Source organism: Misgurnus anguillicaudatus, chromosome 1, assembly GCF_027580225.2.
Source record: "Misgurnus anguillicaudatus chromosome 1, ASM2758022v2, whole genome shotgun sequence".
In the NCBI taxonomy this organism is placed as follows: domain Eukaryota; kingdom Metazoa; phylum Chordata; class Actinopteri; order Cypriniformes; family Cobitidae; genus Misgurnus; species Misgurnus anguillicaudatus.
The window spans coordinates 5,127,455-5,271,633 of NC_073337.2; the positions used below are offsets into that span (position 1 = coordinate 5,127,455).

At 38.5% G+C, this 144,179-nt stretch overlaps 2 protein-coding genes and 3 long non-coding RNA genes across 5 annotated transcripts; all 5 read left to right on the forward strand.

Moving 5' to 3' along the window:
- The first annotated feature begins 14,070 nt into the window (after positions 1-14,070).
- On the forward strand, positions 14,071-17,557 carry LOC129432792 (uncharacterized). Its single transcript, XR_012358619.1, has 4 exons — positions 14,071-14,705; positions 15,138-15,203; positions 15,891-15,953; positions 16,955-17,557. It is a non-coding gene; the product is annotated as an uncharacterized lncRNA (long non-coding RNA).
- An 8,487-nt stretch (positions 17,558-26,044) lies between these two features.
- LOC141350582 (uncharacterized) lies at positions 26,045-102,131 on the forward strand. Its single transcript, XR_012358656.1, has 5 exons — positions 26,045-29,995; positions 30,085-30,400; positions 98,468-100,207; positions 100,897-101,224; positions 101,295-102,131. It is a non-coding gene; the product is annotated as an uncharacterized lncRNA (long non-coding RNA).
- Positions 66,727-69,470, forward strand: LOC141350566 (uncharacterized). Its single transcript, XM_073856002.1, has 2 exons — positions 66,727-67,027; positions 67,740-69,470. Exon 2 carries the CDS (start codon positions 67,923-67,925, stop codon positions 69,468-69,470), a length of 1,548 nt encoding a protein of 515 aa, XP_073712103.1. The 5' UTR covers positions 66,727-67,027; positions 67,740-67,922.
- Positions 69,543-72,719, forward strand: LOC141350560 (uncharacterized). The gene is made up of 2 exons (XM_073855951.1): positions 69,543-69,728; positions 69,824-72,719. The coding sequence occupies exons 1-2, from the start codon at positions 69,543-69,545 to the stop codon at positions 72,395-72,397; spliced, it is 2,760 nt and encodes a 919-aa protein (XP_073712052.1). The 3' UTR covers positions 72,398-72,719.
- Positions 79,884-82,959, forward strand: LOC129417419 (uncharacterized). Its single transcript, XR_012358475.1, has 3 exons — positions 79,884-80,115; positions 80,550-81,367; positions 82,356-82,959. It is a non-coding gene; the product is annotated as an uncharacterized lncRNA (long non-coding RNA).
- Positions 102,132-144,179: the final 42,048 nt, after the last annotated feature.

Sequence of the window (144,179 nt, forward strand, 5' to 3'; positions counted from 1 at the left end):
AACCCTGCAGCTGTTTGTTAACACTTCACCACATGTACTGGTCTGTAGAGGTTCTTTTGATAGAGTGACACTCACCAAATCAAAGTTGAGCTGAAAAAATCAGTCTGGAGTGATGTTTGTAGATATTTGGTGAAATGAGAAGCTCTATCCGGGTCACGGCACCATCTGTTGGAAACTTTTTTAGCGAAGACCAGGAGACTTGGATTTCCTCGAGCAGTAGTCTTTATTGCAGAAAGCGATCTTCAAATCAGAGCATAGAGCTCGGGGCGCTGCAGTCACCAAGTCTGACTTTGGGTATACATGCATTACATTTAAAGCCATTCGAAGGGGGCAGTCCCTTCAGATGGAAACAATGCCTTTAGATTACAATATAAACATGAAAGAGAGGACAGCTGTAAACGCATTCCTGATCATCCCCCTTTGATCAGATAACCATTACGGCAGGATGGGGTCTGTGTAAACGCATCCCAGATCATCCCCCCTTGAGTAGATAACAAATGGTCAAAATGCCCTATGAAAATAAAGGTATGCATTCCAGCTAATAGCTTTCATTACCTTGCTGTTTCTTTCATATTTAGGGGAACAGATACATATGATAATAATTAATAAAACAAAAACAATGACTTCAAATTATATTTCAACACAGGTCATCCTACCTGTTTAATCTATACTAGAAGGACAATCTGAAAGCATTTTGCACCTTCAGGTCATTCTACCTGTTTAATTATTACTAGTAGGACAATCTGAAAGCATTTTGTACAGTCAGGTTATCCTACTCTGTAGGTTGTACTATAATTCCTCCTTTTCTTATGTACCCAGGGTCTTACCAAACTGGGTGAATGGTTATGGTAGGTCAAATAATGCAGTGTGTATATTAATCTATTGTCTTCATTGTAACATATTGTGTAGATAATTTGCTGTATTAAAAAATAAAGTTGTCCTCCGAAGAGGGGGGGTGGTGGCGGGCCAAAAAAGTTGGATAATCTGAAAGCATTTAGCATTTTCCGGTCATCCAACTTGTTTAATTTATACTAGTAGGACAATCTAACAGCATTTTGCACCTTCAGGTCATCCTACTTGTTTAATTTATACTAGTAGGACAATCTGACAGCATTTGGTACAGTCAGGATATCCTCCATGTTTATTTATACTAGTAGGACAATCTGAAAGCATTGTGCACCTTCAGGTCATCCTACCTGTTTAATTTAAACTAGTAGGACAACCTGAAATCATTTTGCACCTTCAGGTCATCCTACCTGTTTAATTTAAACTAGTAGGACATCCTAACAGATTTTGCACCTTCAGGTTATCCTACCTGTTTAATTCATACTAATAGCACAATCGTGGGCAGTGGGCAGATGCCTCGCATCTGCACGGGAAATGAACGACCCCGCCTTCCACGAGTTTCCTGCTGCCTTGCAGGTGGGCCTTGTCTGGTCAAAGGCTATGGAGAGTAAATCCAAATAGAAAATCCGGTACTTTAATTTATACTAGTAGGACAATCTGAAAGCATTTTGCACTTTCAGGTCATCCTACCTGTTTAATCTATACTAGTAGGACAATCTGAAAGCAATTTGCACTTTTAGGTCATCCTACCTGTTTAATTTATACTAGTAGGACAATCTGACAGCATTTTGTACAGTCAGGTTATCCTACTCTGTAGGTTGTACTATAATTCCTCCTTTTCTTATGTACCCAGGGTCTTACCAAACTGGGTGAATGGTTATGGTAGGTCAAATAATGCAGTGTGTATATTAATTTATTGTCTTCATTGTAACATATTGTGTAGATAATTTGCTCTATTAAAAAATAAAGTTGTCCTCCGAAGAAGGGGGGTGGTGGCGGGCCAAAAAAGTAGGATAATCTGAAAGCATTTTGCATTTTCCGGTCATCCTACTTGTTTAATTTATACTAGTAGGACAATCTAACAGCATTTTGCACCTTAAGGTTATCCTACTTGTTTAATTTATACTAGTAGGACAATCTAACAGCATTTGGTACAGTCAGGCTATCCTCCATGTTTATTTATACTAGTAGGACAGTCTGAAAGCATTTTGCACCTTCAGGTCATCCTACCTGTTTAATTTAAACTAGTAGGACAATCTGACAGCATTTGGTACAGTCAGGTTATCCTCCATGTTTATTTATACTAGTAGGACAACCTGAAAGCATTTTGCACCTTCAGGTCATTCTACATTTTAAATTTATACTAGTAGGGCAATCTGAAAGCATTTTGCACTTTCAGGTCATCCTACCTGTTTAATCTATACTAGTAGGACAATCTAACAGCATTTTGCACATTTCAGGTCATCCTACTTGTTTAATTTATACTAGTAGGACAATTTGACAGCATTTGGTACAGTCAGGATATCCTCCATGTTTATTTATACTAGGAGGACAATCTGAAAGCATTGTGCACCTTCAGGTCATCCTACCTGTTTAATTTAAACTAGTAGGACAACCTGAAATCATTTTGCACCTTCAGGTCATCCTACCTGTTTAATTTAAACTAGTAGGACATCCTAACAGATTTTGCACCTTCAGGTTATCCTACCTGTTTAATTCATACTAATAGCACAATCGTGGGCAGTGGGCAGATGCCTCGCATCTGCACGGGAAATGAACGACCCCGCCTTCCACGAGTTTCCTGCTGCCTTGCAGGTGGGCCTTGTCTGGTCAAAGGCTATGGAGAGTAAATCCAAATAGAAAATCCGGTACTTTAATTTATACTAGTAGGACAATCTGAAAGCATTTTGCACTTTCAGGTCATCCTACCTGTTTAATCTATACTAGTAGGACAATCTGAAAGCAATTTGCACTTTTAGGTCATCCTACCTGTTTAATTTATACTAGTAGGACAATCTGACAGCATTTTGTACAGTCAGGTTATCCTACTCTGTAGGTTGTACTATAATTCCTCCTTTTCTTATGTACCCAGGGTCTTACCAAACTGGGTGAATGGTAATGGTAGGTCAAATAATGCAGTGTGTATATTAATCTATTGTCTTCATTGTAACATATTGTGTAGATAATTTGCTCTATTAAAAAATAAAGTTGTCCTCCGAAGAGGGGGGGTGGTGGCGGGCCAAAAAAGTAGGATAATCTGAAAGCATTTTGCATTTTCCGGTCATCCTACTTGTTTAATTTATACTAGTAGGACAATCTAACAGCATTTTGCACCTTAAGGTTATCCTACTTGTTTAATTTATACTAGTAGGACAATCTGACAGCATTTGGTACAGTCAGGCTATCCTCCATGTTTATTTATACTAGTAGGACAGTCTGAAAGCATTTTGCACCTTCAGGTCATCCTACCTGTTTAATTTAAACTAGTAGGACAATCTGACAGCATTTGGTACAGTCAGGTTATCCTCCAAGTTTATTTATACCATTTTGCACCTTCAGGTCATCCTACATTTTAAATTTATACTAGTAGGGCAATCTGAAAGCATTTTGCACTTTCAGGTCATCCTACCTGTTTAATCTATACTAGTAGGACAATCTGAAAGCATTTTGCACTTTCAGGTCATCCTACCTGTTTAATTTATACTAGTAGGACAATCTGACAGCATTTTGTACAGTCAGGTTATCCTACTCTGTAGGTTGTACTATAATTCCTCCTTTTCTTATGTACCCAGGGTCTTACCAAACTGGGTGAATGGTTATGGTAGGTCAAATAATGCAGTGTGTATATTAATCTATTGTCTTCATTGTAACATATTGTGTAGATAATTTGCTGTATTAAAAAATAAAGTTGTCCTCCGAAGAGGGGGGGTGGTGGCAGGCCAAAAAAGTAGGATAATCTGAAAGCATTTAGCATTTTCCGGTCATCCTACTTGTTTAATTTATACTAGTAGGACAATCTTACAGCATTTTGCACCTTCAGGTCATCCTACTTGTTTAATTTATTCTAGTAGGACAATCTGAAAGCATTGTGCACCTTCAGGTCATCCTACCTGTTTAACTTATACTAGTAGGACAACCTGGAAGCATTTTGCACCTTCAGGTCATCCTACATTTTAAATCTATACTAGTAGGACAATCTGAAAGCATTTTGCACCTTCAGGCCATCCTACCTGTTTAACTTATACTAGTAGGACAATCTGACAGCATTTGGTACAGTCAGGTTATCCTCCATGTTTATTTATACTAGTAGGACAATCTGAAAGCATTGTGCACCTTCAGGTCATCCTACCTGTTTAACTTATACTAGTAGGACAACCTGGAAGCATTTTGCACCTTCAGGTCATCCTACATTTTAAATCTATACTAGTAGGACAATCTGAAAGCATTTTGCACCTTCAGGCCATCATACCTGTTTAACTTATACTAGTAGGACAATCTGAAAGCATTTAGTACAATTTAATTTAAACTAGTAGGACAACCTGAAATGAACGACCCCGCCTTCCACGAGTTTCTTGCTTCCTTGCAGGTTGGCCTTGTCTGGTCAAAGGCTATGGGAGTAAACCCAAATAGAAAATCCGATATGGAGACCCGTATACTAGTAGGACAATCTGACAACATTTTGTACTGTCAGGACATCCTACCCATTTAATTTATACTAGTTGGACAATCTGAAAGCATTGTGCACCTTCAGGTCATCCTACCTGTTTAATTTAAACTAGTAGGACAACCTGGAAGCATTTTGCACCTTCAGGTCATCCTACTTGTTTAATTTAAACTAGTAGGACAACCTGACAGCATTTCTCACTTCAGGTCATCCTACCTGTTTAATTTATACATGTAGGACAACCTGAAAGCATTTTGCACCTTCAGGTCATCCTACCTGTTTAATTTAAACTAGTAGGACAATGTGAATGCATTTTGCACTTTCAGGTCATCCTTCCTGTTTAATTTAAACTAGCAGTTTAACAGCAGATGATATAGATCTGCAGAAGATGATTGGTTGATGAACACAGGTAATCTCCGCACAAACACTTCTTTAATGTCCCAGATATAACAAGATGATTAACTTTACTTTCCTTGTAGGTAAACAGATGATGACGACGACAGATAACCACACCTTCAGGTCATCCTACCTCTTCAATTTATACAGGTAGGACAATCTAAAACAATTTTGTACAGTCAGGTTATCCTACCTACTCTGTAGGTTGTACTATAATCCCTCCTCTCCTTAAGTACCTAGGGTCTTACTAAACTGGGTGAATGTTTATGGTAGGAGAAATAATGCAGTGTGTATATAAATCTATTGTCTTTATTGTAACATATTGTGTAGATAATTTGCTGTATTAAAAAATAAAGTTGTCCTCCGAAGAGGGGGGGTGGTGGCGGGCCAAAAAAAGTAGGATAATCTGAAAGCATTTTGCACTTTCAGGTCATCCTACTTGTTTAATTTATACTAGTAGGACTATCTGAAAACATTTTGCACCTTCAGGTCATCCTACCTGTTTAACTTATACTAGTAGGACAATCTGAAAGCATTTTGCACCTTCAGGTCATCCTACCTGTTTAATTTATACTAGTAGGACAATCTGAAAGCATTTTGCACTTTCAGGTGATCTTACCTGTTTAATCTATACTAGTAGGACAATCTGACAGCATTTGGTACAGTCAGGTTATCCTCCATGTTTATTTATACTAGTAGGACAATCTGAAAGCATTTTGCACCTTCATGACATCCTACTTGTTTAATTTAAACTAGTAGGACAACCTGAAAGCAGTTTGCACCTTCAGGTCATCCTACCTGTTTATTTTAAACTAGTAGGAGAATCTGAAAGCATTTTATACCTTCACGTCATCCTACCTGTTTAATTTAAACTAGTAGGACATCCTAACAGGATTTTGCACCTTCAGGTTATCCTACCTGTTTAATTTATACTTATAGCACAATCGTGGGCAGTGGGCAGATGTTTTGCATCTGCACGGGAAATGAACGACCCCGCCTTCCACGAGTTTCCTGCTGCCTTGCAGGTTGGCCTTGTCTGGTCAAAGGCTATGGGAGTAAACCCAAATAGAAAATCCGGTATGGAGACCCGTATACTAGTAGGACAATCTGACAGCATTTTGTACAATCAGGTCATCCTACCTCTTTAATTTATACTAGTAGGACAATCTGAAAGCATTTTGCACTTTCAGGTCATCTTACCTGTTTAATCTATACTAGTAGGACAATCTGAAAGCATTTTGCAACTTCAGGTCATCCTACCTGTTTAACTTATAATAGTAGGACAATATGAAAGCATTTTGCACCTTCAGGTCATTCTACCTGTTTAATTTATACTAGTAGGACAATCTGAAAGCATTTTGTACAGTCAGGTTATCCTACTCTGTAGGTTGTACTATAATTCCTCCTTTTCTTATGTACCCAGGGTCTTACCAAACTGGGTGAATGGTTATGGTAGGTCAAATAATGCAGTGTGTATATTAATCTATTGTCTTCATTGTAACATATTGTGTAGATAATTTGCTGTATTAAAAAATAAAGTTGTCCTCCGAAGAGGGGGGGTGGTGGCAGGCCAAAAAAGTAGGATAATCTGAAAGCATTTAGCATTTTCCGGTCATCCTACTTGTTTAATTTATACTAGTAGGACAATCTTACAGCATTTTGCACCTTCAGGTCATCCTACTTGTTTAATTTATACTAGTAGGACAATCTGACAGCATTTGGTACAGTCAGGTTATCCTCCATGTTTATTTATACTAGTAGGACAATCTGAAAGCATTGTGCACCTTCAGGTCATCCTACCTGTTTAATTTAAACTAGTAGGACAACCTGGAAGCATTTTGCACCTTCAGGTCATCCTACTTGTTTAATTTAAACTAGTAGGACAACCTGACATCATTTCCCACTTCAGGTCATCCTACCTGTTTAATTTATACATGTAGGACAACCTGAAAGCATTTTGCACCTTCAGGTCATCCTACCTGTTTAATTTAAACTAGTAGGACAATGTGAATGCATTTTGCACTTTCAGGTCATCCTTCCTGTTTAATTTAAACTAGCAGTTTAACAGCAGATGATATAGATCTGCAGAAGATGATTGGTTGATGAACACAGGTAATCTCCGCACAAACACTTCTTTAATGTCCCAGATATAACAAGATGATTAACTTTACTTTCCTTGTAGGTAAACAGATGATGACGACGACAGATAACCACACCTTCAGGTCATCCTACCTCTTCAATTTATACAGGTAGGACAATCTAAAACAATTTTGTACAGTCAGGTTCTATTTCATCCCTACTGACCGCCAGAGGCGGTGCTTAAGCACTGAATGATCCATCTCGCGCATGCGCAGGTCGAGTGTTTATACCAACAAAGTCACCCGTGACCCCTGATGCCTACGGAGAGTCTATAACTTCCGGTGACATCAGAGGATCTGTTCCTTTTCATCTTCTCGCTTCGCAGGTTGTTTTTTCCGCGCTAGCAAAAGACTACAGGATATTATGTTTCATTCGTTGCTGGTGGCCTTGTGACATTTTATTGTCGGAGCAGCGAGTTGCTCGCCCTCCAAAGGCCGCAACGAAATCTACCGACAGGTGAGTTACAAACTTTTTATATAACTGCTCGTTTGGTGCATTTGTTGGTGACGGCTGTGTTTTCGCTCCCTCTCCCGACATTTGTAATCTAACGTTAACAGTTACCTTTATATTATTGATTCATCTGCGATTTATTGTTGTAACACGGACGAGTTTTTTGGTTGATTGTTCAACTGCGCTCGTGTAGTTACTTTGTGCCAACTCGGTTGTGCCGGTTTATTTTGTTAAACGTCTTTTTGCGCTTTAACTGCGCTTTTTGTATTTAGTACCAACTCGGTTGTGTCGGTTTTTGTTAAACGTTCGGCGCTTAACTGCGCTTGTGTATTCGTGCCAACTCGGTTGTGCCAGCTTTTTGTTAATCGTTCGGCGCTTAACTGCGCTTTGTGTATTTTGCAACAACTCGGTTGTGCCAGTTTTTTGTTAATCGTTTCGGCGCTTAACGGCGCTTTGTGTATTCGTGCCAACTCGGTTGTGCCGGTTTTTGTTAATAGCGCTTACCCTTAACTGGCTTCACAACGTTTGCGGTGACGGTTGTGCTTTCGCTCCCGGCACCGGTACTGCGTTTAGTGTCTTATTTTTTTCGTTACCCTAAGCTGGTGAAGGCAGTGCTTTCGCTCCCGTTACCAGCATATTTGTACCTCAGTGACTAGATTGGTGGCAGTGTTCCCGCTGAAGCTAATCTTTTTTCTTTTTTGCTACATTTGTTGGTGAAGGTTGTGCTTTCGCTCCCTCTCCCGGCATCTGTACTGCATTCTGTGTCTATTTTTTCGTTGGGATAGTTTACCCTTAGCTGGTGAAGGTAGTGTTTTCGCTCCCGCTCCCAGCATAGGTGTGCCCCTGTGACTAATTGGTGGCAGCGTTTCCGCCGAGGCTACCTTTTTTCTCAGTTGCCAGCATGGTTGGCAACCACTCCTGCTCGGCCTGTATGGCTCCTCTGCAGCTTGAGGATGGCCATGATTTATGTCCCTCATGTCTTGGCTTCGAACATTTAAAGGAGGGTCTTTCTGACGACCCCTGCATGAACTGCGGTATCATGCCTCGGGCAGTGAGGGCAGCTAGACTGGCTGAGGTGGAGCAACAGACACACAGGTAAACAAGCACGTATATAGCACAAAATCATACTGACTTTCTACAGTATGATCATAATAATTAAACCAACAACATGTTTGTTTGCAGGAAAGTGCTGATAGTCTGGCTCATGAGGTCAGCCTGGCTGTGTATCGCCTTGCCGGTGGAGTGGGTGATGAGCCTAAACCTCTAAATTAAGATGTTGAATCATAGACATAGTCTGAAGAAATGTCTATATTATGAATACTGTACATTTACAGTAAATTACAGGTTTTGTGGCACAAACATTTGTTTGGAAATGCCTTATTTTACAGTTTACATTTGTATGCATGAGTTGTATGAATGACCATGAAGTGTATGGCTGTATCCAAACTTTTAAACCATGATATGTGAGATGTAGCTGATCTCAAGCCTTTAAAGAGACTACAATCCTATAATCTATGCTAATCTTTGTCAAATCTAAAACCTACATGGAAGCATCTTTGTCCGATACAAGCCTTTTTAATATACTGTATGCATGAGATTCAGATTTAAGATTTTTATTGTCGTATGTACCTAGGTACATAATGACTTTTTTTACATAGGGTGGAAGGGCAACCGAAATTAAATTAATATAAAAAGTAAATAAAAATGAAGTAAAATGCTAAATAAAGTAAGAATGAAAGTAAAAATGAAAATAAGTTTGCAATAAACACAAAGTATAAATAAACGGACGTAAACTGGATTGGATGTGGTATGAAATGAAGATTGTTATTGGGGCGGTTTCACGGACAGTGATTAGCTTAATCCAGGACTAGGCCTTGGTTTAATTAGGAAATATAACTAGTTTTAACAAACATGCCTTAATAAAAACATTACTTGTGTGCATTTTGAGGCAAAACAAAGGGCCCTGATGTATTTTAAGATATGTCAGTGCAAGTCAGTTTGGACAGCTCTTAAAAATGTTTTAGTCTAGGACTAGTCTAATCCCTTTCCGGAAAACCGCCACATTGTGAGTTTAAACTGTGATGTTTTAGATATATGCACTAAAGGGTTCTTTATAAACAATCAATTATAACATCATTGTTTCTTTTGGTTTAATTGTACTTTCCAATACAAAAACCGTTGTAAATGTCAATTTAACATTGTTAAACCATAGCTCTGTTAACCTTTTCCTGCACTCTAACCGTGTTGTATAAAACAAATACAAGTCAAAAGTATTTTAAGAAAGTACGTTTAAAAAATTGCGTTTTCATGATTGATTTATAGGAAATTTATTGTGAGTTGCTGAATTTTTATTTTAGTCCGTTTATGATCTGTTTTGCTATTTTTAAATGAAGAGGACCACAATGGAAATTGAGTCTATGGCTTTTATGTGTATATTATAACAGTTTTAAAATGTGTATGAATTAGTTTTAATGGAATTTCTTGTACACTTTAAAAAGTCGGATCAACTTAAAAATTACTTTAATTGGTAACGCCTAGAAAATGTAAATTTATTCAACTTAAAATTTTACTTTAGGTGAAAAATTTAAGTTGAACATTTTAGGTATTACTATTTAAAGTAATTACCAATTAAAATTCATATTTTTTTTACTTTTTACAGTGTATAATGTTTTTACTTGTTGTAATGTTGTAACTTGTCAAATTAAAACCTACACTTAACTAAAAATGCTGGGTTGTTTTTGAATATTAAAAGGGAACATAATATGCCCGTTTTTACAAGATGTAATATAAGTCTCAGGTGTGCCTAGAATGTGTCTGTGAAGTTTCAGCTCAAAATACACTGTAAAAAATTTATATTTAAAAAATTGTTGAAACAGAATGTTAAGCATTGACTCAACATATTGCTTTCAAATAATTCTCCCCAAACAAAAATATGCATTGTGGTAATTAAAACTTAAGGTAGGCCTATTGGGGTAAAAAAAGTATATTCACAGATATATTAAACTCTGCTGAGCCAATTTATCGTGTCAAATGAAAAATCCGAGTTGACTGAACGTAGTTTGGGCCAGAAAAGCGTATGCACCTGAAAGTAAAATGGCTTCAGTGTGGTTGCACGGGAGTTGATGATCTACATTTACAATAAAAGTTATGGTAGGCCTAAGTACTAGGGCCCGCTGCCGGGCCGATGCGTGTTAAAGCAACACTATGTAGTTTTTTTACCTTTAAATAATGTCTCTAAAATTATTTCAGTTATAGAACAACTTTTAACTGGACAAATTGTACTGTTGATGCAACCTGAGCAACCTCCTAGCTGCTACAAGCACACTCTGAAAGTGATGGTGGAGGGTAGGAAACACAGCCCGCGCCTCCCCCTGCCCGCAGAAGAGTGTCTGATACCAGGCACTGTTGCGCTTTTCAACCACATGGGGGAGCTGTAAGTCATTTTTACATGGAAACTACATAGTGTTGCTTTAAGAAGTTTAATTCTTAACACGCACCGGCCCGGCGGCGGGCCCTAGGGGGCGTTTTTACGTGTTTTTGTACTTTGTTGATTGAATATTTGATGTTAAACAATCATAAACTTTGCATTATTTGAAAGTTTAAACACTCCAAATTCATGTTCTGAGCTTATTTTTGCAATCAATACACTGGTGTGGAAAGGGTTAAATGAAATGCAGACGAAATGCATATAAAAATGGTTGTGGGTACTTACATATCTTGCCATATGGTCAAGGCCGCGTTATCCTAATGGGCAACATGGGCTGCAGCCCAGGGCCCCGAACACTAGGGGGCCTCCGAGACAATTCTATTTAGAGTTTTTAAAAACATTTTGATTGACGTAATGCGTAGCGCTACCTAGAGCAGAGGCCCCCAACCACTGGGTCGCAAGAATGTTCTGAAAAAATGTGTATAATAGCTACGTAATAGCTTATGGGATATTTTGTCCTTTAAGAGCCGACTTCAAATAACATCGATCATTTCCACTCTTGTACAAGGCTGCGGTCTCTCGTTCTCTCTCTCTCTCTCTCTCTCTCTCTCCCAGCGCATCGGCAATCACATTGCTGTCTTTAGAGTTTGAGTATGAGCACAGAGGTATTATTTATGAATCATTTCCAAATTTACCTCGCAAATCATGTATACGTGAAGACGTTCAACCTGGTAACATCCCAAATGACTGAAAAGTAATTTCAGAATTATCCAGCGATCGTGACACCATGATAAAAATAAACTCTTTAACTGTAGTAATAATATTTTAACAGGTACACTTTTAGCGTAGGTTTGAAAGGAACCAAACAGTGTCAATCATCATTAGAATCATATCGTAAACGGGGTCTCTGCCTCCGCACCCGGCCGAAATTCTTCTGGCATCTCTCCTCATCATCTCCTCCTTCACTTAAACTTGGGGCTCGAACCTGATCTAAGGTCGAGCTGGCTTCAAAAACAGCAAGCCAAGTTCGTTTACCGTTAATAATTATGACTAAATATAGGCAGGCAATCTCGTGAAACAATGAAAGTAGGCTAAAACAATCCGCCAAATTATGGTTTTACACACCTATAGAAAATATACAATAAATAAAGCAATTATTAATTTTCCTAATGCATGATTGTTTTATCTTTACTTCTGTTTAAAACGTTATACATTTCGCAAAAAAGGATCTTCGGCACTTTTTCAGTTCGAACAGCAACTACAGGAGCTTGTTCAGTTTACTGTTCCAGTGTGCTTTTCCCAATGTGTAAATTGCATTATAAGAATCTTTCTCACCATCCTTGTGTTGAATGCTTCGGGAGAAAGGTCATTTTCGAAATTGGGATAAACTGAGGTTGTCAAGTGAGTAAAACATTTTGCATAAACTTGATTTTAATGATTTAGTCAAGGAATTCTCTTGGAAAAAGAACAGAAATTCGCTATTTTAGTGGTGAGTTGTATTTAATAAATTTTATTTTCTGATTTGTAAGATTATAACTTGATACTATTGTTTAATTTAATTACATAATTTAATTACATACATTAATGTCAAGTGAGTGACATTTTGCGTCAACTTGATTTTGGTGATTTAGTCGAGGAATTCTATTTAAAGAAGAGCAGAAAGAAGCACTTTTAGTTGGTTAATAAATGTTATTTTCTGAGCTGTTTCTAATTGTAAAATTATTACTTGATAATATTGTTTAATTTATTTAAATAATTTCAGCCTACTTTTGCGTCAACTTGATTTTAATGATTTAATTGAGGAATTCTCTTTAAAGAAGAACAGACAGAAGCACTTTTAGTTGTGAGTTGGATTTAATAAATGTTATTTTCTGGGCTGTTTTTGATTGTAAAATTATTACTTGATAATATTGTTCAATTTATTTAAATAATTTCAGCCTACTTTTGCATCAACTTGATTTTAATTATTTATTTGAGGAATTCTCTTTAAAGAAGAGCAGAAAGAAGCACTTTTTGTTGTAAGTTTTAATAAAAAAATGTTATTTTCTGGGCTATTTCTGATTGTAATATTATTACTTGATAATATTGTTTAATTTGTTTAAATAATTTTAGCCTACTTTTGCGTCAACTTGATTTTAATAATTTAATTGAGGAATTATATTTAAAGAAGAACAGACAGAAGCACTTTTAGTTGTGAGTTGCATTTAATAAATTTTATTTTCTGGGCTGTTTTTGATTGTAAAATTATTTGATAATATTGTTTAATTTATTTAAATAATTTTAGCCATTTAATGTTGCACATACGCTGTAAAAAAACACTGGATTTACTAAAAAATATAGACAGGGCATCGTTTTTTGCATCCCCCTTTTTCAGTAAGTTTTACTAAAAAAAATTAAGCAATGGGGCAGTATATTTTTTAGTAAATCCAGCCTTTATTTTTTTCAGTGTATATTGGGGGGCCTCAAACCAGCGTTAGCCCAGGGCCTCACAAAGGCTTAACCCGGTGTTGTGTCGAAGTCTGTTCCCCCTATGTTCCCCCTATTTTTCCCTTCAGTGTAGTGTTTTTATGGCGTTTTTATCACGTTATAGGTTTTATTATTTATATATTTAAAGTTTTTATGGCTACTGAGATGTATATGTGTGCATTTCTGTAATGTATCTGTATTGTTCTTAAGGGTAAGTCAATTATTTTTACAGTATGAATCATATTATATGTATAATATTTATTTAATTATGTATGCAAACATTACATTTTTAAAACAACCAGTAAAGGAAAAAAAAGAAAAAGACAGGCTATATTTTAAAAGAAATACCCTAATAGAAAACTGTCAAATGTATGAAATATTTAATAAATTGTATTATAAAATACATGATCTTATGCCTTTTTAGTATAACCAATTCAAATCTTTAATCTTTCTGAATGTAACGTGATGAAAACGTTATAAAAGCACTACACTAAAGGGAAACATAAGGGGAACTGAGTTCGACACAACACCGGTACTGCATATGGTTCTGATAATTTCTGACAATTCCCAGAAACTTCAACGTACATTGCAACGTAAGGGTCCACTCTTCAAAAAGCATCCCACGTTTTAATCCAAAACAATGAAAATAGTGAGAAATCCAGCAATATCCTCCTTTGTTTACATCCGCGCGTCCGGTAAGTATGATCGATCATGTTTATTTTCTATCAAATATCGATTTTTATCAGTGAAAATCCATCTCTTCCTGCTTCGTTAGACTGTTCCGATAAATATCCCGCCCTATTTTTCTGTTTTGTCCAATCAGAAAAGGTTTGACAACTCAAAATGCCATGGGATACCCGATTAGCCGAGCCAGATGTCCTTCAGCTCACCATAGGCTTTTGACTAGATTACGCCAAAACGAAGCAAGCCAATGCATAGCCAGCAAGTTTGAAGGGCAGGGGTACTAACCAATCATGAAACGATTACAAGAATTCAACTTACGTCAGTAAAGTGTACTTCTGCGCAAATCTACAGAAGCGCATGGAGCGAAATGCCACGCCCCTTCGTGCGCGTTTGTTTGTTTGTTTGTGTAGCATAGCAGCCGGCTAGGCTCTCCGGAGCCTCTCCAAAGGTTAGATATAACATCTACATTGTGGATCGTCGACTGCAGATGACTTTTTTGTGTTGAGAGTGTTTTGGAGAAGTTGATAAAGAGCACGATTGCGGAGCAAAAATGGAAGACTGGATATAAACGAAACCGCGTTGTCGAGGAGAGATGGACCGGACTATGAGCTCAGCTGCGCTCGCTTGGATAAAGTAAGTTTGGATTCTTTTGTTCATTATTTATTTAACGTTACATTTCTTGTTTATTGTTAGCTGTTTTGATTATAAAGTAACATTGGAGATGACTAAGATGCGAGTTTTACATGGTTTCATTTTTCTATGATGTTATATAAATGCATCATATTTATAGCTATATGAGTCCAATGCACAGAATATACAAACTAAAAACTAGAAAATAAGATATGTGGTGGAAAATATGAGTATTACCAGCTGAGAAATATAGGTTATTTGGCAAACATAAGACATTTGTAATTATAAATAAATATATTCATGTAATGTGTGTGTGTATATGTATGTATTATGTTCATGTATATTACATCATAGTTTCTCATACAAATAGTTGTATGTTTCTAACTTTTGACTCAAACTAAAATCCTCTCTTGCTTTGTGTGTGTGTTGTAACAGGGCTTCAGTTGACACAGAGGAGGACTGGAATCTGCAGTGCATTCATGAGCGACCACATTCAAAATAGCAAGTATTTTGTTATAATGTGCAAATGTTTTTTTCTAAAATAGTTTTTTCTATGTGCTTTGGTGGGCAGAGAAGTTCTGAATTGATATATATAATGTAATATGTAGTCCTGACTCATTTTCTTTTGATCATAATGTCATTTTGTTATCATGTGTATATTTGGAGTTTCCAAGTGCACTTTTTTTGAAAGGACGCCTGGACTTTTTTGAAATAAAAGTTCACAGAAACAAAATTTTTTGGAGTATCATTCTCAAATTTGAATCACAGCATGGTCAGACATTCAGTTCACCTATATGTTGTCCCCAGGTGTCTTACATGACCATTTCATACCTTTTTTGCTAAGTGAATGTTATTTAAAGAAAAACGGGTCATTTAATGTATATTTTACCTTGTTTTACTCTGTTTCTTTACTACTCTGAGTTGTTATGACTATTAGGCAACAATATGTCAAGTGTCTTGTTTCAAACAAGACCAGAATTGTGATTATAGACCATAGGGTTTAAGAGCTGCAGATGTTTTAGTTTGGAGTTGTCGTTTTTCAGAAAATGCTCAAAAATAGAAGTGCTAGCTAACAGGTTAATTATTTACATTTAAGTCATTTTTAAAGTCATTTTCGTGTTAAACTGAGTGAAAATCTGAATAATTACAGCATACAAACAAAAGGCATATGTTATGTTTTCTCCTCAGTGTAACGCACCGAGCTAACACTTCATTTAGTGAGGAAATGGCAAAGTCACTACACCTTCCACAGTGAGTATATGTATTTCTTATATAACATATTTGTGTGAAAACTGTTAGGTTTTTGCGAGATTTAGGTGCGTTTTTTTATTAAGAGCCGCTGCGCCGTGCCCACACACGTGCACACATAGACATGAAAGGCTGCTTGCAACCGGCACCTTTCTAGAGAGAAATTGATGTGTTTTTTAAATAAATGAATATATTACGAGTGTAGGGGCTTCTGTATTCGGCCTGGACGTAACGAAACGGGCGCATTGTTTACATGTATTCGAATGCATGCAGCACTGCGCAGACAAATCAACCTATGACATCAAAGTTCCGCGAGAGCCATTCAAAAGCTTATATCTCGCGTTACATTGATCTCATGTGCCAATCGATCTGCGCCGCGCATGCTGCAGTCGTCATGTAGTCTCAGCCTCAGACGTCACGCCCACAAACTGTTTTTTTTTACGTCCACAAACTGTTGGCTTCAGTATTGAAGGTCTGGCTACGTGAGACTAGTCGTCATCTTGCATCAGGAAAAAATCCACAAGGGGTAGATATGAAAAGGACGCTCTTGTTGTAAAGCTGCTGTTTATACTCAACAGAGCGAGTCTCAAATAATTGCACGAACACCGCCAAAACGGACGAGATGTTTAAATAATCAGCGCGTTGCCTGTACTGTAAGTAATCGAATATAAAACCAACACGAAGTAGCGCTTATAGGTTTGCTTGAACAATTCGCCCTTAGAAAATTAACCATAGTTTTACTATTGTTTTTGTTGGATAACCATATAACCACACATTTACTAAAGGATATTTTCAGTGAAACTATAGTAATGAAAAATTTCCAATACCAAAATAACCGTAAGTTACTTCTATTTTTCATAATGTTGAACACATTTAAGCTAGTAGCAGCCGTTTTTCAGAATTTTCAGAAGTTTAAACTTTGAGGATATTCTATATTGATCTGGTTTAATTTAGTACATTGGCTTGTACATGTACACTCAGTGATACTTTTTTACTTCTTACAGAGTATCAAGGCTTTGGGATTTACACACGTGACATGAAAATGGGAATTCTTGAAACACTGAGCAGTTGCTGATCCATGTCAAGATTTATTTCCAGTGAGCAGGTTGTGCTGGAAAATTTGTGAGAAGTTACCTAATGGCATGAAACCAAACGACACGTGGACCATGGTAACGTTACTCTAATGTTATGTGCTCTTTAAAGATTTCCCGAGCAAAATCGTATTTGAAGGCAAACCAGACGCACACAGACAAACCAAGCCTGCATCTCAATTTGCCTACTTATACTATGGACTAAAATTATGTACAGTTTTGATAATGTATAGACATTTGAGTGCATTGAAAGAGATGATAAATCTTATTTCGACTACTACTTAGTACTGGCAGGGCAAGTCTGGCCCTGACAGCATCGCAGAGAAAATCATCAAAGGTATTTATACTGTTTTACCACAAAAACACCTGTAGCCCATGGACGCCATGGACATTGTCTTCTATGATGTACAACACAACCATCCCTGTTAACATCATTAAATTGAACTAAACTAAACGTGAGATCTTCAGAAATGTGCAAGCAGAGGATATTAAAAGTGACCGATCTTATAATGAAAAGCCTTTTGGCCATTGTTTTTAATATAATTTTTGTCTGTCTTATGGTGAAAAAATTAGAAATTTGCAGAGGGCAACACCCAAAAACAAAGTTGAAAAGCACAGTGTCTTCTTGTTTTAGTTATAAAGAAAATAAACTGTGTATGTGCGTGCGTGCGTGCGTGCGTGTGTGTGTGTGTGTGTGTGTGTGTGTGTGTAAATAAAAAAACTGTTTATAAAACACTGCATTTGTGATTCTGTTCTAGCACTTAATTCATGAGTTTTCTCATTTGCTGAAAATATATAGCATAGGAAGTGACTCAGATTTATGTCTCTTCATTTTTGTTAAGCTTCTGGATTTAACATTGTAAGGTTAAAGTAAGATTACGTTGCCCTGGATACTAGTATTTGGGTCAGGTTTTGCTTACATTCTGAGGGCTTTATAACACACACTTTATGTCATAATGTCCATAAATGCGAAAAGGCTTCCCTACTGGAAAATCCAGCAAGAGCTGGTTTTAGCTGGTCTCTTAGTTTGGTTTTTGCTAGTGTAGCAAGCTGGTCTAGCTGTGTTTTTGTCACTTTTTAAGAAGGTCTAGCTGGACTTTGCTGGTCAGGCTGGAAGACAGGCTTTGCCAGGCTAAGAGGACCAGCTTAGACCAGCACTGCCACCTTAAACCAGCTTATGCTGGTCTTTGCTGGATTTTTCAGTAGGGTTAGTACATTTTTTTTTAAATATAAGCCCCCCCCCAAAAAAAAAATTGTTCAGAAAGTTAGAAATGAAATTAAGCCAATCTTTTTAGAAAAGAGCTCAGCTGAGAGATAAAAGACAATTTTTAAATAAAATGCCAACTTTAAAAATAGCAAATTTATTATAGTAATTAAAAGAATAAAAAAACAACATGGTTTATTTGTTCCGAATTTAAAAATAATAGCACATTTATTATAGCAATTAAAAGAAATTGCTATAATAATTTCCTAAGAGAAATGCTGTCAGGTTTTTACACAACACTGCGAATGCTAATAACACCTTTATTGAAGTTTGATGTAATGGAATTTAGACGCGTGACGTCACGCACAGGATTGTTTTAGTTTACTTTAATCGTCTAGGCAACCGAAGAAGCAGCTGGATCGCGCCGGACGATTCTGGTATAAACTCGGAGTGGTTTCGACAGCATCTACGCGAAAATTGCAGGTACTGTACAAAAATTTTTTTTTCTTATGTATCTGATGGTTAGTTTATATTTTAACGTGAAAAAGGGTAAATAGAGATTTGTAATTAATAATGTAACGTTAATATGCTAACTTATACAAATTCAACTGTTGGCATAATGTAATTTTTAAATAAGCCGTTAACGAGTAAGGCTTCGTTAAATTCATGAGGTAACTTATTGCTTATTTCTGTTGTGTTTTCCAGTTTGAGTAACGTTAATTAAATTACCCGTAATAACAAGCGTCTGTGGTAATTTATCCGTAATAAAGAATTTACAATTTAGACACTTTATATTTTTCACAATTATATTAAACTGGGCTTGCTATCGTTGTAACAAATATTGCGATTTTAACAGCAAACTAAAGCTAATTTAAATTAATCAAAAAGATTGCAATCCAATATTAAAGCGTCCTAAGGGATTTAATGCATTAATATACCCACTAACTTGTATGTAACGTTAGGTAACTTATATCTACGCTGTCGCGGCTATCAGTTTGGTTCCGCCCAACGCAACTTCGGATTTCCTCAGGCGAAATGCAAAGTAAAAACAGTCTTGAAATTGTAATGGACATTTAGTTGAATTGCTAAACTACAAATGAACGAAATTTCAATGATTTTGAACAACGCGCACCGGAGTTTTACAAACCGCAAAATGGAAAACAATAGGACAAAATAAAGTGATAACTTTCGAGTTTCAAATGGCCAGTTTTTATTTTGTTATTCTTGAACCCATAGACGTGGTCTTAGTGCCATTTTAAAGGATTTTTGAAGCTCTTAGTTTTAGCATTTAACCATGTTGAAAATTTTACTCACATATATAGGATTAGTTAATTTCACTAATTTCACAAGTTAACTTCTAAAACACAATACAATTTAATGACTAATACAAAATACAAGCAAAACACAATGGAACATTAATATGCAACGAACAGTACATAAGTGAATCATTTATCATTTTGGTTCAAGATCACGTACTCCACAAAATACTTTTTTAGGGGGTTAAACAGGCCAGGCGTCGTTCTAAAAACGAGCACTTGAGGGCGCTTTGGAAGCGCAAATGTGCTTCTGTTGATATAATACAAAACATCAGCGGAAGTTTTTTCTTATAAATATACAAATTTTCCAGATAAGTTGTTTAATCAATGCGTATTGACATTGTGGTAGCAAGTTGTGTTATATTTATATATAAAATCGACACGTTATCCACTTTATTTTTTACGTAAATGAGGTCGCCGCCATCTTTGTGCTCGTGTATAACCTCCGGTAAGCCATAACGCTAATGGAAGTCGTATTGCGAGTGTGTCGTTTTGACTGGCTAGTTAATGTTTATTGAGAAATCCAAAAGGAAATCTGGCATAATTTGGGTTGCCATAATAGCTGGTACAAAAGTAAATCTCTACAAAACATTTGACTAATCAACACAACAGAGCTGAATGTGGCTCATGTGCACACATGATCTTTATCCACACATCCATCCAGTAAAACCTTTCATATAAACTAATTTAATCTCATTTATCTATTCTTATCTACACTGTGCTCCAAATTATTATGCATGTTACGTACTGTATTTCAGTAAAAAAACATTCAGGTTTTAAAGAAGCTTTGATTTATTTCCCATATCTTTTTAACTAACTAATATCCATCTCAGACAGGTTTAATCATTAGTTTGAACTAAAGACAGAAACTATAGACATAAAAGTTTAATGAATGGGAGAGTCATGTCAAAAATGCTCATACAGTGGGGCAAAAAAGTATTTAGTCAGCTACCAATTGTTCAAGTTCTCACACTTAAAAAGATGAGAGAGGCCTGTAATTTTTGTCAAAGGTACACGTCAACTATGAGAGACAAAATGAGAAAAAAATCCAGAAAATCACATTGTCTGATTTTTTAAGAATTTATTTGCAAATCATGGTGAAAAATAAGTATTTGGTCAATAACAAAAGTTTATGTCAATACTTTGTTATATACCCTTTGTTGGCAATGACAGAGATCAAACGTTTTCTGTAAGTCTCCACAAGGTTTTTACATATTGTTGCTGATAGTTTGGCCCATTCCTCCATGCAGATCTCCTCTAGAGCAGTGATGTTTTGGGGCTGTCGCTGGGCAACACGGAATTTCAACTCCCTCCAAAGATTTTCTATGGGGTTGAGATCTGGAGACTGGCTAGGCCACTCCAGGACCTTGAAATTATTCTTACGAAACCACTCCTTCTTTGCCCGGGCGGTATGTTTGGGATCACTGCCATACTGAAAGATCCAGCCACGTTTCATCTTCAATGCCCTTGCTGACGAAAGGAGGTTTTGAGTCAAAATCTCACGATACATGGCCCCATTCATTCTTTCCTTAACTCGGATCAGTTGTCCTGGTCCCTTTGCAAAAAAACAGACCCAAAGCATGAGGTTTCCACCCCCATGCTTCACAGTAGGTATGGTGTTCTTTGAATGCAACTCAGCATCTTTCTCCTCCAAACACAAGAAGTTGAGTTTCTACCTAAAAGTTATGTTTTGGTTTCATCTGACCATATGACATTCTCCCACTCTTCTTCTGGATCATCCAAATGCTCTCTAGCAAACTTCAGACGGGTCCGAACATGTACTGGCTTAAGCAGGTGGACACATCTGGCACTGCAGGAATTGAGTCCCTGGCTGCATAGTGTGTTACTGATGGTAGCCTTTGTTACTTTGGTCCCAGCTCTCTGCAGGTCATTCACTAGGTTCCCCCATGTGGTTCTGGGATTTTTGCTCACCATTCTGGTGATAATTTTTACCCTACGGGATGAGATCTTGCGTGGAGCCCCAGATCGAGGGACATTATCAGTGTTCTTGTATGTCTTTCATTTTCTAATAATTGCTCTCACAGTTGATTTCTTCACACTAAGCTGCTTACCTATTGCAGATTCAGTCTTCCCAGCCTGGTGCAGGTCTACAATTTTGTTTCTGGTGTCCTTTGACAGCTCTTTGGTCTTGGCCATAGTTGAGTTTGCATTCTGACTGTTTTAGGTTGTGGACAGGTGTCTTTTATACTGCTAACAAGTTCAAACAGGTGCCATTAATACAGGTAACAAGTGGAGGACAGAGGATCCTCTTAAAGAAGAAGTTACAGGTCTGTGAGAGAAAGAAATCTTGCTTTTTTGTTATTGACCAAATACTTATTTTCCACCATGGATTGCAAATAGATTCTTAGGAAGTCGGACAGTGTGATTTTCTGGATTTTTTTCCTCATTTTGTCTCTCATAGTTGAAGTGTACCTATGATGAAAATTACAGGCCTCTCTCATCTTTTTAAGTGGGAGAACTTGCACAATTGGTGGTTGACTAAATACTTTTTTGCCCCACTGTATATTATTATGTAACTTGTGTTAAATACATTGTTTGATTTACATTTTTTTTGAGGGGGGGGGGTTGTATACGTCCATGCAGCACATTTGACAGATATCTGTTTTGTGGATCATTTTAACCCACAAAATTTTGATAAAGTGCATTCTGACTCAGTGTCGCTTTCTTTTTGTTGTTAATATGAACATCTGATGGAAGATGGCATCTTTATCACTTTCAGTTATTATTAATCTTGGAACGTGTGAAAATATGCATTTTATTAATACATTTATTTATTGCATTTAATTGAACTAAACAGCAGAACCACAGTGCCAAAAACACCCATACGTTTTATGCATAAATATGCACTATGTACAGCCATCACATTTAATAGCCTCTCTAATTACAAAATAGGCTAATGGATGAATCTGCATTATGAAAACAATGACTCGTTGCCTCGCTGCCTCATGAGGCAATGACTTCGGAGGCATGAAGGCAGCTCAGAGAAAGACTTTCGGACACATTTCAAAGGCAGCGTGTTTAAAATATAAACAGAGAGCGCCTTTGTGATAACTAATCACATATTTGAAAACTACAATACTAATTTCTCGCTAGAAATGCAATTAAAAGGTGTAAAAAATGAAAATCTACCTTTATTTACACTAAACTTGTGCTCCAGTCGTACACGTGGCCGCCATTTTATTTTTTCGAACTTGACCAGGCTCGACCAATCACATTCTTATTGTTAGCCCACGTATAGGTATCTCAAGAGACAGAAAGTAAACCTAATATTGAATTCGGACATGCCTTGATACCTTCCTGCCTTGGAAAGCTGCCTCAGAAGGCAGCAATTTAGAGTTTTGGACGCAGCCAATATTTCCCATTAAAAGTCTGTTTGTGGTTTGTTATGTGTTGCTAAAGTTTAGGCCTGTCTTAGCCTGACCCCCTAAATGTACTAATTTAATGTGAAATAATCCACTACAATCGCATTGATGCACAAACTCATTTAATTTACATGTAGTGCAAATATACAATCTTATTTTTTAAACATCTAAAGTCTTAAAACTTTCATCAAGTTCATCACACAAAAAAATTCTTAACGTTTTAAATGTATGTAACCTAAATTAATATGCATATTTGTCCATTTGTCTCACCTACACTGTCAGATTTTCCTACCATAGCGCAAAATTATACCCATTTTTTTCAATCCAAACTCACTAAAAATCCCAATGTGGGTTTCTACTTTGCGTTTGTGACTACGTTAATTATTTAGTGCAGCCTTGCCCTAGATTCTAATTAGGTACTGGTACAATGATTTTATAGTGGATAAAATAATTGTATTAAATATGATGTGACCGCGCAAAAATCAGATTGTCTAATGTAGTATAAAATAAACAGGAAGGATGCGACCGTGCAAAAATCAGATTGTTTTGGTATAAAATAAACAGGTAGGATGTGACGGTTAAAAATCAGATTGTCTTATGTAGTATAAAAAACAGGTAGAATGCGACCGTGCAAAAATCAGATTGTATTATGTAGTATAAAATAAACAGAATGCGACTGTGCAAAAATCAGATTGTATTATGTAGTATAAAATAAACAGAATGTGACTGTGCAAAAATCTGATTGTATTATGTAGTATAAAATAAACAGAATGTGACCGTGCAAAAATCAGATTGTATTATGTAGTATAAAATAAACAGGATGCGACCATTCAAAAATCTGATTGTCTTATGTAGTATAAAATAAACAGGTAGGATGTGACGATTAAAAATCAGATTGTATTATAACAGGTAAGATGTGACCGTGCAAAAATCAGATTGTCTTATGTAGTATAAAATAAACAGGTAGGATGCGACCGTGAAAAAATCAGATTGTCTTATGTAGTATAAAATAAACAGGTAGGATGCGACCGTGCAAAAATCAGATTGTCTTATGTAGTATAAAATAAACAGGTAAGATGCGACTGTGCAAAAATCAGATTGTCTTATGTAGTATAAAATAAACATGTAGGATGCGACCGTGAAAAAATCAGATTGTCTTATGTAGTATAAAATAAACAGGTAGGATGCGACCGTGCAAAAATCAGATTGTCTTATGTAGTATAAAATAAACAGGTAGGATGCGACCGTGCAAAAATCAGATTGTCTTATGTAGTATAAAATAAACAGGTAATATGCGACCATGCAAAAATCAGATTGTATTATGTAGTATAAAATAAACAGGTAGGATGCGACCGTGCAAAAATCAGATTGTCTTATGTAGTATAAAATAAACAGGTAGGATGTGACGGTTGAAAATAAGATTGTCTTATGTAGTATAAAAAACAGGTAGAATGCGACCGTGCAAAAATCAGATTGTATTATGTAGTATAAAAAACAGGTAGAATGCGACCGTGCAAAAATCAGATTGTATTATGTAGTATAAAATAAACAGAATGCGACTGTGCAAAAATCTGATTGTATTATGTAGTATAAAATAAAAAGAATGTTACCTTGCAAAAATAAGATTGCATTATGTAGTATAAAATAAACAGGTAGGATGCGACGGTTAAAAATCAGATTGTCTTATGTAGTATAAAAAACAGGTAGAATGCGACCGTGCAAAAATCAGATTGTATTATGTAGTATAAAATAAACAGAATGCGACTGTGCAAAAATCAGATTGTATTATGTAGTATAAAATAAACAGAATGTGACCGTGCAAAAATAAGATTGTATTATGTAGTATAAAATAAACAGGTAGAATGCGACCGTGCAAAAATCAGATTGTATTATGTAGTATAAATAAACAGGATGCGACCATTCAAAAATCTGATTGTCTTATGTAGTATAAAATAAACAGGTAGGATGTGACGGTTGAAAATAAGATTGTCTTATGTAGTATAAAATAAACAGAATGCGACTGTGCAAAAATCAGATTGTATTATGTAGTATAAAATAAACAGAATGCGACTGTGCAAAAATCTGATTGTATTATGTAGTATAAAATAAACAGAATGTGACCTTGCAAAAATAAGATTGCATTATGTAGTATAAAATAAACAGAATGCGACTGTGCAAAAATCAGATTGTATTATGTAGTATAAAATAAACAGAATGCGACTGTGCAAAAATCTGATTGTATTATGTAGTATAAAATAAACAGAATGTGACCTTGCAAAAATAAGATTGCATTATGTAGTATAAAATAAACAGGTAGAATGCGACCGTGCAAAAATCAGATTGTCTTATGTAGTATAAAATAAACAGAATGCGACTGTGCAAAAATCAGATTGTATTATGTAGTATAAAATAAACAGAATGCGACTGTGCAAAAATCTGATTGTATTATGTAGTATAAAATAAACAGAATGTGACCTTGCAAAAATAAGATTGCATTATGTAGTATAAAATAAACAGAATGCGACTGTGCAAAAATCTGATTGTATTATGTAGTATAAAATAAACAGAATGTGACCTTGCAAAAATCTGATTGTATTATGTAGTATAAAATAAACAGAATGCGACTGTGCAAAAATCAGATTGTATTATGTAGTATAAAATAAACAGAATGCGACTGTGCAAAAATCTGATTGTATTATGTAGTATAAAATAAACAGAATGTGACCTTGCAAAAATCAGATTGTATTATGTAGTATAAAATAAACAGAATGCGACTGTGCAAAAATCTGATTGTATTATGTAGTATAAAATAAACAGAATGTGACCTTGCAAAAATCAGATTGTCTTATGTAGTATAAAATAAACAGAATGCGACTGTGCAAAAATCAGATTGTATTATGTAGTATAAAATAAACAGAATGCGACTGTGCAAAAATCTGATTGTATTATGTAGTATAAAATAAACAGGTAGGATGTGACGGTTAAAAATCAGATTGTCTTATGTAGTATAAAATAAACAGGTAGAATGCGACCGTGCAAAAATCAGATTGTATTATGTAGTATAAAATAAACAGGATGCGACCATTCAAAAATCTGATTGTCTTATGTAGTATAAAATAAACAGGTAGGATGCGACCGTGCAAAAATCAGATTGTCTTATGTAGTATAAAATAAACAGGTAAGATGCGACCGTGCAAAAATCAGATTGTCTTATGTAGTATAAAATAAACAGGTAGGATGCGACCGTGAAAAAATCAGATTGTCTTATGTAGTATAAAATAAACAGGTAGGATGCGACCGTGCAAAAATCAGATTGTCTTATGTAGTATAAAATAAACAGGTAAGATGCGACCGTGCAAAAATCAGATTGTCTTATGTAGTATAAAATAAACAGGTAGGATGCGACCGTGCAAAAATAAGATTGTCTTATGTAGTATAAAATAAACAGAATGCGACTGTGCAAAAATCAGATTGTATTATGTAGTATAAAATAAACAGGTAGGATGCGACCGTGCAAAAATCAGATTGTCTTATGTAGTATAAAATAAACAGGTAGGATGTGACGTTTAAAAATCAGATTGTCTTATGTAGTATAAAATAAACAGGTAGGATGTGACGTTTAAAAATCAGATTGTCTTATGTAGTATAAAATAAACAGGTAAGATGTGACCGTGCAAAAATCAGATTGTATTATGTAGTATAAAATAAACAGGTAGGATGCGACCTTGCAAAAATCAGATTGTATTATGTAGTATAAAATAAACAGGATGCGACCATGCAAAAATCAGATTGTCTTATGTAGTATAAAATAAACAGGTAGGATGCGACCGTGCAAAAATCAGATTGTCTTATGTAGTATAAAATAAACAGGTAGGATGCGACCGTGAAAAAATCAGATTGTCTTATGTAGTATAAAATAAACAGGTAGGAGTTTACACCATTTGTAGAAATAAAACTAACTATAAATAAGGTATATTATTGTTTTAATAGAGAATCAAATAAATAAGCACAACAAATATTTCTTCTTGCAAAGAGAAATGTAATATCCCTTTAAAAAGGTTTATGTCTGTTAAAATAAAACACTTCACAGTCTTTACTGTATGAATTAAATATACATGCATTCGTATGAAGTGCAACAGTTCTTCAGTGATGAGCAGAGAATAATTTTATTGAGAGATGAATTAGGATGTAGCTTTAAGACGTGGGAGAGATCGTTCTCTTCTCGTGCACTGATGACCGGCTGCTGTGTATGCGTGCGGCGGGTGTCCGCAAACAAGAGCAGCTGTGAGGAAAATGGAAGTTTAAACCTTCAAAACTTTAAAATGAATGCAAGTAATAAACTTTCGGCATAAGAATGCAATTGTCCTTGATAGATATGTGTTGTATTCGCTGTTTGATAGGGATGTGAAGACGCATCGCGCTGAGGACCGGAGCGCGTCCTCATAGAAAATACGCATATCTCTGTAAAGGCAGAGAGAGAAATCCAAATGTGCACGTCACACATGAGCAACGGGTTACAAAATGCTCGCACTGTGTAAAATGGTCTCTAATTGCAGCCGCCTCAGGAAAGCTATGATGACAAAAGTAAACAGAAAGATCGGCTCATGAGATCGGAAAATTTAGCGAGTGCCGATCGCGTCACTTAATGCCGTTACCGCCCAATTACGATTGGCGGCCGATCGATCGGAGCATCCTTAAAAAACAACAATTATATTAATGTTAAGAGGCTTAATGCACTTCACTGCATGAAAACAATCCCAGGGTTAGTTAATTTTCTTTGATTCTAAAACACAACCCAATTCAATTTAAAATACAAATATAGCCTATATTGCTATTCTTTGTTTTTTTTTAAATGTATTTCCTTAAAATATTTTTTACTACTTTAGGCGTCATTTTTTTACTACTTTAAGAGTCATAACCTGAACACCCTGCCCGTTATCTGACATCAGCATCATTCAATTCCACTTCCCGTCCGATTGACATAAAAAATTATTCCTTATTGATGCCTAATTGATTCCCAACCTGGAAATGACACGTTAATATTATTTTACCCGTTACATTAAATTACATTACATTAAATATTATGCGTTTTACCCGCCTGCGTGCCCTGCTGTTCTGTCTATAAACAGATGGAACACAGTCTCTCTGTCTGCCTCAAGTTCAATATTACTAACGTCTTTCTCTTTCTATAGGAATAATGTAGCTTTTACTCTATTAATGTCTTGCAGTCTCATGTAAGTATTTAGTATTTATCGTACCTTTTGGTTTTGGACAATTATCTTCATTTAAAGGCGCTCTAAGCAAATGTTTGACGTTACTTTTTGTTGATGTTTGAACTGTTTTCAAACAAACGGAGCATAGCTAACGACTTCCCCTCCCTTCCGTGCTTTTATAAATGCGCCTAACCCCCACCCCCAAATCCTTCTTGTCGTTTATTGGCTGGAACAGTTTGTTATCATTTCTGGTGGTAGGTTTGGCGACTTTGTTTTTATTGCAGTTCATGGAGCCTAGGCTGTCTACAGAGATCACGTTTTTTTACAGTTTGATCAGTGGACATAGGTCTGTCATAGACGTCCAAATGACATCCAAAGAATCACCCAGTTCAAACATCAAATGTTGCCCGTAAATATGACGTCCAAATGACGTCCAAAATATTACCCAGTTCAAACATCAAATGTTGCCATAAATATGAGGTCCAAGTAGGGTCATGGTTGGACGTCTAAATAGTGGACCTAGTTTGGACGTCGAATAGATGTCCAGAATTGGTCATGGACCGACGGACCCAATATAGACATGATCTGCACGTCAACCCGACGTCCTGTGTTTAGTGGGATACGATGATTAGCTTGCATCACAACTTGCACCTTAAATTGTGGTCATACAGATAAGAGTAAAAAACATTCAGTCAGAAAATCATATAGGTTAGGCTACTTTTTGATTTGTTTTGTTAATCTGATAATTATTTAAGTTAAACATATTTCGTGTAAGCTTACATGTTTGCACATAAAACTAAACCCCTGAGGAAAATTATGATACTTTATTTACGTATTTATAAATGAGTGAACAATGCGAATCAAGGGAGGACTTTATTTCTCTATTTAAGACAGCCAGTCTGGAAGTGATGACATTGAATTTGCCAGCTGCAACTGTGGGTTTTGTCTAAAAGGCATATTCACCTTATTCCGCCATGCCCCTTTTTAATTCTTCGCTCTTCCGCATTTTGTCAACCGACTTCCGCTGCTAATATGGCACAGTGCATTCTGTGTTTAGAAGATTTTTTGTAGTTTACAATAACTTAAGCGAAATGACAAATATCGCTACTGCTGTAAATGTTTTAAATTAGGAGCACGGTTAAAACTTCATACGACGCTCGGATAGTCTTATATTGTCCCATATATTGTCTCGTGGTTAGACGATATGAAGCGGCCGCGGCAAGTAACCTATGGGACATATTACCTCGTCCTGTCAGGAGTTGATGGAGCAGCATTGGAAATTATTAAAGTACTTATGCCTACCAATATTTATACAGTGATTTCGTCTTTTTTAAAGCAAATGTGCACCTTAGCCAGTCCAATAACTATTTCGTTTTTATGTGGTAATGTACCATGATAGAATTCATTTGCAAACTTGCCAACACTTATTCATTCAAATCAGCAGACATAAATCCTTTTAAGTGGAATCTACAAAGCTTACATATGGTTTAAGAAATTCCTTACAGATAATATCTGATCACAGGTTTATATAACTGCATGGCAGGTTACACATAGTAAATGTTTAATATAACTGCATGACAGGTAACAGCTGATCACATATATAGTAAAGGTTTAATATAACTGCACAACATCTGATCACATTGTAAAGGTTTAATATAATTGCACAACATCTGATCACACGGTAAATGTTTAATATCACTGCATGACATCTGATCACATATGAAGGTTTAATGTAACTTTACAACAGGTAAAGCAAGACCACCCTGCAATAAATTAAGACACAGCTTTATTGGAGTCATCAGGAGCTGATCCCAAGTGTTTATCTGGAAGCTGTTGGTGTATGTAAAGTAAAGTGCTTGGCGACTGTGTAATGGATGCAATATCAACCCTGTGTAAAGCTGAACCAAAGATGGTTGTTTCTCAGCAGAGATATGTACATTTGTGCCAGCTCAACACATTGAAGCAGTTTCTCGGACAGGGTTTACAGGACTAGGATTTAATTGTATTAGGACATTTTAGTTTTTACAAACAAACCCTACAAAAAAAAACAAGACTGGTGCGCATCTTGTGACAAAACAATGACACTCATATATGTTGAGGTATGTCAGTACAAGGTGTTTTTAAATGATTGTAGCTCAAATATGCATTTTAGCCTGGGACCAGCATAAGCTCTGTCAGGGAAACCGCACCATTGTTTTCCCATATCAGATGTATGTTGCTTCAGGTTGAGTTGTGATTTTAAGGTGTAGTTGTGGTCAGAGACGGATGGATCCTCCCATTGTGTTTCTGCATCACAGTTTAGGAACATGTTGATTGTATCATCCTCACAGTTGTCCACTGCATCACTACACATCAATGCATCTGTGAAAACAATATAACCATAAACATTTTTATGTTAGTATTTAAAATAAACTTGCATCATGAGAATTAACATATAAATGGCACACATACTAAAACAGAACAGTGTGTAAGAGAGAGATGCATTAAAAAGAGACAGTAACATTATACACACAACCTTTAACTTCAGTGTTAAATAATACGTTGTTTAATAGGTCATTATCAATATCTGAATGAGAAATGAACTGACATTCTAGCATCTGAAATCTGCAGTAACTTGTAGGAATCACGTGGGCTACTGTAAGAATGTAATGTACTATAATATCTCGTTGTACTATCGTAAATATAAAAATATAGGTGGACAATTAAAACCATTCAAATAGTTGCATTTTATAAACTAACGTTACTGATCTTAAGTGTATTTGTAGAACGGACTTCACAAATCTAACTTTAGGCGAACGAGCACAAAGTTAGCTGAGATAGCTTACCTAAAACTGCCCACCTTTTCAACACCCGGCATGGTTTAAAGTTACCGGAACATCGTAGTCGAACCATTACTTGGGATAAGGGTGTTCCTCAGTTGGCTTAAAATTGGTAAGAAGAAACATAAAGGCGCTCGAGTGAGCTTTTTAAGCTTAACGCGTCGCCTTCAGTCACTGCCTCAGCTGCTCATCGTCTATGCGGCCGGAAGAACATTGACAAAATCAGCGCAATGGCGCCGCCCTTGTTGTCGTGAAAAATAAGGTGAATAGCAAATGCCAAAAAGTTTAGGATTAGATTTGGAGGTAGTATTAGCATGGGGGGGGGGTTTTTAGATGTCTCCTTATATGAAACACCTGATTTCACTCATCGGCTCCTTAATTAACACACTAACGAGCTGATGATCGGAATCAGGTGTTTTTATATGTGGAGACATCTAAGGCTATGTTTACACGTGGGCGGCTATTTTCATAAACGGACATTTCAACCTCTCCGGTTTCAAAAATTATATCGTGCACACATGTCAGTTTTCAGAAAAGTGTTTATTTACACGTACCCGTGCATATTTGCCGTCAAGAGACGCTCAAGCCCACGTAAGCCAATCACCGGCAGCGCTGGTGGTGACGTGAACTGGTTCTTCATGTTGGAGGGAGGAGTTGTTGCAGTAGGTGATTGATGACGTCAACGTACCGCGAGAGCGAGTTGAGGAATCACACGTAGATGTCTAATTTCGAATCGCTCTCGCGGTACTTTGAAATCATCCGTCCGTCGGTTCTTGCAGCGCCGCATGAAGTCAAACACGCGTTAAATTGCTGACCTCCGAGCACTCGTCTCTGCTCCTCGACATAATGGAGCAGCTGTATTTGCAAATACAAACACACGAAACGAGTTTGCAGGAACATAAATGTGATCTTGGAAGCATTCAGAGTAGCAGTCACATGTAAACATAGGTCGCACTTTTGACGTAGGTGCGAGCTCTGGTGCATACTCAAGACGTTGCCTGCTTAAACATCCGTTTGTCTCACTTTACATGCAACCGTGCAACCGAAGGTTTTCAAGATCTCCACTCTGGCCGGAGTTTTTAGAAACAATCGGTTTCAGAGGCGAGTTCTCCGTTTGCGTGTAAACGAGGGGCACAAACGAAGGTAAATCTCTCAGTTTTTAAAAATAACCATGTACGTGTAAACAGAGCCTAAAATGTTCTGGGAGGGGGGGCCGAGGACTGGAATTGAAAACCACTGGTCTACATCAACCTTTGAGATCTTTTCGCTCTAAGAATCAACTGTGCCTGACGATTCCTCGATCATGCTTGAATTGAAGAAGAGATAGATCTTTTTTGTGGCTACCCCTAGACCAGTGGTTCTCAAACTTTTTCAGCGTGCGGCCCCCCTTGTGTATGGCACATTCCTTCGCGGCCCCTCCAAAGAAAACTTATGGCAAAAAACTGTTCTAAAACTCAATTTTAATTAAACAAAACATATTGAATTATACAAAGTAGTGCTGTTGGTTAGTATACTTATTTTTTTAGGTTTAATTGCATAGAATTCATGATAAATTAATTTATTTTATAAAATGTCATAAAACTGGGGCCCCCCTGGCACCATCTCGCGGCCCCCCTGGGGGCCCCGGCCCCCAGTTTGAGAACCACTGCCCTAGACTATGGAATGAGCTTCCCCTGTCCATAAAAACTCCTAATCCTATCTCCTAATCTAGGGTCTTTTCAGAGAATGTTAAAAACGTATTTATTTTCCTTGGCTTTTAATATGTGTTGGAATTTCTATGACAATGAATTTTATGTATTTATTTTTGTTTTTTTCTCTTTCATGTACAGCACTTTGGTGCCTAGTAGTAGCAGTAAGTAGGACAATCTGAAAGCATCTTGCACCTTCAGGTCATCCTACCCATTTAATTTATACTAGTAGGACAATCTGACAGCATTTTGCGCTTTCAGGTCATCCTACGTCTGTTTTATACTAGCAGCAAAATCAGATCTGTCTTATGTAGTATAAAATCCTACCTGTTCGTTGTATACTATTAGGTGTTATGATACCAAAGACCAAATGAGAGAAAGAATTTAATTTAAAAAAGTGAGTTTTTATTAGACATGAGCAGTTAAACAGCAGATGGTATAGTTCGGGAGAAGATGATTGGTTGATGAACACAGGTAATCTCCTCATATACACTTCTTTAATGTCCCAGATATAACAAGACAATTAACTTTACTTTCCTTGTAGGTACACAGATGATGACGACGACAGATAACCATACCTTCAGGTCATCCTACCTGTTTATTTTATACCAGTAGGACAATCTGACAGCATTTGGTACAGTCAGGTTATCCTCCATGTTTATTTATACTAGTAGGAGAATCTGAAAGCATTTTGTACCTTCAGGTCATCCTACCTGTTTAATTTAAACTAGTAGGACAACCTGGAAGCATTTTGCACCTTCAGGTCATCCTACATTTTAAATTTATACTAGTAGGGCAATCTGAAAGCATTTTGCACTTTCAGGTCATCCTACCTGTTTAATCTATACTAGTAGGACAATCTGAAAGCATTTTGCACTTTCAGGTCATCCTACCTGTTTAATTTATACTAGTAGGACAATCTGACAGCATTTTGTACAGTCAGGTCATCCTACCTGTTTAATTTATACTAGTAGGACAATCTGACAGCATTTGGTACAGTCAGGTTATCCTCCATGTTTATTTATACTAGTAGCACAATCTGAAAGCATTTTGCACCTTCAGGTCATCCTACCCGTTTAATTTATACTAGTAGGACAACCTGAAAGCATTTTGCACCTTCAGGTCATCCTACCTGTTTAATTTAAACTAGTAGGACAATGTGAATGCATTTAGCACTTTCAGGTCATCCTTCCTGTTTAATTTAAACTAGCAGTTTAACAGCAGATGATATAGATCTGCAGAAGATGATTGGTTGATGAACACAGGTAATCTCCGCACAAACACTTCTTTAATGTCCCAGATATAACAAGATGATTAACTTTACTTTCCTTGTAGGTAAACAGATGATGACGACGACAGATAACCACACCTTCAGGTCATCCTACCTCTTTAATTTATACAGGTAGGACAATCTAAAACAATTTTGTACAGTCAGGTTATCCTACCTACTCTGTAGGTTGTACTATAATCCCTCCTCTCCTTAAGTACCTAGGGTCTTACTAAACTGGGTGAATGTTTATGGTAGGAGAAATAATGCAGTGTGTATATAAATCTATTGTCTTTATTGTAACATATTGTGTAGATAATTTGCTGTATTAAAAAATAAAGTTGTCCTCCGAAGAGGGGGGGTGGTGGCGGGCCAAAAAAAGTAGGATAATCTGAAAGCATTTTGCACTTTCAGGTCATCCTACTTGTTTAATTTATAATAGTAGGACTATCTGAAAACATTTTGCACCTTCAGGTCATCCTACCTGTTTAACTTATACTAGTAGGACAATCTGAAAGCATTTTGCACCTTCAGGCCATCCTACCTGTTTAACTTATACTAGTAGGACAATCTGACAGCATTTGGTACAGTCAGGTTATCCTCCATGTTTATTTATACTAGTAGGACTATCTGAAAACATTTTGCACCTTCAGGTCATCCTACCTGTTTAACTTATACTAGTAGGACAATCTGAAAGCATTTTGCACCTTCAGGTCATCCTACCTGTTTAATTTATACTAGTAGGACAATCTGAAAGCATTTTGTACTTTCAGGTGATCTTACCTGTTTAATCTATACTAGTAGGACAATCTGACAGCATTTGGTACAGTCAGGTTATCCTCCATGTTTATTTATACTAGTAGGACAATCTGAAAGCATTTTGCACCTTCAGGACATCCTACTTGTTTAATTTAAACTAGTAGGACAACCTGAAAGCAGTTTGCACCTTCAGGTCATCCTACCTGTTTATTTTAAACTAGTAGGAGAATCTGAAAGCATTTTATACCTTCACGTCATCCTACCTGTTTAATTTAAACTAGTAGGACATCCTAACAGGATTTTGCACCTTCAGGTTATCCTACCTGTTTAATTTATACTTATAGCACAATCGTGGGCAGTGGGCAGATGCCTTGCATCTGCACGGGAAATGAACGACCCCGCCTTCCACGAGTTTCCTGCTGCCTTGCAGGTTGGCCTTGTCTGGTCAAAGGCTATGGGAGTAAACCCAAATAGAAAATCCGGTATGGAGACCCGTATACTAGTAGGACAATCTGACAGCATTTTGTACAGTCAGGTCATCCTACCTCTTTAATTTATACTAGTAGGACAATCTGAAAGCATTTTGCACTTTCAGGTCATCCTACCTGTTTAATCTATACTAGTAGGACAATCTGAAAGCATTTTGCACTTTCAGGTCATCCTACCTGTTTAATCTATACTAGTAGGACAATCTGAAAGCATTTTGCACCTTCAGGTCATTCTACCTGTTTAATTATTACTAGTAGGACAATCTGAAAGCATTTTGTACAGTCAGGTTATCCTACTCTGTAGGTTGTACTATAATTCCTCCTTTTCTTATGTACCCAGGGTCTTACCAAACTGGGTGAATGGTTATGGTAGGTCAAATAATGCAGTGTGTATATTAATCTATTGTCTTCATTGTAACATATTGTGTAGATAATTTGCTGTATTAAAAAATAAAGTTGTCCTCCGAAGAGGGGGGGTGGTGGCGGGCCAAAAAAGTTGGATAATCTGAAAGCATTTAGCATTTTCCGGTCATCCAACTTGTTTAATTTATACTAGTAGGACAATCTAACAGCATTTTGCACCTTCAGGTCATCCTACTTGTTTAATTTATACTAGTAGGACAATCTGACAGCATTTGGTACAGTCAGGATATCCTCCATGTTTATTTATACTAGTAGGACAATCTGAAAGCATTGTGCACCTTCAGGTCATCCTACCTGTTTAATTTAAACTAGTAGGACAACCTGAAATCATTTTGCACCTTCAGGTCATCCTACCTGTTTAATTTTAAACTAGTAGGACATCCTAACAGATTTTGCACCTTCAGGTTATCCTACCTGTTTAATTCATACTAATAGCACAATCGTGGGCAGTGGGCAGATGCCTCGCATCTGCACGGGAAATGAACGACCCCGCCTTCCACGAGTTTCCTGCTGCCTTGCAGGTGGGCCTTGTCTGGTCAAAGGCTATGGAGAGTAAATCCAAATAGAAAATCCGGTACTTTAATTTATACTAGTAGGACAATCTGAAAGCATTTGGTACAGTCAGGATATCCTCCATGTTTATTTATACTAGTAGGACAGTCTGAAAGCATTTTGCACCTTCAGGTCATCCTACCTGTTTAATTTAAACTAGTAGGACAATCTGACAGCATTTGGTACAGTCAGGTTATCCTCCATGTTTATTTATACTAGTAGGACAACCTGAAAGCATTTTGCACCTTCAGGTCATCCTACATTTTAAATTTATACTAGTAGGGCAATCTGAAAGCATTTTGCACTTTCAGGTCATCCTACCTGTTTAATCTATACTAGTAGGACAATCTGAAAGCATTTTGCACTTTCAGGTCATCCTACCTGTTTAATTTATACTAGTAGGACAATCTGACTGAAAGCATTTTGCACTTTCAGGTCATTCTACCTGTTTAATTATTACTAGTAGGACAATCTGAAAGCATTTTGTACAGTCAGGTTATCCTACTCTGTAGGTTGTACTATAATTCCTCCTTTTCTTATGTACCCAGGGTCTTACCAAACTGGGTGAATGGTTATGGTAGGTCAAATAATGCAGTGTGTATATTAATCTATTGTCTTCATTGTAACATATTGTGTAGATAATTTGCTGTATTAAAAAATAAAGTTGTCCTCCGAAGAGGGGGGGTGGTGGCGGGCCAAAAAAGTTGGATAATCTGAAAGCATTTAGCATTTTCCGGTCATCCAACTTGTTTAATTTATACTAGTAGGACAATCTAACAGCATTTTGCACCTTCAGGTCATCCTACTTGTTTAATTTATACTAGTAGGACAATCTGACAGCATTTGGTACAGTCAGGATATCCTCCATGTTTATTTATACTAGTAGGACAATCTGAAAGCATTGTGCACCTTCAGGTCATCCTACCTGTTTAATTTAAACTAGTAGGACAACCTGAAATCATTTTGCACCTTCAGGTCATCCTACCTGTTTAATTTAAACTAGTAGGACATCCTAACAGATTTTGCACCTTCAGGTTATCCTACCTGTTTAATTCATACTAATAGCACAATCGTGGGCAGTGGGCAGATGCCTCGCATCTGCACGGGAAATGAACGACCCCGCCTTCCACGAGTTTCCTGCTGCCTTGCAGGTGGGCCTTGTCTGGTCAAAGGCTATGGAGAGTAAATCCAAATAGAAAATCCGGTACTTTAATTTATACTAGTAGGACAATCTGAAAGCATTTTGCACTTTCAGGTCATCCTACCTGTTTAATCTATACTAGTAGGACAATCTGAAAGCAATTTGCACTTTTAGGTCATCCTACCTGTTTAATTTATACTAGTAGGACAATCTGACAGCATTTTGTACAGTCAGGTTATCCTACTCTGTAGGTTGTACTATAATTCCTCCTTTTCTTATGTACCCAGGGTCTTACCAAACTGGGTGAATGGTTATGGTAGGTCAAATAATGCAGTGTGTATATTAATCTATTGTCTTCATTGTAACATATTGTGCAGATAATTTGCTCTATTAAAAAATAAAGTTGTCCTCCGAAGAGGGGGGGTGGTGGCGGGCCAAAAAAGTAGGATAATCTGAAAGCATTTTGCATTTTCCGGTCATCCTACTTGTTTAATTTATACTAGTAGGACAATCTAACCGCATTTTGCACCTTAAGGTTATCCTACTTGTTTAATTTATACTAGTAGGACAATCTAACAGCATTTGGTACAGTCAGGTTATCCTCCATGTTTATTTATACTAGTAGGACAACCTGAAAGCATTTTGCACCTTCAGGTCATCCTACATTTTAAATTTATACTAGTAGGGCAATCTGAAAGCATTTTGCACTTTCAGGTCATCCTACCTGTTTAATTTATACTAGTAGGACAATCTGACAGCATTTGGTACAGTCAGGTTATCCTCCATGTTTATTTATACTAGTAGGACAATCTGAAAGCATTGTGCACCTTCAGGTCATCCTACCTGTTTAATTTAAACTAGTAGGACAACCTGGAAGCATTTTGCACCTTCAGGTCATCCTACTTGTTTAATTTAAACTAGTAGGACAACCTGACAGCATTTCCCACTTCAGGTCATCCTACCTGTTTAATTTATACATGTAGGACAACCTGAAAGCATTTTGCACCTTCAGGTCATCCTACCTGTTTAATTTAAACTAGTAGGACAATGTGAATGCATTTTGCACTTTCAGGTCATCCTTCCTGTTTAATTTAAACTAGCAGTTTAACAGCAGATGATATAGATCTGCAGAAGATGATTGGTTGATGAACACAGGTAATCTCCGCACAAACACTTCTTTAATGTCCCAGATATAACAAGATGATTAACTTTACTTTCCTTGTAGGTAAACAGATGATGACGACGACAGATAACCACACCTTCAGGTCATCCTACCTCTTCAATTTATACAGGTAGGACAATCTAAAACAATTTTGTACAGTCAGGTTATCCTACCTACTCTGTAGGTTGCACTATAATCCCTCCTCTCCTTAAGTACCTAGGGTCTTACTAAACTGGGTGAATGTTTATGGTAGGAGAAATAATGCAGTGTGTATATAAATCTATTGTCTTTATTGTAACATATTGTGTAGATAATTTGCTGTATTAAAAAATAAAGTTGTCCTCCGAAGAGGGGGGGTGGTGGCGGGCCAAAAAAAGTAGGATAATCTGAAAGCATTTTGCACTTTCAGGTCATCCTACTTGTTTAATTTATACTAGTAGGACTATCTGAAAACATTTTGCACCTTCAGGTCATCCTACCTGTTTAACTTATACTAGTAGGACAATCTGAAAGCATTTTGCACCTTCAGGTCATCCTACCTGTTTAATTTATACTAGTAGGACAATCTGAAAGCATTTTGCACTTTCAGGTGATCTTACCTGTTTAATCTATACTAGTAGGACAATCTGACAGCATTTGGTACAGTCAGGTTATCCTCCATGTTTATTTATACTAGTAGGACAATCTGAAAGCATTTTGCACCTTCAGGACATCCTACTTGTTTAATTTAAACTAGTAGGACAACCTGAAAGCAGTTTGCACCTTCAGGTCATCCTACCTGTTTATTTTAAACTAGTAGGAGAATCTGAAAGCATTTTATACCTTCACGTCATCCTACCTGTTTAATTTAAACTAGTAGGACATCCTAACAGGATTTTGCACCTTCAGGTTATCCTACCTGTTTAATTTATACTTATAGCACAATCGTGGGCAGTGGGCAGATGCCTTGCATCTGCACGGGAAATGAACGACCCCGCCTTCCACGAGTTTCCTGCTGCCTTGCAGGTTGGCCTTGTCTGGTCAAAGGCTATGGGAGTAAACCCAAATAGAAAATCCGGTATGGAGACCCGTATACTAGTAGGACAATCTGACAGCATTTTGTACAGTCAGGTCATCCTACCTCTTTAATTTATACTAGTAGGACAATCTGAAAGCATTTTGCACTTTCAGGTCGTCTTACCTGTTTAATCTGTACTGGTGGGACGATCTGGGGGCATTTTGCACCTTCGGGTCGTCCTACCTGTTTAACTTATAATAGTAGGACGATCTGAAGGCATTTTGCACCTTCAGGTCGTTCTACCTGTTTGGTTTATACTGGTGGGACGGTCTGAAGGCATTTTGTACAGTCAGGTTGTCCTACTCTGTAGGTTGTACTATAATTCCTCCTTTTCTTATGTACCCAGGGTCTTACCAAACTGGGTGAATGGTTATGGTAGGTCAAATAATGCAGTGTGTATATTAATCTATTGTCTTCATTGTAACATATTGTGTAGATAATTTGCTGTATTAAAAAATAAAGTTGTCCTCCGAAGAGGGGGGGTGGTGGCGGGCCAAAAAAGTTGGATAATCTGAAAGCATTTAGCATTTTCCGGTCATCCAACTTGTTTAATTTATACTAGTAGGACAATCTAACAGCATTTTGCACCTTCAGGTCATCCTACTTGTTTAATTTATACTAGTAGGACAATCTGACAGCATTTGGTACAGTCAGGATATCCTCCATGTTTATTTATACTAGTAGGACAATCTGAAAGCATTGTGCACCTTCAGGTCATCCTACCTGTTTAATTTAAACTAGTAGGACAACCTGAAATCATTTTGCACCTTCAGGTCATCCTACCTGTTTAATTTAAACTAGTAGGACATCCTAACAGATTTTGCACCTTCAGGTTATCCTACCTGTTTAATTCATACTAATAGCACAATCGTGGGCAGTGGGCAGATGCCTCGCATCTGCACGGGAAATGAACGACCCCGCCTTCCACGAGTTTCCTGCTGCCTTGCAGGTGGGCCTTGTCTGGTCAAAGGCTATGGAGAGTAAATCCAAATAGAAAATCCGGTACTTTAATTTATACTAGTAGGACAATCTGAAAGCATTTTGCACTTTCAGGTCATCCTACCTGTTTAATCTATACTAGTAGGACAATCTGAAAGCAATTTGCACTTTTAGGTCATCCTACCTGTTTAATTTATACTAGTAGGACAATCTGACAGCATTTTGTACAGTCAGGTTATCCTACTCTGTAGGTTGTACTATAATTCCTCCTTTTCTTATGTACCCAGGGTCTTACCAAACTGGGTGAATGGTTATGGTAGGTCAAATAATGCAGTGTGTATATTAATCTATTGTCTTCATTGTAACATATTGTGTAGATAATTTGCTCTATTAAAAAATAAAGTTGTCCTCCGAAGAGGGGGGGTGGTGGCGGGCCAAAAAAGTAGGATAATCTGAAAGCATTTTGCATTTTCCGGTCATCCTACTTGTTTAATTTATACTAGTAGGACAATCTAACAGCATTTTGCACCTTAAGGTTATCCTACTTGTTTAATTTATACTAGTAGGACAATCTGACAGCATTTGGTACAGTCAGGCTATCCTCCATGTTTATTTATACTAGTAGGACAGTCTGAAAGCATTTTGCACCTTCAGGTCATCCTACCTGTTTAATTTAAACTGGTAGGACAATCTGACAGAATTTGGTACAGTCAGGTTATCCTCCACGTTTAGTTAGACTCGTAGGACAACCTGAAAGCATTTTGCACCTTCAGGTCATCCTACATTTTAAATTTATACTAGTAGGGCAATCTGAAAGCATTTTGCACTTTCAGGTCATCCTACCTGTTTAATCTATACTAGTAGGACAATCTGAAAGCATTTTGCACCTTCAGGTCATTCTACCTGTTTAATTATTACTAGTAGGACAATCTGAAAGCATTTTGTACAGTCAGGTTATCCTCCATGTTTATTTATACTAGTAGGACAATCTGAAAGCATTGTGCACCTTCAGGTCATCCTACCTGTTTAATTTAAACTAGTAGGACAACCTGGAAGCATTTTGCACCTTCAGGTCATCCTACTTGTTTAATTTAAACTAGTAGGACAACCTGACAGCATTTCCCACTTCAGGTCATCCTACCTGTTTAATTTATACATGTAGGACAACCTGAAAGCATTTTGCACCGTCAGGTCGTCCTACCTGTTTAATTTAAACTAGTAGGACGATGTGAATGCATATTGCACTTTCAGGTCATCCTTCCTGTTTAATTTAAACTAGCAGTTTAACAGCAGATGATATAGATCTGCAGAAGATGATTGGTTGATGAACACAGGTAATCTCCGCACAAACACTTCTTTAATGTCCCAGATATAACAAGATGATTAACTTTACTTTCCTTGTAGGTAAACAGATGATGACGACGACAGATAACCACACCTTCAGGTCATCCTACCTCTTCAATTTATACAGGTAGGACAATCTAAAACAATTTTGTACAGTCAGGTTATCCTACCTACTCTGTAGGTTGTACTATAATCCCTCCTCTCCTTAAGTACCTAGGGTCTTACTAAACTGGGTGAATGTTTATGGTAGGAGAAATAATGCAGTGTGTATATAAATCTATTGTCTTTATTGTAACATATTGTGTAGATAATTTGCTGTATTAAAAAATAAAGTTGTCCTCCGAAGAGGGGGGGTGGTGGCGGGCCAAAAAAAGTAGGATAATCTGAAAGCATTTTGCACTTTCAGGTCATCCTACTTGTTTAATTTATACTAGTAGGACTATCTGAAAACATTTTGCACCTTCAGGTCATCCTACCTGTTTAACTTATACTAGTAGGACAATCTGAAAGCATTTTGCACCTTCAGGTCATCCTACCTGTTTAATTTATACTAGTAGGACAATCTGAAAGCATTTTGCACTTTCAGGTGATCTTACCTGTTTAATCTATACTAGTAGGACAATCTGACAGCATTTGGTACAGTCAGGTTATCCTCCATGTTTATTTATACTAGTAGGACAATCTGAAAGCATTTTGCACCTTCAGGACATCCTACTTGTTTAATTTAAACTAGTAGGACAACCTGAAAGCAGTTTGCACCTTCAGGTCATCCTACCTGTTTATTTTAAACTAGTAGGAGAATCTGAAAGCATTTTATACCTTCACGTCATCCTACCTGTTTAATTTAAACTAGTAGGACATCCTAACAGGATTTTGCACCTTCAGGTTATCCTACCTGTTTAATTTATACTTATAGCACAATCGTGGGCAGTGGGCAGATGCCTTGCATCTGCACGGGAAATGAACGACCCCGCCTTCCACGAGTTTCCTGCTGCCTTGCAGGTTGGCCTTGTCTGGTCAAAGGCTATGGGAGTAAACCCAAATAGAAAATCCGGTATGGAGACCCGTATACTAGTAGGACAATCTGACAGCATTTTGTACAGTCAGGTCATCCTACCTCTTTAATTTATACTAGTAGGACAATCTGAAAGCATTTTGCACTTTCAGGTCATCTTACCTGTTTAATCTATACTAGTAGGACAATCTGAAAGCATTTTGCACCTTCAGGTCATCCTACCTGTTTAACTTATAATAGTAGGACAATCTGAAAGCATTTTGCACCTTCAGGTCATTCTACCTGTTTAATTTATACTAGTAGGACAATCTGAAAGCATTTTGTACAGTCAGGTTATCCTACTCTGTAGGTTGTACTATAATTCCTCCTTTTCTTATGTACCCAGGGTCTTACCAAACTGGGTGAATGGTTATGGTAGGTCAAATAATGCAGTGTGTATATTAATCTATTGTCTTCATTGTAACATATTGTGTAGATAATTTGCTGTATTAAAAAATAAAGTTGTCCTCCGAAGAGGGGGGGTGGTGGCGGGCCAAAAAAGTTGGATAATCTGAAAGCATTTAGCATTTTCCGGTCATCCAACTTGTTTAATTTATACTAGTAGGACAATCTAACAGCATTTTGCACCTTCAGGTCATCCTACTTGTTTAATTTATACTAGTAGGACAATCTGACAGCATTTGGTACAGTCAGGATATCCTCCATGTTTATTTATACTAGTAGGACAATCTGAAAGCATTGTGCACCTTCAGGTCATCCTACCTGTTTAATTTAAACTAGTAGGACAACCTGAAATCATTTTGCACCTTCAGGTCATCCTACCTGTTTAATTTAAACTAGTAGGACATCCTAACAGATTTTGCACCTTCAGGTTATCCTACCTGTTTAATTCATACTAATAGCACAATCGTGGGCAGTGGGCAGATGCCTCGCATCTGCACGGGAAATGAACGACCCCGCCTTCCACGAGTTTCCTGCTGCCTTGCAGGTGGGCCTTGTCTGGTCAAAGGCTATGGAGAGTAAATCCAAATAGAAAATCTGGTACTTTAATTTATACTAGTAGGACAATCTGAAAGCATTTTGCACTTTCAGGTCATCCTACCTGTTTAATCTATACTAGTAGGACAATCTGAAAGCAATTTGCACTTTTAGGTCATCCTACCTGTTTAATTTATACTAGTAGGACAATCTGACAGCATTTTGTACAGTCAGGTTATCCTACTCTGTAGGTTGTACTATAATTCCTCCTTTTCTTATGTACCCAGGGTCTTACCAAACTGGGTGAATGGTTATGGTAGGTCAAATAATGCAGTGTGTATATTAATCTATTGTCTTCATTGTAACATATTGTGTAGATAATTTGCTCTATTAAAAAATAAAGTTGTCCTCCGAAGAGGGGGGGTGGTGGCGGGCCAAAAAAGTAGGATAATCTGAAAGCATTTTGCATTTTCCGGTCATCCTACTTGTTTGATTTATACTAGTAGGACAATCTAACAGCATTTTGCACCTTAAGGTTGTCCTACTTGTTTGATTTATACTAGTAGGACAATCTGACAGCATTTGGTACAGTCAGGCTATCCTCCATATTTATTTATACTAGTAGGACAGTCTGAAAGCATTTTGCACCTTCAGGTCATCCTACCTGTTTAATTTAAACTGGTAGGACAATCTGACAGCATTTGGTACAGTCAGGTTATCCTCCACGTTTATTTATACTAGTAGGACAACCTGAAAGCATTTTGCACCTTCAGGTCATCCTACATTTTAAATTTATACTAGTAGGGCAATCTGAAAGCATTTTGCACTTTCAGGTCATCCTACCTGTTTAATCTATACTAGTAGGACAATCTGAAAGCATTTTGCACCTTCAGGTCATTCTACCTGTTTAATTATTACTAGTAGGACAATCTGAAAGCATTTTGTACAGTCAGGTTATCCTACTCTGTAGGTTGTACTATAATTCCTCCTTTTCTTATGTACCCAGGGTCTTACCAAACTGGGTGAATGGTTATGGTAGGTCAAATAATGCAGTGTGTATATTAATCTATTGTCTTCATTGTAACATATTGTGTAGATAATTTGCTGTATTAAAAAATAAAGTTGTCCTCCGAAGAGGGGGGGTGGTGGCGGGCCAAAAAAGTTGGATAATCTGAAAGCATTTAGCATTTTCCGGTCATCCAACTTGTTTAATTTATACTAGTAGGACAATCTAACAGCATTTTGCACCTTCAGGTCATCCTACTTGTTTAATTTATACTAGTAGGACAATCTGACAGCATTTGGTACAGTCAGGATATCCTCCATGTTTATTTATACTAGTAGGACAATCTGAAAGCATTGTGCACCTTCAGGTCATCCTACCTGTTTAATTTAAACTAGTAGGACAACCTGAAATCATTTTGCACCTTCAGGTCATCCTACCTGTTTAATTTAAACTAGTAGGACATCCTAACAGATTTTGCACCTTCAGGTTATCCTACCTGTTTAATTCATACTAATAGCACAATCGTGGGCAGTGGGCAGATGCCTCGCATCTGCACGGGAAATGAACGACCCCGCCTTCCACGAGTTTCCTGCTGCCTTGCAGGTGGGCCTTGTCTGGTCAAAGGCTATGGAGAGTAAATCCAAATAGAAAATCCGGTACTTTAATTTATACTAGTAGGACAATCTGAAAGCATTTTGCACTTTCAGGTCATCCTACCTGTTTAATCTATACTAGTAGGACAATCTGAAAGCAATTTGCACTTTTAGGTCATCCTACCTGTTTAATTTATACTAGTAGGACAATCTGACAGCATTTTGTACAGTCAGGTTATCCTACTCTGTAGGTTGTACTATAATTCCTCCTTTTCTTATGTACCCAGGGTCTTACCAAACTGGGTGAATGGTTATGGTAGGTCAAATAATGCAGTGTGTATATTAATCTATTGTCTTCATTGTAACATATTGTGTAGATAATTTGCTCTATTAAAAAATAAAGTTGTCCTCCGAAGAGGGGGGGTGGTGGCGGGCCAAAAAAGTAGGATAATCTGAAAGCATTTTGCATTTTCCGGTCATCCTGCTTGTTTAATTTTTACTAGTAGGACAATCTAACAGCATTATGCACCTTAAGGTTATCCTACTTGATTAATTTATACTAGTCGGACAGTCTGACAGCATTTGGTACAGTCAGGCTGTCCTCCATGTTTATTTATACTAGTAGGACGGTGTGAGGGCATTTTGCAGGTTCTTGTCGTCCTTCCTGTTTAATATTGACTGGTAGGACAATCTGACAGGATTTGGTACAGTCAGGTTGTCCTCCATGTTTGTTTATACTAGTAGGACAACCTGAAAGCATTTTGCACCTTCAGGTCATCCTACATTTTAAATTTATACTAGTAGGGCAATCTGAAAGCATTTTGCACTTTCAGGTCATCCTACCTGTTTAATCTATACTAGTAGGACAATCTGAAAGCATTTTGCACTTTCAGGTCATCCTACCTGTTTAATTTATACTAGTAGGACAATCTGACAGCATTTGGTACAGTCAGGTTATCCTCCATGTTTATTTATACTAGTAGGACAATCTGAAAGCATTGTGCACCTTCAGGTCATCCTACCTGTTTAATTTAAACTAGTAGGACAACCTGGAAGCATTTTGCACCTTCAGGTCATCCTACTTGTTTAATTTAAACTAGTAGGACAACCTGACAGCATTTCCCACTTCAGGTCATCCTACCTGTTTAATTTATACATGTAGGACAACCTGAAAGCATTTTGCACCTTCAGGTCATCCTACCTGTTTAATTTAAACTAGTAGGACAATGTGAATGCATTTTGCACTTTCAGGTCATCCTTCCTGTTTAATTTAAACTAGCAGTTTAACAGCAGATGATATAGATCTGCAGAAGATGATTGGTTGATGAACACAGGTAATCTCCGCACAAACACTTCTTTAATGTCCCAGATATAACAAGATGATTAACTTTACTTTCCTTGTAGGTAAACAGATGATGACGACGACAGATAACCACACCTTCAGGTCATCCTACCTCTTCAATTTATACAGGTAGGACAATCTAAAACAATTTTGTACAGTCAGGTTATCCTACCTACTCTGTAGGTTGTACTATAATCCCTCCTCTCCTTAAGTACCTAGGGTCTTACTAAACTGGGTGAATGTTTATGGTAGGAGAAATAATGCAGTGTGTATATAAATCTATTGTCTTTATTGTAACATATTGTGTAGATAATTTGCTGTATTAAAAAATAAAGTTGTCCTCCGAAGAGGGGGGGTGGTGGCGGGCCAAAAAAAGTAGGATAATCTGAAAGCATTTTGCACTTTCAGGTCATCCTACTTGTTTAATTTATACTAGTAGGACTATCTGAAAACATTTTGCACCTTCAGGTCATCCTACCTGTTTAACTTATACTAGTAGGACAATCTGAAAGCATTTTGCACCTTCAGGTCATCCTACCTGTTTAATTTATACTAGTAGGACAATCTGAAAGCATTTTGCACTTTCAGGTGATCTTACCTGTTTAATCTATACTAGTAGGACAATCTGACAGCATTTGGTACAGTCAGGTTATCCTCCATGTTTATTTATACTAGTAGGACAATCTGAAAGCATTTTGCACCTTCAGGACATCCTACTTGTTTAATTTAAACTAGTAGGACAACCTGAAAGCAGTTTGCACCTTCAGGTCATCCTACCTGTTTATTTTAAACTAGTAGGAGAATCTGAAAGCATTTTATACCTTCACGTCATCCTACCTGTTTAATTTAAACTAGTAGGACATCCTAACAGGATTTTGCACCTTCAGGTTATCCTACCTGTTTAATTTATACTTATAGCACAATCGTGGGCAGTGGGCAGATGCCTTGCATCTGCACGGGAAATGAACGACCCCGCCTTCCACGAGTTTCCTGCTGCCTTGCAGGTTGGCCTTGTCTGGTCAAAGGCTATGGGAGTAAACCCAAATAGAAAATCCGGTATGGAGACCCGTATACTAGTAGGACAATCTGACAGCATTTTGTACAGTCAGGTCATCCTACCTCTTTAATTTATACTAGTAGGACAATCTGAAAGCATTTTGCACTTTCAGGTCATCTTACCTGTTTAATCTATACTAGTAGGACAATCTGAAAGCATTTTGCACCTTCAGGTCATCCTACCTGTTTAACTTATAATAGTAGGACAATCTGAAAGCATTTTGCACCTTCAGGTCATTCTACCTGTTTAATTTATACTAGTAGGACAATCTGAAAGCATTTTGTACAGTCAGGTTATCCTACTCTGTAGGTTGTACTATAATTCCTCCTTTTCTTATGTACCCAGGGTCTTACCAAACTGGGTGAATGGTTATGGTAGGTCAAATAATGCAGTGTGTATATTAATCTATTGTCTTCATTGTAACATATTGTGTAGATAATTTGCTGTATTAAAAAATAAAGTTGTCCTCCGAAGAGGGGGGGTGGTGGCGGGCCAAAAAAGTTGGATAATCTGAAAGCATTTAGCATTTTCCGGTCATCCAACTTGTTTAATTTATACTAGTAGGACAATCTAACAGCATTTTGCACCTTCAGGTCATCCTACTTGTTTAATTTATACTAGTAGGACAATCTGACAGCATTTGGTACAGTCAGGATATCCTCCATGTTTATTTATACTAGTAGGACAATCTGAAAGCATTGTGCACCTTCAGGTCATCCTACCTGTTTAATTTAAACTAGTAGGACAACCTGAAATCATTTTGCACCTTCAGGTCATCCTACCTGTTTAATTTAAACTAGTAGGACATCCTAACAGATTTTGCACCTTCAGGTTATCCTACCTGTTTAATTCATACTAATAGCACAATCGTGGGCAGTGGGCAGATGCCTCGCATCTGCACGGGAAATGAACGACCCCGCCTTCCACGAGTTTCCTGCTGCCTTGCAGGTGGGCCTTGTCTGGTCAAAGGCTATGGAGAGTAAATCCAAATAGAAAATCCGGTACTTTAATTTATACTAGTAGGACAATCTGAAGGCATTTTGCACTTTCGGGTCACCCTGCCTGTTTAATCTATACTGGTAGGACAATCTGAAGGCAATTTGCACTTTTAGGTCGTCCTACCTGTTTAATTTATACTAGTAGGACAATCTGACAGCATTTTGTACAGTCAGGTTATCCTACTCTGTAGGTTGTACTATAATTCCTCCTTTTCTTATGTACCCAGGGTCTTACCAAACTGGGTGAATGGTTATGGTAGGTCAAATAATGCAGTGTGTATATTAATCTATTGTCTTCATTGTAACATATTGTGTAGATAATTTGCTCTATTAAAAAATAAAGTTGTCCTCCGAAGAGGGGGGGTGGTGGCGGGCCAAAAAAGTAGGATAATCTGAAAGCATTTTGCATTTTCCGGTCATCCTACTTGTTTAATTTATACTAGTAGGACAATCTAACAGCATTTTGCACCTTAAGGTTATCCTACTTGTTTAATTTATACTAGTAGGACAATCTAACAGCATTTGGTACAGTCAGGCTATCCTCCATGTTTATTTATACTAGTAGGACAGTCTGAAAGCATTTTGCACCTTCAGGTCATCCTACCTGTTTAATTTAAACTAGTAGGACAATCTGACAGCATTTGGTACAGTCAGGTTATCCTCCATGTTTATTTATACTAGTAGGACAACCTGAAAGCATTTTGCACCTTCAGGTCATCCTACATTTTAAATTTATACTAGTAGGGCAATCTGAAAGCATTTTGCACTTTCAGGTCATCCTACCTGTTTAATCTATACTAGTAGGACAATCTGAAAGCATTTTGCACTTTCAGGTCATCCTACCTGTTTAATTTATACTAGTAGGACAATCTGACAGCATTTGGTACAGTCAGGTTATCCTCCATGTTTATTTATACTAGTAGGACAATCTGAAAGCATTGTGCACCTTCAGGTCATCCTACCTGTTTAATTTAAACTAGTAGGACAACCTGGAAGCATTTTGCACCTTCAGGTCATCCTACTTGTTTAATTTAAACTAGTAGGACAACCTGACAGCATTTCCCACTTCAGGTCATCCTACCTGTTTAATTTATACATGTAGGACAACCTGAAAGCATTTTGCACCTTCAGGTCATCCTACCTGTTTAATTTAAACTAGTAGGACAATGTGAATGCATTTTGCACTTTCAGGTCATCCTTCCTGTTTAATTTAAACTAGCAGTTTAACAGCAGATGATATAGATCTGCAGAAGATGATTGGTTGATGAACACAGGTAATCTCCGCACAAACACTTCTTTAATGTCCCAGATATAACAAGATGATTAACTTTACTTTCCTTGTAGGTAAACAGATGATGACGACGACAGATAACCACACCTTCAGGTCATCCTACCTCTTCAATTTATACAGGTAGGACAATCTAAAACAATTTTGTACAGTCAGGTTATCCTACCTACTCTGTAGGTTGTACTATAATCCCTCCTCTCCTTAAGTACCTAGGGTCTTACTAAACTGGGTGAATGTTTATGGTAGGAGAAATAATGCAGTGTGTATATAAATCTATTGTCTTTATTGTAACATATTGTGTAGATAATTTGCTGTATTAAAAAATAAAGTTGTCCTCCGAAGAGGGGGGGTGGTGGCGGGCCAAAAAAAGTAGGATAATCTGAAAGCATTTTGCACTTTCAGGTCATCCTACTTGTTTAATTTATACTAGTAGGACTATCTGAAAACATTTTGCACCTTCAGGTCATCCTACCTGTTTAACTTATACTAGTAGGACAATCTGAAAGCATTTTGCACCTTCAGGTCATCCTACCTGTTTAATTTATACTAGTAGGACAATCTGAAAGCATTTTGCACTTTCAGGTGATCTTACCTGTTTAATCTATACTAGTAGGACAATCTGACAGCATTTGGTACAGTCAGGTTATCCTCCATGTTTATTTATACTAGTAGGACAATCTGAAAGCATTTTGCACCTTCAGGACATCCTACTTGTTTAATTTAAACTAGTAGGACAACCTGAAAGCAGTTTGCACCTTCAGGTCATCCTACCTGTTTATTTTAAACTAGTAGGAGAATCTGAAAGCATTTTATACCTTCACGTCATCCTACCTGTTTAATTTAAACTAGTAGGACATCCTAACAGGATTTTGCACCTTCAGGTTATCCTACCTGTTTAATTTATACTTATAGCACAATCGTGGGCAGTGGGCAGATGCCTTGCATCTGCACGGGAAATGAACGACCCCGCCTTCCACGAGTTTCCTGCTGCCTTGCAGGTTGGCCTTGTCTGGTCAAAGGCTATGGGAGTAAACCCAAATAGAAAATCCGGTATGGAGACCCGTATACTAGTAGGACAATCTGACAGCATTTTGTACAGTCAGGTCATCCTACCTCTTTAATTTATACTAGTAGGACAATCTGAAAGCATTTTGCACTTTCAGGTCATCTTACCTGTTTAATCTATACTAGTAGGACAATCTGAAGGCATTTTGCATCTTCAGGTCATCCTACCTGTTTAACTTATAATAGTGGGACAATCTGAAAGCATTTTGCACCTTCAGGTCATTCTACCTGTTTAATTTATACTGGTAGGACAATCTGAAAGCATTTTGTACAGTCAGGTTATCCTACTCTGTAGGTTGTACTATAATTCCTCCTTTTCTTATGTACCCAGGGTCTTACCAAACTGGGTGAATGGTTATGGTAGGTCAAATAATGCAGTGTGTATATTAATCTATTGTCTTCATTGTAACATATTGTGTAGATAATTTGCTGTATTAAAAAATAAAGTTGTCCTCCGAAGAGGGGGGGTGGTGGCGGGCCAAAAAAGTTGGATAATCTGAAAGCATTTAGCATTTTCCGGTCATCCAACTTGTTTAATTTATACTAGTAGGACAATCTAACAGCATTTTGCACCTTCAGGTCATCCTACTTGTTTAATTTATACTAGTAGGACAATCTGACAGCATTTGGTACAGTCAGGATATCCTCCATGTTTATTTATACTAGTAGGACAATCTGAAAGCATTGTGCACCTTCAGGTCATCCTACCTGTTTAATTTAAACTAGTAGGACAACCTGAAATCATTTTGCACCTTCAGGTCATCCTACCTGTTTAATTTAAACTAGTAGGACATCCTAACAGATTTTGCACCTTCAGGTTATCCTACCTGTTTAATTCATACTAATAGCACAATCGTGGGCAGTGGGCAGATGCCTCGCATCTGCACGGGAAATGAACGACCCCGCCTTCCACGAGTTTCCTGCTGCCTTGCAGGTGGGCCTTGTCTGGTCAAAGGCTATGGAGAGTAAATCCAAATAGAAAATCCGGTACTTTAATTTATACTAGTAGGACAATCTGAAAGCATTTTGCACTTTCAGGTCATCCTACCTGTTTAATCTATACTAGTAGGACAATCTGAAAGCAATTTGCACTTTTAGGTCATCCTACCTGTTTAATTTATACTAGTAGGACAATCTGACAGCATTTTGTACAGTCAGGTTATCCTACTCTGTAGGTTGTACTATAATTCCTCCTTTTCTTATGTACCCAGGGTCTTACCAAACTGGGTGAATGGTTATGGTAGGTCAAATAATGCTGTGTGTATATTAATCTATTGTCTTCATTGTAACATATTGTGTAGATAATTTGCTCTATTAAAAAATAAAGTTGTCCTCCGAAGAGGGGGGGTGGTGGCGGGCCAAAAAAGTAGGATAATCTGAAAGCATTTTGCATTTTCCGGTCATCCTACTTGTTTAATTTATACTAGTAGGACAATCTAACAGCATTTTGCACCTTAAGGTTATCCTACTTGTTTAATTTATACTAGTAGGACAATCTAACAGCATTTGGTACAGTCAGGCTATCCTCCATGTTTATTTATACTAGTAGGACAGTCTGAAAGCATTTTGCACCTTCAGGTCATCCTACCTGTTTAATTTAAACTAGTAGGACAATCTGACAGCATTTGGTACAGTCAGGTTATCCTCCATGTTTATTTATACTAGTAGGACAACCTGAAAGCATTTTGCACCTTCAGGTCATCCTACATTTTAAATTTATACTAGTAGGGCAATCTGAAAGCATTTTGCACTTTCAGGTCATCCTACCTGTTTAATCTATACTAGTAGGACAATCTGAAAGCATTTTGCACTTTCAGGTCATCCTACCTGTTTAATTTATACTAGTAGGACAATCTGACAGCATTTGGTACAGTCAGGTTATCCTCCATGTTTATTTATACTAGTAGGACAATCTGAAAGCATTGTGCACCTTCAGGTCATCCTACCTGTTTAATTTAAACTAGTAGGACAACCTGGAAGCATTTTGCACCTTCAGGTCATCCTACTTGTTTAATTTAAACTAGTAGGACAACCTGACAGCATTTCCCACTTCAGGTCATCCTACCTGTTTAATTTATACATGTAGGACAACCTGAAAGCATTTTGCACCTTCAGGTCATCCTACCTGTTTAATTTAAACTAGTAGGACAATGTGAATGCATTTTGCACTTTCAGGTCATCCTTCCTGTTTAATTTAAACTAGCAGTTTAACAGCAGATGATATAGATCTGCAGAAGATGATTGGTTGATGAACACAGGTAATCTCCGCACAAACACTTCTTTAATGTCCCAGATATAACAAGATGATTAACTTTACTTTCCTTGTAGGTAAACAGATGATGACGACGACAGATAACCACACCTTCAGGTCATCCTACCTCTTCAATTAATACAGGTAGGACAATCTAAAACAATTTTGTACAGTCAGGTTATCCTACCTACTCTGTAGGTTGTACTATAATCCCTCCTCTCCTTAAGTACCTAGGGTCTTACTAAACTGGGTGAATGTTTATGGTAGGAGAAATAATGCAGTGTGTATATAAATCTATTGTCTTTATTGTAACATATTGTGTAGATAATTTGCTGTATTAAAAAATAAAGTTGTCCTCCGAAGAGGGGGGGTGGTGGCGGGCCAAAAAAAGTAGGATAATCTGAAAGCATTTTGCACTTTCAGGTCATCCTACTTGTTTAATTTATACTAGTAGGACTATCTGAAAACATTTTGCACCTTCAGGTCATCCTACCTGTTTAACTTATACTAGTAGGACAATCTGAAAGCATTTTGCACCTTCAGGTCATCCTACCTGTTTAATTTATACTAGTAGGACAATCTGAAAGCATTTTGCACTTTCAGGTGATCTTACCTGTTTAATCTATACTAGTAGGACAATCTGACAGCATTTGGTACAGTCAGGTTATCCTCCATGTTTATTTATACTAGTAGGACAATCTGAAAGCATTTTGCACCTTCAGGACATCCTACTTGTTTAATTTAAACTAGTAGGACAACCTGAAAGCAGTTTGCACCTTCAGGTCATCCTACCTGTTTATTTTAAACTAGTAGGAGAATCTGAAAGCATTTTATACCTTCACGTCATCCTACCTGTTTAATTTAAACTAGTAGGACATCCTAACAGGATTTTGCACCTTCAGGTTATCCTACCTGTTTAATTTATACTTATAGCACAATCGTGGGCAGTGGGCAGATGCCTTGCATCTGCACGGGAAATGAACGACCCCGCCTTCCACGAGTTTCCTGCTGCCTTGCAGGTTGGCCTTGTCTGGTCAAAGGCTATGGGAGTAAACCCAAATAGAAAATCCGGTATGGAGACCCGTATACTAGTAGGACAATCTGACAGCATTTTGTACAGTCAGGTCATCCTACCTCTTTAATTTATACTAGTAGGACAATCTGAAAGCATTTTGCACTTTCAGGTCATCTTACCTGTTTAATCTATACTAGTAGGACAATCTGAAAGCATTTTGCACCTTCAGGTCATCCTACCTGTTTAACTTATAACAGTAGGACAACCTGAAAGCATTTTGCACCTTCAGGTCATCCCACCTGTTTAATCTATACTAGTAGGACAACCTGAAAGCATTTTGTACAGTCAGGTTATCCTACTCTGTAGGTTGTACTATAATTCCTCCTTTTCTTATGTACCCAGGGTCTTACCAAACTGGGTGAATGGTTATGGTAGGTCAAATAATGCAGTGTGTATATTAATCTATTGTCTTCATTGTAACATATTGTGTAGATAATTTGCTGTATTAAAAAATAAAGTTGTCCTCCGAAGAGGGGGGGGTGGTGGCGGGCCAAAAAAGTTGGATAATCTGAAAGCATTTAGCATTTTCCGGTCATCCAACTTGTTTAATTTATAATAGTAGGACAATCTAACAGCATTTTGCACCTTCAGGTCGTCCTACTTGTTTAGTTTATACTAGTAGGACAATCTGACAGCATTTGGTACAGTCAGGATGTCCTCCATGTTTGTTTATACTGGTGGGACGATCTGAAAGCATTGTGCACCTTCAGGTCATCCTACCTGTTTAATTTAAACTAGTAGGACATCCTAACAGATTTTGCACCTTCAGGTTGTCCTACCTGTTTAATTCATACTAATAGCACAATCGTGGGCAGTGGGCAGATGCCTCGCATCTGCACGGGAAATGAACGACCCCGCCTTCCACGAGTTTCCTGCTGCCTTGCAGGGTGGCCTTGTCTGGTCAAAGGCTATGGAGAGTAAATCCAAATAGAAAATCTGGTACTTTAATTTATACTAGTAGGACAATCTGAAAGCATTTTGCACTTTCAGGTCATCCTACCTGTTTAATCTATACTAGTAGGACAATCTGAAAGCAATTTGCACTTTTAGGTCATCCTACCTGTTTAATTTATACTAGTAGGACAATCTGACAGCATTTTGTACAGTCAGGTTATCCTACTCTGTAGGTTGTACTATAATTCCTCCTTTTCTTATGTACCCAGGGTCTTACCAAACTGGGTGAATGGTTATGGTAGGTCAAATAATGCAGTGTGTATATTAATCTATTGTCTTCATTGTAACATATTGTGTAGATAATTTGCTCTATTAAAAAATAAAGTTGTCCTCCGAAGAGGGGGGGTGGTGGCGGGCCAAAAAAGTAGGATAATCTGAAAGCATTTTGCATTTTCCGGTCATCCTACTTGTTTAATTTATACTAGTAGGACAATCTAACAGCATTTTGCACCTTAAGGTTATCCTACTTGTTTAATTTATACTAGTAGGACAATCTGACAGCATTTGGTACAGTCAGGCTATCCTCCATATTTATTTATACTAGTAGGACAGTCTGAAAGCATTTTGCACCTTCAGGTCATCCTACATTTTAAATTATACTAGTAGGACAATCTGAAAGCATTTTGCACCTTCAGGTCATTCTACCTGTTTAATTTAAACTAGTAGGACATCCTAACAGATTTTGCACCTTCAGGTTATCCTACCTGTTTAATTCATACTAATAGCACAATCGTGGGCAGTGGGCAGATGCCTCGCATCTGCACGGGAAATGAACGACCCCGCCTTCCACGAGTTTCCTGCTGCCTTGCAGGTGGGCCTTGTCTGGTCAAAGGCTATGGAGAGTAAATCCAAATAGAAAATCCGGTACTTTAATTTATACTAGTAGGACAATCTGAAAGCATTTTGCACTTTCAGGTCATCCTACCTGTTTAATTTATACTAGTAGGACAATCTGACAGCATTTGGTACAGTCAGGCTATCCTCCATATTTATTTATACTAGTAGGACAGTCTGAAAGCATTTTGCACCTTCAGGTCATCCTACATTTTAAATTATACTAGTAGGACAATCTGAAAGCATTTTGCACCTTCAGGTCATTCTACCTGTTTAATTATTACTAGTAGGACAATCTGAAAGCATTTTGTACAGTCAGGTTATCCTACTCTGTAGGTTGTACTATAATTCCTCCTTTTCTTATGTACCCAGGGTCTTACCAAACTGGGTGAATGGTTATGGTAGGTCAAATAATGCAGTGTGTATATTAATCTATTGTCTTCATTGTAACATATTGTGTAGATAATTTGCTGTATTAAAAAATAAAGTTGTCCTCCGAAGAGGGGGGGTGGTGGCGGGCCAAAAAAGTTGGATAATCTGAAAGCATTTAGCATTTTCCGGTCATCCAACTTGTTTAATTTATACTAGTAGGACAATCTAACAGCATTTTGCACCTTCAGGTCATCCTACTTGTTTAATTTATACTAGTAGGACAATCTGACAGCATTTGGTACAGTCAGGATATCCTCCATGTTTATTTATACTAGTAGGACAATCTGAAAGCATTGTGCACCTTCAGGTCATCCTACCTGTTTAATTTAAACTAGTAGGACAACCTGAAATCATTTTGCACCTTCGGGTCATCCTACCTGTTTGGTTTAAACTGGTAGGACATCCTAACAGATTTTGCACCTTCAGGTTATCCTACCTGTTTAATTCATACTAATAGCACAATCGTGGGCAGTGGGCAGATGCCTCGCATCTGCACGGGAAATGAACGACCCCGCCTTCCACGAGTTTCCTGCTGCCTTGCAGGTGGGCCTTGTCTGGTCAAAGGCTATGGAGAGTAAATCCAAATAGAAAATCCGGTACTTTAATTTATACTAGTAGGACAATCTGAAAGCATTTTGCACTTTCAGGTCATCCTACCTGTTTAATCTATACTAGTAGGACAATCTGAAAGCAATTTGCACTTTTAGGTCATCCTACCTGTTTAATTTATACTAGTAGGACAATCTGACAGCATTTTGTACAGTCAGGTTATCCTACTCTGTAGGTTGTACTATAATTCCTCCTTTTCTTATGTACCCAGGGTCTTACCAAACTGGGTGAATGGTTATGGTAGGTCAAATAATGCAGTGTGTATATTAATCTATTGTCTTCATTGTAACATATTGTGTAGATAATTTGCTCTATTAAAAAATAAAGTTGTCCTCCGAAGACGGGGGGTGGTGGCGGGCCAAAAAAGTAGGATAATCTGAAAGCATTTTGCATTTTCCGGTCATCCTACTTGTTTAATTTATACTAGTAGGACAATCTAACAGCATTTTGCACCTTAAGGTTATCCTACTTGTTTAATTTATACTAGTAGGACAATCTAACAGCATTTGGTACAGTCAGGCTATCCTCCATGTTTATTTATACTAGTAGGACAGTCTGAAAGCATTTTGCACCTTCAGGTCATCCTACCTGTTTAATTTAAACTAGTAGGACAATCTGACAGCATTTGGTACAGTCAGGTTATCCTCCATGTTTATTTATACTAGTAGGACAACCTGAAAGCATTTTGCACCTTCAGGTCATCCTACATTTTAAATTTATACTAGTAGGGCAATCTGAAAGCATTTTGCACTTTCAGGTCATCCTACCTGTTTAATCTATACTAGTAGGACAATCTGAAAGCATTTTGCACTTTCAGGTCATCCTACCTGTTTAATTTATACTAGTAGGACAATCTGACAGCATTTGGTACAGTCAGGTTATCCTCCATGTTTATTTATACTAGTAGGACAATCTGAAAGCATTGTGCACCTTCAGGTCATCCTACCTGTTTAATTTAAACTAGTAGGACAACCTGGAAGCATTTTGCACCTTCAGGTCATCCTACTTGTTTAATTTAAACTAGTAGGACAACCTGACAGCATTTCCCACTTCAGGTCATCCTACCTGTTTGGTTTATACATGTGGGACGACCTGAAGGCATTTTGCACCTTCAGGTCGTCCTACCTGTTTAATTTAAGCTAGTAGGACAATGTGAATGCATTTTGCACTTTCAGGTCATCCTTCCTGTTTAATTTAAACTAGCAGTTTAACAGCAGATGATATAGATCTGCAGAAGATGATTGGTTGATGAACACAGGTAATCTCCGCACAAACACTTCTTTAATGTCCCAGATATAACAAGATGATTAACTTTACTTTCCTTGTAGGTAAACAGATGATGACGACGACAGATAACCACACCTTCAGGTCATCCTACCTCTTCAATTTATACAGGTAGGACAATCTAAAACAATTTTGTACAGTCAGGTTATCCTACCTACTCTGTAGGTTGTACTATAATCCCTCCTCTCCTTAAGTACCTAGGGTCTTACTAAACTGGGTGAATGTTTATGGTAGGAGAAATAATGCAGTGTGTATATAAATCTATTGTCTTTATTGTAACATATTGTGTAGATAATTTGCTGTATTAAAAAATAAAGTTGTCCTCCGAAGAGGGGGGGTGGTGGCGGGCCAAAAAAAGTAGGATAATCTGAAAGCATTTTGCACTTTCAGGTCATCCTACTTGTTTAATTTATACTAATAGGACTATCTGAAAACATTTTGCACCTTCAGGTCATCCTACCTGTTTAACTTATACTAGTAGGACAATCTGAAAGCATTTTGCACCTTCAGGTCATCCTACCTGTTTAATTTATACTAGTAGGACAATCTGAAAGCATTTTGCACTTTCAGGTGATCTTACCTGTTTAATCTATACTAGTAGGACAATCTGACAGCATTTGGTACAGTCAGGTTATCCTCCATGTTTATTTATACTAGTAGGACAATCTGAAAGCATTTTGCACCTTCAGGACATCCTACTTGTTTAATTTAAACTAGTAGGACAACCTGAAAGCAGTTTGCACCTTCAGGTCATCCTACCTGTTTATTTTAAACTAGTAGGAGAATCTGAAAGCATTTTATACCTTCACGTCATCCTACCTGTTTAATTTAAACTAGTAGGACATCCTAACAGGATTTTGCACCTTCAGGTTATCCTACCTGTTTAATTTATACTTATAGCACAATCGTGGGCAGTGGGCAGATGCCTTGCATCTGCACGGGAAATGAACGACCCCGCCTTCCACGAGTTTCCTGCTGCCTTACAGGTTGGCCTTGTCTGGTCAAAGGCTATGGGAGTAAACCCAAATAGAAAATCCGATATGGAGACCCGTATACTAGTAGGACAATCTGACAGCATTTTGTACAGTCAGGTCATCCTACCTCTTTAATTTATACTAGTAGGACAATCTGAAAGCATTTTGCACTTTCAGGTCATCTTACCTGTTTAATCTATACTAGTAGGACAATCTGAAAGCATTTTGCACCTTCAGGTCATCCTACCTGTTTAACTTATAATAGTAGGACAATCTGAAAGCATTTTGCACCTTCAGGTCATTCTACCTGTTTAATTTATACTAGTAGGACAATCTGAAAGCATTTTGTACAGTCAGGTTATCCTACTCTGTAGGTTGTACTATAATTCCTCCTTTTCTTATGTACCCAGGGTCTTACCAAACTGGGTGAATGGTTATGGTAGGTCAAATAATGCAGTGTGTATATTAATCTATTGTCTTCATTGTAACATATTGTGTAGATAATTTGCTGTATTAAAAAATAAAGTTGTCCTCCGAAGAGGGGGGGTGGTGGCGGGCCAAAAAAGTTGCATAATCTGAAAGCATTTAGCATTTTCCGGTCATCCAACTTGTTTAATTTATACTAGTAGGACAATCTAACAGCATTTTGCACCTTCAGGTCATCCTACTTGTTTAATTTATACTAGTAGGACAATCTGACAGCATTTGGTACAGTCAGGATATCCTCCATGTTTATTTATACTAGTAGGACAATCTGAAAGCATTGTGCACCTTCAGGTCATCCTACCTGTTTAATTTAAACTAGTAGGACAACCTGAAATCATTTTGCACCTTCAGGTCATCCTACCTGTTTAATTTAAACTAGTAGGACATCCTAACAGATTTTGCACCTTCAGGTTATCCTACCTGTTTAATTCATACTAATAGCACAATCGTGGGCAGTGGGCAGATGCCTCGCATCTGCACGGGAAATGAACGACCCCGCCTTCCACGAGTTTCCTGCTGCCTTGCAGGTGGGCCTTGTCTGGTCAAAGGCTATGGAGAGTAAATCCAAATAGAAAATCCGGTACTTTAATTTATACTAGTAGGACAATCTGAAAGCATTTTGCACTTTCAGATCATCCTACCTGTTTAATCTATACTAGTAGGACAATCTGAAAGCAATTTGCACTTTTAGGTCATCCTACCTGTTTAATTTATACTAGTAGGACAATCTGACAGCATTTTGTACAGTCAGGTTATCCTACTCTGTAGGTTGTACTATAATTCCTCCTTTTCTTATGTACCCAGGGTCTTACCAAACTGGGTGAATGGTTATGGTAGGTCAAATAATGCAGTGTGTATATTAATCTATTGTCTTCATTGTAACATATTGTGTAGATAATTTGCTCTATTAAAAAATAAAGTTGTCCTCCGAAGAGGGGGGGTGGTGGCGGGCCAAAAAAGTAGGATAATCTGAAAGCATTTTGCATTTTCCGGTCATCCTACTTGTTTAATTTATACTAGTAGGACAATCTGACAGCATTTGGTACAGTCAGGCTGTCCTCCATGTTTAATTTATACTGGTAGGACAATCTGACAGCATTTTGCACCTTCGGGTCGTCCTGCCTGTTTAATTTAGGCTGGTAGGACAATCTGACAGCATTTGGTACAGTCGGGTTGTCCTCCACGTTTGTTTATACTGGTGGGACGGCCTGGGGGCGTTTTGCGCCTTCAGGTCGTCCTACATTTTAAATTTATACTAGTAGGGCAATCTGAAAGCATTTTGCACTTTCAGGTCATCCTACCTGTTTAATCTATACTAGTAGGACAATCTGAAAGCATTTTGCACCTTCAGGTCATTCTACCTGTTTAATTATTACTAGTAGGACAATCTGAAAGCATTTTGTACAGTCAGGTTATCCTCCATGTTTATTTATACTAGTAGGACAATCTGAAAGCATTGTGCACCTTCAGGTCATCCTACCTGTTTAATTTAAACTAGTAGGACAACCTGGAAGCATTTTGCACCTTCAGGTCATCCTACTTGTTTAATTTAAACTAGTAGGACAACCTGACAGCATTTCCCACTTCAGGTCATCCTACCTGTTTAATTTATACATGTAGGACAACCTGAAAGCATTTTGCACCTTCAGGTCATCCTACCTGTTTAATTTAAACTAGTAGGACAATGTGAATGCATTTTGCACTTTCAGGTCATCCTTCCTGTTTAATTTAAACTAGCAGTTTAACAGCAGATGATATAGATCTGCAGAAGATGATTGGTTGATGAACACAGGTAATCTCCGCACAAACACTTCTTTAATGTCCCAGATATAACAAGATGATTAACTTTACTTTCCTTGTAGGTAAACAGATGATGACGACGACAGATAACCACACCTTCAGGTCATCCTACCTCTTCAATTTATACAGGTAGGACAATCTAAAACAATTTTGTACAGTCAGGTTATCCTACCTACTCTGTAGGTTGTACTATAATCCCTCCTCTCCTTAAGTACCTAGGGTCTTACTAAACTGGGTGAATGTTTATGGTAGGAGAAATAATGCAGTGTGTATATAAATCTATTGTCTTTATTGTAACATATTGTGTAGATAATTTGCTGTATTAAAAAATAAAGTTGTCCTCCGAAGAGGGGGGGTGGTGGCGGGCCAAAAAAAGTAGGATAATCTGAAAGCATTTTGCACTTTCAGGTCATCCTACTTGTTTAATTTATACTAGTAGGACTATCTGAAAACATTTTGCACCTTCAGGTCATCCTACCTGTTTAACTTATACTAGTAGGACAATCTGAAAGCATTTTGCACCTTCAGGTCATCCTACCTGTTTAATTTATACTAGTAGGACAATCTGAAAGCATTTTGCACTTTCAGGTGATCTTACCTGTTTAATCTATACTAGTAGGACAATCTGACAGCATTTGGTACAGTCAGGTTATCCTCCATGTTTATTTATACTAGTAGGACAATCTGAAAGCATTTTGCACCTTCAGGACATCCTACTTGTTTAATTTAAACTAGTAGGACAACCTGAAAGCAGTTTGCACCTTCAGGTCATCCTACCTGTTTATTTTAAACTAGTAGGAGAATCTGAAAGCATTTTATACCTTCACGTCATCCTACCTGTTTAATTTAAACTAGTAGGACATCCTAACAGGATTTTGCACCTTCAGGTTATCCTACCTGTTTAATTTATACTTATAGCACAATCGTGGGCAGTGGGCAGATGCCTTGCATCTGCACGGGAAATGAACGACCCCGCCTTCCACGAGTTTCCTGCTGCCTTACAGGTTGGCCTTGTCTGGTCAAAGGCTATGGGAGTAAACCCAAATAGAAAATCCGATATGGAGACCCGTATACTAGTAGGACAATCTGACAGCATTTTGTACAGTCAGGTCATCCTACCTCTTTAATTTATACTAGTAGGACAATCTGAAAGCATTTTGCACTTTCAGGTCATCTTACCTGTTTAATCTATACTAGTAGGACAATCTGAAAGCATTTTGCACCTTCAGGTCATCCTACCTGTTTAACTTATAATAGTAGGACAATCTGAAAGCATTTTGCACCTTCAGGTCATTCTACCTGTTTAATTTATACTAGTAGGACAATCTGAAAGCATTTTGTACAGTCAGGTTATCCTACTCTGTAGGTTGTACTATAATTCCTCCTTTTCTTATGTACCCAGGGTCTTACCAAACTGGGTGAATGGTTATGGTAGGTCAAATAATGCAGTGTGTATATTAATCTATTGTCTTCATTGTAACATATTGTGTAGATAATTTGCTGTATTAAAAAATAAAGTTGTCCTCCGAAGAGGGGGGGTGGTGGCGGGCCAAAAAAGTTGCATAATCTGAAAGCATTTAGCATTTTCCGGTCATCCAACTTGTTTAATTTATACTAGTAGGACAATCTAACAGCATTTTGCACCTTCAGGTCATCCTACTTGTTTAATTTATACTAGTAGGACAATCTGACAGCATTTGGTACAGTCAGGATATCCTCCATGTTTATTTATACTAGTAGGACAATCTGAAAGCATTGTGCACCTTCAGGTCATCCTACCTGTTTAATTTAAACTAGTAGGACAACCTGAAATCATTTTGCACCTTCAGGTCATCCTACCTGTTTAATTTAAACTAGTAGGACATCCTAACAGATTTTGCACCTTCAGGTTATCCTACCTGTTTAATTCATACTAATAGCACAATCGTGGGCAGTGGGCAGATGCCTCGCATCTGCACGGGAAATGAACGACCCCGCCTTCCACGAGTTTCCTGCTGCCTTGCAGGTGGGCCTTGTCTGGTCAAAGGCTATGGAGAGTAAATCCAAATAGAAAATCCGGTACTTTAATTTATACTAGTAGGACAATCTGAAAGCATTTTGCACTTTCAGGTCATCCTACCTGTTTAATCTATACTAGTAGGACAATCTGAAAGCAATTTGCACTTTTAGGTCATCCTACCTGTTTAATTTATACTAGTAGGACAATCTGACAGCATTTTGTACAGTCAGGTTATCCTACTCTGTAGGTTGTACTATAATTCCTCCTTTTCTTATGTACCCAGGGTCTTACCAAACTGGGTGAATGGTTATGGTAGGTCAAATAATGCAGTGTGTATATTAATCTATTGTCTTCATTGTAACATATTGTGTAGATAATTTGCTCTATTAAAAAATAAAGTTGTCCTCCGAAGAGGGGGGGTGGTGGCGGGCCAAAAAAGTAGGATAATCTGAAAGCATTTTGCATTTTCCGGTCATCCTACTTGTTTAATTTATACTAGTAGGACAATCTAACAGCATTTTGCACCTTAAGGTTATCCTACTTGTTTAATTTATACTAGTAGGACAATCTGACAGCATTTGGTACAGTCAGGCTATCCTCCATGTTTATTTATACTAGTAGGACAGTCTGAAAGCATTTTGCACCTTCAGGTCATCCTACCTGTTTAATTTAAACTAGTAGGACAATCTGACAGCATTTGGTACAGTCAGGTTATCCTCCAAGTTTATTTATACCATTTTGCACCTTCAGGTCATCCTACATTTTAAATTTATACTAGTAGGGCAATCTGAAAGCATTTTGCACTTTCAGGTCATCCTACCTGTTTAATCTATACTAGTAGGACAATCTGAAAGCATTTTGCACTTTCAGGTCATCCTACCTGTTTAATTTATACTAGTAGGACAATCTGACAGCATTTTGTACAGTCAGGTTATCCTACTCTGTAGGTTGTACTATAATTCCTCCTTTTCTTATGTACCCAGGGTCTTACCAAACTGGGTGAATGGTTATGGTAGGTCAAATAATGCAGTGTGTATATTAATCTATTGTCTTCATTGTAACATATTGTGTAGATAATTTGCTGTATTAAAAAATAAAGTTGTCCTCCGAAGAGGGGGGGGTGGTGGCAGGCCAAAAAAGTAGGATAATCTGAAAGCATTTAGCATTTTCCGGTCATCCTACTTGTTTAATTTATACTAGTAGGACAATCTTACAGCATTTTGCACCTTCAGGTCATCCTACTTGTTTAATTTATTCTAGTAGGACAATCTGACAGCATTTGGTACAGTCAGGTTATCCTCCATGTTTATTTATACTAGTAGGACAGTCTGAAAGCATTGTGCACCTTCAGGTCATCCTACCTGTTTAATTTAAACTAGTAGGACAACCTGGAAGCATTTTGCACCTTCAGGTCATCCTACATTTTAAATCTATACTAGTAGGACAATCTGAAAGCATTTTGCACCTTCAGGCCATCCTACCTGTTTAACTTATACTAGTAGGACAATCTGACAGCATTTGGTACAGTCAGGTTATCCTCCATGTTTATTTATACTAGTAGGACAATCTGAAAGCATTGTGCACCTTCAGGTCATCCTACCTGTTTAACTTATACTAGTAGGACAACCTGGAAGCATTTTGCACCTTCAGGTCATCCTACATTTTAAATCTATACTAGTAGGACAATCTGAAAGCATTTTGCACCTTCAGGCCATCATACCTGTTTAACTTATACTAGTAGGACAATCTGAAAGGATTTAGTACAATTTAATTTAAACTAGTAGGACAACCTGAAATGAACGACCCCGCCTTCCACGAGTTTCTTGCTTCCTTGCAGGTTGGCCTTGTCTGGTCAAAGGCTATGGGAGTAAACCCAAATAGAAAATCCGATATGGAGACCCGTATACTAGTAGGACAATCTGACAACATTTTGTACTGTCAGGACATCCTACCCATTTAATTTATACTAGTTGGACAATCTGAAAGCATTGTGCACCTTCAGGTCATCCTACCTGTTTAATTTAAACTAGTAGGACAACCTGGAAGCATTTTGCACCTTCAGGTCATCCTACTTGTTTAATTTAAACTAGTAGGACAACCTGACAGCATTTCTCACTTCAGGTCATCCTACCTGTTTAATTTATACATGTAGGACAACCTGAAAGCATTTTGCACCTTCAGGTCATCCTACCTGTTTAATTTAAACTAGTAGGACAATGTGAATGCATTTTGCACTTTCAGGTCATCCTTCCTGTTTAATTTAAACTAGCAGTTTAACAGCAGATGATATAGATCTGCAGAAGATGATTGGTTGATGAACACAGGTAATCTCCGCACAAACACTTCTTTAATGTCCCAGATATAACAAGATGATTAACTGTACTTTCCTTGTAGGTAAACAGATGATGACGACGACAGATAACCACACCTTCAGGTCATCCTACCTCTTCAATTTATACAGGTAGGACAATCTAAAACAATTTTGTACAGTCAGGTTATCCTACCTACTCTGTAGGTTGTACTATAATCCCTCCTCTCCTTAAGTACCTAGGGTCTTACTAAACTGGGTGAATGTTTATGGTAGGAGAAATAATGCAGTGTGTATATAAATCTATTGTCTTTATTGTAACATATTGTGTAGATAATTTGCTGTATTAAAAAATAAAGTTGTCCTCCGAAGAGGGGGGGGTGGTGGCGGGCCAAAAAAAGTAGGATAATCTGAAAGCATTTTGCACTTTCAGGTCATCCTACTTGTTTAATTTATACTAGTAGGACTATCTGAAAACATTTTGCACCTTCAGGTCATCCTACCTGTTTAACTTATACTAGTAGGACAATCTGAAAGCATTTTGCACCTTCAGGTCATCCTACCTGTTTAATTCTATTTCATCCCTACTGACCGCCAGAGGCGGTGCTTAAGCACTGAATGATCCATCTCGCGCATGCGCAGGTCGAGTGTTTATACCAACAAAGTCACCCGTGACCCCTGATGCCTACGGAGAGTCTATAACTTCCGGTGACATCAGAGGATCTGTTCCTTTTCATCTTCTCGCTTCGCAGGTTGTTTTTTCCGCGCTAGCAAAAGACTACAGGATATTGTGTTTCATTCGTTGCTGGTGGCCTTGTGACATTTTATTGTCGGAGCAGCGAGTTGCTCGCCCTCCAAAGGCCGCAACGAAATCTACCGACAGGTGAGTTACAAACTTTTTATATAACTGCTCGTTTGGTGCATTTGTTGGTGACGGCTGTGTTTTCGCTCCCTCTCCCGACATTTGTAATCTAACGTTAACAGTTACCTTTATATTATTGATTCATCTGCGATTTATTGTTGTAACACGGACGAGTTTTTTGGTTGATTGTTCAACTGCGCTCGTGTAGTTACTTTGTGCCAACTCGGTTGTGCCGGTTTATTTTGTTAAACGTTTTTTTGCGCTTTAACTGCGCTTTTTGTATTTAGTACCAACTCGGTTGTGTCGGTTTTTGTTAAATGTTCGGCGCTTAACTGCGCTTGTGTATTCGTGCCAACTCGGTTGTGCCAGCTTTTTGTTAATCGTTCGGCGCTTAACTGCGCTTTGTGTATTTTGCAACAACTCGGTTGTGCCAGTTTTTTGTTAATCGTTTCGGCGCTTAACGGCGCTTTGTGTATTCGTGCCAACTCGGTTGTGCCGGTTTTTGTTAATAGCGCTTACCCTTAACTGGCTTCACAACGTTTGCGGTGACGGTTGTGCTTTCGCTCCCGGCACCGGTACTGCGTTTAGTGTCTTATTTTTTCGTTACCCTAAGCTAGTGAAGGCAGTGCTTTCGCTCCCGTTACCAGCATATTTGTACCTCAGTGACTAGATTGGTGGCAGTGTTCCCGCTGAAGCTAATCTTTTTTCTTTTTTGCTACATTTGTTGGTGAAGGTTGTGCTTTCGCTCCCTCTCCCGGCATCTGTACTGCATTCTGTGTCTATTTTTTCGTTGGGATAGTTTACCCTTAGCTGGTGAAGGTAGTGTTTTCGCTCCCGCTCCCAGCATAGGTGTGCCCCTGTGACTAATTGGTGGCAGCGTTTCCGCCGAGGCTACCTTTTTTTCTCAGTTGCCAGCATGGTTGGCAACCACTCCTGCTCGGCCTGTATGGCTCCTCTGCAGCTTGAGGATGGCCATGATTTATGTCCCTCATGTCTTGGCTTCGAACATTTAAAGGAGGGTCTTTCTGACGACCCCTGCATGAACTGCGGTATCATGCCTCGGGCAGTGAGGGCAGCTAGACTGGCTGAGGTGGAGCAACTGTTGGGCTCTACTTTGTCGATTGGACATTTGACCCCAGCCCAGCGACTGGTTCCAGATCAGTCTGGGCAGTCTAAACGTCGGGCTGCTGAGGCTGCAGGCCCCACTCCTGCAAAAAAGGCTAAGGGACCCCGGCTTGCCTCTAAAGTGGACCAACTAACAGCGGAGCTCAATACTATGAAGTCCCTCTTCCTGGCTTTCCAGTCCGGTACTGGAGCAGAGCCGCCAGATGATTTTGTCCCCTCGGCAGCCTCCTTGGAGTCGGAGGACGATGTGCTTTCCATGGCAGCGTCAGCTGGCCAGTTTAATGAATATGAGCCAGAGGTACTTCCACAGATGGAAGCCTCCCAACCTTCTGGGGCCTGCTCCCGTTCTTCAACCCATAGCTCTACTGGTGGTGTTGAGGACTGCTCTATGGGAGCCATCATTCGTATGGCTCTTGCTCGTCTCCAGTTGGACGTCCCGCAAACTCAGCCGGCTCCGGCCAGTGCTTTTTTCAGGCGTGTCCCAGCCTCCGTCAGCTTTACTGCGCCCCCATCGGAGGAGTATTTGAGGGAGTTGCAGGCATGTTGGAGGGATTCTAGGGCCCTCTCTCATGCAACGTCCGATGGCCGGACCCTGGCAGCCATGCAGGACGCCCAGAAGTTCGGATTGGACCGCATGCCAGCAGTTGAGCCGACAATAGCGGCTCTTATCATCTCACCTGATGAGGCTTTGAGGCCGGATGCTAGGTGCCCTCGTCCCCAGTGCCGGGTTACAGATGACCTGCTCTGTAAGGCCTATGATGCAGCGGCCCGCATGGGACGCATCGGTAACTCCATGTCCCACCTGATGCTCGCTTTGTCAACTTCCCTGCAGGAGACTGAGTTGGATGCCTCTGTCCACAATTTTAGCGATGCTTCACTACAGGCATTCGCATTGATGTCTAGGGAATTGGGGCGGTTGATGTCTACTCTTGTGCAGGCTCGCCGCCAGGTATGGTTGGCACAATCTCCTCTCACTGAGGCCTGTAGGAGAACCCTCCGCAGTGTTCCGGTGGAACCAGGGGAGCTGTTTGGTTCCGCAGCTCTGGAAGCGCTTGAGCGCACGGTCCAAGCCGGACGGACTCGACAGCAGCTGTCCGGGCTTCAAAGAAGCGTTCCGCCTCCTAGCAGGCCTAGAGGTCCTCCAGCTGCCCCACAGCGCAGCTCTCGTCCACAGGCTCACCCTAGGGGCTACCTAAGGTCTCTGCGCCCACGTCCACAGCCTGCTCAGCAGCAGGCACCGACCTTTCGGGTGCCTGACCGGCTGCCCTCAGGACAACCTCAGTCCTTTCCAACCCGTCGTGCCTCTGGAACCTTTAGAGGCCGGGGACCCCGGCGCTGAAGCCCGGGGGTCGGCCGTCGGCTGTTTTTCCCAGCAGCAGCTCAGCTATTGGGCTGCTTCCATCAGGGACCCATGGGTGCTCTCAACCTTAACCCACGGGTACAAACTTCAGTTCCGACGCCGGCCCCCAGCCCATGGCCGGGTCAAGATGACCATCATAAGCGACCCGGCAAAAGCCCAAGCCCTCACCCAGGAGTTGTCCGCCCTCCTGGACATGGGCGCCATCGAGCCAGTAGATCCCCTATTGCACCCCGGGGGGTTCTACTCAACTTACTTTCTGGTAGCAAAGAAAGATGGCGACTCCGTCCTATCCTCGACCTAAGGGGTCTCAACAGGTTCCTGAAGGTTCTGAGGTTCCACATGCTGACCACTGCAGAGGTTCTACGTACAATTGCCAAAGGAGAGTGGTTTACGTCAGTAGACCTGAAGGATGCCTACTTCCACATCCCTATAGCTCCACACCATCGGCAGTTTCTGCGGTTTGCCTTTCAAGGGCGTCATTTCCAGTTCCGAGTGCTCCCATTCGGTCTCTCCCTTTCCCCTCGGGTGTTCACCAGGTGTGTGACGGCAGCCCTCTCGCACTTGCAGTCGCGGGGCATGAAGATTCTCCCATATCTGGACGACTGGCTCATCTGTGCGCCATCCCAGTTTCAGGTGGCACTGGACACGTCGTGTCTTCTCTCTCATGTGGCCCGCCTGGGCCTCCGGGTGAATTTTACAAAGAGTTGCCTGGTTCCATCGCAGGGCACGCTTTTTCTCGGGATGACTCTCGATGCAATCACCATGAAGGCTCGCCCATCACCACAGCGGGTGGACGACATCCTCCGCCGCCTCCTCCTGTTTCGGGGGGGCAGGCAGTTATGCTATGTGGAGTTTTTGCGCCTCCTAGGGAAACTCACAGCTGCCGCTACCGTGATTCCTCTAGGACTGCTGTCGCTGCGTCCCCTCCAGAGGTGGTTGCACGGCTTTCACCTAGATGTCAAGTGGCACCGGCACAGGAAACTCAAGGTGTCACGTCGTTGCCTTCTTGCTCTGGCCCCATGGAGAGTAAGGTCATTTCTCCTGCAGGGCATGCCCTTGGGTTCCATCGCATCTCGTCGGGAAATCCTCACAACAGATGCTTCCCTCTCGGGATGGGGTGCTGTGTGGCAGAATCGAACAGCTCAGGGGCTGTGGTCTGTGCAGGAGCGCTCACAGCACATCAATGTCCTGGAACTGCGGGCTGTGCACAAGGCATTGCAGGTTTTCCTTCCCTTCCTGGGAGGCCGGCATGTGCTTGTGCGATCAGACAATGTCTCGACTGTGTCTCACATAAACCACCAAGGAGGCACCAAGTCTGCACCACTGCTGCAGGCATCCCAGGATCTCCTGCTGTGGGCAGGGCCACACCTGGCCAGCCTGAGGGCGATGTATTTGCCTGGGGAGCAGAATCAGGCGGCAGACTTACTCTCCCGTTGCAAGCCTCCGCCGGGGGAGTGGCGGCTTCATCCGGATGTGGTCCTCAGCATCTGGGACATCTTCGGCAGGGCAGGGGTGGATCTCTTTGCCTCAGAGGAATCGACCCATTGCCCCCTTTGGTTCTCCTGGACGGAGAAGAGCAGCCCTCTGGGCCAGGATGCTCTCGCACACGATTGGCCAGAGGTTCTCCTCTATGCTTTTCCACCAATCCCTCTGATTCTTCCAACACTGCAGAGAGTCCTCCAACACGGTCACAGGCTACTGTTGGTAGCCCCCTTCTGGCCGGGAAGAACATGGTTTCCACTGTTGTACAGCCTCTGCAACGGTTCACCGTGGCGCCTCCCAGACAGGAGGGATCTCCTGTCTCAGTTACGGGGCCAAATCTGGCATCCCGATCCTCACCGCCTGCAGCTGTGGGTCTGGTCGCTGCAGGGCCCGACCCGCTGCTGACTGAGTGTTCAGATGGCGTCTGCAATACCATATTGAATGCAAGGGCGCCTTCTACCCGGGCGCAGTATGAGAACAGGTGGCGGCTGTTTACTACATGGTGCTCAGACAGGAATGTGGACCCTGTGCACTGTTCAGTTCCAAAGATTCTAGAGTTTCTCCAGTCACTCTTGGATGGCGGCCGGTCCCCGGCTACCTTGAGGGTATATGTGGCAGCCATTTCCTCTCGACATGCTCGGGTGGACAACGACACGGTGGGGTGTCACAGATTGGTGTCCCTTTTTCTGAAGGGTGCATGGCGGTTACGCCCCCCACGAGCACAACGCGCTCCAGCCTGGGATCTACACCTGGTGCTCGATTCCCTATGTTCACCTCCCTTTGAACCCCTGGCTCAGGCAGAGCTGAAGTGGGTCTCTATTAAGACTGCCTTTCTCCTTGCTATCACGTCAGCGAAACGTGTTGGGGAACTTCATGCGCTCTCTGTGAGTGACTCATGTTTGAGGTGGAACTCCGATGGCTCGGGGGTTACCCTGTGGCCGAATTCAGCTTTTCTTCCGAAGGTTTTGTCATCAACCAACCTTAACCAGCCTATCCACCTGGCACAATTTACTCCCCCAGAAGGGGAGGACAGATTACAGCTGCTGTGTCCCGTACGGGCTCTCAGAGCCTACGTTGTCGCGACTGCAAGTATAAGGCAGTCAGACCAGCTCTTCCTCTGCTATGGTGGTCCTAGGAGGGGCTGTGCTCTCTCCAAACAGCGGTTGTCTCATTGGGTGGTGGATGTAATCACCCAGGCATATAAACGAGGTGGTCACCCCCTGCCATCCGGGGTGAGGTGCCACTCTACCAGGGCAGTCTCAACTTCATGGGCGGCCCTGCGCGGCGTGCCCCTGGAGCGCATCTGTGAGGCGGCATCATGGGCATCCCCGAGTACCTTCTCCAGGTTCTACCGGGTGAATGTCGCCACCCCCCATCCACTGGAGGTGGTCCTGTTGCCAGACTCTGCGCTGTCCTCTCAATAAGGTACGTGCTAAATTCCTCGTGACTTTTCTGGTATGTGTCATCCAGTGCTTAAGCACCGCCTCTGGCGGTCAGTAGGGATGAAATAGAACGAGAGTTACGTATGTAACTACGGTTCTATGAATCCCGGATGACCGCCAGAGCGTTCTGTCACTCAGAATTCCCGTGTACTCGCGAGAAGATTCTGTAGGAACAGATCCTCTGATGTCACCGGAAGTTATAGACTCTCCGTAGGCATCAGGGGTCACGGGTGACTTTGTTGGTATAAACACTCGACCTGCGCATGCGCGAGATGGATCATTCAGTGCTTAAGCACCGCCTCTGGCGGTCATCCGGGATTCATAGAACCGTAGTTACATACGTAACTCTCGTTTATACTAGTAGGACAATCTGAAAGCATTTTGCACTTTCAGGTGATCTTACCTGTTTAATCTATACTAGTAGGACAATCTGACAGCATTTGGTACAGTCAGGTTATCCTCCATGTTTATTTATACTAGTAGGACAATCTGAAAGCATTTTGCACCTTCATGACATCCTACTTGTTTAATTTAAACTAGTAGGACAACCTGAAAGCAGTTTGCACCTTCAGGTCATCCTACCTGTTTATTTTAAACTAGTAGGAGAATCTGAAAGCATTTTATACCTTCACGTCATCCTGCCTGTTTAATTAAAACTGGTAGGACATCCTAACAGGATTTTGCACCTTCAGGTTGTCCTACCTGTTTAATTTATACTTATAGCACAATCGTGGGCAGTGGGCAGATGCCTTGCATCTGCACGGGAAATGAACGACCCCGCCTTCCACGAGTTTCCTGCTGCCTTGCAGGTTGGCCTTGTCTGGTCAAAGGCTATGGGAGTAAACCCAAATAGAAAATCCGGTATGGAGACCCGTATACTAGTAGGACAATCTGACAGCATTTTGTACAATCAGGTCATCCTACCTCTTTAATTTATACTAGTAGGACAATCTGAAGGCATTTTGCACTTTCAGGTCATCTTACCTGTTTAATCTATACTAGTAGGACAATCTGAAGGCATTTTGCACCTTCAGGTCATCCTACCTGTTTAACTTATAATAGTAGGACAATCTGAAAGCATTTTGCACCTTCAGGTCATTCTACCTGTTTAATTTATACTAGTAGGACAATCTGAAAGCATTTTGTACAGTCAGGTTATCCTACTCTGTAGGTTGTACTATAATTCCTCCTTTTCTTATGTACCCAGGGTCTTACCAAACTGGGTGAATGGTTATGGTAGGTCAAATAATGCAGTGTGTATATTAATCTATTGTCTTCATTGTAACATATTGTGTAGATAATTTGCTGTATTAAAAAATAAAGTTGTCCTCCGAAGAGGGGGGGTGGTGGCAGGCCAAAAAAGTAGGATAATCTGAAAGCATTTAGCATTTTCCGGTCATCCTACTTGTTTAATTTATACTAGTAGGACAATCTTACAGCATTTTGCACCTTCAGGTCATCCTACTTGTTTAATTTATACTAGTAGGACAATCTGACAGCATTTGGTACAGTCAGGTTATCCTCCATGTTTATTTATACTAGTAGGACAATCTGAAAGCATTGTGCACCTTCAGGTCATCCTACCTGTTTAATTTAAACTAGTAGGACAACCTGGAAGCATTTTGCACCTTCAGGTCATCCTACTTGTTTAATTTAAACTAGTAGGACAACCTGACATCATTTCCCACTTCAGGTCATCCTACCTGTTTAATTTATACATGTAGGACAACCTGAAAGCATTTTGCACCTTCAGGTCATCCTACCTGTTTAATTTAAACTAGTAGGACAATGTGAATGCATTTTGCACTTTCAGGTCATCCTTCCTGTTTAATTTAAACTAGCAGTTTAACAGCAGATGATATAGATCTGCAGAAGATGATTGGTTGATGAACACAGGTAATCTCCGCACAAACACTTCTTTAATGTCCCAGATATAACAAGATGATTAACTTTACTTTCCTTGTAGGTAAACAGATGATGACGACGACAGATAACCACACCTTCAGGTCATCCTACCTCTTCAATTTATACAGGTAGGACAATCTAAAACAATTTTGTACAGTCAGGTTCTATTTCATCCCTACTGACCGCCAGAGGCGGTGCTTAAGCACTGAATGATCCATCTCGCGCATGCGCAGGTCGAGTGTTTATACCAACAAAGTCACCCGTGACCCCTGATGCCTACGGAGAGTCTATAACTTCCGGTGACATCAGAGGATCTGTTCCTTTTCATCTTCTCGCTTCGCAGGTTGTTTTTTCCGCGCTAGCAAAAGACTACAGGATATTGTGTTTCATTCGTTGCTGGTGGCCTTGTGACATTTTATTGTCGGAGCAGCGAGTTGCTCGCCCTCCAAAGGCCGCAACGAAATCTACCGACAGGTGAGTTACAAACTTTTTATATAACTGCTCGTTTGGTGCATTTGTTGGTGACGGCTGTGTTTTCGCTCCCTCTCCCGACATTTGTAATCTAACGTTAACAGTTACCTTTATATTATTGATTCATCTGCGATTTATTGTTGTAACACGGACGAGTTTTTTGGTTGATTGTTCAACTGCGCTCGTGTAGTTACTTTGTGCCAACTCGGTTGTGCCGGTTTATTTTGTTAAACGTCTTTTTGCGCTTTTTGTATTTAGTACCAACTCGGTTGTGTCGGTTTTTGTTAAACGTTCGGCGCTTAACTGCGCTTGTGTATTCGTGCCAACTCGGTTGTGCCAGCTTTTTGTTAATCGTTCGGCGCTTAACTGCGCTTTGTGTATTTTGCAACAACTCGGTTGTGCCAGTTTTTTGTTAATCGTTTCGGCGCTTAACGGCGCTTTGTGTATTCGTGCCAACTCGGTTGTGCCGGTTTTTGTTAATAGCGCTTACCCTTAACTGGCTTCACAACGTTTGCAGTGACGGTTGTGCTTTCGCTCCCGGCACCGGTACTGCGTTTAGTGTCTTATTTTTTTCGTTACCCTAAGCTGGTGAAGGCAGTGCTTTCGCTCCCGTTACCAGCATATTTGTACCTCAGTGACTAGATTGGTGGCAGTGTTCCCGCTGAAGCTAATCTTTTTTCTTTTTTGCTACATTTGTTGGTGAAGGTTGTGCTTTCGCTCCCTCTCCCGGCATCTGTACTGCATTCTGTGTCTATTTTTTCGTTGGGATAGTTTACCCTTAGCTGGTGAAGGTAGTGTTTTCGCTCCCGCTCCCAGCATAGGTGTGCCCCTGTGACTAATTGGTGGCAGCGTTTCCGCCGAGGCTACCTTTTTTCTCAGTTGCCAGCATGGTTGGCAACCACTCCTGCTCGGCCTGTATGGCTCCTCTGCAGCTTGAGGATGGCCATGATTTATGTCCCTCATGTCTTGGCTTCGAACATTTAAAGGAGGGTCTTTCTGACGACCCCTGCATGAACTGCGGTATCATGCCTCGGGCAGTGAGGGCAGCTAGACTGGCTGAGGTGGAGCAACAGACACACAGGTAAACAAGCACGTATATAGCACAATATCATACTGACTTTCTACAGTATGATCATAATAATTAAACCAACAACATGTTTGTTTGCAGGAAAGTGCTGATAGTCTGGCTCATGAGGTCAGCCTGGCTGTGTATCGCCTTGCCGGTGGAGTGGGTGATGAGCCTAAACCTCTAAATTAAGATGTTGAATCATAGACATAGTCTGAAGAAATGTCTATATTATGAATACTGTACATTTACAGTAAATTACAGGTTTTGTGGCACAAACATTTGTTTGGAAATGCCTTATTTTACAGTTTACATTTGTATGCATGAGTTGTATGAATGACCATGAAAGTGTATGGCTGTATCCAAACTTTTAAACCATGATATGTGAGATGTAGCTGATCTCAAGCCTTTAAAGAGACTACAATCCTATAATCTATGCTAATCTTTGTCAAATCTAAAACCTACATGGAAGCATCTTTGTCCGATACAAGCCTTTTTAATATACTGTATGCATGAGATTCAGATTTAAGATTTTTATTGTCGTATGTACCTAGGTACATAATGACTTTTTTACATAGGGTGGAAGGGCAACCGAAATTAAATTAATATAAAAAGTAAACAAAAATGAAGTAAAATGCAAAATAAAGTAAGAATGAAAGTAAAAATGAAAATAAGTTTGCAATAAACACAAAGTATAAATAAACGGACGTAAACTGGATTGGATGTGGTATGAAATGAAGATTGTTATTGGGGCGGTTTCACGGACAGTGATTAGCTTAATCCAGGACTAGGCCTTGGTTTAATTAGGAAATATAACTAGTTTTAACAAACATGCCTTAATAAAAACATTACTTGTGTGCATTTTGAGGCAAAACAAAGGGCCCTGATGTATTTTAAGATATATCAGGGCAAGTTGTTGTCAGTTTGGACAGCTCTTAAAAATGTTTTAGTCTAGGACTAGTCTAATCCCTGTCCGGAAAACCGCCACATTGTGAGTTTTAACTGTGATGTTTTAGATATATGCACTAAAGGGTTCTTTATAAACAATCAATTATAACATCATTGTTTCTTTTGGTTTAATTGTACTTTCCAATACAAAAACCGTTGTAAATGTCAATTTAACATTGTTAAACCATAGCTCTGTTAACCTTTTCCTGCACTCTAACCGTGTTGTATAAAACAAATACAAGTCAAAAGTATTTTAAGAAAGTACGTTTAAAAAATTGCGTTTTCATGATTGATTTATAGGAAATTTATTGTGAGTTGCTGAATTTTTATTTTAGTCCGTTTATGATCTGTTTTGCTATTTTTAAATGAAGAGGACCACAATGGAAATTGAGTCTATGGCTTTTATGTGTATATTATAACAGTTTTAAAATGTGTATGAATTAGTTTTAATGGAATTTCTTGTACACTTTAAAAAGTCAGATCAACTTAAAAATTACTTTAATTGGTAACGCCTAAAAAATGTAAATTTATTCAACTTAAAATTTTACTTTAGGTGAAAAATTTAAGTTGAACATTTTAGGTATTACTATTTAAAGTAATTACCAATTAAGATTTATATATTTTTTTTACTTTTTACAGTGTATAATGTTTTAAACTTGTCAAATTAAAACCTACACTTAACTAAAAATGCTGGGTTGTTTTTGAATTTTAAAAGGGAACATAATATGCCCGTTTTTACAAGATGTAATATAAGTCTCAGGTGTGCCTAGAATGTGTCTGTGAAGTTTCAGCTCAAAATACACTGTAAAAAATGTATATTTAAAAAAATTGTGGACACTGAAAGTTAAGTATTGACTCAACATATTGCTTTCAAATAATTATCCCCAAACAAAAATATGCATTGTGGTAATTAAAACTTAAGGTAGGCCTATTGGGGTAAAAAAAGTATATTCACAGATATATTAAACTCTGCTCAGCCAATTTATCGTGTCAAATGAAAAATCAGAGTTAACTGAACGTAGTTTGGGCCAGAAAAGCGTATGCACCTGAAACTAACTGGCTTCAGTGTGGTTGCGCGGGAGTTGATGATCTACATTTTCTACAATAAAAGTTATGGTACTAGGCCTAAGTACTAGGGCCCGCCGCCGGGACGGTGCGTGTTAAAGCAACACTATGTAGTTTTTTACCTTTAAATAATGTCTCTAAAATTATTTCAGTTATAGAACAACTTTTAACTGGACAAACTGTACTGTTGATGCAACCTGAGCAACCTCCTAGCTGCTACAAGCACACTCTGAAAGTGATGGTGGAGGGTAGTGATGGCCAAATGAAGCGTTTCGAAGCATTATTGCTTTCCGATACAATTGTGCCGAAAATGGTTCATTACTCGAAGCTTAATTCAAACAGAAAATGCACACCACCATTTGCTGGTGAAGTAAATAAAGGTAATGCAACAAAGCGGACAATGCAAGTAGGCTAATGTTACCGCCCCATTTGGGCTGTCAGAGCTTTGACACTGTGTTCATGTTTCAAACCCTCAATAAAACATTGAACCTGAGATGTGTTTGTGTGTGAATATTTAGCTGTAGGATACAGCACTCTACAACTTACTGACTGGACATTTATTTATTTAAAAATGTATTTATACTGTGGCAGAGGGCAACTGGACAGGGCTTGGACAATGTGGAGGAGGGTATTCATTAAATGTTGTGGTTTTTATTCAGAAATATAATTTTATATTAATTATAATATATTTTAAAATAATTTTATAATATAGCCTAATAGGCTATACATTTGGTGATGTGGGCGGTTTCTTTTTTTTTTACAAATTCACCAGCTTTGGAGAATATACTCTCGCACGAAACAGATGATGCTGGAGTACACAAAAATTGTTTAGAAAGCTTTTCTATGGTTTGGCTTCAGTTGCGTGAAAAATAAAGCCGCCAAGTTTCAAACCTGTCAACGCCGGATTGGACTATCAAAGCAGTCGTGTGGTTCACTACAGAAATGAACCAGTGTGTTTGCTTCAGACGTCGTATTTCACGTGACTAGTGACGTAACGATACAAGCTCCGAAACAGTGGTTCATTGCAAGGACTTTTCGAGTCTGAAGCAAGCATCGAAGCTTCGGTGTCAGACGTAACATCACTAGTGGAGGGTAGGAAACACAGCCCGCTCCTCCCCCTGCCTGCAGAAGAGTGTCTGATACCAGGCACTGTTGCGCTTTTAACCACATGGGAGAGCTGTAAGTCATTTTTACATGGAAACTACATAGTGTTGCTTTAAGAAGTTTAATTCTTAACACGCACCGGCCCGGCAGCGGGCCCTAGGGGGCGTTTTTACGTGTTTTTGTACTTTGTTTAACATCAAATATTCAATCAACAATCATAAACTTTGCATTATTTGAAAGTTTAAACACTCCAAATTCATGTTCTGAGCTTGTTTTGCAATCAATACACTGGAGTGGAAAGGGTTAAATGAAATACAGGCGGAACGCATTAAAAAAGGGGTGTGGGTACTCACATATCTTGCCATATGGTTCTGATAATTTCTGACAATCCCCAAAAACTTCAACGTACATTGCAACGTAAGGGTCCACTCTTCAAAAAGCATCCCACGTTTTAATCCAAAACAATGAAAATAGTGAGAAATCCAGCAATATCCTCCTTTGTTTACATCCGCGCGTCCGGTAAGTATGATCGATCATGTTTATTTTCTATCCAATATCGATTTTTATCAGTGAAAATCCATCTCTTCCTGCTTCGTTAGACTGTTCCGATAAATATCCCGCCCTATTTTTCTGTTTTGTCCAATCAGAAAAGGTTTGACAACTCAAAATGCCATGGGATACCCGATTAGCCGAGCCAGATGTCCTTCAGCTCACCATAGGCTTTTGACTGGATTACGCCAAAACGAAGCCAGCCAATGCATAGCCAGCAAGTTTGAAGGGCAGGGGTACTAACCAATCATGAAACGATTACAAGGATTCAACTTACGTCAGTAAAGTGTACATCTGCGCAAATCTACAGAAGCGCATGGAGCGAAATGCCACGCCCCTCCGTGCGCGTTTGTTTGTTTGTTTGTGTAGCATAGCAGCCGGCTAGGCTCTCCGGAGCCTCTCCAAAGGTTAGATATAACATCTACATTGTGGATCGTCGACTGCAGATGACTTTTTTGTGTTGAGAGTGTTTTGGAGAAGTTGATAAAGAGCACGATTGCGGAGCAAAAATGGAAGACTGGATATAAACGAAACCGCGTTGTCGAGGAGAGATGGACCGGACTATGAGCTCAGCTGCGCTCGCTTGGATAAAGTAAGTTTGGATTCTTTTGTTCATTATTTATTTAACGTTACATTTCTTGTTTATTGTTAGCTGTTTTGATTATAAAGTAACATTGGAGATGACTAAGATGCGAGTTTTACATGGTTTCATTTTTCTATGACATGTTATATAAATGCATCATATTTATAGCTATATGAGTCCAATGCACAGAATATACAAACTAAAAACTAGAAAATAAGATATGTGGTGGAAAATATGAGTATTACCAGCTGAGAAATATAGGTTATTTGGCAAACATAAGACATTTGTAATTATAAATAAATATATTTATGTAATGTGTGTGTGTATATGTATGTATTATGTTCATGTATATTACATCATACTTTCTCATACAAATAGTTATATGTCTCTAACTTTTGACTCAAACTAAAATCCTCTCTTGCTTTGTGTGTGTGTTGTAACAGGGCTTCAGTTGACACAGAGGAGGACTGGAATCTGCAGTGCATTCATGAGCGACCACATTTAAAATAGCAAGTATTTTGTTATAATGTGCAAATGTTTTTTTCTGAAATAGTTTTTTCTATGTGCTTTGGTGGGCAGAGAAGTTCTGAATTGATATACATAATGTAATATGTAGTCCTGACTCATTTTCTTTTGATCATAATGTCATTTTGTTATCATGTGTATATTTGGAGTTTCCAAGTGCACTTTTTCTGAAAGGACGCCTGGACTTTTTTGAAATAAAAGTTCGCAGAAACAACATTTTTTGGAGTATCATTCTCAAATTTGAATCACCGCATGGTCAGACATTCAGTTCACCTATATGGTGTCCCCAGGTGTCTCACATGACCATTTCATACCTTTTTTGCTAAGTGAATGTTATTTAAAGAAAAACGGAAGTCATTTAATGTATATTTTACCTTGTTTTACTCTGTTTCTTTACTACTCTGAGTTGTTATGACTATTAGGCAACAATATGTCAAGTGTCTTGTTTCAAACAAGACCAGAATTGTGATTATAGACCATAGGGTTTAAGAGCTGCAGATGTTTTAGTTTGGAGTTGTCGTTTTTCAGAAAATGCTCAAAAATAGAAGTGCTAGCTAACAGGTTAATTATTTACATTTAAGTCATTTTTAAAGTCATTTTCGTGTGAAACTGAGTGAAAATCTGAATAATTACAGCATACAAACAAAAGGCATATGTTATGTTTTCTCCTCAGTGTAACGCACCGAGCTAACACTTCATTTAGTGAGGAAATGGCAAAGTCACTACACCTTCCACAGTGAGTATATGTATTTCTTATATAACATATTTGTGTGAAAACTGTTAGGTTTTTGCGAGATTTAGGTGCGTTTTTTTATTAAGAGCCGCTGCCCCGTGCCCACACACGTGCACACATAGACATGAAAGGCTGCTTGCAACCGGCACCTTTCTAGAGAGAAATTGATGTGTTTTTTAAATAAATGAATATATTACGAGTGTAGGGGCTTCTGTATTCGGCCTGGACGTAACGAAACGGGCGCATTGTTTACATGTATTCGAATGCATGCAGCACTGCGCAGACAAATCAACCTATGACATCAAAGTTCCGCGAGAGCCATTCAAAAGCTTATATCTCGCGTTACATTGATCTCATGTGCCAATCGATCTGCGCCGCGCATGCTGCAGTCGTCATGTAGTCTCAGCCTCAGACGTCACGCCCACAAACTGTTTTTTTTTACGCCCACAAACTGTTGGCTTCAGTATTGAAGGTCTGGCTACGTGAGACTAGTCGTCATCTTGCATCAGGAAAAAATCCACAAGGGGTAGATATGAAAAGGACGCTCTTGTTGTAAAGCTGCTGTTTATACTCAACAGAGCGAGTCTCAAATAATTGCACGAACACCGCCAAAACGGACGAGATGTTTAAATAATCAGCGCGTTGCCTGTACTGTAAGTAATCGAATATAAAACCAACACGAAGTAGCGCTTATAGGTTTGCTTGAACAATTCGCCCTTAGAAAATTAACCATAGTTTTACTATTGTTTTTGTTGGATAACCATATAACCACACATTTACTAAAGGATATTTTCAGTGAAACTATAGTAATGAAAAATGTCCAATACCAAAATAACCATAAGTTACTTCTATTTTTCATAATGTTGAACACAAGCTAGTAGCAGCCGTTTTTTATAAGTTTAAACTTTGAGGATATTCTATATTGATCTGGTTTAATTTAGTATATTGGCTTGTACATGTACACTCAGTGATACTTTTTTACTTCTTACAGAGTATCAAGGCTTTGGAGATTTACACACGTGACATGAAAATGGGAATTATTGAAACACTGAGCAGTTGCTGATCCATGTCAAGATTTATTTCCAGTGAGCAGGTTGTGCTGGAAAATTTGTGAGAAGTTACCTAATGGCATGAAACCAAACGACACGTGGACCATGGTAACGTTACTCTAATGTTATGTGCTCTTTAAAGATTTCCCAAGCAAAATCGTATTTGAAGGCAAACCAGACGCACACAGACAAACCAAGCCTGCATCTCAATTTGCCTACTTATACTATGGACTAAAATTATGTACAGTTTTGATAATGTATAGACATTTGAGTGCATTGAAAGAGATGATAAATCTTATTTTGACCACTACTTAGTACCTGCAGGGCAAGTCTGGCCCTGACAGCATCGCAGAGAAAATCATCAAAGGTATTTATACTGTTTTACCACAAAAACACCTGTAGCCCATGGACGCCATGGACATTGTCTTCTATGATGTACAACACAACCATCCCTGTTAACATCATTAAATTGAACTAAACTAAACGTGAGATCTTCAGAAATGTGCAAGCAGAGGATATTAAAAGTGACCGATCTTATAATGAAAAGCCTTTTGGCCATTGTTTTTAATATAATTTTTGTCTGTCTTATGTTGAAAAAATTAGAAATTTGCAGACGGCAACACCCAAAAACAAAGTTGAAAAGCACAGTGTCTTCTTGTTTTAGTTATAAAGAAAATAAACTGTGTGTGTGTGTGTGTGTGTGTGTGTGTGTGTGTGTGTGTGTGTGTGTGTGTGTGTGTGTAAATAAAAAAACTGTTTATAAAACACTGCATTTGTGATTCTGTTCTAGCACTTAATTCATGAGTTTTCTCATTTGCTGAAAATATATAGCATAGGAAGTGACTCAGATTTATGTCTCTTCATTTTTGTGAAGCTTCTGGATTTAACATTGTAAGGTTAAAGTAAGATTACGTTGCCCTGGATACTAGTATTTGGGTCAGGTTTTGCTTACATTCTGAGGGCTTTATAACACACACTTTATGTCATAATGTCCATAAATGCGAAAAGGCTTCCCTACTGGAAAATCCAGCATGAGCTGGTTTTAGCTGGTCTCTTAGTTTGGTTTTTGCTAGTGTAGCAAGCTGGTCTAGCTGTGTTTTTGTCACTTTTTAAGATGATCTAGCTGGACTTTGCTGGTCAGGCTGGAAGACCAGCTTGACCAGCTTTGCCAGGTTAAGAGGACCAGCTTAGACCAGCACTGCCACCTTAAACCAGCTAAAACCAGCTTATGCTGGTCTTTGCTGGATTTTTCAGTAGGGTTAGTACATTTTTTTTTAAATATAAGCCCCCCCCCAAAAAAAATTGTTCAGACAGTTAGAAACGAAATTAAGCCAATCTTTTTAGAAAAGAGCTCAGCTGAGAGATAAAAGCCAATTTTTAAATAAAATGCCAACTTTAAAAATAGCAAATTTATTATAGTAATTAAAATAATAAAAAACAACATGGTTTATTTGTTCCGAATTTAAAAATAATAGCACATTTATTATAGCAATTAAAAGAAATTGCTATAATAATTTCCTAAGAGAAATGCTGTCAGGTTTTTACACAACAATGCGAATGCTAATAACACCTTTATTGAAGTTTGATGTAATGGAATTTAGACGCGTGACGTCACGCACAGGATTGTTTTAGTTTACTTTAATCGTCTAGGCAACCGAAGAAGCAGCTGGATCGCGCCGGACGATTCTGGTATAAACTCGGAGTGCTTTCGACAGCATCTACGCGAAAATTGCAGGTACTGTACAAAAATTTTTTTTTCTTATGTATCTGATGGTTAGTTTATATTTTAACGTGAAAAAGGGTAAATAGAGATTTGTAATTAATAATGTAACGTTAATATGCTAACTTATACAAATTCAACTGTTGGCATAATGTAATTTTTAAATAAGCCGTTAACGAGTAAGGCTTCGTTAAATTCATGAGGTAACTTATTGCTTATTTCTGTTGTGTTTTCCAGTTTGAGTAACGTTAATTAAATTACCCGTAATAACAAGCGTCTGTGGTAATTTATCCGTAATAAAGAATTTACAATTTAGACACTTTATATTTTTCACAATTATATTAAACTGGGTTTGCTATCGTTGTAACAAGTATTGCGATTTTAACAGCAAACTAAAGCTAATTTAAATTAATCAAAAAGATTGCAATCCAATATTAAAGCGTCCTAAGGGATTTAATGCATTAATATACCCACTAACTTGTATGTAACGTTAGGTAACTTAAGTTACGTATATCTACGCTGTCGCGGCTATCAGTTTGGTTCCGCCCAACGCAACTTCGGATTTCCTCAGGCGAAATGCAAAGTAAAAACAGTCTTGAAATTGTAATGGACATTTAGTTGAATTGCTAAACTACAAATGAACGAAATTTCAATGATTTTGAACAACGCGCACCGGAGTTTTACAAACCGCAAAATGGAAAACAATAGGACAAAATAAAGTGATAACTTTCGAGTTTCAAATGGCCAGTTTTTATTTTGTTATTCTTGAACCCATAGACGTGGTCTTAGTGCCATTTTAAAGGATTTTTGAAGCTCTTAGTTTTAGCATTTAACCATGTTGAAAATTTTACTCACATATATAGGATTAGTTAATTTCACTAATTTCACAAGTTAACTTCTAAAACACAATACAATTTAATGACTAATACAAAATACAAGCAAAACACAATGGAACATTAATATGCAACGAACAGTACATAAGTGAATCATTTATCATTTTGGTTCAAGATCACGTACTCCACAAAATACTTTTTTAGGGGGTTAAACAGGCCAGGCGTCGTTCTAAAAACGAGCACTTGAGGGCGCTTTGGAAGCGCAAATGTGCTTCTGTTGATATAATACAAAACATCAGCGGAAGTTTTTTCTTATAAATATACAAATTTTCCAGATAAGTTGTTTAATCAATGCGTATTGACATTGTGGTAGCAAGTTGTGTTATATTTATATATAAAATCGACACGTTATCCACTTTATTTTTTACGTAAATGAGGTCGCCGCCATCTTTGTGCTCGTGTATAACCTCCGGTAAGCCATAACGCTAATGGAAGTCGTATTGCGAGTGTGTCGTTTTGACTGGCTAGTTAATGTTTATTGAGAAATCCAAAAGGAAATCTGGCATAATTTGGGTTGCCATAATAGCTCGTACAAAAGTAAATCTCTACAAAACATTTGACTAATCAACACAACAGAGCTGAATGTGGCTCATGTGCACACATGATCTTTATCCACACATCCATCCAGTAAAACCTTTCATATAAACTAATTTAATGTATACGTCCATGCAGCACATTTGACAGATATCTGTTTTGTGGATCATTTTAACCCACAAAATTTTGATAAAGTGCATTCTGACTCAGTGTCGCTTTCTTTTTGTTGTTAATATGAACATCTGATGGAAGATGGCATCTTTATCACTTTCAGTTATTATTAATCTTGGAACGTGTGAAAATATGCATTTTATTAATACATTTATTTATTGCATTTAATTGAACTAAACGGCAGAACCACAGTGCCAAAAACACCCATACGTTTTATGCATAAATATGCACTATGTACAGCCATCACATTTAATAGCCTCTGTAATTACAAAATAATGGATGAATCTGCATTATGAAAACAATGACTCGTTGCCTCGCTGCCTCATGAGGCAATGACTTCGGAGGCATGAAGGCAGCTCAGAGAAAGACTTTCGGACACATTTCAAAGGCAGCGTGTTTAAAATATAAACAGAGAGCGCCTTTGTGATAACTAATCACATATTTGAAAACTACAATACTAATTTCTCGCTAGAAATGCAATTAAAAGGTGTAAAAAATGAAAATCTACCTTTATTTACACTAAACTTGTGCTCCAGCCGTACACGTGGCCGCCATTTTATTTTTTCGAACTTGACCAGGCTCGACCAATCACATTCTTATTGTTAGCCCACGTATAGGTATCTCAAGAGACAGAAAGTAAACCTAATATTGAATTCGGACATGCCTTGATACCTTCCTGCCTTGGAAAGCTGCCTCAGAAGGCAGCAATTTAGAGTTTTGGACGCAGCCAATATTTCCCATTAAAAGTCTGTTTGTGGTTTGTTATGTGTTGCTAAAGTTTAGGCCTGTCTTAGCCTGACCCCCTAAATGTACTAATTTAATGTGAAATAATCCACTACAATCGCATTGATGCACAAACTCATTTAATTTACATGTAGTGCAAATATACAATCTTATTTTTTAAACATCTAAAGTCTTAAAACTTTCATCAAGTTCATCACACAAAAAAATTCTTAACGTTTTAAATGTATGTAACCTAAATTAATATGCATATTTGTCCATTTGTCCCACCTAAACTGTCAGATTTTCCTACCATAGCGCAAAATTATACCCATTTTTTCAATCCAAACTCACTAAAAATCCCAATGTGTGTTTCTACTTTGCGTTTGTGACTACGTTAATTATTTAGTGCAGCCTTGCCCTAGATTCTAATTAGGTACTGGTACAATAATTTTATAGTGGATAAAATAATTGTATTAAATAAACAGGTATGATGTGACCGCGCAAAAATCAGATTGTCTAATGTAGTATAAAATAAACGGTAGGATGTGACGGTTGAAAATAAGATTGTCTTATGTACTATAAAATAAACAGGTAGGATGCGACCGTGCAAAAATCTGATTGTTTTGGTATAAAATAAACAGGTAGGATGTGACGGTTAAAAATCAGATTGTCTTATGTAGTATAAAAAAACAGGTAGAATGCGACCGTGCAAAAATCAGATTGTATTATGTAGTATAAAATAAACAGGATGCGACCATGCAAAAATCTGATTGTATTATGTAGCATAAAATAAACAGAATGCGACCGTGCAAAAATCAGATTGTATTATGTAGTATAAAATAAACAGGATGCGACCATGCAAAAATCTGATTGTATTATGTAGCATAAAATAAACAGAATGCGACCGTGCAAAAATCAGATTGTATTATGTAGTATAAAATAAACAGGATGCGACCATGCAAAAATCAGATTGTCTTATGTAGTATAAAATAAACAGGTAGGATGTGACGGTTAAAAATCAGATTGTCTTATGTAGTATAAAAAAACAGGTAGAATGCGACCGTGCAAAAATCAGATTGTATTATGTAGTATAAAATAAACAGGATGCGACCATGCAAAAATCTGATTGTATTATGTAGCATAAAATAAACAGAATGCGACCGTGCAAAAATCAGATTGTATTATGTAGTATAAAATAAACAGGATGCGACCATGCAAAAATCTGATTGTATTATGTAGCATAAAATAAACAGAATGCGACCGTGCAAAAATCAGATTGTATTATGTAGTATAAAATAAACAGGTAGGATGTGACGGTTAAAAATCAGATTGTATTATGTAGTATAAAATAAACAGGTAGGATGTGACGTTTAAAAATCAGATTGTCTTATGTAGTATAAAATAAACAGGTAGGATGTGACGTTTAAAAATCAGATTGTCTTATGTAGTATAAAATAAACAGGTAGGATGTGACGTTTAAAAATCAGATTGTCTTATGTAGTATAAAATAAACCGGTAGGATGCGACCTTGCAAAAATCAGATTGTCTTATGTAGTATAAAATAAACAGGTAGGATGCGACCTTGCAAAAATCTGATTGTATTATGTAGTATAAAATAAACAGGTAGGATGCGACCTTGCAAAAATCAGATTGTCTTATGTAGTATAAAATAAACAGGTAGGATGCGACCTTGCAAAAATCTGATTGTCTTATGTAGTATAAAATAAACAGGTAGGATGTGACGTTTAAAAATCAGATTGTCTTATGTAGTATAAAATAAACAGGTAGGATGTGACGGTTAAAAATCAGATTGTCTTATGTAGTATAAAATAAACAGGTAGGATGCGACCTTGCAAAAATCTGATTGTATTATGTAGTATAAAATAAACAGGTAGGATGCGACCTTGCAAAAATCTGATTGTCTTATGTAGTATAAAATAAACAGGTAGGATGTGACGGTTAAAAATCAGATTGTCTTATGTAGTATAAAATAAACAGGTAGGATGCGACCTTGCAAAAATCTGATTGTATTATGTAGTATAAAATAAACAGGTAGGATGCGACCTTGCAAAAATCTGATTGTCTTATGTAGTATAAAATAAACAGGTAGGATGTGACGGTTAAAAATCAGATTGTCTTATGTAGTATAAAATAAACAGGTAGGATGCGACCGTGCAAAAATCAGATTGTATTATGTAGTATAAAATAAACATGTAGTATGCGACCGTGCAAAAATCAGATTGTCTTATGTAGTATAAAATATACAGGTAGGATGCGACCGTGCAAAAATCTGATTGTATTATGTAGTATAAAATAAACATGTAGTATGCGACCGTGCAAAAATCAGATTGTCTTATGTAGTATAAAATAAACCGGTAGGATGCGACCTTGCAAAAATCAGATTGTCTTATGTAGTATAAAATAAACAGGTAGGATGCGACCTTGCAAAAATCTGATTGTATTATGTAGTATAAAATAAACAGGTAGGATGCGACCTTGCAAAAATCTGATTGTCTTATGTAGTATAAAATAAACAGGTAGGATGTGACGGTTAAAAATCAGATTGTCTTATGTAGTATAAAATAAACAGGTAGGATGCGACCGTGCAAAAATCAGATTGTATTATGTAGTATAAAATAAACATGTAGTATGCGACCGTGCAAAAATCAGATTGTCTTATGTAGTATAAAATAAACAGGTAGGATGTGACGGTTAAAAATCAGATTGTATTATGTAGTATAAAATAAACAGGTAGGATGTGACGGTTAAAAATCAGATTGTCTTATGTAGTATAAAAAACAGGTAGAATGCGACCGTGCAAAAATCAGATTGTATTATGTAGTATAAAATAAACAGGATGCGACCATGCAAAAATCTGATTGTATTATGTAGCATAAAATAAACAGAATGCGACCGTGCAAAAATCAGATTGTATTATGTAGTATAAAATAAACAGGATGCGACCATGCAAAAATCTGATTGTATTATGTAGCATAAAATAAACAGAATGCGACCGTGCAAAAATCAGATTGTATTATGTAGTATAAAATAAACAGGATGCGACCATGCAAAAATCAGATTGTCTTATGTAGTATAAAATAAACAGGTAGGATGTGACGGTTAAAAATCAGATTGTCTTATGTAGTATAAAAAAACAGGTAGAATGCGACCGTGCAAAAATCAGATTGTATTATGTAGTATAAAATAAACAGGATGCGACCATGCAAAAATCTGATTGTATTATGTAGCATAAAATAAACAGAATGCGACCGTGCAAAAATCAGATTGTATTATTGTTATGAACTCTGTCTGTGTACCCTGTCTTGTACTCTTATTTTGAAGTCATGTCTGTGTCATCCATGTCTGTAGTTCTTTGTAGTTCTTTTGTTCATTGGTCCGTGTGATGATTGTTCCCCAGGTGTGTCTTGTTTTCCCTGATTACTCTGTGTATTTAAGCCTAGTGTTTCCGGTGTCTGATGTCGATCGTTGTTCAATGTTATGGTGTTTTTCCGTGTTCCTGTCTCGTTGGATTACCTGCTAGGTTTTTGTTTGTTTGTTGTTATTTTTAATAAAACCACACTGCATTTGGATCCGCTCCTGTCTTACCTGGATTTACACGTAACAGAACGATCGACCATTAAGGATCCAGCAGCAATTCCTCGCTCCCCTGTGTGTTTCCCCTCGTGCTTCCAAGGTTTCCCTGTGTTTTGTCCGACCCCGCTCACAAGATGACTTCCGCCGTGTCTGAGCCGGTGCACAAGTCACCAGGTTATCCGGTTCATCCCGTGAAAGCCCGGGTCGGCTGCTTAATCTCCAGTGTGTTGGATTACCCGCTGATCACTGTCCGAGCGACCAGAATCCCTGGACCGCTCGTTCTCTCGAGTGAATCTTCGCCGAGTGAATCCCCGAGTGAATCCCCGAGTGAATCCCCGAGTGAGTCCTCGAGTTTGTCTTCGAGTGCGTCCTCGAGTGAATCCCCGAGTGAATCCCCGAGTGAATCCCCGAGTGAATCCCCGAGTGAGTCTTTCCCGAGTGAATCTTTCCCAAGTGAATCTCCGAGTGAATCTTTCCTGAGTGAATCTTCCCTGTGTAAATCTCTGAGTGAGTTTTCCCTGTGTAAATCTCTGAGTGAATCTTCCCTGAGTCAATCTCCGAGTGAATCGTCCCCGAGCAGATCCCCAAGTGAATCATCGGCCAGCAGGTGTGTTACATCACATGAGACAGCTACAGAGCTCTTGAAACTGTTTGTGCCCATTGATTTACTGAAGGCCTCGGAGCTCCTAGAACTTTTTAATCTTTGTGAATCATCCCTGTTAGCACTGGCATTGTGCTATGTTTTTTCAGTGTGTGGCTCACCAGTTCAACGGCAGATCAACCAGACTCATGAACACGAGTCCTCCGAGCCGAGTGAATCTCCCGAGTCCTCTGAGCCGAGTGAATCTCCCGAGTCCTCTGAGCCGAGTGAATCTCCCGAGTCCTCTGAGCCGAGTGAATCTCCCGAGTCCTCTGAGCCGAGTGAATCTCCCGAGTCCTCTGAGCCGAGTGAATCTCCTGAGTCCTCTGAGCCGAGTGAATCTCCCGAGTCCTCTGAGCCGAGTGAATCTCCCGAGTCCCCTGAGCCGAGTGAGTCATCTGATTCCCCTGAGCCGAGTGAGTCATCTGATTCCCCTGAGCCGAGTGAGTCATCTGATTCCCCTGAGCCGAGTGAGTCATCTGAGCCGAGTGAGTCATCTGAGCCCCCTGAGCCGAGTGAGTCATCTGATTCCCCTGAGCCGAGTGAGTCATCTGATTCCCCTGAGCCGAGTGAGTCATCTGATTCCCCTGAGCCGAGTGAGTCATCTGATTCCCCTGAGCCGAGTGAGTCTTCTGATTCCCCTGAGCCGAGTGAGTCTTCTGATTCCCCTGAGCCGAGTGAGTCTTCTGATTCCCCTGAGCCGAGTGAGTCTTCTGAGTCCACTGAGCCGAGTGAGTCATCTGAGCCGAGTGAGTCATCTGAGCCGAGTGAGTCATCTGAGCCGAGTGAGTCATCTGAGCCGAGTGAGTCATCTGAGCCGGGTGAGTCATCTGAGCCGGGTGAGTCATCTGAGCCGGGTGAGTCATCTGAGCCGTGTGAGTCATCTGAGCCGAGTGAGTCATCTGAGCCGAGTGAGTCATCTGAGCCCCATTGGTCAGCTAGTGTGGTCACCGCGATGCCCCAGAGACTCTTTGTCGTCACCAAGACTATGGCCAGTGCTGAACTCTCTGCATGTCCTAAGAAGACTGTCCCCAAGATCTTTGCCCTTACTGTCTGGTCTGAGATGTCAATATGTGAACTCACTGCCCTGTCTAACCAGGCCCAGAGGGCCTCTCTCTGTTCTCTTCTACCCAGGTTCATGATACCACCAGCACCACCCTGGTATCTAGTCCCTCTCTGGTCTCCGGCTCCGCCCTGGCTTCCCGCCCTGCCGGCTCCGCCCTGGCTTCCCGCCCTGCCGGCTCCGCCCTGGCTTCCCGCCCTGCCGGCTCCGCCCTGGCTTCCCGCCCTGCCGGCTCCGCCCTGGCTTCCCGCTCTGCCGGCTCCGCCCTGGCTTCCCGCTCTGCCGGCTCCGCCCTGGGTTCCCGCTCTGCCGGCTCCGCCCTGGTTGCCAGTTCTGCCGGCTCCGCCTTGGTCCCTCTCGCCGCCTGCGGCTCCGCCTTGGTCCCTGTCGCCGCCTGCTGCTCCGCCTTGGTCCCTGTCTTTGCCTACGGCTCCGCCCTGGCTTCAGCCTCCGCCCTCGGCTCCGCCCTGGCTCCAGCCTCCGCCCGCGGCTCCGCCCTGGCTCCAGCCTCCGCCCGCGGCTCCGCCCTGGCTCCAGCCTCCGCCCGCGGCTCCGCCATGGCTCCAGCCTCCGCCCGCGGCTCCGCCTTGGCCCTTGGACTTTCATGGCCTTGGCCCACCATCCCTCCCCCGGGTCCACCTCCATGCCACCGCCCTCCTAGACTGTTGTACTTTGGGGTTTTCTGGGGGGCGTCTGGAAGCCGCCCTTTGAGGGGGGGCTATGTTATGAACTCTGTCTGTGTACCCTGTCTTGTTCTCTTATTTTGAAGTCATGTCTGTGTCATCCATGTCTGTAGTTCTTTGTAGTTCTTTTGTTCATTGGTCCGTGTGATGATTGTTCCCCAGGTGTGTCTTGTTTTCCCTGATTACTCTGTGTATTTAAGCCTAGTGTTTCCAGTGTCTGATGTCGATCGTTGTTCAATGTTATGGTGTTTTTTCGTGTTCCTGTCTCGTTGGATTACCTGCTAGGTTTTTGTTTGTTTGTTGTTATTTTTAATAAAACCACACTGCATTTGGATCCGCTCCTGTCTTACCTGGATTTACACGTAACAATTATGTAGTATAAAATAAACAGGATGCGACCATGCAAAAATCTGATTGTATTATGTAGCATAAAATAAACAGAATGCGACCGTGCAAAAATCAGATTGTATTATGTAGTATAAAATAAACAGGATGCGACCATGCAAAAATCAGATTGTCTTATGTAGTATAAAATAAACAGGTAGGATGTGACGGTTAAAAATCAGATTGTATTATGTAGTATAAAATAAACAGGTAGAATGCGACCGTGCAAAAATCAGATTGTATTATGTAGTATAAAATAAACAGGATGCGACCATGCAAAAATCTGATTGTCTTATGTAGTATAAAATAAACAGGTAGGATGCGACCATGCAAAAATCTGATTGTCTTATGTAGTATAAAATAAACAGGTAGGATGTGACGTTTAAAAATCAGATTGTCTTATGTAGTATAAAATAAACAGGTAGGATGTGACGTTTAAAAATCAGATTGTCTTATGTAGTATAAAATAAACAGGTAGGATGTGACGTTTAAAAATCAGATTGTCTTATGTAGTATAAAATAAACCGGTAGGATGCGACCTTGCAAAAATCAGATTGTCTTATGTAGTATAAAATAAACCGGTAGGATGCGACCTTGCAAAAATCTGATTGTATTATGTAGTATAAAATAAACAGGTAGGATGCGACCTTGCAAAAATCAGATTGTCTTATGTAGTATAAAATAAACAGGTAGAATGCGACCTTGCAAAAATCTGATTGTCTTTTGTAGTATAAAATAAACAGGTAGGATGTGACGTTTAAAAATCAGATTGTCTTATGTAGTATAAAATAAACAGGTAGGATGTGACGTTTAAAAATCAGATTGTCTTATGTAGTATAAAATAAACCGGTAGGATGCGACCTTGCAAAAATCAGATTGTCTTATGTAGTATAAAATAAACAGGTAGGATGCGACCTTGCAAAAATCTGATTGTATTATGTAGTATAAAATAAACAGGTAGGATGCGACCTTGCAAAAATCTGATTGTCTTATGTAGTATAAAATAAACAGGTAGGATGTGACGGTTAAAAATCAGATTGTCTTATGTAGTATAAAATAAACAGGTAGGATGCGACCGTGCAAAAATCAGATTGTATTATGTAGTATAAAATAAACAGATATGATGTGACGGTTAAAAATCAGATCATCTTATGTATTATAAAATAAACAGGTAGGATGCGACTGTGCAAAAATCAGATTGTCTTATGTATAAAATAAACAGGATGCGACCGTGCAAAAATCAGATTGTGTATCCGTTTTTATTATAATCAAATATTGATGCATCCTAAATTACACAAATTAAACTGATTACAGTTTGACAATAAATATAAACAATAGAGATGCTCTGATCAGCATTTTTGGGGCCGATTACCGATCACCAAGATCATGATCTGCCGATCACTGCCGATCTCAGAATGGCAGTGGAATGGTTTACACCATTTGTAGAAATGAAACTAAATATAAATAAGGTATATTATTGTTTTAATAGAGAATCAAATAAATAAGCACAACAAATATTTCTTCTTGCAAAGAGAAATGTAATATCCCTTTAAAAAGGTTTATGTCTGTTAAAATAAAACACTTCACAGTCTTTACTGTATGAATTAAATATACATGCATTCGTATGAAGTGCAACAGTTCTTCAGTGATGAGCAGAGAATAATTTTATTGAGAGATGAATTAGGATACTGTAGCTTTAAGACGTGGGAGAGATCGTTCTCTTCTCGTGCACTGATGACCGGCTGCTGTGTATGCGTGCGGCGGGTGTCCGCAAACAAGAGCAGCTGTGAGGAAAATGGAAGTTTAAACCTTCAAAACTTTAAAACGAATGCAAGTAATAAACTTTCGGCATAAGAATGCAATTGTCCGTGATAGATATGTGTTGTATACGCTGTTTGATAGGGATTTGAAGACGCATCGCACTGAGGACCGGAGCGCGTCCTCATAGAAAATACGCATATCTCTGTAAAGGCAGAGAGAGAAATCCAAATGTGCACGTCACACATGAGCAACGAGTTACAAAATGCTCGCACTGTGTAAAATGGTCTCTAATTGCAGCCGCCTCAGGAAAGCTATGATGACAAAAGTAAACAGAAAGATCGGCTCATGAGATCGGAAAATTTAGCGAGTGCCGATCGCGTCACTTAATGCCGTTACCGCCCGATTACGATCGGCGGCCGATCGATCGGAGCATCCTTAAAAAACAACAATTATATTAATGTTAAGAGGCTTAATGCACTTCACTGCATGAAAACAATCCCAGGGTTAGTTAATTTTCTTTGATTCTAAAACACAACCCAATTCAATTTAAAATACAAATATAGCCTATATTGCTATTCTTTGTTTTTTTTTTTAAATGTATTTCCTTAAAATATTTTTTACTACTTTAGGCGTCATTTTTTTACTACTTTAAGAGTCATAACCTGAACACCCGGCCCGTTATCTGACATCAGCATCATTCAATTCCACTTCCCGCCCGATTGACATAAAAAATTATTCCTTATTGATGCCTAATTGATTCCCAACCTGGAAATGACACGTTAATATTATTTTACCCGTTACATTAAATTACATTACCTTAAATATTATGCGTTTTACCCGCCTGCGTGCCCTGCTGTTCCGTCTATAAACAGATGGAACACAGTCTCTCTGTCTGCCTCAAGTTCAATATTACTAACGTCTTTCTCTTTCTATAGGAATAATGTAGCTTTTACTCTATTAATGTCTTGCAGTCTCATGTAAGTATTTAGTATTTATCGTACCTTTTGGTTTTGGACAATTATCTTCATTTAAAGGCGCTCTAAGCGAATGTTTGACGTTACTTTTTGTTGATGTTTGAACTGTTTTCAAACAAACGGAGCATAGCTAACGACTTCCCCTCCCTTCCGTGCTTTTATAAATGCGCCTAACCCCCACCCCCAAATCCTTCTTGTCGTTTATTGGCTGGAACAGTTTGTTATCGTTTCTGGTGGTAGGTTTGGCGACTTTGTTTTTATTGCAGTTCATGGAGCCTAGGCTGTCTACAGAGATCGCGTTTTTTTACAGTTTGATCAGTGGACAGGCAGCAAGCAGATAGTGAGATGATGTTTGCTGTATGTTACAAAAAAATGTTTTATGGTCTAAAACACGTGAATTCGCTTACAGCACCTTTAATGTGAAACTTTATGAGTGTCGATTTGAGGCGCAGCAGTGCGCTTCGCTTATATTTAGCATATATTTAGATGAACTAATGGCCTGATAAGTTGATGATATGAGTGATTCCAAAAGGATGTCCAAAAAAAAACTTAAGTAATATGTTAAATAAAAAAGTTTAATTACTTTTCTTGCCGCCTTGTGCTGCGCCCCTGTACGTGCCGGTGAACATATCCCACTGCGCAAAGTGACGTCGGAATGACGTCATTTTCATGTAATTTTTAAACGTCCGAATCCGATCCATAAAAGGGGTTGTTTTGTAACACCAGGCGACGTCTTTTTATCGACGTCTTCTGCATGTCTAAAGGTTGACATCCGTAGGACCTCCGTGTAAGGAAAAGAGACATGAAAAAACGAAAATAGATGAAATTGTTAGTATGGTCATATACTTTTAATATAACGAACTACACATTTAATTACAGATTTTTAATTGTACATTTAGATTAATTTGTATATAATTCAAGAAAGCAGAAAAAACAGTACTGTATAAATAATATAGATTATTTGTAAGTATTAATCATGTTGGTACAATAATGCTGATATTTGTAAATAAACACATTTTATAGGCCTAATCATGTTATATAGACATAGGCCTGTCATAGACGTCCAAATGACATCCAAAGAATCACCCAGTTCAAACATCAAATGTTGCCCGTAAATATGACGTCCAAATGACGTCCAAAAAATTACCCAGTTCAAACATCAAATGTTGCCATAAATATGAGGTCCAAGTAGGGTCATGGTTGGACGTCTAAATAGTGGACCTAGTTTGGACGTCGAATAGATGTCCAGAATTGGTCATGGACCGACGGACCCAATATAGACATGATCTGCACGTCAACCCGACGTCCTGTGTTTAGTGGGATACGATGATTAGCTTGCATCACAACTTGCACCTTAAATTGTGGTCATACAGATAAGAGTAAAAAACATTCAGTCAGAAAATCATATAGGTTAGGCTACTTTTTGATTTGTTTTGTTAATCTGATAATTATTTAAGTTAAACATATTTCGTGTAAGCTTACATGTTTGCACATAAAACTAAACCCCTGAGGAAAATTATGATACTTTATTTACGTATTTATAAATGAGTGAACAATGCGAATCAAGGGAGGACTTTATTTCTCTATTTAAGACAGCCAGTCTGGAAGTGATGACATTGAATTTGCCAGCTGCAACTGTGGGTTTTGTCTAAAAGGCATATTCACCTTATTCCGCCATGCCCCTTTTTAATTCTTCGCTCTTCCGCATTTTGTCAACCGACTTCCGCTGCTAATATGGCACAGTGCATTCTGTGTTTAGAAGATTTTTTGTAGTTTACAATAACTTAAGCGAAATGACAAATATCGCTACTGCTGTAAATGTTTTAAATTAGGAGCACGGTTAAAACTTCATACGACGCTCGGATAGTCTTATATTGTCCCATCAATCGTCTCGTGGTTAGACGATATGAAGCGGCCGCAGCAAGTAACCTATGGGACATATTAACTCGTCCTGTCAGGAGTTGATGGAGCAGCATTGGAAATTATTAAAGTACTTATGCCTACCAATATTTATACAGTGATTTCGTCTTTTTTAAAGCAAATGTGCACCTTAGCCAGTCCAATAACTATTTCGTTTTTATGTGGTAATGTACCATGATAGAATTCATTTGCAAACTTGCCAACACTTATTCATTCAAATCAGCAGACATAAATCCTTTTAAGTGGAATCTACAAAGCTTACATATGGTTTAAGAAATTCCTTACAGATAATATCTGATCACAGGTTTATATAACTGCATGGCAGGTTACACATAGTAAATGTTTAATATAACTGCATGACAGGTAACATAGTAAATGTTTAATATAACTGCACAACATCTGATCACATTGTAAAGATTTAATATAATTGCACAACATCTGATCACACTGTAAATGTTTAATATCACTGCATGACATCTGATCACATATGAAGGTTTAATGTAACTTTACAACAGGTAAAGCAAGACCACCCTGCAATAAATTAAGACACAGCTTTATTGGAGTCATCAGGAGCTGATCCCAAGTGTTTATCTGGAAGCTGTTGGTGTATGTAAAGTAAAGTGCTTGGCGACTGTGTAATGGATGCAATATCAACCCTGTGTAAAGCTGACACAAAGATGGTTGTTTCTCAGCAGAGATATGTACATTTGTGCCAGCTCAACACATTGAAGCAGTTTCTCGGACAGGGTTTACAGGACTAGGCCTTAATTATATTAGGACATTTTAGTTTTTACAAACAAACCCTACAAAAAAAAAAACAAGACTGGTGCGCATCTTGTGACAAAACAATGACACTCATATATGTTGAGGTATGTCAGTACAAGGTGTTTTTAAATGATTGTAGCTCAAATATGCATTTTAGCCTGGGACCAGCATAAGCTCTGTCAGGGAAACCGCACCATTGTTTTCCCATATCAGATGTATGTTGCTTCAGGTTGAGTTGTGATTTTAAGGTGTAGTTGTGGTCAGAGACGGATGGATCCTCCCATTGTGTTTCTGCATCACAGTTTAGGAACATGTTGATTGTATCATCCTCACAGTTGTCCACTGCATCACTACACATCAATGCATCTGTGAAAACAATATAACCATAAACATTTTTATGTTAGTATTTAAAATAAACTTGCATCATGAGAATTAACATATAAATGGCACACATACTAAAACAGAACAGTGTGTAAGAGAGAGATGCATTAAAAAGAGACAGTAACATTATACACACAACCTTTAACTTCAGTGTTAAATAATACGTTGTTTAATAGGTCATTATCAATATCTGAATGAGAAATGAACTGACATTCTAGCATCTGAAATCTGCAGTAACTTGTAGGAATCACGTGGGCTACTGTAAGAATGTAATGTACTATAATATCTCGTTGTACTATCGTAAATATAAAAATATAGGTGGACAATTAAAACCATTCAAATAGTTGCATTTTATAAACTAACGTTACTGATCTTAAGTGTATTTGTAGAACGGACTTCACAAATCTAACTTTAGGCGAACGAGCACAAAGTTAGCTGAGATAGCTTACCTAAAACTGCCCACCTTTTCAACACCCGGCATGGTTTAAAGTTACCGGAACATCGTAGTCGAACCATTACTTGGGATAAGGGTGTTCCTCAGTTGGCTTAAAATTGGTAAGAAGAAACATAAAGGCGCTCGAGTGAGCTTTTTAAGCTTAACGCGTCGCCTTCAGTCACTGCCTCAGCTGCTCATCGTCTATGCGGCCGGAAGAACATTGACAAAATCAGCGCAATGGCGCCGCCCTTGTTGTCGTGAAAAATAAGGTGAATAGCAAATGCCAAAAAGTTTAGGATTAGATTTGGAGGTAGTATTAGCATGGGGGGGGGATGTTTTAGATGTCTCCTTATATGAAACACCTGATTTCACTCATCGGCTCCTTAATTAACACACTAACGAGCTGATGATCGGAATCAGGTGTTTTTATATGTGGAGACATCTAAGGCTATGTTTACACGTGGGCGGCTATTTTCATTAACGGACATTTCAACCTCTCCGGTTTCAAAAATTATATCGTGCACACATGTCAGTTTTCAGAAAAGTGTTTATTTACACGTACCCGTGCATATTTGCCGTCAAGAGACGCTCAAGCCCACGTAAGCCAATCACCGGCAGCGCTGGTGGTGACGTGAACTGGTTCTTCATGTTGGAAGGAGGAGTTGTTGCAGTAGGTGATTGATGACGTCAACGTACCGCGAGAGCGAGTTGAGGAATCACACGTAGATGTCTAATTTCGAATCGCTCTCGCGGTACTTTGAAATCATCCGTCCGTCGGTTCTTGCAGCGCCGCATGAAGTCAAACACGCGTTAAATTGCTGACCTCCGAGCACTCGTCTCTGCTCCTCGACATAATGGAGCAGCTGTATTTGCAAATACAAACACACGAAACGAGTTTGCAGGAACATAAATGTGATCTTGGAAGCATTCAGAGTAGCAGTCACATGTAAACATGGGTCGCACTTTTGACGTAGGTGCGAGCTCTGGCGCATACTCAGTGACGTTGCCTGCTTAAACATCCGTTTGTCTCACTTTACATGCAACCGTGCAACCGAAGGTTTTCAAGATCTCCACTCTGGCCGGAGTTTTTAGAAACAATCGGTTTCAGAGGCGAGTTCTCCGTTTGCGTGTAAACGAGGGGCACAAACGAAGGTAAATCTCTCAGTTTTTAAAAGGGGCCATGTCCGTGTAAACAGAGCCTAAAATGTTCTGGGAGGGGGGGCCGAGGACTGGAATTGAAAACCACTGGTCTACATCAACCTTTGAGATCTTTTCGCTCTAAGAATCAACTGTGCCTGACGATTCCTCGATCATGCTTGAATTGAAGAAGAGATAGATCTTTTTTGTGGCTACCCCTAGACCAGTGGTTCTCAAACTTTTTCAGCGTGCGGCCCCCCTTGTGTATGGCACATTCCTTCGCGGCCCCTCCAAAGAAAATTTATGGCAAAAAACTGTTCTAAAACTCAATTTTAATTAAACAAAACATATTGAATTATACAAAGTAGTGCTGTTGGTTAGTATACTTATTTTTTTTAGGTTTAATTGCATAGAATTCATGATAAATTAATTTATTTTATAAAATGTCATAAAACTGGGGCCCCCCTGGCACCATCTCGCGGCCCCCCTGGGGGCCCCGGCCCCCAGTTTGAGAACCACTGCCCTAGACTATGGAATGAGCTTCCCCTGTCCATAAAAACTCCTAATCCTATCTCCTAATCTAGGGTCTTTTCAGAGAATGTTAAAAACGTATTTATTTTCCTTGGCTTTTAATAATGTGTTGGAATTTCTATGACAATGAATTTTATGTATTTATTTTTGTTTTTTTTCTCTTTCATGTACAGCACTTTGGTGCCTAGTAGTAGCAGTAAGTAGGACAATCTGAAAGCATCTTGCACCTTCAGGTCATCCTACCCATTTAATTTATACTAGTAGGACAATCTGACAGCATTTTGCGCTTTCAGGTCATCCTACGTCTGTTTTATACTAGCAGCAAAATCAGATCTGTCTTATGTAGTATAAAATCCTACCTGTTCGTTGTATACTATTAGGTGTTATGATACCACAGACCAAATGAGAGAAAGAATTTAAAAAAGTGAGTTTTTATTAGACATGAGCAGTTAAACAGCAGATGGTATAGTTCGGGAGAAGATGATTGGTTGATGAACACAGGTAATCTCCTCATATACACTTCTTTAATGTCCCAGATATAACAAGACAATTAACTTTACTTTCCTTGTAGGTACACAGATGATGACGACGACAGATAACCATACCTTCAGGTCATCCTACCTGTTTATTTTATACCAGTAGGACAATCTGACAGCATTTGGTACAGTCAGGTTATCCTCCATGTTTATTTATACTAGTAGGAGAATCTGAAAGCATTTTGTACCTTCAGGTCATCCTACCTGTTTAATTTAAACTAGTAGGACAACCTGGAAGCATTTTGCAACTTCAGGTCATCCTACATTTTAAATTTATACTAGTAGGGCAATCTGAAAGCATTTTGCACTTTCAGGTCATCCTACCTGTTTAATCTATACTAGTAGGACAATCTGAAAGCATTTTGCACTTTCAGGTCATCCTACCTGTTTAATTTATACTAGTAGGACAATCTGACAGCATTTTGTACAGTCAGGTCATCCTACCTCTTTAATTTATACTAGGACAACCTGACAGCATTTTGTACAGTCAGGTTATCCTCCATGTTTATTTATACTAGTAGCACAATCTGAAAGCATTTTGCACCTTCAGGTCATCCTACCCGTTTAATGTATACTAGTAGGACAACCTGAAAGCATTTTGCACCTTCAGGTCATCCTACCTGTTTAATTTAAACTAGTAGGACAATGTGAATGCATTTAGCACTTTCAGGTCATCCTTCCTGTTTAATTTAAACTAGCAGTTTAACAGCAGATGATATAGATCTGCAGAAGATGATTGGTTGATGAACACAGGTAATCTCCGCACAAACACTTCTTTAATGTCCCAGATATAACAAGATGATTAACTTTACTTTCCTTGTAGGTAAACAGATGATGACGACGACAGATAACCACACCTTCAGGTCATCCTACCTCTTTAATTTATACAGGTAGGACAATCTAAAACAATTTTGTACAGTCAGGTTATCCTACCTACTCTGTAGGTTGTACTATAATCCCTCCTCTCCTTAAGTACCTAGGGTCTTACTAAACTGGGTGAATGTTTATGGTAGGAGAAATAATGCAGTGTGTATATAAATCTATTGTCTTTATTGTAACATATTGTGTAGATAATTTGCTGTATTAAAAAATAAAGTTGTCCTCCGAAGAGGGGGGGTGGTGGCGGGCCAAAAAAAGTAGGATAATCTGAAAGCATTTTGCACTTTCAGGTCATCCTACTTGTTTAATTTATAATAGTAGGACTATCTGAAAACATTTTGCACCTTCAGGTCATCCTACCTGTTTAACTTATACTAGTAGGACAATCTGAAAGCATTTTGCACCTTCAGGCCATCCTACCTGTTTAACTTATACTAGTAGGACAATCTGACAGCATTTGGTACAGTCAGGTTATCCTCCATGTTTATTTATACTAGTAGGACTATCTGAAAACATTTTGCACCTTCAGGTCATCCTACCTGTTTAACTTATACTAGTAGGACAATCTGAAAGCATTTTGCACCTTCAGGTCATCCTACCTGTTTAATTTATACTAGTAGGACAATCTGAAAGCATTTTGTACTTTCAGGTGATCTTACCTGTTTAATCTATACTAGTAGGACAATCTGACAGCATTTGGTACAGTCAGGTTATCCTCCATGTTTATTTATACTAGTAGGACAATCTGAAAGCATTTTGCACCTTCAGGACATCCTACTTGTTTAATTTAAACTAGTAGGACAACCTGAAAGCAGTTTGCACCTTCAGGTCATCCTACCTGTTTATTTTAAACTAGTAGGAGAATCTGAAAGCATTTTATACCTTCACGTCATCCTACCTGTTTAATTTAAACTAGTAGGACATCCTAACAGGATTTTGCACCTTCAGGTTATCCTACCTGTTTAATTTATACTTATAGCACAATCGTGGGCAGTGGGCAGATGCCTTGCATCTGCACGGGAAATGAACGACCCCGCCTTCCACGAGTTTCCTGCTGCCTTGCAGGTTGGCCTTGTCTGGTCAAAGGCTATGGGAGTAAACCCAAATAGAAAATCCGGTATGGAGACCCGTATACTAGTAGGACAATCTGACAGCATTTTGTACAGTCAGGTCGTCCTACCTCTTTAATTTATACTGGTGGGACGGTCTGAGGGCGTTTTGCGCTTTCGGGTCGTCTTACCTGTTTGATCTATGCTGGTGGGACGGTCTGAGGGCGTTTTGCGCCTTCGGGTCGTCCTGCCTGTTTAACTTATAATAGTAGGACAATCTGAAAGCATTTTGCACCTTCAGGTCATTCTACCTGTTTAATTTATACTAGTAGGACAATCTGAAAGCATTTTGTACAGTCAGGTTATCCTACTCTGTAGGTTGTACTATAATTCCTCCTTTTCTTATGTACCCAGGGTCTTACCAAACTGGGTGAATGGTTATGGTAGGTCAAATAATGCAGTGTGTATATTAATCTATTGTCTTCATTGTAACATATTGTGTAGATAATTTGCTGTATTAAAAAATAAAGTTGTCCTCCGAAGAGGGGGGGTGGTGGCGGGCCAAAAAAATTGGATAATCTGAAAGCATTTAGCATTTTCCGGTCATCCAACTTGTTTAATTTATACTAGTAGGACAATCTAACAGCATTTTGCACCTTCAGGTCATCCTACTTGTTTAATTTATACTAGTAGGACAATCTGACAGCATTTGGTACAGTCAGGATATCCTCCATGTTTATTTATACTAGTAGGACAATCTGAAAGCATTGTGCACCTTCAGGTCATCCTACCTGTTTAATTTAAACTAGTAGGACAACCTGAAATCATTTTGCACCTTCAGGTCATCCTACCTGTTTAATTTAAACTAGTAGGACATCCTAACAGATTTTGCACCTTCAGGTTATCCTACCTGTTTAATTCATACTAATAGCACAATCGTGGGCAGTGGGCAGATGCCTCGCATCTGCACGGGAAATGAACGACCCCGCCTTCCACGAGTTTCCTGCTGCCTTGCAGGTGGGCCTTGTCTGGTCAAAGGCTATGGAGAGTAAATCCAAATAGAAAATCCGGTACTTTAATTTATACTAGTAGGACAATCTGAAAGCATTTTGCACTTTCAGGTCATCCTACCTGTTTAATCTATACTAGTAGGACAATCTGAAAGCAATTTGCACTTTCAGGTCATCCTACCTGTTTAATTTATAAAAGTAGGACAATCTGACAGCATTTTGTACAGTCAGGTTATCCTACTCTGTAGGTTGTACTATAATTCCTCCTTTTCTTATGTACCCAGGGTCTTACCAAACTGGGTGAATGGTTATGGTAGGTCAAATAATGCAGTGTGTATATTAATCTATTGTCTTCATTGTAACATATTGTGTAGATAATTTGCTCTATTAAAAAATAAAGTTGTCCTCCGAAGAGGGGGGGTGGTGGCGGGCCAAAAAAGTAGGATAATCTGAAAGCATTTTGCATTTTCCGGTCATCCTACTTGTTTAATTTATACTAGTAGGACAATCTAACAGCATTTTGCACCTTAAGGTTATCCTACTTGTTTAATTTATACTAGTAGGACAATCTGACAGCATTTGGTACAGTCAGGTTATCCTCCATGTTTATTTATACTAGTAGGACAGTCTGAAAGCATTTAGCACCTTCAGGTCATCCTACCTGTTTAATTTAAACTAGTAGGACAATCTGACAGCATTTGGTACAGTCAGGTTATCCTCCATGTTTATTTATACTAGTAGGACAGTCTGAAAGCATTTTGCACCTTCAGGTCATCCTACCTGTTTAATTTAATCTAGTAGGACAATCTGACAGCATTTGGTACAGTCAGGTTATCCTCCATGTTTATTTATACTAGTAGGACAACCTGAAAGCATTTTGCACCTTCAGGTCATCCTACATTTTAAATTTATACTAGTAGGACAATCTGAAAGCATTTTGCACTTTCAGGTCATCCTACCTGTTTAATTTATACTAGTAGGACAATCTGACAGCATTTGGTACAGTCAGGTTATCCTCCATGTTTATTTATACTAGTAGGACAATCTGAAAGCATTGTGCACCTTCAGGTCATCCTACTTGTTTAATTTAAACTAGTAGGACAACCTGACAGCATTTCCCACTTCAGGTCATCCTACCTGTTTAATTTATACATGTAGGACAACCTGAAAGCATTTTGCACCTTCAGGTCATCCTACCTGTTTAATTTAAACTAGCAGTTTAACAGCAGATGATATAGATCTGCAGAAGATGATTGGTTGATGAACACAGGTAATCTCCGCACAAACACTTCTTTAATGTCCCAGATATAACAAGATGATTAACTTTACTTTCCTTGTAGGTAAACAGATGATGACGACGACGACAGATAACCACACCTTCAGGTCATCCTACCTCTTCAATTTATACAGGTAGGACAATCTAAAACAATTTTGTACAGTCAGGTTATCCTACCTACTCTGTAGGTTGTACTATAATCCCTCCTCTCCTTAACTACCTAGGGTCTTACTAAACTGGGTGAATGTTTATGGTAGGAGAAATAATGCAGTGTGTATATAAATCTATTGTCTTTATTGTAACATATTGTGTAGATAATTTGCTGTATTAAAAAATAAAGTTGTCCTCCGAAGAGGGGGGGTGGTGGCGGGCCAAAAAAAGTAGGATAATCTGAAAGCATTTTGCACTTTCAGGTCATCCTACTTGTTTAATTTATACTAGTAGGACTATCTGAAAACATTTTGCACCTTCAGGTCATCCTACCTGTTTAACTTATACTAGTAAGACAATCTGAAAGCATTTTGCACCTTCAGGTCATCCTACCTGTTTAATTTATACTAGTAGGACAATCTGAAAGCATTTTGCACTTTCAGGTGATCTTACCTGTTTAATCTATACTAGTAGGACAATCTGACAGCATTTGGTACAGTCAGGTTATCCTCCATGTTTATTTATACTAGTAGGACAATCTGAAAGCATTTTGCACCTTCAGGACATCCTACTTGTTTAATTTAAACTAGTAGGACAACCTGAAAGCAGTTTGCACCTTCAGGTCATCCTACCTGTTTATTTTAAACTAGTAGGAGAATCTGAAAGCATTTTATACCTTCACGTCATCCTACCTGTTTAATTTAAACTAGTAGGACATCCTAACAGGATTTTGCACCTTCAGGTTTTCAATTTATACTTATAGCACAATCGTGGGCAGTGGGCAGATGCCTTGCATCTGCACGGGAAATGAACGACCCCGCCTTCCACGAGTTTCCTGCTGCCTTGCAGGTTGGCCTTGTCTGGTCAAAGGCTATGGGAGTAAACCCAAATAGAAAATCCGGTATGGAGACCCGTATACTAGTAGGACAATCTGACAGCATTTTGTACAGTCAGGTCATCTTACCTGTTTAATCTATACTAGTAGGACAATCTGAAAGCATTTTGCATCTTCAGGTCATCCTACCTGTTTAACTTATAATAGTAGGACAATCTGAAAGCATTTTGCACCTTCAGGTCATTCTACCTGTTTAATTTATACTAGTAGGACAATCTGAAAGCATTTTGTACAGTCAGGTTATCCTACTCTGTAGGTTGTACTATAATTCCTCCTTTTCTTATGTACCCAGGGTCTTACCAAACTGGGTGAATGGTTATGGTAGGTCAAATAATGCAGTGTGTATATTAATCTATTGTCTTCATTGTAACATATTGTGTAGATAATTTGCTGTATTAAAAAATAAAGTTGTCCTCCGAAGAGGGGGGGTGGTGGCGGGCCAAAAAAGTTGGATAATCTGAAAGCATTTAGCATTTTCCGGTCATCCAACTTGTTTAATTTATACTAGTAGGACAATCTAACAGCATTGTGCACCTTCAGGTCATCCTACTTGTTTAATTTATACTAGTAGGACAATCTGACAGCATTTGGTACAGTCAGGATATCCTCCATGTTTATTTATACTAGTAGGACAATCTGAAAGCATTGTGCACCTTCAGGTCATCCTACCTGTTTAATTTAAACTAGTAGGACAACCTGAAATCATTTTGCACCTTCAGGTCATCCTACCTGTTTAATTTAAACTAGTAGGACATCCTAACAGATTTTGCACCTTCAGGTTATCCTACCTGTTTAATTCATACTAATAGCACAATCGTGGGCAGTGGGCAGATGCCTCGCATCTGCACGGAAATGAACGACCCCGCCTTCCACGAGTTTCCTGCTGCCTTGCAGGTGGGCCTTGTCTGGTCAAAGGCTATGGAGAGTAAATCCAAATAGAAAATCCGGTACTTTAATTTATACTAGTAGGACAATCTGAAAGCATTTTGCACTTTCAGGTCATCCTACCTGTTTAATCTATACTAGTAGGACAATCTGAAAGCAATTTGCACTTTTAGGTCATCCTACCTGTTTAATTTATACTAGTAGGACAATCTGACAGCATTTTGTACACTCAGGTTATCCTACTCTGTAGGTTGTACTATAATTCCTCCTTTTCTTATGTACCCAGGGTCTTACCAAACTGGGTGAATGGTTATGGTAGGTCAAATAATGCAGTGTGTATATTAATCTATTGTCTTCATTGTAACATATTGTGTAGATAATTTGCTCTATTAAAAAATAAAGTTGTCCTCCGAAGAGGGGGGGTGGTGGCGGGCCAAAAAAGTAGGATAATCTGAAAGCATTTTGCATTTTCCGGTCATCCTACTTGTTTAATTTATACTAGTAGGACAATCTAACAGCATTTTGCACCTTAAGGTTATCCTACTTGTTTAATTTATACTAGTAGGACAATCTAACCGCATTTGGTACAGTCAGGCTATCCTCCATGTTTATTTATACTAGTAGGACAGTCTGAAAGCATTTTGCACCTTCAGGTCATCCTACCTGTTTAATTTAAACTAGTAGGACAATCTGACAGCATTTGGTACAGTCAGGTTATCCTCCATGTTTATTTATACTAGTAGGACAACCTGAAAGCATTTTGCACCTTCAGGTCATCCTACATTTTAAATTTATACTAGTAGGACAATCTGAAAGCATTTTGCACCTTCAGGTCATCCTACCTGTTTAATTTATACTAGTAGGACAATCTGAAAGCATTTTGCACTTTCAGGTGATCTTACCTGTTTAATCTATACTAGTAGGACAATCTGACAGCATTTGGTACAGTCAGGTTATCCTCCATGTTTATTTATACTAGTAGGACAATCTGAAAGCATTTTGCACCTTCAGGACATCCTACTTGTTTAATTTAAACTAGTAGGACAACCTGAAAGCAGTTTGCACCTTCAGGTCATCCTACCTGTTTATTTTAAACTAGTAGGAGAATCTGAAAGCATTTTATACCTTCACGTCATCCTACCTGTTTAATTTAAACTAGTAGGACATCCTAACAGGATTTTGCACCTTCAGGTTATCCTACCTGTTTAATTTATACTTATAGCACAATCGTGGGCAGTGGGCAGATGCCTTGCATCTGCACGGGAAATGAACGACCCCGCCTTCCACGAGTTTCCTGCTGCCTTACAGGTTGGCCTTGTCTGGTCAAAGGCTATGGGAGTAAACCCAAATAGAAAATCCGGTATGGAGACCCGTATACTAGTAGGACAATCTGACAGCATTTTGTACAGTCAGGTCATCCTACCTCTTTAATTTATACTAGTAGGACAATCTGAAAGCATTTTGCACCTTCAGGTCATCCTACCTGTTTAACTTATAATAGTAGGACAATCTGAAAGCATTTTGCACCTTCAGGTCATTCTACCTGTTTAATTTATACTAGTAGGACAATCTGAAAGCATTTTGTACAGTCAGGTTATCCTACTCTGTAGGTTGTACTATAATTCCTCCTTTTCTTATGTACCCAGGGTCTTACCAAACTGGGTGAATGGTTATGGTAGGTCAAATAATGCAGTGTGTATATTAATCTATTGTCTTCATTGTAACATATTGTGTAGATAATTTGCTGTATTAAAAAATAAAGTTGTCCTCCGAAGAGGGGGGGTGGTGGCGGGCCAAAAAAAGTAGGATAATCTGAAAGCATTTTGCACTTTCAGGTCATCCTACTTGTTTAATTTATACTAGTAGGACAATCTAACAGCATTTTGCACCTTCAGGTCATCCTACTTGTTTAATTTATACTAGTAGGACAATCTGACAGCATTTGGTACAGTCAGGATATCCTCCATGTTTATTTATACTAGTAGGACAATCTGAAAGCATTGTGCACCTTCAGGTCATCCTACCTGTTTAATTTAAACTAGTAGGACATCCTAACAGATTTTGCACCTTCAGGTTATCCTACCTGTTTAATTCATACTAATAGCACAATCGTGGGCAGTGGGCAGATGCCTCGCATCTGCACGGGAAATGAACGACCCCGCCTTCCACGAGTTTCCTGCTGCCTTGCAGGTGGGCCTTGTCTGGTCAAAGGCTATGGAGAGTAAATCCAAATAGAAAATCCGGTACTTTAATTTATACTAGTAGGACAATCTGAAAGCATTTTGCACTTTCAGGTCATCCTACCTGTTTAATCTATACTAGTAGGACAATCTGAAAGCAATTTGCACTTTTAGGTCATCCTACCTGTTTAATTTATACTAGTAGGACAATCTGACAGCATTTTGTACAGTCAGGTTATCCTACTCTGTAGGTTGTACTATAATTCCTCCTTTTCTTATGTACCCAGGGTCTTACCAAACTGGGTGAATGGTTATGGTAGGTCAAATAATGCAGTGTGTATATTAATCTATTGTCTTCATTGTAACATATTGTGTAGATAATTTGCTCTATTAAAAAATAAAGTTGTCCTCCGAAGAGGGGGGGTGGTGGCGGGCCAAAAAAGTAGGATAATCTGAAAGCATTTTGCATTTTCCGGTCATCCTACTTGTTTAATTTATACTAGTAGGACAATCTAACAGCATTTTGCACCTTAAGGTTATCCTACTTGTTTAATTTATACTAGTAGGACAATCTGACAGCATTTGGTACAGTCAGGCTATCCTCCATATTTATTTATACTAGTAGGACAGTCTGAAAGCAATTTGCACCTTCAGGTCATCCTACCTGTTTAATTTAAACTAGTAGGACAATCTGACAGCATTTGGTACAGTCAGGTTATCCTCCACGTTTATTTATACTAGTAGGACAACCTGAAAGCATTTTGCACCTTCAGGTCATCCTACATTTTAAATTTATACTAGTAGGGCAATCTGAAAGCATTTTGCACTTTCAGGTCATCCTACCTGTTTAATCTATACTAGTAGGACAATCTGAAAGCATTTTGCACCTTCAGGTCATTCTACCTGTTTAATTATTACTAGTAGGACAATCTGAAAGCATTTTGTACAGTCAGGTTATCCTACTCTGTAGGTTGTACTATAATTCCTCCTTTTCTTATGTACCCAGGGTCTTACCAAACTGGGTGAATGGTTATGGTAGGTCAAATAATGCAGTGTGTATATTAATCTATTGTCTTCATTGTAACATATTGTGTAGATAATTTGCTGTATTAAAAAATAAAGTTGTCCTCCGAAGAGGGGGGGTGGTGGCGGGCCAAAAAAGTTGGATAATCTGAAAGCATTTAGCATTTTCCGGTCATCCAACTTGTTTAATTTATACTAGTAGGACGGTCTGACGGCATTTTGCACCTTCGGGTCGTCCTACTTGTTTAATTTATACTAGTAGGACAATCTGACAGCATTTGGTACAGTCAGGATGTCCTCCATGTTTATTTATACTGGTGGGACGGTCTGAAGGCATTGTGCACCTTCAGGTCGTCCTGCCTGTTTGATTTGGACTAGTAGGACGGCCTGAAATCATTTTGCACCTTCAGGTCGTCCTGCCTGTTTGATTTGAACTGGTAGGACATCCTAACAGATTTTGCACCTTCAGGTTATCCTACCTGTTTAATTCATACTAATAGCACAATCGTGGGCAGTGGGCAGATGCCTCGCATCTGCACGGGAAATGAACGACCCCGCCTTCCACGAGTTTCCTGCTGCCTTGCAGGTGGGCCTTGTCTGGTCAAAGGCTATGGAGAGTAAATCCAAATAGAAAATCCGGTACTTTAATTTATACTAGTAGGACAATCTGAAAGCATTTTGCACTTTCAGATCATCCTACCTGTTTAATCTATACTAGTAGGACAATCTGAAAGCAATTTGCACTTTTAGGTCGTCCTACCTGTTTAATTTGTACTAGTAGGACGATCTGACGGCATTTTGTACAGTCGGGTTGTCCTACTCTGTACACTGTAAAAAGTCATTCTGCAGGCTTGTAGATTTTATGAAATTGAATATGTAAACTTTATTTAATAAAATTAATTTCATGTAGTTTGGTATTTTTTTTGGTGTTAAAATTCTTTAAAAATGACTGGAATAAAAACAACGTATTGTTTTTGTGAAGGATTTAGCTATTCTTATTGTGTATCTGCGCATGTAGCGAATACTAAATAAATCCAACTTAATATTAATCAGCTGTTTTAAATCAAAAACCATTCCGGGTTGTATTGCAGGTCGTGAGCGCTGAGCAGACGGATTTAGGAAATATTTCTGTTATTGTGCCAACATTCAAAGTTTTGAAAGCATTTCAGTCGAGAATGTATGTTTTTTAAACAAGAATCTGCAGTAGGTTCATATAGATATCGCCTATTTAAACATTTCCTTCGAGTTTTGTGGCGATGGGAGCTCCAGATAATCAGCGGGCGCTCCGCGCGTAAATATACCGGTCAACGTCGCCTCACCTCGGCCAGTCTCTGAAAATCTCCGCTGGCTGTGACGTCAATGTAGTGTTTAAACTGTGGATAAAATTCATTTCGGGTAAATTTAACGGGCAGTCTTTAGTCTTATAAGTCTATAAGCAGGGTTTCTTTGTATAATTTGTTTGTAAATATTAATTACAATAAGGATTAATATGAACTGGGTTTGTACGTAACTTCAGCTTTAGGACCCAGGAGGTCGCATATCTAGGATGCATTCGTCGATTCGCAAGCTGCGATTGGTGGTCCAGATGCAACTCATTTTGAGTGACAGAAAAACTGACCAATCATACTGTTCCTCTGAATGGGTGGGATCTCTTATCACTAACTCTCATAGATATGTATCATGTATGTATCTATTATGACAAATTCTGCTCGCTCGCTCGCTTGGTTCGTGTTATAAAAATAAATGTGACTTTACTGCGGTCTTTTTCGGTTTATTTAGTTTTGTGTTAACTATATCCACAAAGTATTCGAATAAATTGGTAATATAAAACTATTCTTCGCTGTAAATTAATTGTGTGCTCAATTGCGACGCCCTGTGTTGAATTTTTCCGCGAGTATAGTATCATTACTGAGGGGAAATATAACATTATTCATTTAATTCCACAAAAGGTGAGTAAGATATTAAATGTATAAGTTGTCTTTTTAAAATGTTTAAGCTTTCTACATGATGTAAATTGAACATTTTATTATTATTATTAATTTCGCGACCTATTATCTAAATTGTGTGTTCATGAAGGCCTGTAACGTACTGCAGCTTCCTGCAGGCAACGTGAAACATTGCTGAGGGAGAACTTTATTCACAACAAAAGGTGAGGAATATTATTAAATGAATATATTGTACATATTATATTGTGTATATAGTGTATGTGTGTGTGTGTATATACACATGTGAGTAACTTGGCTAACAAATAAATATGTGACTGTCGTGTGACAGAAAAAAATGTAGGGAAAAGATTTGCCCTAATTATAAATATAGATTATATATCTTCTCAAACATTTTTTGATATTATTTGTAATTCCAATGAGAATTTTTTTTATCAGTTTTCAATATTATTGCACATTTCAAACATACCTAATAAGCCACAAACTCAGATGAACTCCATTGCACATATCTTCCAGTTTTCTTTAAAACATTTTAATATACAAGTTTAATGTGTGGATTATTTCAATATTCAAGCTGTATACATTTATAAAGGTTTTAAGACATATTTGCTGTATAATGTTGCAGGATAAAGATGAAGAGGCGGGACTTGAGCAGCTTGTGATGGCTGTAATTGTAAAGAATGGATCTTCTAGGAGTGGCAGCCCAAAGGATGCTGGAATTGTTATTGAGGCCTTAAAGGTGTTCACGGGGCATGCTTTATCCTTGGATCTATGCATTGAATCTCCAGTATCCAGTATCTTTTCAGGTGTTTCAGAAACTTTTCTTGGAGCTGGATTCTTCAAAGTTTATGAACTGATTACAGTACAGTAAGTCTAAACTGCTGTCTGATTTTCTGGGTGTGAATCAATTTAACAGAACACAAACATGGAACCTTGTGGACGGGAAATGTGGACGGTTTTCTTTAAAGACTGTAAAATACTTTTTGAATTGTACACTGTTACAAATACATCATTAAAATGAGATGCTTTCCTGTTCTTTTGACTGCAATAAAATAAGAATTGATTCATCTTTGTCTGTCATTCTGAAATCAGATATAATACTCATTACTAATAAAAATATTAATGGATGATGTTAAATTAAAATAGTATAATTGAATAGAATTTATTGTATAGTGCTAGGTCTTTGTCCTGTATACCCAATATTTTGTTTAAATTTAAATTAATTTCTAATTGCAAATTGCAGATTACCTTTTTGAATGGGTTACTATTAAGGAGTTTATGTAGTGATTCTAACACAATTTTTATTTGTGGAATTTAATTAATGATATTGCTTGTAATCTGTTGCCACACTTTTATTGAGTAGATATGGCATAATATTTTTTATTGTATACTGCTAGATCTTTGTCTAGTATACACAATATTTTTGTTTAAATTTTAATAAAAATTTTAATTGCAAATTGCAGTTTGGCTTTTTGAATATGTAAATATTAAGGAGTTATAGAGTAAATCTAAATCAATTTTGATTTGTTGAATGTAATTAATGATATTGCTTGTAATCTGTTGCCACAATTTTATTGAGTAGATGGGGCATATTATTTTTTACAGTGTAGGTTGTACTATAATTCCTCCTTTTCTTATGTACCCAGGGTCTTACCAAACTGGGTGAATGGTTATGGTAGGTCAAATAATGCAGTGTGTATATTAATCTATTGTCTTCATTGTAACATATTGTGTAGATAATTTGCTCTATTAAAAAATAAAGTTGTCCTCCGAAGAGGGGGGGTGGTGGTGTAAGGGGCAAAATGTGGCCCCATCCATCCGTTTGGCCCAACGACGGAATCCAAACGAAGGGTAATAGCGCGTTCGGTCTTTTCCGGCGCTTGCAGGTGACGTTTTGGCATTTATGTAATTTTGTATTATTATCTCTTCTCTGACTCCAAAGACAAAGATTTTGTTTATATTATATTACAAATCAGATTGATTATTACTTTTAAAACTTACAGAATTTAGATGGATGTTTGTTTATTTATTCTGATAAAGCTCTGGTATTACACTCGTTCATTCGGTTCTCATAGTCGCACATGATCCTAGTACGGGCCTCATAATTAATATACTGGTCAACGGTCATAAGCGAATCAGTGTTGGTCGCTGCCAGAGGTTGGACTATACGCTTAAGCGGCCGCTCTCTGCGTGCTCAACTTTAAACATACTTTATTTAGTCCCCTTAGAGGTGACACTTAATTATTACAATAATTATTTCTAATCACAATGAATGAATAGAATAATATTGAAATAAACAGAGGTTGAGACTTACCCTATTTAGAGTAATCAGAGATGTTACTCTAAACGGAAACACAGCCTCCACGCTTCTAAGTACACTTAAACTAACGCCAATTTGCTAGTCGTATCTCACAAATCCTCAGCTGATGTATTATTCACTATCTAACTGGGATTTGGGCTGATCCTAGCCTGATTTCTGTCCTTACGGTAACTACGGATACAACGATATTACTTGCAGTGTCAACATTTACCGAACAACACAGAATAAAATCAAACATAACAATTTATTAACCAGGTAAGGAAAAACATAATTCAGAAGCCAATTTACATTCCAATTCAAATACAAAACAAACGGAAAACCATTGCATACCTGGTAAGGAGATGAAGATCTGGTTACAGATTCCTCAAAATAAAATAAAATACATGATGCTATATCAAAGATACAGCATCATGGGGTGCATTTCTAGATATTGAAAGTCCCGCCTAAATCTTCTACACATCTCCTTAAATAACCAGAGAACAAAGCATATAGGAATTTGGTACTGATTGGTTGTTGTAGAACCAAGGGCTGTCCTTAATCTGTATACAGTGGGTGATTGGTTTATGCTTAGAATGGGAGGTGTCTATTAACATTGAATGAAGTTTCACATATACTTTAACATTGTATTCTGTTATTATATGGGTGAGACCATTGTAACCACTTGCAATGAGATATTTCAATGAAAAACAAATAAGATACAGATTTTAGATTCTTTGTGCATGTAGCATTTCATATACAGTTTGCTTTGAGACAATAAGAATACAAATGTATGACACCCTAAAGGTGTGTCTTTGAAACCCAAATGTTTCTCAGTGGGAAGTCCACTGTGAATCGTAGAGAGTTGCTTTCCCGAGCACTCACTTTGCCCCCATGCAGTATCCTTTGGGGAGGTGCTATATTTATTCAGGAAATTATCTTACAGTGGCGGGCCAAAAAAGTAGGATAATCTGAAAGCATTTTGCATTTTCCGGTCATCCTACTTGTTTAATTTATACTAGTAGGACAATCTAACAGCATTTTGCACCTTAAGGTTATCCTACTTGTTTAATTTATACTAGTAGGACAATCTGACAGCATTTGGTACAGTCAGGCTATCCTCCATGTTTATTTATACTAGTAGGACAGTCTGAAAGCATTTTGCACCTTCAGGTCATCCTACCTGTTTAATTTAAACTAGTAGGACAATCTGACAGCATTTGGTACAGTCAGGTTATCCTCCACGTTTATTTATACTAGTAGGACAACCTGAAAGCATTTTGCACCTTCAGGTCATCCTACATTTTAAATTTATACTAGTAGGGCAATCTGAAAGCATTTTGCACTTTCAGGTCATCCTACCTGTTTAATCTATACTAGTAGGACAATCTGAAAGCATTTTGCACCTTCAGGTCATTCTACCTGTTTAATTATTACTAGTAGGACAATCTGAAAGCATTTTGTACAGTCAGGTTATCCTCCATGTTTATTTATACTAGTAGGACAATCTGAAAGCATTGTGCACCTTCAGGTCATCCTACCTGTTTAATTTAAACTAGTAGGACAACCTGGGAGCATTTTGCACCTTCAGGTCATCCTACTTGTTTAATTTAAACTAGTAGGACAACCTGACAGCATTTCCCACTTCAGGTCATCCTACCTGTTTAATTTATACATGTAGGACAACCTGAAAGCATTTTGCACCTTCAGGTCATCCTACCTGTTTAATTTAAACTAGTAGGACAATGTGAATGCATTTTGCACTTTCAGGTCATCCTTCCTGTTTAATTTAAACTAGCAGTTTAACAGCAGATGATATAGATCTGCAGAAGATGATTGGTTGATGAACACAGGTAATCTCCGCACAAACACTTCTTTAATGTCCCAGATATAACAAGATGATTAACTTTACTTTCCTTGTAGGTAAACAGATGATGACGACGACAGATAACCACACCTTCAGGTCATCCTACCTCTTCAATTTATACAGGTAGGACAATCTAAAACAATTTTGTACAGTCAGGTTATCCTACCTACTCTGTAGGTTGTACTATAATCCCTCCTCTCCTTAAGTACCTAGGGTCTTACTAAACTGGGTGAATGTTTATGGTAGGAGAAATAATGCAGTGTGTATATAAATCTATTGTCTTTATTGTAACATATTGTCTAGATAATTTGCTGTATTAAAAAATAAAGTTGTCCTCCGAAGAGGGGGGGTGGTGGCGGGCCAAAAAAAGTAGGATAATCTGAAAGCATTTTGCACTTTCAGGTCATCCTACTTGTTTAATTTATACTAGTAGGACTATCTGAAAACATTTTGCACCTTCAGGTCATCCTACCTGTTTAACTTATACTAGTAGGACAATCTGAAAGCATTTTGCAACTTCAGGTCATCCTACCTGTTTAATTTATACTAGTAGGACAATCTGAAAGCATTTTGCACTTTCAGGTGATCTTACCTGTTTAATCTATACTAGTAGGACAATCTGACAGCATTTGGTACAGTCAGGTTATCCTCCATGTTTATTTATACTAGTAGGATAATCTGAAAGCATTTTGCACCTTCAGGACATCCTACTTGTTTAATTTAAACTAGTAGGACAACCTGAAAGCAGTTTGCACCTTCAGGTCATCCTACCTGTTTATTTTAAACTAGTAGGAGAATCTGAAAGCATTTTATACCTTCACGTCATCCTACCTGTTTAATTTAAACTAGTAGGACATCCTAACAGGATTTTGCACCTTCAGGTTATCCTACCTGTTTAATTTATACTTATAGCACAATCGTGGGCAGTGGGCAGATGCCTTGCATCTGCACGGGAAATGAACGACCCCGCCTTCCACGAGTTTCCTGCTGCCTTGCAGGTTGGCCTTGTCTGGTCAAAGGCTATGGGAGTAAACCCAAATAGAAAATCCGGTATGGAGACCCGTATACTAGTAGGACAATCTGACAGCATTTTGTACAGTCAGGTCATCCTACCTCTTTAATTTATACTAGTAGGACAATCTGAAAGCATTTTGCACTTTCAGGTCATTCTACCTGTTTAATTTATACTAGTAGGACAATCTGAAAGCATTTTGTACAGTCAGGTTATCCTACTCTGTAGGTTGTACTATAATTCCTCCTTTTCTTATGTACCCAGGGTCTTACCAAACTGGGTGAATGGTTATGGTAGGTCAAATAATGCAGTGTGTATATTAATCTATTGTCTTCATTGTAACATATTGTGTAGATAATTTCCTGTATTAAAAAATAAAGTTGTCCTCCGAAGAGGGGGGGTGGTGGCGGGCCAAAAAAGTTGGATAATCTGAAAGCATTTAGCATTTTCCGGTCATCCAACTTGTTTAATTTATACTAGTAGGACAATCTAACAGCATTTTGCACCTTCAGGTCATCCTACTTGTTTAATTTATACTAGTAGGACAATCTGACAGCATTTGGTACAGTCAGGATATCCTCCATGTTTATTTATACTAGTAGGACAATCTGAAAGCATTGTGCACCTTCAGGTCATCCTACCTGTTTAATTTAAACTAGTAGGACAACCTGAAATCATTTAGCACCTTCAGGTCATCCTACCTGTTTAATTTAAACTAGTAGGACATCCTAACAGATTTTGCACCTTCAGGTTATCCTACCTGTTTAATTCATACTAATAGCACAATCGTGGGCAGTGGGCAGATGCCTCGCATCTGCACGGGAAATGAACGACCCCGCCTTCCACGAGTTTCCTGCTGCCTTGCAGGTGGGCCTTGTCTGGTCAAAGGCTATGGAGAGTAAATCCAAATAGAAAATCTGGTACTTTAATTTATACTAGTAGGACAATCTGAAAGCATTTTGCACTTTCAGGTCATCCTACCTGTTTAATCTATACTAGTAGGACAATCTGAAAGCAATTTGCACTTTTAGGTCATCCTACCTGTTTAATTTATACTAGTAGGACAATCTGACAGCCTTTTGCACCTTCAGGTCATCCTACTTGTTTAATTTATACTAGTAGGACAATCTGACAGCATTTGGTACAGTCAGGATATCCTCCATGTTTATTTATACTAGTAGGACAATCTGAAAGCATTGTGCACCTTCAGGTCATCCTACCTGTTTAATTTAAACTAGTAGGACATCCTAACAGATTTTGCACCTTCAGGTTATCCTACCTGTTTAATTCATACTAATAGCACAATCGTGGGCAGTGGGCAGATGCCTCGCATCTGCACGGGAAATGAACGACCCCGCCTTCCACGAGTTTCCTGCTGCCTTGCAGGTGGGCCTTGTCTGGTCAAAGGCTATGGAGAGTAAATCCAAATAGAAAATCCGGTACTTTAATTTATACTAGTAGGACAATTTGAAAGCATTTTGCACTTTCAGGTCATCCTACCTGTTTAATTTATACTAGTAGGACAATCTGACAGCATTTTGTACAGTCAGGTTATCCTACTCTGTAGGTTGTACTATAATTCCTCCTTTTCTTATGTACCCAGGGTCTTACCAAACTGGGTGAATGGTTATGGTAGGTCAAATAATGCAGTGTGTATATTAATCTATTGTCTTCATTGTAACATATTGTGTAGATAATTTGCTCTATTAAAAAATAAAGTTGTCCTCCGAAGAGGGGGGGTGGTGGCGGGCCAAAAAAGTAGGATAATCTGAAAGCATTTTGCATTTTCCGGTCATCCTACTTGTTTAATTTATACTAGTAGGACAATCTAACAGCATTTTGCACCTTAAGGTTATCCTACTTGTTTAATTTATACTAGTAGGACAATCTAACAGCATTTGGTTCAGTCAGGCTATCCTCCATGTTTATTTATACTAGTAGGACAGTCTGAAAGCATTTTGCACCTTCAGGTCATCCTACCTGTTTAATTTAAACTAGTAGGACAATCTGACAGCATTTGGTACAGTCAGGTTATCCTCCATGTTTATTTATACTAGTAGGACAACCTGAAAGCATTTTGCACCTTCAGGTCATCCTACATTTTAAATTTATACTAGTAGGGCAATCTGAAAGCATTTTGCACTTTCAGGTCATCCTACCTGTTTAATCTATACTAGTAGGACAATCTGAAAGCATTTTGCACTTTCAGGTCATCCTACCTGTTTAATTTATACTAGTAGGACAATCTGACAGCATTTGGTACAGTCAGGTTATCCTCCATGTTTATTTATACTAGTAGGACAATCTGAAAGCATTGTGCACCTTCAGGTCATCCTACCTGTTTAATTTAAACTAGTAGGACAACCTGGAAGCATTTTGCACCTTCAGGTCATCCTACTTGTTTAATTTAAACTAGTAGGACAACCTGACAGCATTTCCCACTTCAGGTCATCCTACCTGTTTAATTTATACATGTAGGACAACCTGAAAGCATTTTGCACCTTCAGGTCATCCTACCTGTTTAATTTAAACTAGTAGGACAATGTGAATGCATTTTGCACTTTCAGGTCATCCTTCCTGTTTAATTTAAACTAGCAGTTTAACAGCAGATGATATAGATCTGCAGAAGATGATTGGTTGATGAACACAGGTAATCTCCGCACAAACACTTCTTTAATGTCCCAGATATAACAAGATGATTAACTTTACTTTCCTTGTAGGTAAACAGATGATGACGACGACAGATAACCACACCTTCAGGTCATCCTACCTCTTCAATTTATACAGGTAGGACAATCTAAAACAATTTTGTACAGTCAGGTTATCCTACCTACTCTGTAGGTTGTACTATAATCCCTCCTCTCCTTAAGTACCTAGGGTCTTACTAAACTGGGTGAATGTTTATGGTAGGAGAAATAATGCAGTGTGTATATAAATCTATTGTCTTTATTGTAACATATTGTGTAGATAATTTGCTGTATTAAAAAATAAAGTTGTCCTCCGAAGAGGGGGGGTGGTGGCGGGCCAAAAAAAGTAGAATAATCTGAAAGCATTTTGCACTTTCAGGTCATCCTACTTGTTTAATTTATACTAGTAGGACTATCTGAAAACATTTTGCACCTTCAGGTCATCCTACCTGTTTAACTTATACTAGTAGGACAATCTGAAAGCATTTTGCACCTTCAGGTCATCCTACCTGTTTAATTTATACTAGTAGGACAATCTGAAAGCATTTTGCACTTTCAGGTGATCTTACCTGTTTAATCTATACTAGTAGGACAATCTGACAGCATTTGGTACAGTCAGGTTATCCTCCATGTTTATTTATACTAGTAGGACAATCTGAAAGCATTTTGCACCTTCAGGACATCCTACTTGTTTAATTTAAACTAGTAGGACAACCTGAAAGCAGTTTGCACCTTCAGGTCGTCCTACCTGTTTATTTTAAGCTAGTAGGAGAATCTGAAAGTATTTTATGCCTTCAGGTCATCCTACCTGTTTAATTTAAACTAGTAGGACATCCTAACAGGATTTTGCACCTTCAGGTTATCCTACCTGTTTAATTTATACTTATAGCACAATCGTGGGCAGTGGGCAGATGCCTTGCATCTGCACGGGAAATGAACGACCCCGCCTTCCACGAGTTTCCTGCTGCCTTGCAGGTTGGCCTTGTCTGGTCAAAGGCTATGGGAGTAAACCCAAATAGAAAATCCGGTATGGAGACCCGTATACTAGTAGGACAATCTGACAGCATTTTGTACAGTCAGGTCATCCTACCTCTTTAATTTATACTAGTAGGACAATCTGAAAGCATTTTGCACTTTCAGGTCATTCTACCTGTTTAATTTATACTAGTAGGACAATCTGAAAGCATTTTGTACAGTCAGGTTATCCTACTCTGTAGGTTGTACTATAATTCCTCCTTTTCTTATGTACCCAGGGTCTTACCAAACTGGGTGAATGGTTATGGTAGGTCAAATAATGCAGTGTGTATATTAATCTATTGTCTTCATTGTAACATATTGTGTAGATAATTTGCTGTATTAAAAAATAAAGTTGTCCTCCGAAGAGGGGGGGTGGTGGCGGGCCAAAAAAGTTGGATAATCTGAAAGCATTTAGCATTTTCCGGTCATCCAACTTGTTTAATTTATACTAGTAGGACAATCTAACAGCATTTTGCACCTTCAGGTCATCCTACTTGTTTAATTTATACTAGTAGGACAATCTGACAGCATTTGGTACAGTCAGGATATCCTCCATGTTTATTTATACTAGTAGGACAATCTGAAAGCATTGTGCACCTTCAGGTCATCCTACCTGTTTAATTTAAACTAGTAGGACAACCTGAAATCATTTAGCACCTTCAGGTCATCCTACCTGTTTAATTTAAACTAGTAGGACATCCTAACAGATTTTGCACCTTCAGGTTATCCTACCTGTTTAATTCATACTAATAGCACAATCGTGGGCAGTGGGCAGATGCCTCGCATCTGCACGGGAAATGAACGACCCCGCCTTCCACGAGTTTCCTGCTGCCTTGCAGGTGGGCCTTGTCTGGTCAAAGGCTATGGAGAGTAAATCCAAATAGAAAATCTGGTACTTTAATTTATACTAGTAGGACAATCTGAAAGCATTTTGCACTTTCAGGTCATCCTACCTGTTTAATCTATACTAGTAGGACAATCTGAAAGCAATTTGCACTTTTAGGTCATCCTACCTGTTTAATTTATACTAGTAGGACAATCTGACAGCCTTTTGCACCTTCAGGTCATCCTACTTGTTTAATTTATACTAGTAGGACAATCTGACAGCATTTGGTACAGTCAGGATATCCTCCATGTTTATTTATACTAGTAGGACAATCTGAAAGCATTGTGCACCTTCAGGTCATCCTACCTGTTTAATTTAAACTAGTAGGACATCCTAACAGATTTTGCACCTTCAGGTTATCCTACCTGTTTAATTCATACTAATAGCACAATCGTGGGCAGTGGGCAGATGCCTCGCATCTGCACGGGAAATGAACGACCCCGCCTTCCACGAGTTTCCTGCTGCCTTGCAGGTGGGCCTTGTCTGGTCAAAGGCTATGGAGAGTAAATCCAAATAGAAAATCCGGTACTTTAATTTATACTAGTAGGACAATTTGAAAGCATTTTGCACTTTCAGGTCATCCTACCTGTTTAATTTATACTAGTAGGACAATCTGACAGCATTTTGTACAGTCAGGTTATCCTACTCTGTAGGTTGTACTATAATTCCTCCTTTTCTTATGTACCCAGGGTCTTACCAAACTGGGTGAATGGTTATGGTAGGTCAAATAATGCAGTGTGTATATTAATCTATTGTCTTCATTGTAACATATTGTGTAGATAATTTGCTCTATTAAAAAATAAAGTTGTCCTCCGAAGAGGGGGGGTGGTGGCGGGCCAAAAAAGTAGGATAATCTGAAAGCATTTTGCATTTTCCGGTCATCCTACTTGTTTAATTTATACTAGTAGGACAATCTAACAGCATTTTGCACCTTAAGGTTATCCTACTTGTTTAATTTATACTAGTAGGACAATCTAACAGCATTTGGTTCAGTCAGGCTATCCTCCATGTTTATTTATACTAGTAGGACAGTCTGAAAGCATTTTGCACCTTCAGGTCATCCTACCTGTTTAATTTAAACTAGTAGGACAATCTGACAGCATTTGGTACAGTCAGGTTATCCTCCATGTTTATTTATACTAGTAGGACAACCTGAAAGCATTTTGCACCTTCAGGTCATCCTACATTTTAAATTTATACTAGTAGGGCAATCTGAAAGCATTTTGCACTTTCAGGTCATCCTACCTGTTTAATCTATACTAGTAGGACAATCTGAAAGCATTTTGCACTTTCAGGTCATCCTACCTGTTTAATTTATACTAGTAGGACAATCTGACAGCATTTGGTACAGTCAGGTTATCCTCCATGTTTATTTATACTAGTAGGACAATCTGAAAGCATTGTGCACCTTCAGGTCATCCTACCTGTTTAATTTAAACTAGTAGGACAACCTGGAAGCATTTTGCACCTTCAGGTCATCCTACTTGTTTAATTTAAACTAGTAGGACAACCTGACAGCATTTCCCACTTCAGGTCATCCTACCTGTTTAATTTATACATGTAGGACAACCTGAAAGCATTTTGCACCTTCAGGTCATCCTACCTGTTTAATTTAAACTAGTAGGACAATGTGAATGCATTTTGCACTTTCAGGTCATCCTTCCTGTTTAATTTAAACTAGCAGTTTAACAGCAGATGATATAGATCTGCAGAAGATGATTGGTTGATGAACACAGGTAATCTCCGCACAAACACTTCTTTAATGTCCCAGATATAACAAGATGATTAACTTTACTTTCCTTGTAGGTAAACAGATGATGACGACGACAGATAACCACACCTTCAGGTCATCCTACCTCTTCAATTTATACAGGTAGGACAATCTAAAACAATTTTGTACAGTCAGGTTATCCTACCTACTCTGTAGGTTGTACTATAATCCCTCCTCTCCTTAAGTACCTAGGGTCTTACTAAACTGGGTGAATGTTTATGGTAGGAGAAATAATGCAGTGTGTATATAAATCTATTGTCTTTATTGTAACATATTGTGTAGATAATTTGCTGTATTAAAAAATAAAGTTGTCCTCCGAAGAGGGGGGGTGGTGGCGGGCCAAAAAAAGTAGAATAATCTGAAAGCATTTTGCACTTTCAGGTCATCCTACTTGTTTAATTTATACTAGTAGGACTATCTGAAAACATTTTGCACCTTCAGGTCATCCTACCTGTTTAACTTATACTAGTAGGACAATCTGAAAGCATTTTGCACCTTCAGGTCATCCTACCTGTTTAATTTATACTAGTAGGACAATCTGAAAGCATTTTGCACTTTCAGGTGATCTTACCTGTTTAATCTATACTAGTAGGACAATCTGACAGCATTTGGTACAGTCAGGTTATCCTCCATGTTTATTTATACTAGTAGGACAATCTGAAAGCATTTTGCACCTTCAGGACATCCTACTTGTTTAATTTAAACTAGTAGGACAACCTGAAAGCAGTTTGCACCTTCAGGTCATCCTACCTGTTTATTTTAAACTAGTAGGAGAATCTGAAAGCATTTTATACCTTCACGTCATCCTACCTGTTTAATTTAAACTAGTAGGACATCCTAACAGGATTTTGCACCTTCAGGTTATCCTACCTGTTTAATTTATACTTATAGCACAATCGTGGGCAGTGGGCAGATGCCTTGCATCTGCACGGGAAATGAACGACCCCGCCTTCCACGAGTTTCCTGCTGCCTTGCAGGTTGGCCTTGTCTGGTCAAAGGCTATGGGAGTAAACCCAAATAGAAAATCCGGTATGGAGACCCGTATACTAGTAGGACAATCTGACAGCATTTTGTACAGTCAGGTCATCCTACCTCTTTAATTTATACTAGTAGGACAATCTAAAAGCATTTTGCACTTTCAGGTCATCTTACCTGTTTAATCTATACTAGTAGGACAATCTGAAAGCATTTTGCACCTTCAGGTCATCCTACCTGTTTAACTTATAATAGTAGGACAATCTGAAAGCATTTTGCACCTTCAGGTCATTCTACCTGTTTAATTTATACTAGTAGGACAACCTGAAAGCATTTTGTACAGTCAGGTTATCCTACTCTGTAGGTTGTACTATAATTCCTCCTTTTCTTATGTACCCAGGGTCTTACCAAACTGGGTGAATGGTTATGGTAGGTCAAATAATGCAGTGTGTATATTAATCTATTGTCTTCATTGTAACATATTGTGTAGATAATTTGCTATATTAAAAAATAAAGTTGTCCTCCGAAGAGGGGGGGTGGTGGCGGGCCAAAAAAGTTGGATAATCTGAAAGCATTTAGCATTTTCCGGTCATCCAACTTGTTTAATTTATACTAGTAGGACAATCTAACAGCATTTTGCACCTTCAGGTCATCCTACCTGTTTAATTTAAACTAGTAGGACATCCTAACAGATTTTGCACCTTCAGGTTATCCTACCTGTTTAATTCATACTAATAGCACAATCGTGGGCAGTGGGCAGATGCCTCGCATCTGCACGGGAAATGAACGACCCCGCCTTCCACGAGTTTCCTGCTGCCTTGCAGGTGGGCCTTGTCTGGTCAAAGGCTATGGAGAGTAAATCCAAATAGAAAATCCGGTACTTTAATTTATACTAGTAGGACAATCTGAAAGCATTTTGCACTTTCAGATCATCCTACCTGTTTAATCTATACTAGTAGGACAATCTGAAAGCAATTTGCACTTTTAGGTCATCCTACCTGTTTAATTTATACTAGTAGGACAATCTGACAGCATTTTGTACAGTCAGGTTATCCTACTCTGTAGGTTGTACTATAATTCCTCCTTTTCTTATGTACCCAGGGTCTTACCAAACTGGGTGAATGGTTATGGTAGGTCAAATAATGCAGTGTGTATATTAATCTATTGTCTTCATTGTAACATATTGTGTAGATAATTTGCTCTATTAAAAAATAAAGTTGTCCTCCGAAGAGGGGGGGTGGTGGCGGGCCAAAAAAGTAGGATAATCTGAAAGCATTTTGCATTTTCCGGTCATCCTACTTGTTTAATTTATACTAGTAGGACAATCTAACAGCATTTTGCACCTTAAGGTTATCCTACTTGTTTAATTTATACTAGTAGGACAATCTGACAGCATTTGGTACAGTCAGGTTATCCTCCACGTTTATTTATACTAGTAGGACAACCTGAAAGCATTTTGCACCTTCAGGTCATCCTACATTTTAAATTTATACTAGTAGGGCAATCTGAAAGCATTTTGCACCTTCAGGTCATCCTACATTTTAAATTTATACTAGTAGGACAATCTGAAAGCATTTTGCACCTTCAGGTCATTCTACCTGTTTAATTATTACTAGTAGGACAATCTGAAAGCATTTTGTACAGTCAGGTTATCCTCCATGTTTATTTATACTAGTAGGACAATCTGAAAGCATTGTGCACCTTCAGGTCATCCTACCTGTTTAATTTAAACTAGTAGGACAACCTGGAAGCATTTTGCACCTTCAGGTCATCCTACTTGTTTAATTTAAACTAGTAGGACAATCTGACAGCATTTGGTACAGTCAGGTTATCCTCCACGTTTATTTATACTAGTAGGACAACCTGAAAGCATTTTGCACCTTCAGGTCATCCTACATTTTAAATTTATACTAGTAGGGCAATCTGAAAGCATTTTGCACCTTCAGGTCATCCTACATTTTAAATTTATACTAGTAGGACAATCTGAAAGCATTTTGCACCTTCAGGTCATTCTACCTGTTTAATTATTACTAGTAGGACAATCTGAAAGCATTTTGTACAGTCAGGTTATCCTCCATGTTTATTTATACTAGTAGGACAATCTGAAAGCATTGTGCACCTTCAGGTCATCCTACCTGTTTAATTTAAACTAGTAGGACAACCTGGAAGCATTTTGCACCTTCAGGTCATCCTACTTGTTTAATTTAAACTAGTAGGACAACCTGACAGCATTTCCCACTTCAGGTCATCCTACCTGTTTAATTTATACATGTAGGACAACCTGAAAGCATTTTGCACCTTCAGGTCATCCTACTTGTTTAATTTAAACTAGTAGGACAATGTGAATGCATTTTGCACTTTCAGGTCATCCTTCCTGTTTAATTTAAACTAGCAGTTTAACAGCAGATGATATAGATCTGCAGAAGATGATTGGTTGATGAACACAGGTAATCTCCGCACAAACACTTCTTTAATGTCCCAGATATAACAAGATGATTAACTTTACTTTCCTTGTAGGTAAACAGATGATGACGACGACAGATAACCACACCTTCAGGTCATCCTACCTCTTCAATTTATACAGGTAGGACAATCTAAAACAATTTTGTACAGTCAGGTTATCCTACCTACTCTGTAGGTTGTACTATAATCCCTCCTCTCCTTAAGTACCTAGGGTCTTACTAAACTGGGTGAATGTTTATGGTAGGAGAAATAATGCAGTGTGTATATAAATCTATTGTCTTTATTGTAACATATTGTGTAGATAATTTGCTGTATTAAAAAATAAAGTTGTCCTCCGAAGAGGGGGGGTGGTGGCGGGCCAAAAAAAGTAGGATAATCTGAAAGCATTTTGCACTTTCAGGTCATCCTACTTGTTTAATTTATACTAGTAGGACTATCTGAAAACATTTTGCACCTTCAGGTCATCCTACCTGTTTAACTTATACTAGTAGGACAATCTGAAAGCATTTTGCACCTTCAGGTCATCCTACCTGTTTAATTTATACTAGTAGGACAATCTGAAAGCATTTTGCACTTTCAGGTGATCTTACCTGTTTAATCTATACTAGTAGGACAATCTGACAGCATTTGGTACAGTCAGGTTATCCTCCATGTTTATTTATACTAGTAGGACAACTGAAAGCATTTTGCACCTTCAGGACATCCTACTTGTTTAATTTAAACTAGTAGGACAACCTGAAAGCAGTTTGCACCTTCAGGTCATCCTACCTGTTTATTTTAAACTAGTAGGAGAATCTGAAAGCATTTTATACCTTCACGTCATCCTACCTGTTTAATTTAAACTAGTAGGACATCCTAACAGGATTTTGCACCTTCAGGTTATCCTACCTGTTTAATTTATACTTATAGCACAATCGTGGGCAGTGGGCAGATGCCTTGCATCTGCACGGGAAATGAACGACCCCGCCTTCCACGAGTTTCCTGCTGCCTTGCAGGTTGGCCTTGTCTGGTCAAAGGCTATGGGAGTAAACCAAAATAGAAAATCCGGTATGGAGACCCGTATACTAGTATGACAATCTGACAGCATTTTGTACAGTCAGGTCATCCTACCTCTTTAATTTATACTAGTAGGACAATCTGAAAGCATTTTGCACTTTCAGGTCATCTTACCTGTTTAATCTATACTAGTAGGACAATCTGAAAGCATTTTGCACCTTCAGGTCATCCTACCTGTTTAACTTATAATAGTAGGACAATCTGAAAGCATTTTGCACCTTCAGGTCATTCTACCTGTTTAATTTATACTAGTAGGACAATCTGAAAGCATTTTGTACAGTCAGGTTATCCTAGTCTGTAGGTTGTACTATAATTCCTCCTTTTCTTATGTACCCAGGGTCTTACCAAACTGGGTGAATGGTTATGGTAGGTCAAATAATGCAGTGTGTATATTAATCTATTGTCTTCATTGTAACATATTGTGTAGATAATTTGCTGTATTAAAAAATAAAGTTGTCCTCCGAAGAGGGGGGGTGGTGGCGGGCCAAAAAAGTAGGATAATCTGAAAGCATTTAGCATTTTCCGGTCATCCAACTTGTTTAATTTATACTAGTAGGACAATCTAACAGCATTTTGCACATTTCAGGTCGTCCTACTTGTTTAATTTATACTAGTAGGACAATCTGACAGCATTTGGTACAGTCAGGATGTCCTCCATGTTTATTTATACTAGGAGGACAATCTGAAAGCATTGTGCACCTTCAGGTCATCCTACCTGTTTAATTTAAACTAGTAGGACAACCTGAAATCATTTTGCACCTTCAGGTCATCCTACCTGTTTAATTTAAACTAGTAGGACATCCTAACAGATTTTGCACCTTCAGGTTATCCTACCTGTTTAATTCATACTAATAGCACAATCGTGGGCAGTGGGCAGATGCCTCGCATCTGCACGGGAAATGAACGACCCCGCCTTCCACGAGTTTCCTGCTGCCTTGCAGGTGGGCCTTGTCTGGTCAAAGGCTATGGAGAGTAAATCCAAATAGAAAATCCGGTATGGAGACCCGTATACTAGTAGGACAATCTGACAGCATTTTGTACAGTCAGGTCATCCTACCTCTTTAATTTATACTAGTAGGCAGGCCAGCTGACAGTCTTGCCTGGGCCCGGGACAAGATAACCTTAGAGGGCCCCCCACCCCTTACTTTTTCCTGGTAACAAGACATTTGGCATTATCAGATTCAGTACCCACGAATATTGCATATTATACATTGTATAAAACATTTAGTTAAAGGTGCAGTGTGTAATATTTAGAAGGATCTCTTGACAGAAATGCAAAATAATATACAAAACTATATTATCATGGGTGTAAAAATACCTTTTTATAATGAACCGTTATGTTTTTATTACATTAGAATGAGAAGTTTTTATCTACATACACAGAGGGTCCCCTTACGTGGAGGTCGCCATTTTGTGTTGCCATGTTTCTACAGAAACCTTTAACGGACAAATTTTTTTTACTTTGTTGTCTCGGACTATTACTTTTTTTACGGGTGGTGGCTACTGTTGGTTCTCTATGCGTTTCAAAAGGGTGGGGTGTGTGTTTTGAGCGTTTGGTTGCATTTTGAAACCTCACCACTAGATGCTTCTAAAATTTACACACTGCACCTTTAAATGTAGTACACTGAAAAAAAACATTCACTGAATTCAATCAATTCTTCAAGATAAGCGGCCGCAACCAACTCACTTAAGCTACATTCAAACAAAAAAGATTAGTAAAGTAAAATAAAATATAAAACTTTTGTTTAAATGTAGCTTAAATAAATTGATTGCAACCACTTACCCTAAAAAACTGATTAAATTCAATGAATATTTTTTTCAGTGTACTGACACTGTATACTGACACAAAATATCATAATCACGTATGAATTATGAACAGACTATTGGAAATATCAGTAAAACAACTTCAGCTAATATTATGCCGTGTTTGGACTAAAAATTGAATAAATATTACTCCTCTCTTTAGAAATTTGAAGTAAACATATAAACTCAATCAAAATTTCTCCAAACATGCACGCCTTTGAACCAAAAGCCCAGAGGGATATTATTTTGTAAAGAGCTTTCATGATGAGCATGCATTGCATTTTTCTCAATGAATGCGACTGAGGGTAGAGCCCTGCATTTCAGCCCAAGCCCGACCCGACCATTTTACACCCCTCAGGTCGGGTTTCGGCCAATTTTAACCTCACAGCTGATACGCGGGCGGACCTCGAGTTTATTTAGGCTTCTCCGTCTTTTTATATTTTGCAATTTAATTAAAATAACATTTTGACAGACGATGATTGCAAAACAAACGTAGTAAGATTTTTAACCTATAGCACGAGTCCGCTATAAGCACAGCCAGCCACACATTTACAATGCAGCTGTTGCGTATTTAACAGCAGTACCGCAGCGCACCGGGAAAAAATATTAATGGAGGACTAAAACCTTGGATACTGCGCATAATCTATGCAAACAGCATCCAATACATAATCTATATATGCATAGCGAAGTTGTAAGCAGGTTGCATGTTTATTCGGTTTCATGTTTATTTCGTTTCGTTTTGTAGCTATAGCCCTTTTCATTTTTATATTTCTGCCCCCGTTGCAGCTGCGAGCAGCAGAGCAACCTGCCTCCGCTTTTAAAAAATAGTGTGTGTAGATAATAAACGTTTAAACTAACACTGTGATATGCTGAAAATATATATTTTATATAGTTGTTATTATAGGCAAGTGAAGTGTTGATTTGAGAGTTCAATTAATCAAACATGTCGTCAACTTGCTGTCGGCTGCTAACCGCTTGTTGGAACAAACAAAAATACTGTAAGAAATATAATTATTTTGCCATTTAAAACAAATCTGAACTGCTTTAATTCCTGCAAGAGTAGTACAGCTTTATAAGGAATCTGTGCAAGGAGTTATTTGTTTTATCTGCGGATTTCTTTTGCAAAATCTATGCGGAATTTTGCAGAATAATTAAACATGTTTTAAGCACATTAAGCACATTCATTTGAGAGAATGTGCGCTGTGAATATTACAAAACAATAAAATATTTTATAATTACATTTTATTAAAGGATTACTTGAATTAAACTGGACCAACATGAACCAACAGATAAAGAACAATGTGCTGTCACTACCATAGAGTTTTATATAAAATACATATATTACTGTCTACAGTGTAACAGTAAAAAGAAAAGGCTTCTCATTATGAATGTAGCCTATATCAAGATAATTTTATCTGTTTAACAATTTATATTTATCTTGTAAACGGATTTGAAATAATAAATAATTGTCGCGTCACTTAGCAATAGAGATCTCATCTCATTATCTTCTCCGCGGTAAGTTTTATTTAAAATTCAAGTTTTACACATTAAATATTAAATAGTTTGTGCTTTCTCTCATAAAAACCTCACAGCAAACAGCACATACTTCTAAACACACGCGATGCAGTGACTATATCTGCGATCACAGATTCCTAATGGGGAGAATTAGGAATTCTATTTTCCTCTATTTTCCTCTATAAGGCCTATATTTTCTTCTTTTCTTTTATTTTCTGAGCACCGGACTTGTGCTGAGTCTGACCGGACATTTTGAGCGTACTGAACTTCAAATCAAATGAATAAAATATTTTCTTTATTTTTAACAATTATTCCATAGGTTCCAGTTCTGGGCCCCCCTCTGGGCCCACCCCCACCCTGGGCCCGGGACAACAGACCCGTTTGTCCCCCCCTGTCGGCGGGCGTGCTAGTAGGACAATCTGAAAGCATTTTGCACTTTCAGGTCATCTTACCTGTTTAATCTATACTAGTAGGACAATCTGAAAGCATTTTGCACCTTCAGGTCATCCTACCTGTTTAACTTATAATAGTAGGACAATCTGAAAGCATTTTGCACCTTCAGGTCATTCTACCTGTTTAATTTATACTAGTAGGACAATCTGAAAGCATTTTGTACAGTCAGGTTATCCTACTCTGTAGGTTGTACTATAATTCCTCCTTTTCTTATGTACCCAGGGTCTTACCAAACTGGGTGAATGGTTATGGTAGGTCAAATAATGCAGTGTGTATATTAATCTATTGTCTTCATTGTAACATATTGTGTAGATAATTTGCTGTATTAAAAAATAAAGTTGTCCTCCGAAGAGGGGGGGTGGTGGCGGGCCAAAAAAGTTGGATAATCTGAAAGCATTTAGCATTTTCCGGTCATCCAACTTGTTTAATTTATATTAGTAGGACAATCTAACAGCATTTTGCACCTTCCGGTCATCCTACTTGTTTAATTTATACTAGTAGGACAATCTGACAGCATTTGGTACAGTCAGGATATCCTCCATGTTTATTTATACTAGTAGGACAATCTGAAAGCATTGTGCACCTTCAGGTCATCCTACCTGTTTAATTTAAACTAGTAGGACAACCTGAAATCATTTTGCACCTTCAGGTCATCCTACCTGTTTAATTTAAACTAGTAGGACATCCTAACAGATTTTGCACCTTAAGGTTATCCTACTTGTTTAATTTATACTAGTAGGACAATCTGACAGCATTTGGTACAGTCAGGCTATCCTCCATATTTATTTATACTAGTACGACAGTCTGAAAGCATTTTGCACCTTCAGGTCATCCTACCTGTTTAATTTAAACTAGTAGGACAATCTGACAGCATTTGGTACAGTCAGGTTATCCTCCACGTTTATTTATACTAGTAGGACAACCTGAAAGCATTTTGCACCTTCAGGTCATCCTACATTTTAAATTTATACTAGTAGGGCAATCTGAAAGCATTTTGCACTTTCAGGTGTTGGAAACTTTTTTAGCGAAGACCAGGAGACTTGGATTTCCTCGAGCAGTAGTCTTTATTGCAGAAAGCGATCTTCAAATCAGAGCATAGAGCTCGGGGTGCTGCAGTAACCAAGTCTGACTTTGGGTATACATGCATTACATTTAAAGCCATTCGAAGGGGGCAGTCCCTTCAGATGGAAACAATGCCTTTAGATTACAATATAAACATGAAAGAGAGGACAGCTGTAAACGCATTCCTGATCATCCCCCTTTGATCAGATAACCATTACGGCAGGATGGGGTCTGTGTAAACGCATCCCAGATCATCCCCCCTTGAGTAGATAACAAATGGTCAAAATGCCCTATGAAAATAAAGGTATGCATTCCAGCTAATAGCTTTCATTACCTTGCTGTTTCTTTCATATTTAGGGGAACAGATACATATGATAATAATTAATAAAACAAAAACAATGACTTCAAATTATATTTCAACAATTCCCCCTTTGAGAGTTCTAAATAACTCTCACATAATTTAATTCTAAACCTTCAGGTCCATTCTTTGACATATGTTGGTTAACATAATGTCCCATCTTCTAGTCTTGTAACATTGGAAGTTACAGGCACATTTGACATGTGTGAATTGGCACAGAATATCATGATTCTGTTTTTTTTTTTTTTTGGAACTAAAAACTGAAAGTTCTGCAGTCCTTGAATGTAGATGCGTTGTGTTTTGCTGCTAACAGTCGTTTCAGATGTTACAGTATGTTGATTTTTTTTTTGACACTCCAAATTCTTCGCGAAATGACTCTTGTCCACACTGAAAGCTTTCCAGGGTGATTCACACCAGGGTGTCACTGTCATGTCCAGTATCTGCAACACAAAAAGAAAGACACGAAAGAGCAGTACTCTCATACTACATTTTATGTTTAAAACATCCTTGTTATCATATCATTTTAACTTCCTTGTGATTGTTAACTTCATTGTGATCGTATAGATTTTTATAACCTTCAATTAAAATGTCATTGATCGTATAGTGTTTTTTTTACCCTAGTCTGTTTAGTTTGACACCTAAGGACCAGGTGAGGTGAGGATGAACTAAATGAGGGGAAAAACCTATGAGGGAATCTTCACCACAGGGTTTGGCCCCCGACGCTTATTGCATTCGGTTCTGCCCTGGGCTCCTCACTGGTCCATGTGTCCTAGTCTGTCCCTGTCAACATTGGAGCTATCAACATCTTAAATTCTAAATAATCTAATCCTCCTTTTAAACTGTAAAATAAATTCTTCAACAACAACAACAACAACAACAAAATCCTCTAAAGAAACATCAGTCATAGTAGACATCATCCAGATTTCATCCTTGTAAAATTTAATACAACAATAACCTCTCACAGCCTTAATGATTAGACCCTTAGCAAGTTGCCCCACAGATTAGCTGTAGACGGGAGGGGCTGCTTTAGTATTGTAAGCAGGCTCTGTAAGAGCTGAGAAACACTGTTAATTTCTCCAAGTATCTTTTTGCCTCTCCTACACTCTTTTAAATAATGCCCTTGCTTCCCGCAGTAGTGACATTTGATTTCCCTCCTAAGACATTTATTTGGCCCACTTTCTTTGTTAGCCTTATTCAGCAATGCTGCTGCTATTTTGACATTTGTCTTAACATCAGAATCTCGTTCCCAAGTGGTTAATCTGTCCAAATTGCCTCTCAGAGTTGCATTAGACCATGTTAGGTCTAGGAAGGGCAGAGCATTTCTGTATTCAGATGAAAGGCCATCAAACCATGTCCGGACTAGTGGTCCCTTATTATTTAATACATCCTCTGGATTATTTGCTATCCCACTGTATGCTGCAGCTGACTGACAAAACCTTTCTGTGTATTCACTCACAGTTTCATTTTTTCTTTGCACACAACTTGTGATCTTAGTCCAATCAACCTTTGGTCCAACAATGTCCCTCAGTATGGCTAACACTCCTTCTCTTAACCCATCTTTATTTGCCTCCTGTAGCTCATAACTTTTAACAGCAGTTTCAAAAGTACTGAATTCTGATTCAGACAAAATTTGTGACATAAGCTGCAGTATGTTAGCTAAAGACAAGTCATACAAACGGATTTTTCTGGACAATGCTCCTCTGAACTCAGAAAAATTAGCATGTGCTGATGGCAAACTCTCAGCAAGTCTATCTATTGTTTCTGGAGCTACATCTTGTAGCTGAACTACTGACATTGAAGGAAATGCAGTTCCAACATTTTCACTTTGAGACTTTTTCCTTGCTCCACACACCTTAACTGAATCACATGCTTTCTCACTTATATTATTTCTGTGATTAACACAAACACTGTGTTTCTGTCTAACAGACTGTAAGTCAGGATGGACATCTGAGTGTTGTTTCTGATTGTCTTCTAGTGAAGACATGTCATGGCCTATCTTCTCATTAGGAGAGATAGCATGAGAACACATATCTTGAATTTTCTTCTCTAGTTTTGCAATACACTCAGTTTGCTTTGCAGCTAAAGCCAAACTGTATTCTCTGTAACAGTAGATAATGCCTTTTGTGTTGTTCTTTCTAACACAGGCCCCCAAAACTTTCTTACACTCTTCAAGAGTCCACGTCCTATCTGGATCAATACCAAATTTCTGTGTTAGATTTTGTCTAACTGATTCTGTCACAATAGAATCCATGTGATTATTCAGGATTAAGCTCAACTCATTGTCTGACCATAAAGGGGTTGCAAGTCCACCTTTCTCAGTTGTGGGAATCAGTCTAGGATGCTTTTTAACCATTATTACCTTTAAGTGGATTTCTTTCAACAGACAATCACTGTTGTTAATCTCCTCCACAAATTAGAGGATAGCCCAAAATCTTTTCTTAAACAGAGGATGACCTATTTGCTCGTATTCATCTGTAGCTTTCTCTGATACACAAAAGATACACCAAGCTTCTTCTCTGACCAAGCAGAGGATAACCAAATTCTTCTCTGTCTGAACAGGGGATAACCAAACTTCTTCTCTGCCTGAAACAGAGGATAACCAAACTTCTTCTCTGCCTGAAACAGAGGATAACCAAAATTTCTTCTCTGATAAACAGAGGATAACACAAATTCTTCTCTGGCTAAACAGAGGGTAAACCAACATTTGTTAACAGAACCCTGCAGCTGTTTGTTAACACTTCACCACATGTACTGGTCTGTAGAGGTTCTTTTGATAGAGTGACACTCACCAAATCAAAGTTGAGCTGAAAAAATCAGTCTGGAGTGATGTTTGTAGATATTTGGTGAAATGAGAAGCTCTATCCGGGTCACGGCACCATCTGTTGGAAACTTTTTTAGCGAAGACCAGGAGACTTGGATTTCCTCGAGCAGTAGTCTTTATTGCAGAAAGCGATCTTCAAATCAGAGCATAGAGCTCGGGGCGCTGCAGTCACCAAGTCTGACTTTGGGTATACATGCATTACATTTAAAGCCATTCGAAGGGGGCAGTCCCTTCAGATGGAAACAATGCCTTTAGATTACAATATAAACATGAAAGAGAGGACAGCTGTAAACGCATTCCTGATCATCCCCCTTTGATCAGATAACCATTACGGCAGGATGGGGTCTGTGTAAACGCATCCCAGATCATCCCCCCTTGAGTAGATAACAAATGGTCAAAATGCCCTATGAAAATAAAGGTATGCATTCCAGCTAATAGCTTTCATTACCTTGCTGTTTCTTTCATATTTAGGGGAACAGATACATATGATAATAATTAATAAAACAAAAACAATGACTTCAAATTATATTTCAACACAGGTCATCCTACCTGTTTAATCTATACTAGAAGGACAATCTGAAAGCATTTTGCACCTTCAGGTCATTCTACCTGTTTAATTATTACTAGTAGGACAATCTGAAAGCATTTTGTACAGTCAGGTTATCCTACTCTGTAGGTTGTACTATAATTCCTCCTTTTCTTATGTACCCAGGGTCTTACCAAACTGGGTGAATGGTTATGGTAGGTCAAATAATGCAGTGTGTATATTAATCTATTGTCTTCATTGTAACATATTGTGTAGATAATTTGCTGTATTAAAAAATAAAGTTGTCCTCCGAAGAGGGGGGGTGGTGGCGGGCCAAAAAAGTTGGATAATCTGAAAGCATTTAGCATTTTCCGGTCATCCAACTTGTTTAATTTATACTAGTAGGACAATCTAACAGCATTTTGCACCTTCGGGTCGTCCTACTTGTTTAGTTTGTACTGGTGGGACGATCTGACGGCGTTTGGTGCGGTCGGGATGTCCTCCATGTTTATTTATACTAGTAGGACAATCTGAAAGCATTGTGCACCTTCAGGTCATCCTACCTGTTTAATTTAAACTAGTAGGACAACCTGAAATCGTTTTGCGCCTTCAGGTCGTCCTGCCTGTTTGGTTTAGACTGGTAGGGCGTCCTAACAGATTTTGCACCTTCAGGTTGTCCTACCTGTTTAATTCATACTAATAGCACAATCGTGGGCAGTGGGCAGATGCCTCGCATCTGCACGGGAAATGAACGACCCCGCCTTCCACGAGTTTCCTGCTGCCTTGCAGGTGGGCCTTGTCTGGTCAAAGGCTATGGAGAGTAAATCCAAATAGAAAATCCGGTACTTTAATTTATACTAGTAGGACAATCTGAAAGCATTTTGCACTTTCAGGTCATCCTACCTGTTTAATCTATACTAGTAGGACAATCTGAAAGCAATTTGCACTTTTAGGTCATCCTACCTGTTTAATTTATACTAGTAGGACAATCTGACAGCATTTTGTACAGTCAGGTTATCCTACTCTGTAGGTTGTACTATAATTCCTCCTTTTCTTATGTACCCAGGGTCTTACCAAACTGGGTGAATGGTTATGGTAGGTCAAATAATGCAGTGTGTATATTAATTTATTGTCTTCATTGTAACATATTGTGTAGATAATTTGCTCTATTAAAAAATAAAGTTGTCCTCCGAAGAAGGGGGGTGGTGGCGGGCCAAAAAAGTAGGATAATCTGAAAGCATTTTGCATTTTCCGGTCATCCTACTTGTTTAATTTATACTAGTAGGACAATCTAACAGCATTTTGCACCTTAAGGTTATCCTACTTGTTTAATTTATACTAGTAGGACAATCTAACAGCATTTGGTACAGTCAGGCTATCCTCCATGTTTATTTATACTAGTAGGACAGTCTGAAAGCATTTTGCACCTTCAGGTCATCCTACCTGTTTAATTTAAACTAGTAGGACAATCTGACAGCATTTGGTACAGTCAGGTTATCCTCCATGTTTATTTATACTAGTAGGACAACCTGAAAGCATTTTGCACCTTCAGGTCATTCTACATTTTAAATTTATACTAGTAGGGCAATCTGAAAGCATTTTGCACTTTCAGGTCATCCTACCTGTTTAATCTATACTAGTAGGACAATCTAACAGCATTTTGCACATTTCAGGTCATCCTACTTGTTTAATTTATACTAGTAGGACAATTTGACAGCATTTGGTACAGTCAGGATATCCTCCATGTTTATTTATACTAGGAGGACAATCTGAAAGCATTGTGCACCTTCAGGTCATCCTACCTGTTTAATTTAAACTAGTAGGACAACCTGAAATCATTTTGCACCTTCAGGTCATCCTACCTGTTTAATTTAAACTAGTAGGACATCCTAACAGATTTTGCACCTTCAGGTTATCCTACCTGTTTAATTCATACTAATAGCACAATCGTGGGCAGTGGGCAGATGCCTCGCATCTGCACGGGAAATGAACGACCCCGCCTTCCACGAGTTTCCTGCTGCCTTGCAGGTGGGCCTTGTCTGGTCAAAGGCTATGGAGAGTAAATCCAAATAGAAAATCCGGTACTTTAATTTATACTAGTAGGACAATCTGAAGGCATTTTGCACTTTCGGGTCATCCTACCTGTTTGATCTATACTAGTGGGACAATCTGAAAGCAATTTGCACTTTTAGGTCATCCTACCTGTTTAATTTATACTAGTAGGACAATCTGACAGCATTTTGTACAGTCAGGTTATCCTACTCTGTAGGTTGTACTATAATTCCTCCTTTTCTTATGTACCCAGGGTCTTACCAAACTGGGTGAATGGTAATGGTAGGTCAAATAATGCAGTGTGTATATTAATCTATTGTCTTCATTGTAACATATTGTGTAGATAATTTGCTCTATTAAAAAATAAAGTTGTCCTCCGAAGAGGGGGGGTGGTGGCGGGCCAAAAAAGTAGGATAATCTGAAAGCATTTTGCATTTTCCGGTCATCCTACTTGTTTAATTTATACTAGTAGGACAATCTAACAGCATTTTGCACCTTAAGGTTATCCTACTTGTTTAATTTATACTAGTAGGACAATCTGACAGCATTTGGTACAGTCAGGCTATCCTCCATGTTTATTTATACTAGTAGGACAGTCTGAAAGCATTTTGCACCTTCAGGTCATCCTACCTGTTTAATTTAAACTAGTAGGACAATCTGACAGCATTTGGTACAGTCAGGTTATCCTCCAAGTTTATTTATACCATTTTGCACCTTCAGGTCATCCTACATTTTAAATTTATACTAGTAGGGCAATCTGAAAGCATTTTGCACTTTCAGGTCATCCTACCTGTTTAATCTATACTAGTAGGACAATCTGAAAGCATTTTGCACTTTCAGGTCATCCTACCTGTTTAATTTATACTAGTAGGACAATCTGACAGCATTTTGTACAGTCAGGTTATCCTACTCTGTAGGTTGTACTATAATTCCTCCTTTTCTTATGTACCCAGGGTCTTACCAAACTGGGTGAATGGTTATGGTAGGTCAAATAATGCAGTGTGTATATTAATCTATTGTCTTCATTGTAACATATTGTGTAGATAATTTGCTGTATTAAAAAATAAAGTTGTCCTCCGAAGAGGGGGGGTGGTGGCAGGCCAAAAAAGTAGGATAATCTGAAAGCATTTAGCATTTTCCGGTCATCCTACTTGTTTAATTTATACTAGTAGGACAATCTTACAGCATTTTGCACCTTCAGGTCATCCTACTTGTTTAATTTATTCTAGTAGGACAATCTGAAAGCATTGTGCACCTTCAGGTCATCCTACCTGTTTAACTTATACTAGTAGGACAACCTGGAAGCATTTTGCACCTTCAGGTCATCCTACATTTTAAATCTATACTAGTAGGACAATCTGAAAGCATTTTGCACCTTCAGGCCATCCTACCTGTTTAACTTATACTAGTAGGACAATCTGACAGCATTTGGTACAGTCAGGTTATCCTCCATGTTTATTTATACTAGTAGGACAATCTGAAAGCATTGTGCACCTTCAGGTCATCCTACCTGTTTAACTTATACTAGTAGGACAACCTGGAAGCATTTTGCACCTTCAGGTCATCCTACATTTTAAATCTATACTAGTAGGACAATCTGAAAGCATTTTGCACCTTCAGGCCATCATACCTGTTTAACTTATACTAGTAGGACAATCTGAAAGCATTTAGTACAATTTAATTTAAACTAGTAGGACAACCTGAAATGAACGACCCCGCCTTCCACGAGTTTCTTGCTTCCTTGCAGGTTGGCCTTGTCTGGTCAAAGGCTATGGGAGTAAACCCAAATAGAAAATCCGATATGGAGACCCGTATACTAGTAGGACAATCTGACAACATTTTGTACTGTCAGGACATCCTACCCATTTAATTTATACTAGTTGGACAATCTGAAAGCATTGTGCACCTTCAGGTCATCCTACCTGTTTAATTTAAACTAGTAGGACAACCTGGAAGCATTTTGCACCTTCAGGTCATCCTACTTGTTTAATTTAAACTAGTAGGACAACCTGACAGCATTTCTCACTTCAGGTCATCCTACCTGTTTAATTTATACATGTAGGACAACCTGAAAGCATTTTGCACCTTCAGGTCATCCTACCTGTTTAATTTAAACTAGTAGGACAATGTGAATGCATTTTGCACTTTCAGGTCATCCTTCCTGTTTAATTTAAACTAGCAGTTTAACAGCAGATGATATAGATCTGCAGAAGATGATTGGTTGATGAACACAGGTAATCTCCGCACAAACACTTCTTTAATGTCCCAGATATAACAAGATGATTAACTTTACTTTCCTTGTAGGTAAACAGATGATGACGACGACAGATAACCACACCTTCAGGTCATCCTACCTCTTCAATTTATACAGGTAGGACAATCTAAAACAATTTTGTACAGTCAGGTTATCCTACCTACTCTGTAGGTTGTACTATAATCCCTCCTCTCCTTAAGTACCTAGGGTCTTACTAAACTGGGTGAATGTTTATGGTAGGAGAAATAATGCAGTGTGTATATAAATCTATTGTCTTTATTGTAACATATTGTGTAGATAATTTGCTGTATTAAAAAATAAAGTTGTCCTCCGAAGAGGGGGGGTGGTGGCGGGCCAAAAAAAGTAGGATAATCTGAAAGCATTTTGCACTTTCAGGTCATCCTACTTGTTTAATTTATACTAGTAGGACTATCTGAAAACATTTTGCACCTTCAGGTCATCCTACCTGTTTAACTTATACTAGTAGGACAATCTGAAAGCATTTTGCACCTTCAGGTCATCCTACCTGTTTAATTTATACTAGTAGGACAATCTGAAAGCATTTTGCACTTTCAGGTGATCTTACCTGTTTAATCTATACTAGTAGGACAATCTGACAGCATTTGGTACAGTCAGGTTATCCTCCATGTTTATTTATACTAGTAGGACAATCTGAAAGCATTTTGCACCTTCATGACATCCTACTTGTTTAATTTAAACTAGTAGGACAACCTGAAAGCAGTTTGCACCTTCAGGTCATCCTACCTGTTTATTTTAAACTAGTAGGAGAATCTGAAAGCATTTTATACCTTCACGTCATCCTACCTGTTTAATTTAAACTAGTAGGACATCCTAACAGGATTTTGCACCTTCAGGTTATCCTACCTGTTTAATTTATACTTATAGCACAATCGTGGGCAGTGGGCAGATGTTTTGCATCTGCACGGGAAATGAACGACCCCGCCTTCCACGAGTTTCCTGCTGCCTTGCAGGTTGGCCTTGTCTGGTCAAAGGCTATGGGAGTAAACCCAAATAGAAAATCCGGTATGGAGACCCGTATACTAGTAGGACAATCTGACAGCATTTTGTACAATCAGGTCATCCTACCTCTTTAATTTATACTAGTAGGACAATCTGAAAGCATTTTGCACTTTCAGGTCATCTTACCTGTTTAATCTATACTAGTAGGACAATCTGAAAGCATTTTGCAACTTCAGGTCATCCTACCTGTTTAACTTATAATAGTAGGACAATATGAAAGCATTTTGCACCTTCAGGTCATTCTACCTGTTTAATTTATACTAGTAGGACAATCTGAAAGCATTTTGTACAGTCAGGTTATCCTACTCTGTAGGTTGTACTATAATTCCTCCTTTTCTTATGTACCCAGGGTCTTACCAAACTGGGTGAATGGTTATGGTAGGTCAAATAATGCAGTGTGTATATTAATCTATTGTCTTCATTGTAACATATTGTGTAGATAATTTGCTGTATTAAAAAATAAAGTTGTCCTCCGAAGAGGGGGGGTGGTGGCAGGCCAAAAAAGTAGGATAATCTGAAAGCATTTAGCATTTTCCGGTCATCCTACTTGTTTAATTTATACTAGTAGGACAATCTTACAGCATTTTGCACCTTCAGGTCATCCTACTTGTTTAATTTATACTAGTAGGACAATCTGACAGCATTTGGTACAGTCAGGTTATCCTCCATGTTTATTTATACTAGTAGGACAATCTGAAAGCATTGTGCACCTTCAGGTCATCCTACCTGTTTAATTTAAACTAGTAGGACAACCTGGAAGCATTTTGCACCTTCAGGTCATCCTACTTGTTTAATTTAAACTAGTAGGACAACCTGACATCATTTCCCACTTCAGGTCATCCTACCTGTTTAATTTATACATGTAGGACAACCTGAAAGCATTTTGCACCTTCAGGTCATCCTACCTGTTTAATTTAAACTAGTAGGACAATGTGAATGCATTTTGCACTTTCAGGTCATCCTTCCTGTTTAATTTAAACTAGCAGTTTAACAGCAGATGATATAGATCTGCAGAAGATGATTGGTTGATGAACACAGGTAATCTCCGCACAAACACTTCTTTAATGTCCCAGATATAACAAGATGATTAACTTTACTTTCCTTGTAGGTAAACAGATGATGACGACGACAGATAACCACACCTTCAGGTCATCCTACCTCTTCAATTTATACAGGTAGGACAATCTAAAACAATTTTGTACAGTCAGGTTCTATTTCATCCCTACTGACCGCCAGAGGCGGTGCTTAAGCACTGAATGATCCATCTCGCGCATGCGCAGGTCGAGTGTTTATACCAACAAAGTCACCCGTGACCCCTGATGCCTACGGAGAGTCTATAACTTCCGGTGACATCAGAGGATCTGTTCCTTTTCATCTTCTCGCTTCGCAGGTTGTTTTTTCCGCGCTAGCAAAAGACTACAGGATATTATGTTTCATTCGTTGCTGGTGGCCTTGTGACATTTTATTGTCGGAGCAGCGAGTTGCTCGCCCTCCAAAGGCCGCAACGAAATCTACCGACAGGTGAGTTACAAACTTTTTATATAACTGCTCGTTTGGTGCATTTGTTGGTGACGGCTGTGTTTTCGCTCCCTCTCCCGACATTTGTAATCTAACGTTAACAGTTACCTTTATATTATTGATTCATCTGCGATTTATTGTTGTAACACGGACGAGTTTTTTGGTTGATTGTTCAACTGCGCTCGTGTAGTTACTTT

What these genes read in the sequence shown, in the direction of transcription:
- LOC141350566 (XM_073856002.1), top strand. Translation starts at nt 67,923, where the DNA reads ATGGTTGGCAACCACTCCTGCTCGGCCTGTATGGCTCCTCTGCAGCTT.
- LOC141350560 (XM_073855951.1), top strand. Translation starts at nt 69,543, where the DNA reads ATGGGTGCTCTCAACCTTAACCCACGGGTACAAACTTCAGTTCCGACG. An exon ending in CCCCTATTGCACCCCGGGGG is followed by an intron (nt 69,729 to 69,823) that starts GTTCTACTCAAC and finishes GAAGGTTCTGAG; the next exon opens with GTTCCACATGCTGACCACTG.